The sequence below is a fragment of the Gobio gobio genome (genome assembly GCF_949357685.1).
Source record: "Gobio gobio genome assembly, chromosome: 12".
In the NCBI taxonomy this organism is placed as follows: Eukaryota; Metazoa; Chordata; class Actinopteri; order Cypriniformes; family Gobionidae; genus Gobio; species Gobio gobio.
Window position 1 is genome coordinate 41,564,930 of NC_137105.1, and position 144,179 is coordinate 41,709,108.

At 40.6% G+C, this 144,179-nt stretch overlaps 5 protein-coding genes across 8 annotated transcripts in view; 3 read left to right on the plus strand and 2 right to left on the minus strand.

The window, feature by feature from the left end:
• Positions 1-2,732: 2,732 nt before the first annotated feature.
• Positions 2,733-63,182, plus strand: tnfaip2a (tumor necrosis factor, alpha-induced protein 2a; the record flags this gene model as incomplete). Its single annotated transcript, XM_079830772.1, has 30 exons — positions 2,733-3,051; positions 3,158-3,257; positions 5,508-5,646; positions 7,024-7,078; positions 9,424-9,552; positions 9,696-10,329; positions 10,441-10,555; positions 25,305-25,427; positions 25,570-25,664; positions 25,757-25,849; positions 27,448-27,574; positions 27,748-27,873; positions 28,016-28,171; positions 32,468-32,589; positions 32,717-32,865; positions 37,851-38,000; positions 39,373-39,449; positions 40,295-40,385; positions 49,054-49,224; positions 49,749-49,895; positions 50,039-50,666; positions 51,439-51,553; positions 53,984-54,106; positions 54,261-54,355; positions 54,448-54,540; positions 55,999-56,125; positions 56,304-56,429; positions 56,571-56,726; positions 58,646-58,767; positions 58,896-63,182. 30 exons carry the CDS (start codon positions 2,733-2,735, stop codon positions 59,071-59,073), a joined length of 4,881 nt encoding a protein of 1,626 aa, XP_079686898.1. The 3' UTR covers positions 59,074-63,182.
• A 29,192-nt stretch (positions 63,183-92,374) lies between these two features.
• eif5 (eukaryotic translation initiation factor 5) lies at positions 92,375-101,648 on the plus strand. The gene is made up of 12 exons (XM_079832010.1): positions 92,375-92,470; positions 92,718-92,947; positions 93,466-93,745; positions 93,822-93,903; positions 93,991-94,163; positions 97,494-97,605; positions 97,927-98,048; positions 98,151-98,312; positions 98,419-98,580; positions 99,569-99,733; positions 101,028-101,168; positions 101,278-101,648. Exons 3-12 carry the CDS (start codon positions 93,674-93,676, stop codon positions 101,374-101,376), a joined length of 1,290 nt encoding a protein of 429 aa, XP_079688136.1. The 5' UTR covers positions 92,375-92,470; positions 92,718-92,947; positions 93,466-93,673; the 3' UTR covers positions 101,377-101,648.
• Positions 101,649-102,249: 601 nt separating this feature from the next.
• enpp5 (ectonucleotide pyrophosphatase/phosphodiesterase 5) lies at positions 102,250-113,226 on the minus strand. Of its 3 annotated transcripts, none has more exons than XM_079831254.1 (4): positions 113,132-113,226; positions 109,448-110,298; positions 104,176-104,352; positions 102,250-104,077 (listed from the first exon to the last, which is right to left on the minus strand). In XM_079831254.1, exons 2-4 carry the CDS (start codon positions 110,268-110,270, stop codon positions 103,695-103,697), a joined length of 1,383 nt encoding a protein of 460 aa, XP_079687380.1. In that variant the 5' UTR covers positions 110,271-110,298; positions 113,132-113,226; the 3' UTR covers positions 102,250-103,694. The 3 variants fall into 3 exon arrangements, with proteins under 3 accessions (XP_079687380.1, XP_079687381.1, XP_079687382.1); XM_079831255.1 differs by having other exon boundaries at positions 113,078-113,141; XM_079831256.1 differs by having other exon boundaries at positions 112,922-113,141.
• Positions 113,227-114,095: 869 nt separating this feature from the next.
• fam167ab (family with sequence similarity 167 member Ab) lies at positions 114,096-127,906 on the plus strand. The gene is made up of 4 exons (XM_079831372.1): positions 114,096-114,184; positions 118,489-118,619; positions 118,719-119,072; positions 126,478-127,906. The coding sequence occupies exons 3-4, from the start codon at positions 118,722-118,724 to the stop codon at positions 126,739-126,741; spliced, it is 615 nt and encodes a 204-aa protein (XP_079687498.1). The 5' UTR covers positions 114,096-114,184; positions 118,489-118,619; positions 118,719-118,721; the 3' UTR covers positions 126,742-127,906.
• An 11,158-nt stretch (positions 127,907-139,064) lies between these two features.
• Positions 139,065-144,179, minus strand: part of ccm2 (CCM2 scaffold protein) — a 17,602-nt gene continuing 12,487 nt past the window's right edge. For both annotated transcript variants that reach the window (XM_079831135.1, XM_079831136.1), the window contains exons 8-10: positions 144,087-144,179; positions 143,823-143,961; positions 139,065-140,303 (exon numbers count right to left, since the gene is read on the minus strand). The exon at positions 144,087-144,179 is cut by the window's right edge and continues 49 nt beyond it. In XM_079831135.1, coding sequence (XP_079687261.1) covers positions 140,017-140,303; positions 143,823-143,961; positions 144,087-144,179 — 519 coding nt within the window. In that variant the 3' untranslated portion in view covers positions 139,065-140,016. The remainder of the gene's footprint in view (positions 140,304-143,822; positions 143,962-144,086) is intronic.

The window sequence follows — 144,179 nt, forward strand, 5'->3', positions numbered from 1 at the left end:
ACGATTAATCACATCCAAAATAAAAGTTTGTGTTTAAATAATATATGTGCGTGTATGGTGTATAATTATTATGTATATATAAATGCACACACATGCATGTATATATTTAAGAAATATTTGCATGTATATACTGTATATTCTTAAATATATACATGCATGTTTGTGTATTTATATATACATAATAATTATACACCGTACACACACATATATTATGTAAACACTAACTTTTATTTTGGATTTGATTCGTGATGGATCACGATTAATTGATTGCCTGGCACTAATGGAAATATTTACATTTATAATTTTCGCTCAAAAAATCACGTAACACTTTTCCTGAATATTTGACACATAATGTTGAGTAATTTGCCACAGAGGTTTTTTTGTTTGTTTAAATTAACTACATCTTTAAGAAGTGTCAACTTAATTTTTTTATATTCTGACAGTGCAACTAAGTTGGGACTGGACAGCCCTTGTTTCTGTTTTTTATTTGCTCATTTATTTACCAGTTGTTCTTCTATAGTATTGTAACAAATTAGCTCAAAGGGGAAATATTAATAATTATTCATAACTCGTTATAATTAATTATAAATATATGGATCAGTTAACCGAATTAACTTAAAGTGGCTGTCCGTAACTTTTTTTGTGTTCGAGATTTACAAAACTTATATAATTAGAATGTACAACATGAATCCATTTTCCAAACCGTGTTTTTGTCTTACTCTGAATCATTATGTACACTTATAATAAGTGTTTATATTGGGACTATTTCAGGCTGGTCTGGTGGGAACCGCTGAGGAGGAGCACAGTCCCTGCGTGACTCGCTATAGACATAAACAGAGAGAAGTAGCTCCGGCTGCAATGTTCTTCCGCAAGACCAGTGAACATTCAGTACTGATTGTCTATCAACTCTTCAGAAAGGATATTTTCTGTGGCCACAGAATAACTCTTTCTTAGCTTGTAGCTATGATTGATTCTTTAACCCTTAAATGCATGACTGTTTCGCCAAACATTCTTTCATATTCTTACCGGAGGGAAAATGTCGAGGGCTTTTCGAGATGGCGCATGCCTTGCAACCTGTCACGTACCTTCTAACGTCAGCTGCCATATTCGGCCACCATAAGTGCTCTTTTAGCAGCGAGAGGGTTTCATTGACCCCAGGGTGGCCAGTGGCCAGTGATGTGTGGGAAGTGTGTATTAGAGGAGTGCGCAGTGTCCGGGTAATGTAGAGCAGACCTGGTGGGCAACCTGGCGGAGCGTTGGTCGAGACATTGAAGGAGGGCAGAGTTTCCTCAGACAAGGTGATGGGGCTTATGAAAATGTTCTCAGGCAGAATGTGTTCTGGCTCTTCTGCCTTCTCTTCAGGACTATGGAGACGGAATAAAGCGTCCGCCTTAATATTCTTAGAACCAGGACGGTAAGCAACGGTGAAGTTGAAGCGAGTAAAGAACAATGCCCATCGTGCCTGTCATGGGTTTAGTCGCTTGGCGTCTCTTAGGTACTCTAGATTCTTGTGGTCCATCAAAACCAGGAATGGATGTTGGGAGCCCTCCAACCAATGCCTCCACTCCTCAAGAGCCAGCTTGATGGCTAACAGCTCCCTGTTGCAGATGTCGTAATTGACCTCCACCGGGTTGAGTTTGCTGGAGAAGGCGCATGGATGGAGTCCACTAGGATTCCCCTGCTGCTGGGACAAGACCGCTCCCACTCCTGTGGTCGAAGAGTCAATCTCGATGACAAAGGGCTTCTCAGGATCAGGATGAACAAGGAGGGGAGCGGTGGTGAAGGCTTGCTTGAGGGTCTCGAAGGCTTGGGTGGCAGCAGGTGTCCAGGACAGAGACTTGAGCTTGTTACGAAGGAGGGGAGTAAGTGGACTGGAGATGGTGCTGTAGTTCTGGATGAAACGGCAGTAGAAATTGGCGAATCTGGGAAATCTTTGGAGTTCATTGATGGTTGTGGGTGTGGGCCAGTTACGGATGGATTCCACCTTCCCCTCGTCCATCCGGATGCCACTGCTATCGATATTATAGCCAAGGAACTGCATTGAGGATTGGTGGAACGAACACTTCTTTGCCTTCAGGAATAACTGGAACTCTCTCAAGCGTTTCAGGACCTCCGCAACGTGGTGGCGATGGTACTCCGGGAGTAAATCAGGATGTCATTAATATAGACCAGAACTGACTTGTGGAGGAACTCCCGGAGTACCTCATGGATGAAGTCCTGGAATATGGAGGGGGCGTTGGCCAGTCCATATGGCATGACAAGATACACGTAGTGTCCAGTAGTGGTCACGAAGGCCGTCTTCCACTCATTCCTCTCACATATCCGGATGAGGTTGTAAGCGCAGTGGAGGTCCAACGTGGAGAAGACAGTGGCACCACGGAGATGTTCCAGCGCAGCGGGGACAAGAGGAAGGGGGTATAACGTAACTTGACAGTGATTCTTGAGGGCTTGGTAGTCAATACAAGGCCGCAAGCCTCCGTCCTTCTTAGCCACAAAAAAGAAGCTGGAAGCAGCAGGGGAAGTAGACGGGTGGATGTAACCTTGATCCAGTGTCTCCTTGATGTATTCCTCCATGGCCTTCTCCTCCGGATGTGACAGGGGATAAATCTTCCCACGGGGCACTGACTTACCCAGAAGGGGCACAAACTGGAAGGGTGACACCAGCAGCAGTTAGGTTCACAATAGTAGTGAGTGGCTTCATTTTATTTATCGAAGGAAGTATTGCACTCACCATGGGACGAGTAGGACGAATCGGGCACTTGGAGATGAAGTGCTCGGAGGAGCCACAATATAAACAGACTCTGGGCACCCCAGAGAAGGGCGCCGGTCTGGCCATGGGACAGGCATACACTGGTGGTGAAGGAGAGGCGGCGGTGTGTGCAGAAGTGGATGCTGGAGGAGGTGCTGGTTGGGTGGAAGGAAGTGCTCGGCGTACAGCATTCACGAGCTCTTGGAAAGGATCCCGGGTGCTCATACTGGTGCTCAGCGGTTGTGGTCCGGTCTTCTGTTACAACACAGAAGTGACAGAGACAAGGATGCAGGTAATGGAATGTTTATTTGAACAACCAGATGAGTGATCGGCAGTGCAGGTGAGTGAACATGGTAATGCCAGGATGCTGAGGTGGATAGCTGGATGACAATGTCCTTATACTTGCAGATGGAAATGAGTTGGAGACACACTGGAGCGGAGGAGACTTGGGAGTAATCACAGAAGACAAGGAACAACAAGGGAGACTTGGAGATAACACAGGAGACAGGTAAGTAGCTTGGTAGTTCTAGAGGTAAGCATAGAGGTTAGTCTTGATGCAAACGAGACCGGACAAAGACTGGGTGTGAGAGTGTGTCTTTCGTGCTGGAGGTGATTGCCGTGCTGATGAGGTGCAGGTGTGCATGATTAATACTCAGGAGAGGGAGTGTGCTGTGATTGGGTGAAGGTGGAGCCTGGCGTGTTTGTGACATATGTGTACATATATTAATAATTAATAATAATAATAATAATTAATTTTATTTAAGGCGCCTTTCAGAACACTCAAGGTCACCACACATCAAAGTAGCAATAATAAAAATAAATTACAAAAATACAATAAAAAATGAACAGTAAAGACCAATACCAATAAACCATAAAGAAATCAACATTTACAAACATGACCATCACAAACACAAAGTGCTAAAAGTGAGTGCACACAGTGATCACGAAGGAAAAGCTAGTCTAAATAAATGGGTTTCAAGTCTGGTTTTAAATTGAGGTAATGAATCAGAATTGCGGATGCTGACTGGGAGAGAGTTCCAGAGGCGAGGAGAAGCACGGCTAAAAGCCCGATGACCCATAGTGGTTAAACGAGCCGGGGGTGCATGGAGAAGACCCAATGAGGAAGAGTGAAGAGTTCGAGAAGGGGTGTAGGGCTGTAAGAGAGCTGAAAGGTAGGATGGAGCAAGGTTATGAAGAGATTTGTAAGTGAGGAGAAGAATTTTAAATTCAATCCGGGATTTGATAGGAAGCCAGTGAAGCTGCTGAAGTGATGGAGTAATAAGTTGAACTGATGGAGTCCGGGTTATTATTCGTGCAGCAGAATTTTGAATAAGTTGAAGTTTATGAAGAGATTTGTGTGGTAAACCAGATAAAAGAGAATTACAGTAATCAATGCGAGAGGTGATAAGCGAATGAACAAGAATAGCAGAACTATGCGGAGTGAGAAATGGACGGAGGCGAGAAACATTACGGAGATGAAAATAACAAGACCTGGTTATGTTATTAATGTGTGCTTCAAATGAAAGGGTGCTGTCAAAGATGACTCCCAAGTTCCTAACCTGACGGGAAGGAAAAACGGAGGAACCGTCAATGGATAATGCAAAATTGCCGGACCTGGACAGAATAGAATTAGTGCCTATGAGGAGTACTTCAGTTTTACTGCCATTCAGTTTGAGAAAGTTGGCAGAAAACCAGACTGTTATTTCCTGGAGGCAGTTGGTGAGACAGGCCGGCGGAAGAATGGAATCAGGGTGTGTGGATACGTAAAGCTGTGTATCATCAGCATAACAGTGGAATTTAAGACCAAATTTGGAGAAAATATTACCAAGCGGGATGAGATAAATTAGGAACAATAGGGGACCTAGGACAGAACCTTGGGGGACACCACAACTAACAGAAGAAGGTTGGGATTGAAAATTATTTAGTTGTACAAACTGTGTTCGGTTTGAAAGGTAAGACGTGAACCAGGCATAAGGAATACCATTGATACCAATAGCAGTTAAACGATTCAACAGAATATTGTGTGAAATGGTATCAAAGGCAGCACTTAAGTCCAGCAAAACAAGAATAGATAAAGACCCGCCATCAGCCGCCATTAACAGATTGTTAGTACTCTCAGTAAGGCGGTTTCTGTACTATGCTTAGGACGAAACCCTGACTGAAAGCACTCGTATAAGTTATTATTACAAAGGTGTGCATGGATCTGTGCTGCCACTGTTTTTTCAAGAATTTTAGAAATAAAAGGAAGATTAGAAATGGGACGGAAATTATCTAAATTGTTAGGGTCTGCACCAGGTTTCTTAAGGATTGGAATTATAGCAGCTTTTTTGAAAGATGATGGAACAATACCGGAACTAAGAGAGGAATGAATAATGCGAGTTATAAGAGAAGAAAGAAAAGAATAACAGTCCTTTACCAAATTAGTAGGTATAGGATCAAGTGAACATGTGGAAGATTTAGATTTATGAATAAGATGGGAAATATCTTGTTCAGATGGCAAGATAAAAGAAGAAAGAAAAGTAAGGGAAGAATCAATTGTGACAATGTATGGTGAATGGGTAGCCAAAGAGGCCAACTTTTGATGTATGGCGGTTATTTTGTCATTAAAAAAGGACATAAATCTTTCACAGTGAGCAGTGCAGTACAGATGTGCAGGAAGTGTGTCAGGTGGTTTCAAAATACGATTTACAGTGGAAGGCTTTAGTGTTACCATCTCCAGACTCAATTAAATGTGAATAAAAGTCATTTTTTGCAGCAGAAAGAGCATCTTTATAGAGATGAAGATGTTCACTATACAATTCTCTGTGTACCTTAAGTCCAGTTCGTTTATAAAGACGTTCCAGCCGCCGGCCTCTAGTTTTGAGCTGGCGAAGTTCAGGAGTAAACCAAGGCGCAGAGTGAGTGAATGATACAGTTCGCGTTTTAAGAGGTGCAAGAGTATCAAGAAGCTGCTGTAATTCAGTGTTATAAAAAGAGACCAAATCGTCAGGAGAAGTGAGATGGTCACTGAGTGGAAGATCAGTGATTGCAGCAGACAAGACTGATGGGTTGATATTTTTTATATTCCGAAATGTCATCAAGCGTTGTTGTCTGGATTTGGAGAGTGTAATCTTTACATTAAGAGAAAGCATTTTATGGTCAGATATAGGCATTGGAACTGCAGTACAGTCCATTGGTGTAATGCCTGAACAGCAAACGAGGTCCAGAGTGTGGCCTTTAGAGTGGGTGGGAAAATCCACATATTGCTGAAGACCAAAACTGTCAAGGCAGGAAATGAAATCCCTTGTAAGTGGGTTAGTGGCATTGTCCACATGAATGTTAAAATCACCCAGTAGAATAATGTTAGGTGAAAGTGTACATAGAAAGGTTAAGAATGCACCAAATTAATCTAAAAAAGTATTGCAGTATTTCGGAGGTCGATAGATAACAGCCAATACTGTAGGTGTTGGACCGCTGATAAGTAAAGCAGCTGATTCAAAGGAAGCATGCACTGGAACAGACAGCGGAGATGCTTTACAGATCGATTTGTGTAGTATCGCGAGACCTCCTCCACGTTTGGATATACGAGGCTGTGAGATGTAAACAAACCCAGGAGGGCACGCGTGGTTCAACTCTAAGAAGTCATTTTCTTGCTGCCAGGTCTCAACCAAGCAGAAGAAGTCAAACTTACGTTCAACGATGATGTCATTGATGAGGAGACCCTTGATTGATAGTGAACGGATGTTGAAAAGTCCCACTTTGAGTACATTTCCCAGCGGAGAAGTATTGTTAGTCGATCTGGCTACGCTAGTTAGCGCGCCCTGATCAACAGTCCGCCGTGTTTTCCTTGCTGCACGGGGAGCCGAGGTCCAAAAAGATCGTATAGCCTTCGAGTCATCATAGCTGAAACCTCGTCGAGACCCGCGATGGATGTATTTCGGACGAGGACGATGAACAATGTCCTGATACAGGTAGAGTGAAGGCGGGGGTTCAACTGCCGATGAAGTTCAGTCACTGTATACAGGAACAGCGAGGTCGCTGAGTGGAACACTGATGCCAAGATAGTCCAAACAATGGTGATACGTGTGAAAGGATGGTAAATCCACATTATGCCAGTCCACAGCAGAGTTTAGCAGGAGTAAGTAATTAAAAATGATAAAATAGAACTATAATAAAAAGTAAACAATTAAAAAACTTAAAACACTGAAAAAATATTACTAAAAAATATTACAAAAAAAATATTACAAAAAAAACCTAAAAATATAAATAATATAAAAATATTACATTTCCTTAAGGGAGACCTTGAGCTTAGTGAAGAAATCAGAAGTGATGAAGATCCCAAAGCACAATGTCAGAAAAAAAGCACAAACTTAAAATACCACAAACTATTAAAATGAGAAAACTTTACGACACACCTTAAGAATGAAAAATTTCAAGATGCTCTCAACCCCTAAACACTGTTAGGTAATAATAATAATAATAATAATAATAATAATTTGTTACATTTATATAGCGCTTTTCTAGGCACTCAAAGTGCTTTACATAGAAGGGGGGAATCTCCTCAACCACCACCAATGTGCAGCACCACCTGGATGATGCGATGGCAGCAATATTGCGCCAGAACGCCCACCACACACCAGCTTATGGTGGAGAGGAGACAGAGTGATGAAGCCAATCAGTATATATATATACACTCACCTAAAGGATTATTAGGAACACCATAATAATACTGTGTTTGACCTTCAGAGTTCGCCTTCAGAACTGCCTGTCTACGTGGCATTGATTCAACAAGGTGCTGAAAGCATTCTTTAGAAATGTTGGCCCATATTGATAGGATAGCATCTTGCAGTTGATGGAGATTCGTGGGATGCACATCCAGGGCATGAAGCTCCCGTTCCACCACATCCCAAAGATGCTCTATTGGGTTGAGATCTGGTGACTGTGGGGGCCATTTTAGTACAGTGAACTCATTGTCATGTTCAAGAAACCAATTTGAAATGATTCGAGCTTTGTGACATGGTGCATTATCCTGCTGGAAGTAGCCATCAGAGGATGGGTACATGGTGGTCATAAAGGGATGGACATGGTCAGAAACAATGCTCAGGTAGGCCGTGGCATTTAAACGATGCCCAATTGTCACTAAGGGGCCTAAAGTGTGCCAAGAAAACATCCCCCACACTATTACACCAGCCTGCACAGTGGTAACAAGGCATGATGGATCCATGTTCTCATTCTGTTTACGCCAAATTCTGACTCTACCATCTGAATGTCTCAACAGAAATCGAGACTCATCAGACCAGGCAACATTTTTCCAGTCTTCAACTGTGAGCTTGTGCAAATTGTAGCCTCTTTTTTCTATTTGTAGTGGAGATGAGTGGTACCCGGTGGGGTCTTCTGCTGTTGTAGCCCATCTGCCTCAAGGTTGTGTGTGTTGTGGCTTCACAAATGCTTTGCTGCATACCTCGGTTGTAACGAGTGGTTATTTCAGTCAAAGTTGCTCTTCTATCAGCTTGAATTAGTCTGCCCATTCTCCTCTGACCTCTAGGATCAACAAGGCATTTTCGCCCACAGGACTGCCGCATACTGGATGTTTTTCCCTTTTCACAACATTCTTTGTAAACCCTAGAAATGGTTGTGCGTGAAAATCCCAGTAACTGAGCAGATTGTGAAATACTCAGGCCGGCCCGTCTGGCACCAACAACCATGCCACGCTCAAAATTGCTTAAATCACCTTTCTTTCCCATTCTGACATTCAGTTTGGAGTTCAGGAGATTGTCTTGACCAGGACCACACCCCTAAATGCATTGAAGCAACTGCCATGTGATTGGTTGATTAGATAATTGCATTAATGAGAAATTGAACAGGTGCCATATATATATATATATATGGGGATGACTAGGAGGCCATGATGGACAGGGGCCAATGGGCAAATTTGGCCAGGATGCCGGGGTTACACCCCTACTCTTTATCGAAGGACATCCTGGGATTTTTAATGACCACAGAGAGTCAGGACCTCGTTTTAACGTCTCATCTGAAGGACGGTGCTTGTTACAGTATAGTGTCCCCATCACTATACTGGTTTGTTAGGACCCACACAGACAACAGGGTGAGCACTGCTGGCCTCACTAACACCTCTACCAGCAGCAACCTAGTTTTCCCAGTTGGTCTCCCATCCAGGTACTGACCAGGCTCAGCCCTGCTTAGCTTCAGTGGAAAACTAGTCTTGGGCTACAGGGTGATGGTAGGTAAAATACCACAAGATGGTGTTCATGTTTTTGTTGGTTTGTTTTGTTTTTATGTGTCATCTTGTTGTCTTCATTGCTACATGTTCCATTATGAAATTAATACTTAATTTTCATTTACAGATCAACAACCTTTTATGTTTGTAGATTGCACTATTGTACTGGGTACACAGAAGTCATAGGAGCAAATAGGTTCATATTTTTGAAAAGCTCTGCTACAATATACTTGGATTTGAATAAACATTTAACAGAAATACCCACACCAGCATAGTGCTCATTAGCTTTACTAATGCTAATATTGCACTATTGTGGAACCTCTCTCATGTTGGTCAGCAGCTGTGTAGCGCTAGTAGGAGGGTTCGGTTTCCAGTGATATGCATTGGTGACTTTGTCAAGCTGAATTTAAGTCTATTCAATACTCCATTAATTGTGGACCTTGATGTCATTGCATAGGCATAGCAGATTCCTCTGGTGATCCTGAAGAGGGAAGTCAGAAACAAACAATCAAAATGTTAAGGAAAATTAAAATTCCTGACTTCATGAAACGCCAGAAGAATTCAAAATCCCATGAAACTCCATCAGGTAACATTCTTTTCATGTATGCTATTCAAAATTAAAGGAACTATTTTACAAGGGTTTTCAAACTGTATAATAAAACAATCAACATGCCCATTTTCAGAAAAAATGAAGTTACTATAATAGAATTGTCTTCTCACATTCTGCAGTGGACCTGGATTTCAATGGGAACCTTGAACAGAACCGTCTGGCTAAAGCACAGCAGCAGCTTGTTGAAGCTGAGGAACGTGTCTTTGGTTTAAATGAAGTGGCCAAGGCAGAAGAAGAAGAGGAGGAGAAGTTGCAGACAGACCATGAGACCTTTATTTTGCGACTGAAGATGGCCATCAATGATTCTTTCAATGACGACAATCAGGAGACACTCAAGAGTGCTTTGACTTCAATACTTCAAGAGGAGGCACAGGACAGACGCTGGGCGGAAGTGTCTATGAATCAGCGTCCAATATGGAGGCCTGCAAAGTGCAGACAGATGCATGACATACTACTCCAGACAGTCGTGGAGAAACGAATGAAGAATCCAGATGAAAAGGAGAATAAGGTAGACCAGCTTTCTACCTCCTTGAAGAGAGAGGTGTGTCGAATGGGCAAACTAGTACAAAAAGACCTGCTCCGAGTGGTGCGAAATCTGAGAGAATGTTACCCACCAGACTTTGACATCTGCAGAAAGTATGCTCAACTCTACCATCAAACCTTCTCCACCAGACTCCAAGAGCTCTCCAGATCCTGTAGCGATTTTGAGGATTGCTTCTATATATTGAATTGGATTGTCAATTACTACCCAAAGTAAGGGCCAATTGGCATTTTCAAAATCATGGACTATTACTTCAAAAATTATATTATAAATTATACAACATTTTCAGAAATGTTAATATTCTTTAACATTGTTTTTCTTAGCGATGTACTGAAGCACAAAGAACTAGAGGAGCACATCAACAATTCATCACTTGGACCTTTGTTACCCGAAGAAGAGCTTAAGAGATTAGAGGAACAGTACTTCTCATACAAAGAGGTGATTCATGACTGGCGATATTAGAAAATGGTTAAATCAATAGTAAACTTTATTTCAGAATAACACAATTGCATAATCTAACAGATCATTATACAGTACAACTCTATTTCCAGAAAAGCTGGTACATTTTGTGATAGTAGTGCAGTAAAAAGTACAATATTATTTTTTGGAATGTTGTGAAGTAAAAGTTTTAAAGGTAAAAAGAAACCCTTTTATTTATGAAACGTAGTTCCCCTTCAAGGGAACTCGAGCTGCGTCACCGCTTTGGGAACGCCCCTGCGTGATTGCGTCGTGAAGCACGTATGTCATCAGTCCAATAGAGAGACGGAACGTCATAGGCGGGTGACGTCATAGACCCGGAAGCTAAAAAGCACACCGGCAAACACACGCCGTTAGCTTCTGTTGCCTTCAACAAGCGCTCTGTGTTATTCTGTCCAAGTGTCTTTGTGTTGTGTCTGAGTTCAGACTGTTTTGTTACGTTTGCACTATTCACCACATCGATACAAGAGAAAAGTGAGCGAACAGCGTTACAGACAGTGTGTTCCTCCCTGCTCACGTTACATCACGAGCGGGGATACACACTTGATGTGCGTTGTTTGTTTGGGAGAGCAGCACGCGCAGTCGGCACTCGAGGGTGCCGGCTGCGAGCATTGTGAGGCTCTGCCTCTTCGTGTGCTGCGATCCCGCCGGGCGCTCTTCGAGGAGGGCGTCCCGGTTAGCGCTCCCCACGGCACGGGTCCCGCTGCTGCTGAGGCTCAGCGGCGACTCATGTCGTGGGGTTCGCAAAAGGATCTGACGGAGGGGATGGAGACGGGCCCCGCCCTATCTCTTCCTTCACCCGCCAGATCCAGCGCTGCCTCTCTGGGATCGGGAGCCCGCTCTGCGGCTTCTCCCGCCCGGGGAGCGGCCGCGATACTGCAGCTATCTTCCTCCGAGGAGGTTGATGTCTGTAGCATCGATGCAGGGGGTGGAGACTCGTCACTTCATTCCCCTGCAAGTGAGGAGCTCATGGAGGTGCTGAGCAGAGCGGTGGCCAGACTACACATTGACTGGCCACACGAACATCATGAGCGAGCTGCCGTAAAAAGCAGACTCGACGAGCGCTTTCTCCCCGCGCACTCTGTTCAGCCTCCTCGAAGGAGTCTGCCGTTTTTCCCGGACCTCCACACCGAGGTGTCGAGGTCCTGGAAGCGGCCCGTGTCTGCACGCATTTTCACCCCGCAAACGTCTGTTTATAGTAATATCACGGGGTGTAAGAGACACGGTTACGGTCAGCTGCCTCGGGTTGAACAGACGCTTGCGAGCCATCTGTCACCCGAGTCTGCGTCAACCGTAAAGGCTCCGACTTTGCCCACAAAACCTCTGAAAGTGACATCATCGTTTGTGGGCAAAGCATATTCGGCAGCAGGTCAAGCCGCCGCGTGTCTGCACACTATGTCTATTGTGCAGGCATATCAGGCTGATCTGCTAAGGGACCTGGGGGAAAGCCACGAGATCGGAGTCGATACTATTAATGAACTTCGATCGACTGCCGATCTCGCTCTCCGTGCCACCAAGGAGACGGCCCGATGCGTCGGCCGTTCTATGGCAGCCCTAGTGGCCACGGAGAGACATTTGTGGCTTAATCTTACGGACATTAAGGAAAGGGACAAGAGTTTTTTGCTCGATGCGCCGCTGTCTCCGGAGGGCCTGTTCGGTGACGCTGTCACCACGGTTACCGACAGGTTCCTGGAGGCGAAAAAGCAGGCAGCGGCGCTCAAGCAGTTCCTTCCCCGTAAGCCCCAGGTCTCGTCTGCTGCTGGGCGGGAGCAGCAGATGCCGAGTACGAGCTCCTCACACAGGGCGCAGCAAAGAGTGAGTGTCGCCACTCGTACACCCCCGCAGAAAGGGTCGTCGGGTGCGCGGCGCTCACAGGCGCAGCCTTCTAACCCCAGGGCTGATCTGAGGACAGTCATTGTGGCGAGGAAGGCTGCGTCAAAGAAGTCCTGACGCCTCTGGGCCCAGGACAGTGAGGGTGGTCCCCTCCGCGGACGCACGGTGCTTACCGCTGTACACGGTACCCGTGCGTCCGCGGTACCCTCACGGGGTCAGTCCGCCAACCCCGCCCGAGTGCCGGGGCGCGGAGGGGCCCCGCGGGTCATTCGAGCATGGCCCGCACCCTCTTCGGAGGGAAATTATGCCGTTGAGTCAGTCGTTCCCTGCCGGTTCGCCGCTTCAGGGCGCTGCACTCGCGGTGCAGAGTACATCAGAGACCAGCCTCGAGAGGCTGGTTCCCTTAGTAGATTTTGTGTCAGAGTGGGAAAATCTGCCTCACATATCTCGTTGGGTCCTGCGATGTGTAAAGTTGGGGTACGCGATTCAGTTCAGATGCCGTCCCCCCAGCTTCAACGGGGTCCTCTCCACTGTGGTGGACCCGGTGCAGGCTCTGGTGATGACTCAAGAAGTACAGACTCTGCTGCAAAAGGGGGCTATAGAGAGGGTTCCCCCCCCGGACAGGGAGTCAGGCTTTTACAGCCGGTACTTCATAGTGCCAAAGAAGGATGGTGGGCTGCGCCCCATCTTGGATCTTCGCGTCCTGAACCGAGCCGTGGCAAAGCTCAAGTTCAGGATGCTGACACTCAAACAGATCGTGTCTCAGATCAGGTCCGAGGACTGGTTTGTCACGATAGATCTCAAAGATGCGTATTTCCATGTCTCCATCCTTCCGCAGCACAGGAAGTTCCTGAGGTTCGCTTTCAGGGGAGAAGCGTACCAATATCGGGTGCTTCCTTTCGGTTTAGCCCTTTCACCCCGCACGTTCACGAAGTGTGTGGACGCTGCTCTGGTCCCCTTGCGTTTGCAGGGGATCCGCATCCTCAATTACATCGACGACTGGCTGATACTAGCACAGTCAGCGCGTCTCGCGGTTCAGCATCGAGATGTTGTTCTCGCGCATATGAGGAGGTTGGGGCTGAGGCTCAACTCCAAGAAGAGTGTTCTCTCTCCTGTGCAGAAGATCACTTATCTCGGGGTGAGTTGGGATTCGGTCGCTATGCAGGCTCGTCTGTCGGAGCCTCGCGTGGGGTCAATCCTCTCAGCCGTGAAAGGGGTGAAGCTAGACCAGCCGCTCACTGTAAAGCAGTTTCAGAGACTGTTGGGTCTGATGGCAGCCGCGTCCAATGTTATTCCTTCGGGCCTGCTGTTCATGAGGCCGCTACAGTGGTGGCTCAAGACCAGGGGTTTTTCCCCGAGGGGGAACCCCTTTCGCGTAATCAAGGCAACGCGGCGGTGTCTCCGCACCTTGGTTATGTGGAAGGACCCCAGGTTCCTGACCCAGGGCCCGTCGCTGGGGGCACCGTGTCAGCGTACTTCTCTGACCACGGATGCCTCCCTGACGGGCTGGGGGGCGACCATGAGTGGTCGCTCGGCCCAGGGTCTGTGGCAGGAGCACCAGCGTTCATGGCATATAAATTGCCTGGAAATGTTGGCGGTGTTTCAGGCTCTGAAGCACTTCCTGCCGCATCTCAGGGGCCATCATGTGCTTGTACGCACAGACAGCACATCGGTGGTCTCCTACATCAACCATCAGGGGGGTTTGAGGTCTCGTCGCTTATACAAGCTGGCGCGCCTTATCCTCCTCTGGGCTCAGGGAAAATTGCTGTCAGTCAGGGCTATGTACATTCCTGGGCGGTTGAACGTGGAAGCAGACATCCTGTCGAGGCAGGGGCCAAGGCCCGGGGAGTGGAGACTCCACACCGATGTGGTGGAGCTCCTTTGGGAGAAGTTTGGCAGGGCCCAAGTGGACCTGTTCGCCACTCACGAGAACTCTCATTGTCATCTGTGGTTCTCCCTGTCGCCTCCAGCTCCTCTCGGACTGGATGCGATGGTACAGGAGTGGCCGAGGCTGCCCCTGTACGCTTTCCCCCCGATCGCTCTGCTTCCGGGAGTTCTAGAGAGAGTGCGCCGGGACGGGGCCCGTCTCCTTCTAGTAGCCCCGTTCTGGCCGGGCCGGGTATGGTTCTCGGATCTGGTGTCTCTCCTCGACGGCTCTCCCCTGGAGATTCCGTTCCGGAGGGACCTTCTCTCTCAGGCGGGCGGAGTTTTTGTTCACCCCCGCCCGGAGTTGTGGAAACTGTGGGCTTGGCCTCTGAGGGGACCCAGCTCATAAGTTCCGGTCTCTCAACTGAGGTTGTTGAGACCATTCTACACTCCAGAGCTCCTTCTACGAGGAAACTTTACTACCTGAAGTGGAGACTCTTCACCTTATGGTGTCGAGATCGCCTGCGGGATCCAGTTAACTGCCCTGCGAGCGTGGTGCTGGAGTTCCTGCAGGAGAGATTCTCTGCTGGGTTAGCCCCCTCCACACTAAAGGTGTACGTGGCGGCCATAGCTGCTTACCACACTCCTTTGAGTGGTGTTTCATTAGGGCGACACCCTCTAGTAACTCGTTTCCTCCGTGGAACCTTGAGGCTGAGACCTGTGACACGCACTAGGGTGCCGGCCTGGGACTTATCCATCGTCCTTCGAGGCCTTTCCGAGGCTCCCTTCGAGCCGCTCGAGGAAGTTCCTGAGAAATTTCTCACTTTCAAAACTATTTTTCTTCTTGCTATTTCTTCTCTTAAAAGAATTGGGGACTTGCAAGCCCTCTCTGTCGCACCCTCGTGCTTGGAGTTTGCCCCGGGTATGGCTAAGGCCTTTCTCTCTCCGAGGCCCGGGTATATTCCTAAGGTCCTCACTAATCCTGTGAGACCTATTGTGCTCCAGGCCTTCTGTCCTCCTCCCTTTGTGACGTCAGACCAGGAAAAGTTAAATCTGCTTTGTCCAGTTCGCGCCTTAGACGCCTATATCCACAGAGCTGCCCTGTGGAGAAAAACTGATCAGTTGTTTGTTTGCTACGGACCTCCATCCCGTGGGGGTCCGGTGTCAAAGCAGAGGATGAGCAAGTGGGTAGTCGAGGCTATCTCACTGGCTTATGGGGCGGCCGGACAGCCTTCTCCTTTGGCTGTTCGGTCCCACTCCACTAGGAGTATGGCTGCTTCCCAAGCTCTCTTGGCAGGGGCCTCCCTGCAGGAAGTGTGTGATGCGGCGGGGTGGTCCTCGCCGCATACTTTTGTCAGGTTCTATGAGCTAGACGTTAATACTACTCCGGGGTCTCGGGTACTCGCCTCGTAGCTTGCACAGGCGGGCATCCAGACTCGCATGGGGACGTGGGTATTCTCGTTCCCAAAGCGGTGACGCAGCTCGAGTTCCCTTGAAGGGGAACGTCTCGGTTACGACTGTAACCTTAGTTCCCTGAATAGGGAACGAGACGCTGCGTCACCCGGCCATACTCCTCGCATGCCCGCAAGCGCCTTGTTTCAGGCCTTCTTCAGAAGCTAACGGCGTGTGTTTGCCGGTGTGCTTTATAGCTTCCGGGTCTATGACGTCACCCGCCTATGACGTTCCGTCTCTCTATTGGACTGATGACATACGTGCTTCACGACGCAATCACGCAGGGGCGTTCCCAAAGCGGTGACGCAGCGTCTCGTTCCCTATTCAGGGAACTAAGGTTACAGTCGTAACCGAGACGTTCAGTAAAAAGTGCAACATTGCGCTTTGGAATGAGTGAAGTAAAAGTTTTCCAAAGAAAAACAGTGATGAAGTACATATACTTGAAAAATGTACTTGAGTCGCTGATGAAAGTCTGGGTGGTCCCTTTTATTTTTGGGACTAAGAACTCAATGCCCGTTTTTCCCAAAAACAAGCTGAAATGTGTACCCGTCTGAACGCAGAACACATTTCCACTGTCTTTTAGACCATCTAAGATGAGCTTGGGCCTGAGAACTAGGCAGCATCTCTGCATTGAGCAGATGTATAGCTTTCTCCTTGCGTAACAGATTCAAATTGTTCTGATGCAGCAGCAGACCGTTAAGTGACAACGGGTTTCCAAAGATCTCCTGAGTCCATGTGGCTGTATTTAACACAGTAGCATGATGGTTTTTCATGCAATGCCGTCTGAGGGCTGAGGTCTGAGATACCTGCTGTGATGTATGTTCGTGTAGATGCGGGAAGGAAGAAGACGGGGTCGGCGTAACTGGGACTGCACTTTATTTGATCTCACAATCTTTAAAACTGTCAAGTGCTCAGCGCGTTCAGAACTCATAAATTTTCCACTCAAAACATGTAACGTTGCAATTCAAACTCAATATCTTTCACACGTGTCTCCAAGTCAGTGTCTGCAGTCCCAGTTGTCAACTCTCTCTCCTCTCTCTCTCCAAACAGCAGCTTTTACGGTCTCTCCACGCCAATTACTGGAATGAGACACAGGTGTTAGTGATCTGCACCTTTTCTATGGTGCTGTACATCGTCTCTCTCTTAGAGAGCTTGTGACTGATGTACAGCACCCGCCGCTCCTCACCCTCCACCTCCTGGGACAGGACTGCGCCCAGCCCCCTGTCCGAGGCGTCTGTCTGTAGGGAAAAAGGGAGAGAGAAATTAGGAGCCTGTAGGAGCGGCCCACCACACAGAGCAGCCTTTATCTGGGTAAAAGCCTGCTGGCACCGCTCCGTCCACTGAACTGTATCTGGTACCTCCTTTTTAGTTAGATCAGTCAGCGGGCTAGCGAGCTCCCAGGAACCCCAGGAACTGTCTAGCATTCTTTTTGTTCTTTGGCCTTGGGCAGGTTGCAATGAATGCAGTCTTGTCAATTTGGGGACGCACTTGTCCATGACCCAAGTGGAAGCCCAGATATCTTACTTCCACCCGCCCAACTGCACACTTCTTTGGGTTGGCCGTGAGCCCCGCCCTTCTCAGCGACTTCCGGACAGAGCGCAGGTGCTGCATATGCCGCTGCCAGTCCGCACTGTAGATGATAATATCATCCAAGTACGCAGCAGCATATGCAGCATGCGGCCGGAGAATCCTGTCCATCAGACGCTGGAAGGTCGCGGGAGCCCCGAACAAGCCGAAAGGAAGGGTGACAAATTGGTGTAATCCAAATGACGTGGTGAAAGCGGTCTTTTCTTTTGACATTGGTGACAAGGGGATCTGCCAATATCCCTTGGTCAAGTCCAGCGTCAAATAAAAGCGAGCGGTCCCAAGCCGATCAAGCAATTCGTCCACCCTTGGCATTGGGTACGCATCAAATTTCGACACCGCGTTCACTGTTCTATAGTCCACGCAGAACCGAACCGAGCCGTCAGGTTTTGGGACCAAAACTATCGGCTTGCCCAATCGCTGCTGGACTCTTCTATTACCCCCATATCCAGCATAGCCTCTAATTCCGTCTGAACGACTTTCTTCTTGTGTTCAGGTAAACGGTACGGCCGGCTGCGAACCACCACACCCGGCTCTGTCTCAACATGGTGTTGAATGAGGTCAGTGCGACCAGGGAGGGGCGAGAACACGTCAGCAACTCTGCTTGTAATGTTTTAACGTCAGTGAGCTGCGACGCCGAAGAGATGATCCCCCTCCGGGGCCAGAGCGAGTGATTGAGGCTTTTGAACCACCTCCGGCCCGAGATCATCTTCTCCGCTCACCACCGTCGCAAGCAACACTGACTCCGCCTCCGACCATTTTTTTAAAAGGTTGAGGTGGTATATTTGACGTGCTCCCTCCCTATCTGAGCGCACTACCTCATAGTTGAGATCCCCGACTCGTCGTGTGACCACAAAGGGTCCTTGCCACTTTGCGAGTAATTTAGAACTGGAAGTAGGGAGTAAAACAAGCAACTTATCTCCCGGTGCAAATTGACGAAGCCTAGCCCCTCTGTTGTACAGCTGTCGTTGTCTGTCCTGAGCCTGTAACAAATTCTCCATTGATAGCCGCCCCAAAGTGTGGAGTTTTGTTCTCAGGTCCAGGACATACTGAATTTCATTTTTACTCGCGGAAGGTCCGTCCTCCCAAACCTCTCTAAGGACATCCAGCACCCTTCGAGGCTGGCGACCATAGAGAAGCTCGAAGGGGGAAAACCCCGTGGAGGCTTGCGGGACCTCGCGAACAGCAAACAACAGAGGTTCCAGCCACTTATCCCAATTTTTGGCGTCCTCGTGAACGAACTTACGAATCATGGATTTCAACGTGCGATTAAATCGTTCCACCAAACCATCTGTTTGTGGGTGATAGACGCTGGTGCGAATCGATTTAATGCCCAACAACTTGTAAAGTTCACGAATCGTTCGTGACATGAACGCCGTGCCTTGATCGGTGAGAATCTCTTTCGGGATTCCCACCCGGGAGATTAAGGAAAACAGAGCGCTCGCAACACTTTTCGCCGAAATAGTGTGGAGCGGGACTGCTTCCGGGTATCGCGTTGCATAGTCCACCAAAACCAATGCAAAGCGATGCCCGCGTGCTGACCGTTCTAATGGCCCAATGAGGTCCATACCAATTCTCTCGAAGGGGACCTGCACTAGCGGGAGTGGGCACAATGGTGCTTTTGGGGTGGCCGGTAGATTCACCAACTGACATTCACGACAAGACGCACACCACCTGCGTACATTCTCGTGAATGAGGCCGTTTGTCCTAAATGCCCGGCCATCGGATTGGAATGAGTAGGTACTAACCTACTCTTTTAGGTACTAACAACTGGGTTGTATCCTGCTTTGTCTGGGCGTCTTGGGTCACCCGATACAACCTATCTTTTAAAATACAAAAATATACGGATAAGAGAGCGGCTGGTCAGGGTGGAGGAGGTGGCCGTCGATGGAACGGACCTGCGTGAACGCATTTTTAAGCGACTCGTCCTGGGACTGTTCCAGGGGAACCCACTGCGCGGTCTTCTGGGGAAGCCGCGCGATGAACTGCTCCAGCACCACACGGTCGATGATTCCCTCGACGCCGCCTCCGTCGGCCATCAGCCACTTGTGGCACGAGTCCCAGAGCTGGTGCGCGAAGGTGAAGGGTCGAAGACCTGAAGCGTGCCATCTTGCAGCGGGTCGGCCGGAGCCCAGAGCAACAGCGACAGCGGTTCCGGACCCTGACCCACGGCGAATCCGGCCGACCCGCTGCAAGATGGCACGCTTCAGGTCTTCATAGTCCAGGAGATTCTGGACTGGCAGTTGGTGTGCGGATACCTGCGCTTCTCCTGACAACAGCGGCAGGAGCCGCATTGGCCAGTCCGACCGGGGCCACCCCCGGGACTCGGCGGACCTCTCGAAGAGGTCGATGAATGCCTCCGGATCATCCTCGGAGCCCATCTTCGAGAGGTGGATAGTGGCGGCCGAGTCGGTGGTAGATGGGGGGGTGGCCGAATGAGGGCCTCAAAGCATTTGTCTTGTTCGGCCCTCACGGCCAGCAGATCTTCATGGGTCTGTTGGTGAAGACCGGCGAGCGATTGAACCAGGTCCGCAAGCGGCGTCTTTGGCGGGGTCTGCATGGCGGCGGCACTCTTCTCCCTTCCCGGGTTTCGGCACCAGTGTGATGTATGTTCGTGTAGATGCGGGAAGGAAGAAGACGGGGTCGGCGTAACTGGGACTGCACTTTATTTGATCTCACGATCCTCAAAACTGTCAAGCGCTCAGCGCGTTCAGAACTCAACAATTTTCCACTCAAAACATGTAACGTTGCAATTCAAACTCAATATCTTTCACACGTGTCTCCCAGTCAGTGTCTGCAGTCCCAGTCATCAACTTTCTCTCCTCTCTCTCTCCAAACAGTGGCTTTTACAGTCTCTCCACACCAATTACTGGAATGAGACACAGGTGTTAGTGATCTGCACTTGACCTACTTACTCACCGCTCGTCTCCGCAGTTCCTCGCTCCCGCTACAGACTTCGCAGAACCACGCCCCCTCCGCCACACCTGCCTTGCCCTACATTTACTGAGATTTCTCTGGATTCATGAATCTTTCTACAATATAGATGGTGAAAGATCTGAATACTTTGCAATCTTGCATTGGGAAATGTGATTTTTGAAATGTTTGACAATTCTCTCATGATATTTGGCACAAAGTGATAAGGCATGACCCATCTTTGCTTGCAAAGTCTGAGCCTTTGGTGAATGTATACCCAATCACGATACCCTCACCTATTACTAATTCAATTGCTAATTGTCAGACATGGGGACTTGTGACTTGGTGACTTGGACCTGAGTCGACTCGAGTCGCTATTTTTATGACTTGTGACTTGACTTGACCAAAAATTAAATACTTGAGACTTGACTCGGACTTGGAAGTTAAAGATTCTGGACTTGACTTGACTTGAGACACGATGACTTGAATGACTTGAGTGTTAATCACATCATGTTTTCAGTTTGAATATAAAATATATAAATTATTTTTTTAAATAAAGTTGACCCAGCTGGAGCGCAGGCTGAGAATAGCGTTGTCATGACTGGATCACGACACTATCATCAGTCATGCCCTCTCGTACGCACACCACGCCCACTTAGATCAGATATCACATCAACATGTCAGCCGGAGGGGTACCGAGGGTCATCGCTTTCGGCTTCAGCAATTATTCGCAAGATGGCAAAAGACGAACAGCGTTGCAAGACATGCAACATAAAAATCACAGACAGCCAGACGACAACCTCCAATTTCGTCCGTCATTTGAAGAGCCATTCTGCCCAGTAAGTGCTTGTCAATTTGTTAATGTTATCTGGTTAGTTGGTAGTTAGCTGATGTAATAATAGCTAAAGTAGCCACTAGACCAGGGGTCACCAACATGGTGCCCGCCCGCTGGCACCAGGTTGCCCGCAAGGACCACATGAGTTGACCGCGGGTCTGTTCTAAAAATAGCTCACCGTAGCAGCTGCGTTCAGTCGCTTCCGAGTTTATTTAAACGCAGGGCTCCAGACTGAAGCGAATATATACTAGTGTCTGTAAATATTAAACTGCAAAATGCTCCTGCATGTTCTGCGTCTGTGTGGATGACAGGCGCCGCGCGCGCGCACTCGCTCTTGTAGTCTCTGCCGACACGAAAGCATAAACCGTCACTTCATGAGAATGTACCGTTTCATTTGAGAAAACTGGGTGCGTCTCATTCAGCTCCTGGTTCAGTAGTCAGGGCACTGATCAGGACACAAGTCAATGGGACTGAACTAGGGAGCTGATTGAGGCGCGCACCCACTGTCATATCATGAACACAGACACTCAAAGGTATTCAATTCACGGCAACCCGTCAAAATAAAAGTTCGATTTAACGTGAAGAAATTGACTACAGATTGTAGCCTACAGTAAATTTAGCTATGTCTCTATGTAATAATAATACATCTCTACTAATAATAATAATTATGAAATAAATAATACTAATTATATAATTATTAATGGTTGCTTATTTTTCACTTGATCTTTCATTTATAAACAATGTTTACTTTTAAACAGCATACAGCCTTTACATGTTTATGTATTATTTACTTATGATTATCATCATAAATAATAAACATTGATTTTTAAAAAATAGTTAAATAAAATAATTTGCTGTGGTACCAAAATTGGTACAGAGTACCGTCAAATTTTTATGGTATTGGTACCGACTACTGGAACTACTACTACACTCTTTCAGGTGTAAAACAGTTTGGATAGTTGTTAATATGAGAATTATAATGCATTATTTAAGAGTTTTAAGTATTATATAACATGAGTAGCTCTCTGTGACTTTCATTTTTAAAAAGTAGTTCTCAAATGAAAAAAGGTTGGAGACCCTTGCTGTTATTTGTTTTATGGACTTAATGTTGAAAATTTAAAACATTTTACATTTAAATTTAAAACACTGTTGGCAGAAGTGAAAAATAAATATTTTTACGAAGTTACAAATCAGTTTGATTCCATGATGTATTTTACTGAACATGAGTATTTACAATGCAAATCCAAATTATTGTAATTTACTGACAGTTACTTATATCTTGTCTTTTCACTTTATTAACATCAGATTCTGCAGGTAAAATTACAATAATAAGCTGACTTGACTTGGACTTGACTTGACCTACTACAGGACTTGACTTGACTTGACTTGAGATAGCCTGTGACTTGACTTGACTTGACTTGAGATAGCCTGTGACTTGACTTGACTTGACTTGCCCAAGAAAAAAATACTTGGGACTTACTTGAGACTTGAAGGTTCAGACTTGAGACTTACTTGAGACTTGCACATGTGTGACTTGGTCCCATCTCTCCTAATTGTGGACTGTATTCTGTAATCTTTTCAGTTTTATTTAGCATCTGTCCTTTTGGAGTGTGTTGCAGCCACCAAAATCAAAATTTGTTTATATTTACAAAATACAATTAATTTGGCCAGTGAAAATATTAGCCCTTTTTTTCCTTTGTACTTTTTCCAACAAATAAACCTTCAAGAAAATGAACAAATCACAGATTCTTGATTTTATTGCATTTTATTTTCTTGAATTGGGGTTGTACCGTCTACACTGATTTAGGCTACCAAATCTATTCGTCCCGTTGTCAGTAGCAGCACAAATGCATGTAGTGCATCAGAAAAAGAGACATCCATTTACTGTAGGCGATTTGCTGCTATATGCGACCTGGAGCTTCCGATTTAGACAACATAATTGATTATAAGCTTTTGTTGCATCTGGAGTCTCTGGACTGGATCAAGATGAGTTGATTCTGTTCTAAGCGTCACAAAGCTTTTAGCCGCATATAAATTAATGTCCTGGTGCCACTTAGTCTACAGTGAGTGGCCATCGTTGGCACACTTGTGGCTTGGCCGAGGCAAAGCAGACAACCCCTCGAAGAGCCCTGGTGACTTCAAAGGTGGACACAATCACTCTCCCTATCAACACATGCCTCATCCCACGCAGACAGAGGAGTCTCCTCATTTTCCTCAAAATGAAACTATTCCAGAATGTAGAGTATAAATTCCCGTGTGCATGTTTGGTCCCTTTGTTATAATCTACAAAGTCATGATGTGTGTAATGTTAGGGTCACTTTCAAGCCAAAGCTTGTTTGGTATCTAAATGTTCCTCTCTCTTTTTCTTAATCAATGGTGCACAGTATGTGATTATGAGCTGCATCATTAGTGTGTTTAGCCCCTTTGGAGTAAAACTGTACCAATTCTGATACATCATAAAACATGCAAAGTGGGTCGTAAACCAAGACAAGAGATTTTCTCCCGCCTAAAATTCACACAAATGATAGGCCATTTCAGGAAAGATGGGGGGCGTATGTTAATGAGCCTTAAAGGGTTAATTCACCCAAAAATGAAAATTCTGTCATTAATTACTCACCCTCATGTCGTTCGACACCCGTAAGACCTCCGTTCATCTTCGGAACACAAATGAAGATATTTTAGTTGAAATCCGATGGCTCAGAATGAAAGGCCTCCATTGGCACATGTACTTTAAACTCTCAAGACCCATAAAAGGTTTTAGACATATAAGACGAGGAAAAAGATGAGGAAAATAAAACTATTGGCTACAGGCTACCATTAGATAATTATGTGGTAAACGAGAACACACTCATGAAACCAATGAATGCATGAACTCGTGATTCTACAAAATGTCTTTTAAACTTCATACCCGGTCATAAAGCAAAACTCTGGAGAATAATTTCAGGGCTAAATACTCACCAACGTCTTTGTGAGATGAATATCTCTCTATTCTCTTGGGAATGTCTGTTTCAGTGATCAGCACCTGCTGGTTCGGCTCCGCTTGCGCATTTGAAATCGCTCCGCATTTGAAATCTCCACACGAACGGTTTTCTTCAAGTGCATTTTGCGCATGCGTATACCGTTTTTCGGACGTAGGACTTGTTCAGCCAACATGGATTTTTCACTTCGACTTCATAGATTGACTGAGCACAATTAAAATGTTCGGTGAATATACATGAGTGAATATAATTCACTATCCAACCTTATTCAACTAAACTAATTCAACCCCGGCACTACGTCATATTCTCGCGCATGCGTCGTGGAGGCACACACAGAAGACAAGAGGTTGAATATAGTCGTTATTTAGATTTTTTTTTGCGCACAAAAACTATTGTCGTCGCATCGTAAAATTATTGTAGAGTCACTGTGGTGAGATGGACTTTTTAACGACGTTTTATGTGCCTTTTATGGGTCTTGGGAGTGTAAATGTACTGAATGCCAATGGAGGCCTATCTGAAGCCTTTCTCAGCCATCAGCTTTCAACAAAAATATCTTCATTTGTGTTCCGAAGATGAACGGAGGTCTTACGGGTGTCGAACGACATGAGGGTGAGGAATTAATGACAGAATTTTCATTTTTGGGTGAACTAACCCTTTAAGTCTTGGCGTCCACTACAGTGGTCATTTATGAAATCAATGCCCTGTTATGTAACAGAAAGTCATATTTTGATTAGAAACCCCATAACATTTTCCTGAGATGTTGATTTTTAACAAACAATTTGAAAATTAATCAGATTTAAATTATAATTAAAAAATATTATCATATTTCCATAAGAGGGCTAAACAGTAATGTCAGCCATTTTTAAAGACCAAGAAGAAGTTGTTGCCCTGGTGAAACCTCCAAACATTTGGTATCTCTGCAAAGCCCCGAATGTGCTCTTTACAGGACTTGCAGACTGTGACATGTGACATGTTATGATGTCAGAGAAATTCACTCAAATATAATGTCCACTACAGTGGACAAAAGTCTATTTGTGGGTCCCAGGGGGATATAATAATTCTTCTATGGATATTTCATACATGGTATAAACCTATATCTTCATATATTGTGAGGATGTATATGTGATAATGTATTGCCACTGTAATGACAATGTATTGACATCACTACTTGGATAAAGGGACATGTATGTACATATATTACATTTCCGTATGGGTAGCCTAATTCCTGTGGCTTGTTTTCTCTCATTAGAACGAGATCAGACAGTGGTTATCCAACGCTCTTGAGAAAGAAGTAAAAAAATGGAGTGATGGCAGTGAACCAGAGATCATGGATGGATACTACTACAGTAACCTTGCTGTAGATCTTTTACCAGTAGGTTATGAGCTCTACTCGCATCATCTTAATTTAGTTATGTTGGGATCATTAAACAGAGTCAGACCTATTTCCAGAACAAAATTTGGGTTTCGTTTTATGTGGTCAGTCATATTGAAGTGTAACCACTTTTGTTTCATAGCTTGTTGATGGGACTGTGAGAGAGGTCAACACACTTTTGGGCAGCGAAAGTAAAGCCTGGAGTCTTCTATGCCAGCTGGACAGTTTTTGTCTAAGGTAGATAATTATTTTATCACAATTTTACTGTCACATTTTCATTGCATTAAAATAAGACTGACATGTTCTCTCTCCTTTTCTTTCGATGGCAGCTATAAGACAAGTCTAGAGGAACTTCTCAAAAGAAAACAAGAAAACATTCCTAAAACTCTTAGTGCTATTCTCATTAATATTCACCTGTTTAGGTGAGTTTGATTAAATATTTTTCTACCTTACGGCAGCAGTTGTAAAATATGTATATTTTTAAAGGTGCAGTAAGCGATTTCTGAGGAAACGCACACCTAAATACACAATTCTGTGAATTTTTGCTAGATGTCTGTTCTGTGTGTGTGCCAGAAAAAAATTATTTTGTACACAATCCTGGCTGTGTAAATCGAAGAAAAAATAAAAGTGGATTGAACTGATCCACAGAGCACTAAAACCACTCTTGTAGCCAATCAGCAGTAGGGGGTGAATACACATGTACACTCATGGCTGAGATATTACCGAAGAGGAAAAGTCAGAAGGATAGAATTGGAAGAAGAATGGTTATGATCAGACATGAGCTAGGACCTGCGTTAATATTGGAAAAGCTTTAAAGAGATGTTAAAAAGTGGGAAGGCCTGAAACCGGGGTTGCTTTGTTTACACTCAATATGTGAGTAGAATATTTTTTTTGCTGTGTCACTTAACCAAGATATGCTGTTGTTGTTTAATCACAGCTGATTCGTCCATACAAGCCGAGCTGTCGGATGATGCGGCAGCTGTTAGTGGTTGCCTGTGCATTTCATGTTTATGTTGGGGGTGTTTCTCATATGGGTGTTTGGGTGTCGATTTCAAATGTGCTAGTGGAAGGCACATGAACGCCACCACAAAGATATAAATACCAGCGGGAAGCTCAGGATTTTCTTTGAGGCCCGATCTGTACGCGTTGGGGGCGTGTCAGTGAGAAACATGGCGGAATACCACAATATTTATAGAAATTTAGCTGTGACATTGTCAGGCTTTTTTATTTACAGCAAAATAAGCCAATTGCCTGCACAAAATATGATAGCATTGTAATATAACAAACGATAAAGTTTACATTGGCTTCCTAAAACACACTGGCTAAGCAAAACACACCTGATGCACATTCTTTGTACTTTATTTTATAGAAGAAGAGTTAAAAAATCTTTCTGTATTTTTGTGTAGTTAATTAAAGGGTTAGTTCACCCAAAAATGAAAATTAGACCTTGATTTACTCACCCTCAAGTCATCCTAGGTGTATATGGCATTCTTCTTTCAGGCGAATAAAATCAGATGCACTTTTATGGACTTCAAAAATGACAAGACACTGCCATTATAAAACTTGGAAGAGCCAGGACATTTTTAATATAACTCAGATACACCTAGGATGACTTGAAGTTGAGGGTGAGTAAATCATGGTCTAATTTAAATTTTTGGGTGAACTAACCCTTTAAGAGAGAAGGTACACCGCCATCTTGCTCCAACAAAAGTGAAAACCTGACATCTTAAACAAGACTTCCCAGACTTCCCTGAAAGCAGCAAAATATCAAGTGTTTCTCAGAAATTGCTTACTGCACCTTTAATTGTTTAAATATGCTTTTACAATATAATGTAATTATTTACTTAAAAATAATTATAAATGACAATAGTATAATGTATTATATTATACATTTTTGAATTTTTATATAATTCAAATCAAATTTTGATATTATATTTTATGTAAAATGTAGCTCTCTGTTAAACATAAACATGCAGTCTACTACAAATAATTCATTCAATCATTATTTCTCTATCCTCAGGGATTATCTTCAAAAACCAGAACATCTTTTCCCAGAAGACACTAGAACCGCTCATCTGTCCACATTAGCAGACCTCAAAGACATCTGTCACAAATACTTCCTCAGTCGAATTCACACAGAACTGAAGGTTAGTGAAGAACAAAAGAAAAATCAAGTACTTGTTTACCTGGAGATACTGCCCTGATCAATACCTTCATGTCCTTACTGGGAAAATAACATAATACACTAACATGTTTCCATATTAATATCTTGACTTATATCTTACATTTTGGAAATAACCAGACTTTTTTATCTGTACAGCCGCTGTACCGTAAGCTGTGGACTCAAGCCTGGTTTGCTGGACATTGTGAGGTGGTGGAGGAGCTGATGAAGGCACTTGAGGATATCATAGATCAATTCAAAGAGCTAAAGCCTGTCTGCCGAGAGGTCAGAACCACTTATACTGCAAAATATTGTTTCTGATAGTCCTATAACATGATGGTAATAGACATATAATCTCACATTGGTCACTAATTTAAGATAAAGGTATAGATATATTTGAAGATTGTGTGTCTGTATGCGTGTATAGGAACTGCTGGCCGAGCTGCATGTAGAAGTAATGGTTGAGTATGTGAGACGAGTGATGAAGAGAAAACTGAAACTGAAGGACAAAGAACAGCAAGAAGCAGCTGCTGAGTTCATCTGCCACGACAACAGTCAAATCTGCTCCGTGTTTGCCGAAGTGGTGAGATCAGATCCAGACCCACACATACACGCATTCACATTCATTATCCACATTCTAAAATGGCAAGCTCAAATTACAAATCAAAAGAGAAAAAAAAATCTCTTGGCTCTTGCTTGTAAACACAATCCTTCGCCTTCTTCATTGTGGAACCATTTGGGAAAACCACTGGAATTCCTGGCTCATAGTGACAAATGTGGTTTTCATAATTTTTTTAGATCCACCAATTTCTCTCATTTACATTTGTTCCCTGAATTGTAGGTCGACATTGGAGTGGATGTTAAATGTTACAAATGTTTTATATTTATTGAAGGTGCCATTGATTCCATTGAAGGTGTTCTGTGGTATCTGGCACCAGGGATGAAACGATTACCGGTTTCACGATAAACCACAATAAAATTTAGTGACGGTTAGTAATATCGTTTAATATCGTGAAAAATGTAATTATCATTAAAACTGCGTGTGATTATCACGATTTTGAAAACTCGCAGTAAATCTTGACCAGTCTGGCGCAGGTTTTTTGAATGAGAAGAAATGGCAGAAGGCAGTGACCGCGCCGGGAGATTTTTCAGCCTTCTAAAAGGACCAAATCTGAGGTGTGGTCATATTTTGGCTTTTACAAAAGTCCTAAGGGAAACTTAATCGAAGATGCCACCCTGTCTGCAGAACATGCCAGAAGAAAGTCGCGGTAATAGGGGGAACACTTCAAAACTACGAACGCAAGGCAAGTGGACTTTGACCTCAATACCAAAACTATGTCTGGGAAATAATAATCGCATTGCGCATTATAACCAATCACACGTGTTTCTATTGAGTTTATGAATGCAATGTCTTCAGCTTGCTCTCACTCGCTGAAATCTGCACTGGAAGCAGAGATAAACGTGCAATGTAACTTACGCAGGAGATTCATTCATCATACAGTGGTTGACTGTTTTTGTTCTATTTCAGCAGCGAAAATAATTTCAAACAAACACAGCAGAACCAGAGCGCATCTGATATGACTGGCATAAAGTTGTCGAATTTAGGGACCGTCTCTAAAGTTACATACAACATTGGTAACTTTATACACATTTCAAACTTCAATAGCATTTGTAGAGAATGACAGTCATAAAACTGACTGTAAATTGTTCATCTAGGTGTCAGGTATGATGCACACCTTTTGATATTTAATAAAATAAACAGTCAAATCATATGAAAATATGAATATGCATTATTTCACTAGGATACTGTTTGGGCTCTTACACAAAATATGCTAGATTAAAATGCATAATTGCTGAACACTGATGAGAATATTGCTTGAGAATATATTTACAGAAATAATATTAGAGATTATATTTACACCAAACAATTATTATTTATGAGTTATGTGTTGCTATTGATGACGGCCATTATAAAGAAGGAAATCCCACAGAATAGAATCTAGCTTAAATAAAGTGCATAGAGCTGCTTTACTTATTTGTTATTCAAATATAAAACTTGTTGAAATGTTTTAAGTGTGTGCATCTGTTCTTTTTGAACACTTTCATCTCATTTGAAAAAAAAACGTGATAATATTGATAACCGTGATAATTTGGGTCACTATAATAGTGATGTGAAATTTCCATACCGTTTCATCTCTATCTGGCACCAAGATGTTAGCAGTGGATCCTTTAAGTCCTGTAATTTGCGAGGTGGACCATCCATGGATCGGACTTGTTTGTTCAGCACATCCCACAGATTGGATTGAGACTTGGGGAATTTGGAGGCCAAGTCAACACCTCAAACTCGTTGTTGTGCTCCTCAAACCATTCCTGAACCATTTTTTCTTTGTGGCATGGCGCATTATCCTGCTGAAAGAGGCCATAACCACCAGGGAATACCGTTTCCATGAAAGAGGTCTGCAACAAAGTGTCAAAGTAACATCCACATGGATGGCAGGACCCAATGTTTCCCAGCAGAACATTGCCCAAAGCATCACACTGCCTCCGCTGGCTTGCCTTCTTCCAGTACATCCTGGTACCACATGTTCCCAAGGTAAGCGACGCACACGGCCATCCACGTGATATAAAAGAAAACGTGATTCATCAGACCAGGCCACCTTCTTCCATTGCTCACGTGCCCACTGTTGGGCCCACTATGTAGCCCCATACGCAACAAACTGCGATGCACTGAGTATTCTGACACCTTTCTATCAGAACCAGCATTATCTTCTTGAGCAATTTGAGCTACAGTAGCAGTACAGTACTCCAATCAAACAGACAAGCTCCCCACGTGCATCAATGAGCCTTGGCCGCCCATGACCCTGTCACCGGTTCACCACTTTTCCTTCCTTGGACCACTTTTGATAGAGACTGACCACTGCAGACTGGGAACACCCCACAAGAGCTACAGTTTTGGAGATGTTCTGACCTAGTCGTCTAGCCATCACAATTTGGCCCTCGTCAAACTCGCACAAATCCTTACGCTTGCCCATTTTTCCTGCTTCTAACACATCAACTTTGAGGACAACATTTTCTCTTGCTGCCTAATATATTCCACCCACTAACAGGTGCCGTGAGGAAGAGATAAGTGTTATTCATGTCATCTGTCATAATCATCATAATCATAATCATAATCATAATCATAATGTTTTGCCTGATCTGTGTATTTAAATTTACATTTCAATGTTTGGTGGTGAATATAGCAGTGAAATGTGCAAATAATGTAGTTAAAGGGGTCATGAACTGGCTTTTTAATTTTTTTTATACTGTTGTCTGAGGTCAACTTATGACGTTCGGGTGAATATATGATGAATAAGTAATAGGCTATTACCCCAGGCTCATAATGAATAAGTAATAGGCTATTTACTGCCCTGGTTTAGAGGCTCTCTCAAGAAACGCTTGGTTTTGATAGGCGTGCTGCACTGAAGACTTGTAAGTAAACGGCTGCGGCTAGGATGGGATAAGCTTTGAATATTTAATGAGCTTCGGCTCCCCTGTCAGTACAACATGAGGGATTGTTTAGAAAGTGTGTGGGGAAACGGCTACCAGAATGATTCGTCCCACAGGGCTCGAAAAATGTCTTTATCAAACAAACACAATGATTCATCTCTCATCCATCTTGTATGACCTAGTTAATGCAGCCTAACAATCATTTAATTGAAATTTCTTTTGATGTGTATGCCATAGTAAAGAGATGTGTTTTTAGTCTAGATTTAAACTGACAGACTGTTTCTGCTTCCCGAACAATGCTAGGAAGACTAAATAGGAAAAGGATTGACCGCCTGCAGTTGATTTTGATATTCTAGGTATTATCAACTGGACAGAACTTTGAGACCGCAATAGACGTGATTGAGTAAAATGTATTAAGAGCTCGTTCAAGTACTGGGGAGCTAAACCATTTAGTGCTTTGTAAGTAATAAGCAAGATTTTAGAATGTATGCAATGTTTAACAGGGAGCCAGTGCAGTGTTGACAGAACCGTGCTAATATGGGCATACTTCCTAGTTCTAGTAAGAACTCAAGCTGCTGCGTTTTGGACCAGCTGCAGTTTATTTATTAAGCGAGCAGGGCAATCACCCAGTAGAGAATTACAATAATCTAGCCTTGAGGTTATGAACGCATGAACTAACTGTTCAGCATTTTGCACTGAAAGCATATGCCGTAATTAAAATATAAAATGTAAAATATATTTTTAAGATGGTAGAATCACTGAAAAAAAAATATGGACGTGACGTCACCCATAGGATTCTGAAGAGCAGTTTTGAAGCGTAAAGTAGGGTTGAGCTGGCCGTTGCCATCTAGGCAGCGCGTCATCACGCGTCACTCCCGGATAACAGAAAATGGGCAAAGAGGCGGGACGTAGGCGGAGCTGAAGTGACGCGATGACTAACAGACAGCAGATAAATGGCTGTCCACCTGTCACTCAAAGTGGCCACTCCCTTAATTATGCAGAACTTTAAGGCTTTATATAATGAAAATGAATGAGTTATAAAAAAAAAAAAAAAAAAACTCACAGTTGTCATGAAGGGCAAAATTAGCTGTAGGCTATAGACCAAAACCACAATTTGTACCAGGCTGTAAACATGTTTTTTTCTGCTGTAAAGTTGGGCGTTAACATGGAGCTCAACGAGATTCTACTCCTTTCTGGAGCCTGCCCTCTAGTCCCTAGATATTATGATAAATGGAGTCAGATAAAAGATGAATTGGAAATAATCCCTTCTTCCCAGCTGAAAAGACAGAATGCGCACCTTCGAACCGCTACTGTTACCTTCATTGGAACGAATTCAGCAGTCTTACAAATAGAATTAGTTTCCTAAATCAAATATAATTTTCTTCTCTAGGGATCCAAAGAGGAGTGGGTCTGTCAAATACTGCCCAAATTATCAGAGATTCTAAGACTGCAGGATCCTGGGAGTTTGCAACTTGAGATTGCAACTCTGGCAAGAGACCATCCTGATATTAGGTGAGGCAGAAACCATAGATATCTTACAACATACATTTTTAGTTATGATGTCATTAGCAAAATGGATCAATCTTCAAATCAATCTTCCAGTGTCTCATCAATGAGCTTTGTTGTCACTCTCCAATAGTGAGAAGCATGTTCTTGCTGTCCTGAACCTGAAGACCAACCTTTCAAGCTCAGATGTGCGTAGGATCAAAGGGTGTTTGAATGAAACCAGAGGCACACAGGACACTGAGTCCTCCCATTCCTTCTTCTCTAAAGTACTCGTCAAACGGAAAATCATCTGAATGCCGGAAAGTTTTCCATCTATAGCTAATGTTAATCAACTGTGATACGCAATCAGTATTATGATATTTAATATTTATTAAGAAAACTCAGTGATGTTTTTCTCAACTGATTTACACTGTTCTCCAACACTAAGGTCAAGAATAAAACATTTTTAAAACATCACAAGCCGTGCATCCCAATTCACATACTATCCATAATTAGTATTTCACAAATCGTTGTATGTTGAAATTAGTATTTCAAAGATACCCAGATGGTCTACTATTTCCAGATGGTCTACTATTTAGAATTCGAAGTGTAGATCCGTGCATACTCTGATGGCTAATATTGCCCACAACCCATTGCGTGTTGGATGAGGATTCGATTAGAACTATAAATGCGGATAGGAGTTTCTAAAAATCTTCACCCTGGCCGGAGTTTTCAAAAAATTGCATGTGGACAAAGAACCAAACCACGTAGAAAAAGCTGCGCTTTTGAAAATACCAGTGTTCGTGTGGACAGGGCCTAAGCCACAGAGCTGTCTGTTAAAGATGATGAAGTAGTATGTCCCAAAGCTTGCCTACAATTCTGCTACACAAGTATCTACTTTTTCTTCACAAAAATAGTACACTTAGTACTTATATAAGTTGGAGAATTGGGACGCAGCAAAGGTGTTCAGATGGATGTGTTGATGAACACTGACTTTATGTATAATCAGTTGAGAAAACCTGTTAAATTCTAAAAACACTGGTAAAATAAAATGTGAAAAGGTGTATATATTTTATCTCTCAGTGTACAGTGTTTTAGCTTTATTTGAATGTAGGCTTGGAGGGACTGAATTGAATTCAAGGGTGAAGCAGCTGTAAGCAGGGGCGCCGCTAAGGGGGGGAAAGTTAGGGCGATTCTAAGGGCCCACACACTTTTGGGGCCCCCAGAGATTGGTTTATTAGTAGTAACAGTACTAGTAGTAATGTATTATAAATGTATAATCTACCAAAGAGTTACAAATATAAAAAAAGATGGCTTATTTCTGCATTTCCGGCAAAATCCAGCAAAACGCTCCACTGATGAACTGCTCACGCTCAAATCCCACTCCGACATGAAGTTTCTCTGTACTTTAATTGTTGCAGCCATTAAGGTATTTATTTTTATATTTATGTTGAAATATTATAATGTTATTTTTTATGTCCATGTTGTCAATCTGTTTCGATTATGAAAAGTGAACAGCCTGAGATAGGACACATAAGATGCGCAATGCCAGGAGACATTGAGTGGGTCAGACATGATTGTGACCACTTCATTAAGTTTTGTTTTGTAGAAATTGTATCTTAATTTTAATCAATGTTTCATCAGCCAATTGGGGCATTCTGGGTTGAGCAAGCAGAGCTTAAATGGTCAGTATTATTAAATTGCAGACAGATTTTGGATAGCCAGGTTGGTGTGGTAGAGGGCCCAACATCATATTCTTTCATAGGGCCCAAAATTGCTAGCAGCGCCCCTGGCTGTAAGAAGATGTGTCTTGTAGGAAATAGGAATAAATGATGGGTGAAACTATCGGGTCTGACAAAGTCAATACACTTCTTTCTTTTTGAAAGCTCTGAAAATAAAGGCAATTATTTAAATGTTCTGATATGCATGTATGTTTAATAATGCAGGCTTTATTAACAAAATCAAGCATTCTGTGTTAGTTCAGGCAGGCCACGTAGTCAAGCTCTGCTATTAGTTGATTGGCAAAATTCCAACCCCGCCCATTTCAGCTGATCCGATTCCTATGCACTCAATTGGCAACTCTCAAACAGGGCGCCTTACTTAAGCGCAGCTTATGTTCCGTCTGCCTGCTTGGCTGCTTCCACTGCACGCTGCTTTGTAACCCACCTCCACCCCAGCTCCTCCTTAAATTGTGTTTAACTTAATCAATGTCATTCTGTTGTCATTGATGCATGCTCTGTTCTCAATGGGGGATTTACGCTGCCCTCTCAGTTTAAAAAATCTGAGGTTGTCCCCAGAAGCTGCTGTTGTTCCTTGTCTTGGCTTTTCATGGAGCTCATGAAAAGGATGGGGAATTTAGAAGCCATATTGCCAAATGAAAATCTAGCACATCATATTTAATAAGCCAATCAAAAAGTTGACTAAAAGTTTGTCTATGGTGTTTTTGACTTAAATGGACCTGACTGAACTGTCTATCACTTCTTAAGCCGTCAATACGAATTGGTAAATATAAAGAACTCCCACTGTCAGAGTAGGTTAAATGTAATTTGTCTTTGCTGTCAATGTTGGTGTCTTTCTCCTATAATAGCTAAATAAAATTGTCATGGAACAAAAGTTGCGATGCTATTTTCTTCCCTTTTGTGATACATCAGAGTGAAACGGCTTCTCGAACAAGAAAATAAAAAAATGTAGGGCGGGACTTGATTTTGATTGATTGAACTGATTGGGTGGTTGTGGTTTGCTTGCTGTGATCTCATGTGAGTGATGGGTTGTAGACTTTACATTATGGGATGGTTACTTTTGAATGTTCTCTAAACATTCTGAAACAAGTAGTAACGAACATCCAACAACCTGTTTCCTAGAGGAAGTTACTTTGATTAAAGAGTATGAGGGCATTGTGATGTGCATGGATAAATAATGTATAATAAAACACTGCAATATTCTATTAAATTAGGAATATATATATATATATATATATATATATATATATATATATATATATATATATATATATATATATATATATATATATATATATATATATATATATATATATATATATATATATATATATATATATATATATCTTTATTATATTATCTTTTGTCAAATGATCTTCATGTGGTTCAGCTAACATAATATTTTGAGTTTCTATTCATTAAACAATCTCCTTCATTGTATTAACTCACATTTTTAATTTCAATGAACTCAACCAGGAAACTTAGTGTCAGTAACCACTGTAAACAAAAGTACTGTAATAACAATTGCTTTTAACCACACAGAACACTCAACTGCATACCTTTAAAACTTAGAAAATGTTTCGGTGAACTATAATTACCTCTGCATTTAACACTTTAAATCCACTAGATGTCACTGTCCAACTGATGCAATATCTAGTAGATTGCATTTATTAACAATTGACCATTGTTTCTGATCTCATTTATTTACATTTCTAAATGCAGTCCAAAGCTGCCCTGAAACAATACCTGACTTATCCAGGATGATTGACAGTGTTGATGGATAATTCATTAAATATGAAATGTAGCTATAGTCTGGATGTTTTTATGTATATTTATCAAAATAGCAGTCATCAGCTGTCATTAGATTATTCTATAATGGAAGTAAACATTAATTTCATAATCATAATCCCCCATTACACTACAGAATGTAAGTATTTCTCACATTTAATGTACATCCACTTGGGGAACCTCTGGAGGCAGCAGTGAGAGCATCTCTGGAGAAACCACGAGCTTTCCGGGAAACTGTAATGGCTGTGACCAATAATGATGAGACAGAGAAAGAGGGGGTCTAGTCAAATCATTTGGGGGAGTTTTAAAACCCCAAAACAATCTTAGAGTTGCATTTTACAGACAACAAGTGGCACCTATCTTCGGTACCTTTTTCATTTCCTACTGTCCTTCAGAATCTACAGGTTTCAAATATTGCAGAACATACTGGAAAACCAAAATACTGTGCAGGACCTGGAAGCTTTTTCTGAAGAACAGTGGACAGTTTAACTGCTCAAGACAGATAGGGGACTCTTGAACAACAGTCAATCACAAAACATAAAAACAGCTGTGGCTTATTCAGGTAGCAACACACATTATTAAGACTAAATGCAACTGGAAAAAAGAGGGGTTTTTTTATATTAAGCTACTATTTTGTCTTTTGGACTATACAGTATGTCAATGTCAGTAAGCTACTGACCTATTTGGAAGCAGCTTTAAGAAGATATTTAGAGAGCAAGAGAGAAACCACGTGGCTTGTAGGAATACAGTGGCTGTTGCTGCTTTCATAACAGATTCAACACAACTTTTTTCCAAAGCTCTAAAAATAAAGACATTCATTTAAATGTTCTGACAAAAAGCTTTCATTATGCAGCAGGCCTCCCTGCAAGCTGTGTTATTGTCTTATTATATATAACTTATTGTAAGCCATGAATACAAATGGATAAATATTTATAAATACATCCCACTGTCAAATTAGGTTTTTAAACCAAAGAAAATAAGGGCTACTCAGAGTGCCTTTGCTGAAAATGTCCTTCCCCTGCATCATTTCATTTTCCGTCGGTCTTAGTAGACGATGTAACTATACACATCACAACATGTAAATGGGAAAATGTTGGTGTTATGTTGTCATTGAGTAGGTTAGCTGGAGCCGTTTACCTCCAGTCTTTGTGCTAAGCTAGGCTAGCGGTGGGTGCGTCAGACAGAGTTATGGCACGCACAGAGATGAGAATGGTATGTATGGACTTATCTTACCCTGGGGGATACGATGAACAAGCTAAAGTCTCAAAAAGTCGGCTTGTTCCTTTAAACTTAGTATCCGGTCGGCAAAACTCTGAACACATCTTCCTTTCTTAAGAATGACTTCAGTGCCGTTCTTTGTTCTTTTCTCAAAGAAAAGTTTAACTCCAATTCCTCCAGAGTCGCAGCCAAAGCCGATTTGAAAGACCGCTGTTTGCCAGCTTCTTTGTTTTCAAGTAGCAAATGGAATCGGCGCAACTCTGCCGTCATTATATTAAGCCCGCCCACCGACTCTATACGATGTGATTGGCCTGACTAGAGTTTGGTTTTTCCAGTTCGCAAGCCAACGGAGAGTTGCTAGACGCCCTGGCTGCAAATTACATTTGCTGCCACTATGGGTGCGTCTAGATTTCTAGGCTAGCGGTAGCTACACTGCTTCACTTAGGCTATACCGGAAATAGACCATTTACGCAAAAAACGGAAACACGTCAGGGAAGCGTAAACCCAGTTCCGGTGTAAGCTTTGTTGATGCCGAAATTGCAGCTAGAGTGTTTCCGACTAGCCCAACTTTTCTTCCGAAGTTCACCAGCGCCGGTGTGGTGAAGAGTGTGGAGATACATTCGTCCACTAAAGGGAACAAACTGGACAAGGGATATAAATTCTTCCACGAAGAGTTTATCCACAATTACCAAGGTAAGTAACGAAGAAATTGCTATAGCTAGCTTTAGCCATATCACTGTATAACTCTGTTAACGTTATCTGTAAAGGGTGAATTCAGGTTGATTGGGACACTTCTTACAAGTCACCTCAATGGCAAAAAGCAAAGATCACAATCACCCCGAATTCACCCAAAGTAATGGTAAATCTTAGGTGTTGTGAATTTGTAATATAAGGAATAACACATCGCAGTGAATATGTCGCGTATGTTTAAGTGAGATGGCATGAGATAACATAACCAGTAATTTGGTGAAGCTGTAACATTGAATGTGAAATGTTACTGACATTGTGTTGTGACTTAACGTCACGAAGTAAAGTTGTGTATTTCTATGAGATAAGACGAATTTCAAATAGTTTCTTTTCAGGAAAAGAATGAAAAGAAAGGTGGCTGTTTTTGGGTGGAACACGAACAGCCTGGAACACAACAGAAACTGCAAAAATGTGCAACTGGAAGTGTGATAAATTCTCCTTATCCTATTTAAAGGGATAGTTCACCCAAAAACTAAAATTTGTTCCAAACCTGTATGAGTTTCTTTTGGTAAACACAAATGAAAATATTTTAAAGAATGTTGGTAACCAGACAGTTGCGGTACGGTAGCCGTTGACTTCCAAAGTATTTTTTTAACCGTCAACAATGACAAACAAAACTGCTTGATCACCAACATTCTTCATAATATCTTGAATGAAGAATGAAACTCATATAGGTTTAGCACAACATGAGGGTGAGTAAATGATGAGAACATTTTCATTTTTAGGTGAACTATCCCTTTAAGTTTTCTATTGTGTGTTTGTTTGATTGTTACAGTATTTAACAATTGCTAAAACACTAAACCCCATTCTCTGAACCCAATGCTCAGTGGCCCTGACCCATTTATCAAATCAGTCACTTTGTAGGCAAAACCTTAAACAAGTTTACGTAGTTAAGACACTGTTTGCAAATCTCATCCACTCTTTTTGCAAAACTCTAAACACATTCTTACTCACTAAAACACATTTTGCACTGTGTTGCAAAATGGTACACACGTGGCAAAAGTTAAACACAACTACAACACAGCTGTCATCGTTTACACACAACAACTCAAAATTGTTCACACTTGTTTCTAAAGATGTGATCAAATCAGTTGTCTAGAATATAAGCCAGTTCAGAGTACACAGGTGGCCCAGGTGCGGTGAGTGTTGATACCACAATGGATGGAAACAATGTAAGAGGAAGAGGAGGAAGAGTTTGTGTAAGAGGTGGCGGACGAAGAGGAAGAGTACAAGGACAACGAAGAGCACGAATAGTAATTTCAGATCAAATTCAGGCAACTGTGATAGACCATGTTCTTGTTCATGGAATGACAATGAGGGAAGCAGGACAAAGAGTCCAGATTCGTCCAGATTCTCTGTGGCCACCATAATCAGGACATTCAGAGAAGAGAACAGGTAAATGTATTGTTTTTCTAATTTGTGCGACTAAAAGTTTACTGTATACATTTGATATAGTACATCAGTTTGTCAATAGAAAGGGGAGTGGGGGAAAAAAGAAAAAAGATTTACAATACACTTTACATATGAATGTGATGTCCATTACTATTGTTTCTGTATGTATACATTTGTAAGAGCATTTTCCCTTTTGTAGAATTGCAAGACTACCAAATGAGGGTGGAAGGACTCCTTTGTTCTCCCAACAGCAAGAGGCTCTCATTGACTTTGATTTTGCAATTGCACAATATTTTGTGTAATACGCTTTTCATTTAGAGTTGTCTTTGGCCTTACTTCATTTTTATGCTGAAAATACAGAAATTCAATACTGACTGTATTACTTGCAGTACTTACAGTATGCAATATATTTGCTGTACTGAGTTGTGAATTAATAAAAAATGAAGTCTACATTAGATTGCAGCACAAACTCTCAATAGCCTAAAGGGACGCTTGTTATCTATACTTGTTTTAAGTTTTTAAGTTAAGAGAGAGAGAGAGAGAGAGAGAGAGAGAGAGAGAGAGAGAGAGAGAGAGAGAGAGAGAGAGAGAGAGAGAGAGAGAGAACCTGACATTGTTAGACTCATGTCAGAAGAATAATTAGGCTATTATTATCTGCATCCATTATATAATTGAAGTCCATGAAGCTGACTATAGCAATCAAGATTAAAATAAAATATATGTTTAGCAAACTAGAACATAAAGAATCAGAACATCAGGTCTTCCTCTAGGAGTCGAGATTTTCCACTAGGTCACATGATGTTTTGGAGCAGCCTATAAAAAAGTTGTGGGGGCTCTCTCACACACAGCCACAGCTGAAAGCTGAAAGAGTTGAACACACTTGGGCTGCTTTCAACCGCATTAAATACAGGATAATGCTTCTTAGAAGAGCGAGGAAAGGTAAGACAGATCAACACGCATGACATACACCATCTTTTTATTTTACATGAATGAGCGTGAATTGTATACATTCTGTAGCCTATTGGCAACACCCCGTAAGAATCCCCGCCATGCAATCTCATCGTCAACAAAATGCCAAAAAATTTCTACAAGCTGTCCATATGGACAACAGACAGTAAACTGGGCGAGTGGGCGTATGGACAACAGACAGTTAAACTTGCCCGTCTAAGACTTGCATTTGACGTTGCGTATGTCACGTCGCGAAATGACATTCAGATCGATTATGTTATCCCAATTTCGAATCACAAATGTGGTTTTGACAGGGTAGACGACAGAGAAACAAACTTATTTTAGCGTTAGTTATTTCTCATACTAAATTAGCTGCTCACAACTCTCCATCACCATTACCATAGTAACGTTAGGTAGAAAGAGCACGACGCTCCATTTTCAGATCCGAAATGGGGGCCGGATTCGCGCAACATTATAACTTTTCTTATTATTTTCTAATTTTAGCCTATAATTACGATATAACGTTCAGCAACATTCAGCGTGAGAGTGCATGCCAGACTACGCAGGATAGCGAGCACAAACTCACACATAAGAGTTTCAATTCATATTTTGCGTCAAAAACGGCGTCTTTTTCCATCCATATAAGTTTTGTTGTAGGCTATGTCGGAAAAAAATAACCGCCCCTGACCTTATTCAGAGCAGCGACATGATAGGAATCACGGGTGGACTGCTAAAAGTGACCCTGGACTTTATGGCACAGAGCGGCCCACCACCAGGGCGGGTCTAGACAATTTTTCGTGGGGGTGCCAGGCTGGGGCACAGACTCAGAGAGGGGTGGCACATTAAAATACATGTAAAAAGTGAACCAGTATAAAAAGCCCTACACTGGAGGTAATAATACTGTATATTATTGATAACAAAACTATTATTCTGCGTGAAAAGGAATTCAAAATGAGTAACTTAAAATGTGATATGAAATAACAAATAACTCAACAGTAGTAGAAGCACATGGCCTGTGGTAAATGCAATGCAAGCAAGATGTTTTTCCATCATAGTTTTATATAGTTGTAAACAAGAGAGCAACTTAAATGCTCTATCTTGAGAAGCTGTAGAAGTGTTTATTCATATTTATAATACATTACAAATATATTATATTATTCAGTGTTTCGCACAGGATTTTGTGAGACTGCTGGGTAGACATAGATCCCTCTAAGGGGGTCGCGGGGCGTGGTCCCTGGAAGAGAATTTTGTTGCATAAATCTGGTGCATTTTGAGAGCAAAATTAAGTGACTAGATCCATGATTAAATTGTGGGGGTTTTTTGTAAACAATTTTGTATTCTATAGAATACTATAGTAGTAATTTATGTATTGGTTGCATAGATATGAATGGTGATGATATAGGTCACATAAATGATAGTTCATAAATGGTAAAACATGTAGAGTATGCATTTGAACCATCAAAAATATGTAGCAAAAGAGGTTACCTTTGTTGAATTAACTTATTTCTTGAATAATTACTTAATTTATTTATTATACATATTTACTAGGGGTGTAACTGTTCAAATTACTCATGGTTCAGATTGTCCTATACATGGCTTTCTCGGCGACGTCAACCTGCTTGCGCTCGCACCCGAGAGGCAGAAAGAAGAGACCTCTCGTGTTGTAGGTTAGTAGCGGCGTGTCTGTAAGTCAAAATGCCAAGGAGTTGCTGCGTGGTTAATTGTACCAACAGAGCCAGTGCTGGGTGCCTGATGTTTAACATACCTAGGGGGAAGCATGCGTTTGCCAAAAACCGGCGGAGGTTATAGCTTCAAGCCATAAGAAGGGCAGATTGGGGTTCGGATGGTCCGAAAGGAGGCGAGACTGTCAGAGGTTCAGGGAGCTCATATTCATTTTCAGTGGCTGTATCTGTGTCAGAGAGTCCATGTCTGTGTTGATGGCTGTAAACAAAGCTGCATTTGGGCTAGGGCTGCTCGATTATGGAAAAAATCATAATCACGATTATTTTGGTCAATATTGAAATCACGATTATGTAACACGATTATTTCACATGACTTTGGGAATGTGTTGTATTTATTAAAAATACACCTTTCAACAATTCAATTGAAATTGTAACATTTGTTGTACTTTTTGAACTATTAAAATAAATAATATAACATATATTCAAATCAAAGTATAAAAGTATTCACGTAAAAATGATAACCACAAATAAATAAGATCAACCATATGGTTCGGCTATATGCTTTTCAGGTACGTCTAACATTATAGTTTTCAGGTACAGAAATGTATCAAATGTAAAATAACATTGCAAATTTGAGTGCATAAATTAAAGATTAATCCTATTAAACTTACAAAAGCTATTCAATCAAGAGCGGTGAGTGATGTCCTTGTCTTTTGTTGTTTGACATTAAACAGACGGCAGTAAAGGCTACTGCCTCTTTAAGACCTAATGATCGGATATGCGTCGTCTTTATCGACTGTATAAAGTTTATTTAAAGCATATACAGACTATGTCTGCTAGGATACTCATCAAGATGGACATGTTGACATACGTTTTGTGTGAGTTTGTCCGCAAGACTTGAAAGAGAACTCAATATTTGCGCGCTGTGAGACGTGTGCGCGCTCTCGGATGAGCGCAAATAGATACATTTTCTCACAGCGCGCGCTACTTCTCATTCGCGTCTTCTGGCACTAAACCCCGGTGATGACGGTGAAAACGACTGGTCATATTCGAAAATATGGCAGCACTCGCATGCATTGAACAAAGTTTACAAAGAGAGAATTATTTGAAAAATATGAGGGGAAAAAAGGACGTTTACACGGCACCCCTGCTCTCGTCAGTTTTTGTTTCTTTATTAGATTGTCATAGGTCACTCTGTTTAATTTTCAAGTGGTTAAACAAATTCGTGGTGTTCCCTTGCGTTGCAGCCACTACCATGTTTCAAATCTTGCACGTAGCATGTTTCTGCTCGTCGCCTGATTCCTCGAAGCCAAACTGTTCCCAGACAACGGAGTTGGTTTTGCCTTTTTTGCTCACCAAACGCTGCTGTAACTGCCCTCCTTCTGCCATCTTTACTCGCGCCGAGTTTTTAAATTCCAGCGGATGATATGCACACGAGACTCCCGACCTGAGAGAGATTTGTGGCTTCGGGAGGGGCGGATGAGCGCGTGCGCGTTTCATTCAGAACGCAAGACAAAATAAGAGTGTTCTTGCAAAACTGAACATGGCAAAATAATCGTTTTTTCTCGATTGTACTATTTTGGTGATCGTTGGGAGGCAAAATCGAAATTGAAATTCGATTAATTGCACAGCCCTAATTTGGGCATATTGTTTTCAGAGCCTGAAGATCATCGGATGTAATTGCTGTGTATAGGAACAGATTTGTATATTTTCAATAGAAAGGCAGTATATTTAATCTAGGTAAATGGAAGAGTGGGACAGGAGGAGGAAATTGTATGTATATTCTTTCTATTTATAATATTTGCGCCTCTAGGATGCAGATGCCTCAGTGTGTAGCCTACCTGGAACATTTTGGAGTGTTGGGACACAACGAGATTGGGGTAACTGGGTTAGATGCCTTTTTGGACGGCTAAAGTTAATCATTTTTAGTTTCTGTGGCTCAACTTTTGACCGGGACATATCCTTCCACTGATTGGGCTTGGACGTGCAGGCAACCTCCTCCTCCTCAGTAGCATTTTTCCGTCCTGACAGTTCAACTTGACACATGATAGCAGCAGCATGACTACAACAAGAGGCGAGGCTAGAGTGATGGGTACAGGGTAATGTGAGTAAAAGCAGAATTAGCATAAATTATTTTTGTTATTGCAGGTACATTTTGATAGGTAGACGTACCCTGCCATGCATTTGCAGTTAGCCGTGAGGATGTACCCAAGGGCCTTGTGGACATACACCCAGGCATCATAAGGCTTGGCTTTAATCCCTTGCCTTTGACTAGGGAGCACACCTGACCTCAACACGCAAAAATCCGGTGCAGCATCAAAGTATTTAACAAGCTGCACATGACCACATAGCACGTAGTTGTATGCATCGAGGGATTTGTACGCTCTAATACTTTCTCTAGTATATATATCAGGCCATTCAATTATATAATCGGCACGGTCGGAGGTACTAAGGCTTCCCACGTAATCCATTGTCAAATATTTTATTTACAGTTTAGTATTTTGTGTATATATGTGCAGTCATGAAATGTGGCAGGTCGTAAAGTAACGTAAACAAGCTTAACGTAAATAAAAACAAATTTGCGCTGTCCAGTAGATGCGGCTAGTACGTTACTAGCCTAACATGATCATTCATACATGTATCACAGCAACACTGCAAAATTAAAGACAGACAAACAGATCCAACTAAAATCACGTTTTATTGAGTCAGCAGTTATATACAAACAATAAGGAAAGCTTCAATACTTAAGGTTGTTGCAGTAGCGGACCAGCTCAGCGATCTGGCTTTCTGCCTCTAGGATGCGCACGCACCCTGTAATGTTTGTAAACAGGAAACCCGTGTATATTCAGGGAAAACATAACTACTGTCAAATAAAAATACTTGGCACTTGGGCCCTCCCCCGCCCCTGCCCACCACACCACACCACACAGGGGTCTCCAAACTTTTTGTGAGCAAGAGCTTTAAGGGATAAAATAATCTAGATGCCTACATGTTTGTTTTACTAAAATGTCTAACAATATTTAATTTATTATAAATATAACATGATGGTGCTTTTTTACTTAACCTTTCACCATCATATACAAAATAATGCAATATCTTGATATCCTGGTTCAGTTTTACAAGCAGTTTTATATACACACACATGTATATGACATACAAAATTCAGCTTTGATAAATAAATTACATTTTTAAATATTTTAAAAGTTTATTATAAAATGTAGTAGTAGTAGTAGTAATAATAATAATAATTATTATTATACTGTGTTTTTGATCAAGAACAAAAAAGAATTCACCGTAGCTGTGTCCGAAATCGCAAACTATGTGAGTAGGTACTACATTTAAATTTGAACTTACTTTGTGGCCGTTAAAGGGATAGTTCACCCAAAAATGAAAATTAGCCCATGATTTACTCACCCTCAAGTCATCCTAGGTCATATGACATTTTTCTTTCAGATGAATAAAATCGGAGTTATATTAAAGTCCTGGCTCTTCCAAGCTTTATAATAGCAGTAATTGTTGCTCTATTTTTGAAGTCCATAAAAAAATGCATCTGTTCGGCAAATAACGTGCAGCACGTGGCTCTGGGGTGTTAATAAAGGCCTTCTGAAACGAATCAATGCGTTTGTGTAAGAAAAATATCCATATTTAAATCTTTATAAAGTAAAGTTCAGCAAATAGCCTTTGTACATAGAGTGTGTGTGTAGTATGAATGTAATCTGGAAATACTACATCCGCCATGTTGTCATCATGTGATTCTACCAATGTCAGTTGCGTCCCTTCACCTCCATTCATACATTGGGGAGAAAAAGTATTTGATACCCTGCCGATTTTGCAGGTTTTCCTACTTGCAAAGCATGTAGAGGTCTGTAATTTTTATCATAGGTACACATAGGTAAACTGTGAGAGACGGAATCTAGAAATCTCGGAATCTCACATTGTATGATTTTTAAATAATTAATTAGCATTTTATTGCATGACATAATTGATCACCTACCAACCAGTAAGAATTCCGGCTCTCACAGACCTGTTAGTTTTTCTTTAAGAAGCCCTCCTGTTCTCCACTCATTACCTGTATTAACTGCACCAGTTTGAACTTGTTACTTGTATAAAAGACACCTGTCCACACACTCAATCAAACAAACAGACTCCAACCTCTCCACAATGGCCAAGACCAGAGAGCTGTGTAAGGACATCAGGGATAAAATTGTAGGGGTGCTCCGATTGATCGGCAACCGATCTCGATCGGTCGATAATCGCTTTGGGATGATTGATCGGCGGTCTCTAAAAAGGCCGATCTCATGAACCGATCGCATGCTGACGACACATAAAACCCGTGCCTGCCGTGAGAGCTAGGGCATGATATGCAGCGACACCGTCTCATTCTCTTTCCAGCGCAGGTAAAATAATTATAATGCTGAAGGTGAGCTACAATTCATATTTCTATATTAAATAACTTGCGTCTCACAGAAAGTTTTCAAATGACTGCGTAAGTTCACAAACAGCGCGAGTGAATCACCGCGTGCGCGCTCTCTCTCCCTTTTAAAATGCTCAAATGGCTTCATATCATCGCATCTGCACTAAAATCAAGCTGCACAGTTGACAGGATTTGCCACTTGCACAATCGAGGCAGTGTCGCATCGTCACTAAAGTTTATCATTTGTATTTATTTTTAAGTCTTGCCAGTGTTCAAACCGCTCAGCACTCGCGTGCTCTCCAGACCGTGAGCGCGCCCCCCCCCACACACACACACACACACACACACACACACACACACACACACACACACACACACACACAGGCCATGTCACAAAAAGCTTGCGAGAACAAATTGCGCTGAAATGGTCAGATACACACAAATGTATGTACTAAATGACCGTCTTGACGAGTGTGCATGTAAACCCCGTTGTGACTCGCGAGTGAACGTTTGTGCAACTGCATGTAACTGTAACCGTGTTCGCTCTTAAAGTGACAGCTGTCGAATAAACTGCTGCTGTCTCTGAGTTTCTCTGTCTTGTGTTGTTTGATGAACCTTTATGACACTCACTGCTCTTGAATGACTAACTTTTGCAACCTTAAGTGTAAGGATTAATCTAATTTAATTTATTCAGGGAAGACCAATATAAATTTACATTTGATTTCTTATTAAATGTCTTTAGTATTTCTTATCTCAATATAATGTTAGACCTACCTGAAAATTTGTCTTTAAAAACAAAAATGCACTGCATGATCAAATATTTAGATGAGATAATTATATACATTTATTATATACATTTATTTGGGAAAGATGGCCTACAGTAGCCTTAAGTTATCTCATTTTCTAAAATAAACACTTGGTGGTTCTTCAAGATCTTGACTCTAGCCTATTTCTACAGTTTTTTTCTCTCAATACAGTTAATTTAGAGTTAGTTTCATTTCTACAAATGGTGCAAACTCTGCAAGATTATAGATAAAAGATTCCCATTCCCCTGCCATTCTGTGATCGGCAATCGGCAGATCATGATCTTGGTGATCGGTGATCGGCCCCAAAAATGCTGATCGGAGCATCTCTATAAAATTGTAGACCTGCACAAGGCTGGGATGGGCTACAGGACAATAGGCAAGCAGCTTGGTGAGAAGGCAATAACTGTTGGCGCAATTATTAGAAAATGGAAGAAGTTCAAGATGACTGTCAATCTCCCTCGGTCTGGGCACCATGCAAGATCTCACCTCGTAGGGCATCAATGATCATGAGGAAGGTGAGGGATCAGCCCAGAACTACACGTCAGGACCTGGTCAATGACCTGAAGAGAGCTGAGACCACAGTCTCAAAGAAAACCATTAGTAACACACTATGCCGTCATTGATTAAAATCCTGCAGCGCACATCCAGGCCCATCTGAAGTTTGCCAATGACCATCTGGATGATCCAGAGCAGGAATGGGAGACAGCCATGTGGTCTGATGAGACCAAAATAGAGCTTTTTGGTCTAAACTCCACTCGCCGTGTTTGGAGGAAGAAGAAGGATGAGTACAACCCCAAGAACACCATCCCAACCGTGCAGCATTGAGGTGGAAACATCAATCTTTGGGGATGCTTTTCTGCAAAGGGGACAGGATGACTGCACCGTATTGAGGGGAGGATGGATGGGTCCATGTATCACAAGATCTTGGCCAACAACCTCCTTCCCTCAGTAAGAGCATTGAAGATGGGTTGTGGCTGGGTCTTCCAGCATGACAACGACTCGAAACACACAGCCAGGGCAACTAAGGAGTGGCTCCGTAAGAAGCATCTCAAGGTCCTGAGGTCGCCTAGCAGTCTCCAGGCCTGAATCCAATAGAAAATCTTTGGAGGGACCTGAAAGTCCGTATTGCCCAGCGACAGCCCCGAAACCTGAAGGATCTGGAGGAGGTCTGTATGGAGGAGTGGGCCAAAATCCCTGCTGCAGTGTGTGCAAACCTGTTCAAGAACTACAGGAAACGTATGATCTCTGTAATTGCAAACAAAGGGTTTTGTACCAAATATTAAGTTCTACTTTTCTGATGTATCAAATACGTCATGCAATAAAATGCAAATTAATAATCAAAGACTTCTACATGCTTTGTAAGTGGGCAAACCTGCAAAATCGGCAGTGTATCAAAAACCTGTTCTCCCCACTGTATCTCCCGTGGCCTCATGGGATAGTAAAGTGTCTATTGAATGCGCACTTCAGAATCTCGTCGGAAGTAGTAGGTCACCCAGGGACTATTCGCCTGCTGTTTCTCGAATACTATGTATTCGAATATATACTCGCATACTATATAGTAGAGAAATATATGATTTCGGAAATAGCGCGTGAGTATATCGGGGCCTGTATTATTGCATGTTAGCACATCCTGAAAGATAACCACCATTCTGACACTTATGCCTCAATATTCTGACAGTTTTTTTTTTTTCTTTGAATAATTTATAAGATTAATGTTTTCATTTGTACATTCACTGTTGTTTACTCTTTGCTTTCAGAAGAAGACCTTGAGATTAGTGAAGAAATCAGGAGTGATGAAGGCATCGCTGTTGAAGATCCCAAAGCACAAAGTCAGAAAAAAAAGAACAACTTCAAAATACCAAAAACTATTAAAATTAAAAACTTCACGACAAAATTTCAAGATGCTCTCAACCCCGAAACACTGTTAGGTAAAATAGCACAATGTGTTGTTTGTTTTTGTTGGTTTGTTTTTTGTCATCTTGTCTAGAATGTCTACATTGCTGAAATTATAACTTGGTGAAGCTCAGTTCGATTTTCATTTACAGATCAATATCCTTTTCTGTTTGTTGATTGCACTATTGTAATGGGTACACAAAAGTCATAGGAGCAAATGGGTTCCTATTTTTGAAAATCTCTGCTACAATATACTTGGATTTGAATAAAATGTTTACAGAAATACCCACACCAGCATAGTGCTCATTAGCTTTACATGAGCATCATAAAAGTATGCTAATACTAATCTTGCACTGTTGTGGAACCTCTCTCATGTTGGTCAGCAGCTGTGTAGCGCTAGTAGGAGGGTCCGGGTTCCAGTGATATGCATTGACGACTTTGTCAAGCTGAAATGAAGTCTATTAAATACTCCATTAACTATAGTTTTATATAGAACTTGTAAATTAGAGAAAATGAAGCAAGTTTATTATCATTATTTAATTTCTGATTTACACTTTAGTTGTGGACATTGATACTATTGATGGCATAGCAGTTTCCCCTGGTGATCCTGAAGAGGGAAGTCAGAAACAAACGATCAAAATGAAAATGAAAATTCCTGACTTTATGAAACGCCAGAAGAATTCCAAATCCAATGAAACTCAATCAGGTAACAATCTTTTCATGTAGGCTATTGAAATTTAAAGGAACTATTTTACAAGGGTTTTCAAACTGGGTTCTAGAAACCCAACAATATATTTAAAAAACAATCTAAAAGTGACTATAATAGAATTGTCTTCTCACATTCTGCAGTGGACCTGGATTTCAATGGGAACCTTGAACAGAACCATTTGGCTAAAGCACAGCAGCAGCTTGTGGAAGCTGAGGAACGTGTCTTTGGTTTAAATGAAGTGGCCAGGGCAGAAAAAGAGGAGGACTTGCAGACAGACCATGAGACCTTTATTTTGCGACTGAAGATGGCCATCAATGATTCTTTCAATGACGACAATCAGGAGACACTCAAGAGTGCTTTGACTTCAATACTTCAAGAGGAGGCACAGGACAGACGCTGGGCGGAAGTGTCTGTGAATCAGCGTCCAATATGGAGGCCCGCTAAGTGCAGACAGATGCATGACATACTACTCCAGACAGTCGTGGAGAAACGAATGAAGAATGCAGATGAAAAGGAGAATAAGGTAGACCAGCTTTCTACCTCCTTGAAGATAGAGGTGTGTCGAATGGGCAAACAAGTACAAAAAGACCTGCTCCGAGTGGTGCGAAATCTGAGAGAATGTTACCCACCAGACTTTGACATCTGCAGAACGTATGCTAAACTCTACCATCAAACCTTCTCCACCAGACTCCAAGAGCTCTCCAGATCCTGTAGCGATTTTGAGGATTGCCTCTATATATTGAATTGGATTGTCAGATACTACCCAAAGTAAGTTGTCAAAATAATGGCTTAAAGGTGCACTATATACATTTTTTTCAGTAAAATATCCTAAAACCACTAGGCCAGTGTTATATATTTTGTTGAGTACTTAAAATATCCCAAATGTTTCCAACTATTTGTAAATCGTGGGAAAATTGCGATTTTAACCAAGGAACTGGGACGTGTGAGGGAGTCGCCTGTCAATGGCATCATATCTGCGTTACCCTCAGTTTCCGGTTTTATTCTGCAGAAACGCTTTACTCTCACTGCAGTGTGAACAAGTGTCATAGCAGCCACCGAGCGAACACACAGAGTAACGTCATAACATCATTTAACACACTCAGATGTATCTAATATAATAAACAGAGCTGCGTTACCTCATACTCATGACCGGAAAAGCGGAAGTGGTGCCGGTGACTGTGGCATAATAAAAGTCCAGCTGCTCGTGAGCCGTGTGTTGCCTTCATCTTATTAACAATTGCTCCAGAGGCCTTTCTCAGCTCCACAACACTCGGCCCTGCTCTACTTCATACTACATAACGTTAATAATCGCATCCATGAACATGATTTCTGCCCGAGTCCCATCCCGATTCTTTTCCACCGCCTGTGAGGTGAAGACCACATGTCCCAAGATTCAAACTACGCCTTTGTTTTGAATATGCAACCTCTAGTGGACGGAAAAGTTACATAGTACACGTTTAATTAATTATATTATACATTATACAACATTGTCAGACACAGTTTCAGAAATGTTAATATTCTTTAACATTGTTTTTCTTAGAGATGTACTGAAGCACAAAGAACTAGAGGAGCACATCAACAATTCATCACCTGGACCTCTGTTACCCGAAGAAGATCTTAAGAGATTAGAGGAACTGTACTTCTCATACAAAGAGGTGATTCAGTACATGACTGGCGATATTAGAAAATGGATAAATCAATAGTAAACTTTATTTCAGAATAACACAATTGCATAATCTAACAGATTCTTATACAGTATACAGTAGAAAGTTGGGACAGAGCAGAGGCAAACTGTGAAGTATTTTTACTTAATACTCAAGGACATTTTTTCAAGTATATGTACTTTTTCTTTGGAAAACTTTTACTTCACAACATTCAAAAAAATAATATTGTACTTTTTACTACACTACGTTTCATATTTAATATCATTTAATACTTAATTACATAACAAATTTTGTACTTTCTTACTTGAACTTTTAATTACTTTTACTTGAGTAAAAGTAAGAAAGTACAAAAATGTTTATTTAATTTAAGTATTAAAGGTAAAAAAAACTTTTAATTTATGAAACGTAGGGTGAATTCAGGATGAATGGGACACTTTTCCCCCAGTCATCTCAATGGCAAAAAGTGTCCCAATCAACCTGAATTCACCCTAGTTCAGTAAAAAGTGCATTGCGCTTTGGGATACTTTTACTTCACTACATTCCAAAGAAAAACCGTGATGAAGTCCTTATACTTGAAAAATGTACATAAAGTAAAAATACTTCACTATTGTCTGCCTCTGGGACAGAGGCACTTTTTACTTTTATTACACTTTTTAATCATTTGGGAATTGAGTATATTAATTGTTGCAGTTTTGCAAGTGGAATTTTTGCCAAATCTCCCCTGATACAAGACCGCTGCTCAGCAGTCTGTGGTCGTTATTGTTGTCTGATTCTCCTTTTCATGACATTTTCAATAAGAGAAAGATCTGGACTGTAGGCAGGCCAGTCAAACACATCCATGGTGTAGAGTGTCTAGAAACCACTATTGTAGAATGTGCAGCATAAGGCCTGGATGTCTTGCTTCCCAGAAAAGTCAATTAACACCTTCACATCAATGGTACCTTCACACATATGCAAGTCACCCATGCCATTTGCATGGATGCACCCCCATTACCATGATGATGTTTACTTTTGCATCGGTCGCTGATGAAAGTCTGGGTGGTCCCTTTTATTTTTGGGACTAAGAACTCAATGCCCGTTTTTCCCAAAACAAGCTGAAATGTGTACTCATCTGAACGCAGAACACATTTCCACTGTCTTTTAGACCATCTAAGATGAGCTTGGGCCTGAGAACTCGGCAGCATCTCTGCATTATAGCTTTCTCCTTGCATAACAGATTTAAATTGGATTTCTTGATGCAGCAGCAGACCGTTAAGTGACAACGGTTTTCTAAAGATCTCCTGAGTCCATGTGGCTATATTTAACACAGTAGCATGATGGTTTCTCATGCAATGCCGTCTGAGGGCTGAGGTCTGAGTTACTTGCCTTGCCCTGTAAATTTACTGAGATTTCTCTGGATTCCATGAATCTTTCCACAGTATTATGTATGGTAGATAGCGACTCGGTGTGACTTGCACAACACCAAAACAAATTCCTTGTATGTGTAAAAAATGTACTTGGCAATAAAGCTTTCTGATTCTGAGATGGTGAAAGATCGAAATACTTTGCAATCTTGCATTGCGAAATGTGATTTTTGTTTGACAATTCTGGCACAGAGGGATGAGGCATAACCAAGCGGCAACCTCCCCCAGTTTCTCTTGAAGCCAATATCGAAGTGACTTAAACTGCAATTCAACGGCTGGCTGCTAGAGACAGGATCTTATTGAGCCCCATGTTAAAAAAATTTACAGCAGAAAAAAAACATGTTTACAGCCTGGTACAAATTGTGGTTTTGGTCTATACGGCTAATTTTGCCCTTCATGACAACTGTTAGGGGGGTGAATTTTTTTATAACTCATTCATTTACATTATATAAAGCCTTAAAGTTCTGCATAATTAAGGCCGTGGCCACTTTGAATGACAGGTGGATTGCCTGAGTCTGAGCCTTACTCTGAGCCTCACGATACCCTCACCTATTACCAATTCAACTGCTAATTGTGGACTGTATTCTATAATCTTGTTGCAGCCACCAAAATCTAAATTTGTTTATATTTACAAAATACAATTAATTTGGCCAGTGAAAATATTGGACCTTTTTTTCTTTGTACTTTTGTCAAACAAATAAAGCTTCAAGAGAATGAACAAATCACAGATTTTACAAAATTTTCTTGAATTGGGGTTGTACCGTCTACACTGATTTAGGCTGCCTACCAAATCCATTCGTCCCGTTGTCTGGAGTAGCACAAATGCATGTAGTACATCAGAAAAAATTAGACATTCGATTCGCCAGTATGTGACGTGGAGCTTCCAATTTAGACAACATAATTGATTATGAGCCGCTCACGTCTGGTGTCGATATGGTATTAGTTAATGTTCCTATTGCCCCATATGTTACTGCTTTAGTTTATAGCCTAATTCCTGTGGCTTGTTTTCTCTCATTAGAACGAGATCAGACAGTGGTTATCCAACGCTCTCGAAAAAGAAGTGAAAAAATGGAGTGATGGCAGTGAACCAGAGATCATGGATGGATACTACTGCAGTAACCTTGCTGTAGATCTTTTACCAGTAGGTTATGGGCTCTACTCGCTCTGTAACCATCATATTAATTTAGTTTTGCATGTTGGGATCATTAATCAGACCTATTTCCTCAACAAAAAAAACGTTATTTTTGGCTTTATGTGGTTAGTCATATTGAAGTGTAACCACTTTTGTTTCATAGCTTGTTGATGGGACTGTGAGAGAGGTCAACACACTTTTGGGCTGCGAAAGTAAAGCCTGGAGTCTTCTATGCCAGCTGGAAAGTTTTTTTCTAAGGTAGATAATTATTTTATCACAATTTTACTGTCACATTTTCATTGCATTAAAATAAGACTGACATGTTCTCTCTCCTTTTCTTTCGATGGCAGCTATAAGACAAGTCTAGAGGAACTTCTCAAAAGAAAACAAGAAAACATTCCTAAAACTCTTAGTGCTATTCTCATTAATATTCACCTGTTTAGGTTAGTTTGATTAAATATTTTTCTACCTTACGGCAGCAGTTGTAAAATATGTATATTTTTAAAGGTGCAGTAAGCGATTTCTGAGGAAACGCACACCTAAATACACAATTCTGTGAATATTTGCTAGATGTCTGTTCTGTGTGTGTGCCAGAAAAAAATTATTTTGTACACAATCCTAGCTGTGTAAATCGAAGAAAAAATAAAAGTGGATTGAACTGATCCACAGAGCACCAAAACCACTCTTGTAGCCAATCAGCAGTAGGGGGTGTATACACAAAAGGTCAGAAGAATTTAATTGGAAGAAGAATGGTTATGATCAGACAAGAGCTAGGACTTGCGTTAATATTGGAAAAGCTTTAAAGAGATTTTAAAGTGCGAAGGCCTGAAAAGGGACACTGGGGTTGCTTTGTTTTTGCACTATGTGAGAAAAATATTTTTTTTGCTGTGTCACTGACTGAACCAAGATATGCTGTTGTTGTTTAACAAGCTGTTAGTGGTTGCCTGTGCATTTCGTGTTTTTTATTTTGGGGATGGAGCAATGTAGGGAGGGGTGTGTTTCTCATGGGTAGGGTAGGGGTGTGTTTGTTTAGGTGTCGATTTCAAATGTGCATATTTACTAGTGGAAGGCACATGAACGCCACCACAAAGATAAAAATACCAGTGGGAAGCTCAGGATTTTCTTTGAGGCCCGATCTGTACGCGTTTGGGGCATGTCAGTGAGAAACATGGCGGAATACCACAATATTTATAGAAATTTAGCTGTGACATTGTCAGGCTTTTTTATTTACACGATAAAGTTTACAGTGGATTCCTAAGTTAATTAAAAACATTCAGCAAAACACACCTGATACACATTCTTTGAACTTTATTTTCTAGAAGAAGAGTTAAAAAAAACCTTTCTGTATTTTTGTGTAGTTAATTTTTATTTATTTATTTATTTCATATGGACATAACAATAACATTGGACAAACCAGATGCATTGTTTAAAGTGTTATAGCACATGTGCTAATTTTCAACACCTGTCCATGGGGGCTTTTACAACAGAAAACACAATTGTTAAATAAAACACTACACAATTTACACATGTGAACAACTTTGGCCCGATTTAAGCCACTGTTTGAGCTCTCTGGTGAAGATGTTAATATTGTTCTGCAATTTGAATCCAGTGGGAAGAGAGTTCCATAGTGTTGCCCCTCTGAAGGAGAAACTAGATTGTCCAAAAGATGTTCTAAACTTCGGGAGAATTAAGAGAAGGTACACCGCCATCTTGCTCCAACAAAAGTAACTTGAACGTACCTGACATCTTAAGCACGACTTCCCAGAAAGCAGCAAAATATCAACAGTGTTTCTCAGAAATTGCTTACTGCACCTTTAATTGTTTAAATATGCTTTTACAATATAATGTAATTATTTACTTAATTTCAAAATTCGATTCAATCATTATTTCTCTATCCTCAGGGATTATCTACAAAAACCAGAACATCTTTTCACAGAAGACACTAGAACTGCTCATCTGTCCACATTAGCAGACCTCAAAGACATCTGTCACAAATACTTCCTCAGTCGAATTCACACAGAACTGAAGGTTAGTGAAGAACAAAAGAAAAATCAAGTACTTGTTTACCTGGAGATACTGCCCTGATCAATACCTTCATGTCCTTACTGGGAAAATAACATAATGCACTTTACTAACATGTTTCCATATTAATATCTTGACTTATATCTTACATTTTGGAAATAACCAGACTTGTTTATCTGTACAGCCGCTGTACCGTAAGCTGTGGACCCAAGCCTGGTTTGCTGGACATTGTGAGGTGGTGGAGGAGCTGATGAAGGCACTTGAGGATATCATAGATCAATTCAAAGAGCTAAAGCCTGTCTGCCGAGAGGTCAGAACCACTTATACTGCAAAAATTATTTCTGATAGTCCTATAACATGATTTAAATAGACACATAATCTCACATTTGTCACTAATTTAAGATACAGTTGTAGATACATTTGAAGATTGTGTGTCTGTATGCGTGTATAGGAACTGCTGGCCGAGCTGCATGTAGAAGTAATGGTTGAGTATGTGAGACGAGTGATGAAGGGAAAACTGAAACTGAAGGACAAAGAACAGCAAGAAGCAGCTGCTGAGTTCATCTGCCACGACAACAGTCAAATCTATTCCGTGTTTGCCGAAGTGGTGAGATCAGATCCAGACCCACACATACACGCATTCACATTCATTATCCACATTCTAAAATGGCAAGCTCAAATTACAAATCAACAGTTAGGAAGAAAAAAAAAAATCTCTTGGCTCTTGCTTGTAAACACAATCCTACGCCTTCTTCATTGTGGAACCATTTGGGAAAACCGCTGGAATTCCTGGCTCATAGTGACAAATGTGGTTTTCATATTTTTTTAGATCCACCAATTTCTCTCCTTTACATTTGTTCCCTGAATTGTAGGTCGACATTGGAGTGGATGTTAAATGCTATAAATGTTTTATATTTATACTGTACACATACACCGATCAGGCGTAACATTATGACCACCGTCCTAATATTGTGTTGGTCTCCCTTCTGCTGCCAAAACAGCCCTGACCTGTGGAGGCATGGACTCCACTAGACCCCTGAAGGTGTTCTGTGGTATCTGGCACCAAGATGTTAGCAGCGGATCCTTTAAGTCCTGTAAGTTGCAAGGTGGGCCCTCCATGGACCGGAATTGTTTGTTCAGCACATCCCACAGATGCTCAATTGGATTGAGATCTGGGGAATTTGGAAATCAAGTCAACACCTCAAACTTGTTGTGCTCCTCAAACCATTCCTGAACCATTTTTGCTTTGTGGCAGGGTACATTATCCTGCTGAAAGAGCCCACAGCCACCAGGGAATACCGTTTCCATGAAAGGGTGTACATGGTCTGCAACAATGGGTACAAAGGTGGTGATGTCAAAGTAACATCCATATGGATGGCAGGACCCAAGGTCTCCCAGCAGAACATTGCCCAAAGCATCACACTGCCTCTGTCGGCTTGCCTTCTTCCCATAGTGCATCCTGGTGCCATGTGTTCCCCAGGGAAACGACACACACGGCCATCCACATGATGTAAAAGAAAACGTGATTCATCAGACCAGGCCACCTTCTTCCACTGCTCACGTGCTCACTGTTGGGCCCACTATGTAGCCCCTAAACGCAACAATTGCGATGCACTGTGTATTCTGACACCTTTCTATCAGAACCAGCATTAACTTCTTGAGCAATTTGAGCTACAGTAGCTCGTCTGTTTGATCGGACCACACAGGCCAGCCTTCACTCCCCAAGTGCATCGATGAGCCATGGCCGCCCATGACTCTGTCGCCGGTTCACCACTGTTCCTTCCTTTGACCACTTTTGATAGATTCTGACCACTGCAGGCCGGGAACACCCCACAAGAGCTGCAGTTTTAGAGATGCTCTGACCCAGTCGTCTAGCCATCACAATTTGACCCTTGTCAAACTCGCTCAAATCCTTACTTTTGCCTATTTTTCATGTTTCTAACACATCAACTTTGAGGACAAAATGTTCACTTGCTGCCTAATATATCCCACCCACTAACAGGTGTCGTGATGAAGAGATAATCAGTGTTATTCATGTCATAATCATAAACGGTCATAATGTTATGCCTAATCGGTGTATTTAAATTTATATTTCAAAAAGGGCAAACAAATGTTACAAATGTTAGATTTGGTGGCGGATATAGCAGTGAAATGTGAAAATAATTTAGATAATTGATTTGTTTTGTTGTAAATTTAATGTATGTGTTTTTATCACAATTGTTCACATTGGAAAACATAAAGTGATAATTAAAGCCCCAGAGGCTTAGAGTGCTCTACGGTTAATTTGTTTAAATGATTTGGAATATTTAAAATATTTGTGTGCATGAAATGCTTACTGTAACATACAGTAGACTGGAAAAATTGTTTTAGACACAATATAACATGGAGGCAAAAATATGGACCTTTTCAGTGTATTCTCTTTACATTATTCTCTTTGTTTGAAAGAGCATGAATTGTGGGAAAACAGTGGGAATTTTTGTATCAATAGAATTGGTTTCCTAAATCAAGTACCATTCTCTTCTCTAGGGATCCAAAGTGGAGTGGGTCTGTCAAATACTGCCCAAATTATCAGAGATTCTGAGACTGCAGGATCCTGGGAGTTTGCAACTTGAGATTGCCACTCTGGCAAGAGACCATCCTGATATTAGGTGAGGCAGAAACCATAGCAAGATAACTTACAACATACATTTTTAGTAATGATGTCATTAGCAAAATGAAAGACGAAAATCAATCTTCCAGTGTCTCATCAATGATCTTTGTGTTCACTCTCCAATAGTGAGAAACATGTTCTTGCTGTCCTGTACCTGAAGACCAACCTTTCAAGCTCAGATGTGCGTAGGATCAAAGGGTGTTTGAATGAAACCAGAGGCACACAGGACACTGAGTCCTCCCATTCCTTCTTCTCTAAAGTACTCGTCAAACGGAAAATCAGAATGTCTTCCATCTATAGCTAATGTTAATCAACTGTGATACGCAATCTGTGTACCTTGTGTACCTTGAATGCAATGTAAGTCGCTTTGGATAAAAGCGTCTGCCAAATGCATAAAAGTAAAAGTAAAGTAAAGCAATCAGTATTATGATATTTTAATATTTATTAAGAAAACTCAGTGATGGTATTGTTAGTTTTTCTCAACTGATTTACGCTGTTCTCCAACACTAAGGTCAAGAATCAAATCATTTTAAAACATCACAAGTGGTGCATCCCAATTCACATCCTAAATACATGTAGCGACTATGAGTCAGATAAAATAATAACTCAACGGGGAACTGAATTAAAATGAAAGACTCGAATGACACTATGTATTATAAATAATTCAGAATTAATGTTTACACCTTAACTTATTCGTCCGCCGATATGTAAGGACTTAAAGGGGGCTCTGTTAAAGGGAAACATGTATATTTAGCTCAAATGAATGAATTTAATGAATTCATAGGGAATTTTGAGAGTCTATTTTACAGCCGAGCAAATGACTCTTCTAGCGTTCATTTGAACGGGCCGTAAATATCAACTCTGCAGCGGATATTACTATCCGAACAATAGTGAAACACTATTTAACAGCCAGGTAACTTAGATCGGCAGTTCAAGACATTAAATTGATAAGCACATAACACAAGAACAGTTATCTTTGAATACAAACGGAACTTTATTGATTAATCTAACACATCAAACTAATATCTAACATAAACACACACGCTCGCACATTCACACGTTGCAGAAAGGAAGAAGGTGAGGAAAGAATAAGTTCTAAGAGAGAGAAATTATGAAATCCTAAGCAATCTATGCATTTATGAAACATGACCTGAAGAAACCATTGATCAGTAATTTAACCTCCTATCGTTTCTTAGGCAGGGTTATTACATTTGATCTAATGCACCAGTTCAGCTTGGAATCAAAAAGGCGTTACTTGCGTTTGGGTTTCGCGTGTCATCTTACAAAGGGGGATTCCCTTCTCCTGGCTGGACAGGGATTTTCCCGGATCTTTGATTCGCTGAAGGTCTGGTTGACGTCTGGGGAAGCCGAACACGTGGCGTGTTGGCGGCTGGATGAAAGTCTTGTGGGCGTTGTTTGAAGTTGGAGCGCGCTGTTAGAAACTCGTTGTTGAGAGACTTTTACGGCGAAACTTAACAGAACCCGAGACTTAACGGCAATAAAATAAACTTTAAGTAAAAGAAAGGAAAGTGAGAGAAAAGCAGATGGCCTGAATGAAATCGTTGTTAACCCATTTTCTCTGATGTTGGTCTGTCACGATCGTCAGATCGTCTCCTGGGAGCTCCGTTCAGAACTCACTCTGGTCAAACTGCTAGGACTTAGATCATCTCTGAACTGCGAACAGGCCGCGAACTAGCTCGAACCGAACTGGAACCGAACTTGAGCTGAACTCTGCACTGCTTCTGGTCTGAACTGTACAGAACTGTAGACAGAACTGCAGACAGAACCGTACACAGAACTGTAGACAGAACTGAACTTTTCGTTCGTGTCCTGAGACTAAACTCAAACATTTGCCCATCCCCTGGATGGGTTCTGGCCAATTAGGCTTCAGGGGTGACTGTGTCTCCACCCCTCCCACAAAATTGGGTTATCTATAGAATTTAGTTTCCTGCTCTTAAGCAGAGAGTAAATTTAGACCTAATTTCTTACTATAAGGACATGATCAATTCTATAAAGATTTCATTCAGCTCATCTGTTGGATTATACCCATACGAACACACCGGTATCAAACAATGCTTTTTCATCCACTCATTCAATAGTTACATAATTGCATGAATTGTGAGTAATATACATGCCTAATAGTCTAACTAACATGTATTAGTTGTAAACACACTAACAAGTTATGTCGAAGGCTATTTGAATGAAAGTCCAATAATCAGTTATTTGATGTACTCCATAAGCTAACAGTTTCTGTGAGCTTACTCTGAGTTTTAGCTGTGTCGTGGAGTTCATTTACCGGTCATTGCAAAGACAGAGGTCTGGTTGTTTCTTTGTCTTGTGACAACCACGAGCCCTTTGTCCTCTTTTAACTGAGTTTGGTGGCGAGTCCATAGGAAGTCAGAACTAGTAGCTCCGGGGCAGAATCAAGCCCCCATCTCCCTCGTGATGATGATGATTTCCTGGAGCTGAATTGTGCTTTGTGAACGGGGATGTTCATTTGATCGAATCATTGGAAGATTAACTCATCTATATGTCTGCGTCCATAATTGCTACATACAATTAGTATTTCCCAAATCGTAGTATGTTGAAATGAGTATTCCAAAGATACCCAGGTGGTCTACTATTTCAGTGTAGATCCGTGCACACTCTGACGGCTAATATTACCCACAACCCACTTCGCGTTGCACAATAATTTGATTCGAACTACAAATGCGGATAAAAAGAGAGATGTGCGAGTCCGGCGGTTAAGTAGACCGGTTTAGAATAATTATCAGTATTTAACTTGACGAAAAGATATTTATTCAGTGTTATCCACATTATATTTACTCTGCAACAGCAGTGAGAACTTTTGTAATGATACGCTTGGCCATTAACTTTTAAACACATCATCATATTCAAATTGCAAACACATGAGGGGAGTCTCCGCATGAAATACCCACGACTGGCAGATCAACGTGCTACTACAATTCTCTCTGATATGGTAGGAAATTAAATTGAATGTGGAGGGTTTTAACTGTGACGATGATTGACAGGGCAGTGTTCCTCAGGGCTCAGTTCTTGGTCTACTTCTGTTTATCATTTATATATATATCCATTTGGTAACATCATAAACAGGCATGGACTTCAATTTCATTGCTATGGTGATGACATTCAAATTTACCTCACCACCAGCTCTGATAGGCCATCCTTGCCTGACTCACTTACTGCATGTATCAGGGATATCAAGCATTGGATGTCCTTGAATTTCCTTAAACTAATTAATAACACAACTGATTATTGGCTCTGCAACCTCAGTAAAAAGGATAGACCTGCCCTTTGAAATTGATAGGGTTTATGTTAAGTCTTCTTAATCTGTCTGTAATCTTGGTGTCTTATTTGACTCCTCTCTATCTTTTACCTCTCATATTTCTTCTGTTGTTAAAAACTCTTTTTTCCATCTTCGTAATATAGCACGTCTTCGACCTTCTCTCACTCGGGCTGATGCTGAAATCTTAATTATTGCAATGCTCTATTTCTTCGTCTTCCTAAAAAACGAATTGCAAGGTTACAGTATTTTCAAAACTCAGCAGCCAGAGTTCTGCTCACGTAACTCCTCTACTGCATGATCTTCACTGGCTTCCTGTGGCATCACGTATTCACTTTAAGGTCTTAATTCTAACATTTAAGGCATTAAATGGTCTTGCACCTCCATATCTGTCTGACTTACTCCACCACTACTCTCCTGCCCGGTCCCTCAGATCATCTGAGCTTGGTCTTTTGTCAACTCACCGTTTTCGGTTGTCCACTGTAGGTGGTAGATCATTTAGTGTCAACGCTCCTAAATTATGGAATTCACTTCCCCTACCATTACGTAATGTCTCATCTCGGTCTACCTTCAAAACCCAGCTAAAGACGTATCTATTTAATTAGTATTTTGCATAATGTGGACCTGTGCTTGTATTGTGTATTTGGGTGGGCAAATGTACTGTCTAACATTATGTAAAGCGGCCTTGAGCTATGGAAAGGCGCTATATAAATAACTTCTACTTCTTCTTCTTCACAAAAATAGTACACATTTTTAGGACGTAGTATAAGTAGGAGAATTGGGACGCAGCAAAGGTGTTCAGATGGATGTGTTGATGAGCGATGACTTTATGTATGATCAGTTGAGAACCTGAACACTATGGTAAAATAAAATGTGAAAAGGTGTATATATTTTATCTCTGTGTATAGTGTTTTAGCTTTATTTGAATTTAGGTTTGAAGTGACTGAATTGAAAGTGACTTTTTGAAAGCTCTGAAAATAAAGGCAATTATTTAAATGTTCTGATACAATGCATGTAGGCTATGTTTAATCATTCAGGCCTTGCTTTTTTTTAGAATATTTGCAGGCAATGTTGGTGTCTTTCTCCTATAATAGCTAAATAAAATTGTCATGGAACAAAAGTGATGGTCTTTTCTTCCCTTTTGTGACACATCAGAGTGAAACGGCTTCTTGAACAAGGAAAAAAAATGTAGGATGGGACTTGATTTTGTCTGATTGAACTGATTGGATCCTTGGATGGTTGTGGTTTGCTTTGGCTGTGATCTCATGTGAGTGATGGGTTGTAGACTTAACAGTAAAGGGATGGTGCACCCAAAAATGAAAATGTATTCATTCTTACTATGGAAGTCAATGGTGCCCCAAAGCAGCATGGGTACAAACTTTCTTCAAAATATCTTCTTTTGTGTTCAGCAGAACAAAGAAACTCATAGAGGTTTGGAAAAACTTGAATGGATGACAGAATTTTCGTTTTTGGGTGAACCATCCCTTTAAAGGATGGTTACTTTTGAATGTTCTCTAAACATTCTGAAACAAGTAGTAGCGTTGTTAACGGACATCCAAATAAAACATTTGTGGTTTCAGAAAACAAATGCATAAATAATGTTTTTGTGCTGACATTTTGAGAACATTATTAAAGGCCAGACAACTTTGAACAAACACTATTAAAATACTGGAAGAAGGTTTGTTCATACCAGCTGTTCATGATAGAACCTTGCCAGAATGTTAGCCAAAGTCATGAGAAAGTTCCCTGTTTCCTAGAGGAAGTTACTTTGATTAAAGAGCATGAGGGCGTTATGATGTGTATGGATAAATAATAGGGGTGTGCATTGGCACTGCCCTCACAATTCGATTCGATTACGATTCACCAGGTAACGATTCGATTCAATTCGATTCTACGATGCATTGCGATGCATCAAAATTCTACTGCACACTACAAGGCACATTTTTAATCAGTCATGAGGCAATACAAGCAGTCAGATATTGAACAACAGATTGTATTGGCTGCTATGTGTGTATTATCACTCTCCTGTATCTTTGACATAAATGTCATTAAATAAAATCAAATTGAATGGTACAGGGTATTGGATATGGCATTCAATCATCAAACCTGAAAAAGAAAACATAAATCACTGCTATCAGTGCTTTGAATGAGAAATGTTTCTCTTCTCTCTGCTTTAGAACCATTTGAAATTATATAGAGCAATAATAACCAACTAAGCCAACTTTTTCCAGCAGTGAACATAAGTGTTTTTTTTTACACACAGTAAAAAGCTCTAAGACAGGGCACTTCATGAACTCCTGTGCAAATATTAATCCGTAATTACAGTCACACTATTGTAACAACAACCACCACCCAGGCACCCAGCAATAAAAATATTCAGTGCAACACACACAGTAACGTTGACACTAGGGACTCGTCAATTCTCGTGCTTGATTTTAGTGTGGCAGGCGCGTTAGCAGGGCGTATTTTTTCCGGCGCCCATAACAGATTAGAGCATTCACATCGCACGCAGAGGCGGCACTGCAGCTCATCGCATCGCAGGAGCAGGAGCAGCAGTGCCGCGATCGTTTCGGCGCGAGTCTATTTTTGCCACGCTGCTCACGCTGATTTAAGGCCACAGTGGATTGTTCTTGATCAAAACTGACCAGATTAACATGGAAAATAACCAATTTCACCATGAAATCATGTAGTGAAGTGCCCCGTGTGTTTCACAATCACAGCAGCTGCCCATCATAAATCAAAGAAGCACGAGACAGACGGGGCTCGGAGGAGAAGACCGGAAAATGTGACATAATGTACAATATTTGTCTGTATTTGCAATATCTGTGAATCCACAATGGGGGCGCGGGCTCCCGCTCTCCACACCCACCGCTCCTGCCCTGCTAACGCGTGCGGTGTGAAGCCGGTGTCAGAATGGATCTCCATGGATCTGACTTTTTTTGTTCAGCACATCCCAAAGATGCTCGATTGGATTAAGATCCAGTGAATTTGGAGGCCAAGTCAACACCTCAAACTCATTGTGCTCCTCAAACCATTCCTGAACCATTTTTGCTTTGTGACGGGCGCATTATCCTTCTGAAAGAGACCACAGCCACCAGGGAATACCGTTTCCATGAAAGGGTGTACATGGTCTGCAACAATGGGTACAAAGGTGGTACGTGTCAAAGTAACATCCACATGGATGGGAGGACCCAAGGTTTCCCAGCAGAACATTGCCCAAAGCATCACTGCCTCCGCCGGCTTGCCTTCTTCCAGTGCATCCTGGTGCTATGTGTTCCCCAGGTAAACAACGCACACGCACCCGGCCATCCACGTGATGTAAAAGAAAACGTGATTCATCAGACCAACCCACCTTCTTCCATTGCTCCATGGTCCAGTTCTGATGCTCACGGAGGTGGACAGGTCAGCATGGGCACCCTGACTGGTCTGCGGCTTTGCAGCCCCATTCGTAACAAACTGCGATGCACTGTGTATTCTGACACCTTTCTATCAGAACCATAGACTGTAAAAAAAAAAATGGACGTAGTGTAGGCCCACGTGACATCACCCATAGGTTTTTGTAGAGAGTTTTTGTCCCTGTCCCAAATGGCACCCTAAATGGCACCTCGCGGTCTTCCTATGAGTCCACACTTTCATGACGTAATGCCGCTTTGACTGTCGGGAAGAAGTCCGCTGCGGAAGTCCAATGCGGGCTTTGCAGAATTAAGCGAGCACCCTTCTGAGACCTAAAATGACAAATGCGACACTCTACGATCTCGTGGACTTAACGGACACAAGCAAGCGTGGACACTGCATATGAAGTGTGCCATTTGGGACAGAGCCTACGAAGACTCAAACCCGGCCGTTGCCATCTTGGCAGCGCGTCATCGCGCGTCACTCCTGAATAACAGAAAATGGGCAAAGAGGCGGGACGTGATTGGAGCTGAGGTGATGGGATGACTCAAAAGGGTCACTCAAAGTGCCACGCCCTTAATTATGCAGAACTTTAAAGCTGCACTATGTAACTTCTCCGTCCACTACAGGTCGCCTATTCAAAACAAAGGCATAGTTTGATGACACCACGTTTGAGTGCAGAATCTTGCGACATGTGGTCTTCACCTCACAGCCGGTGGAAAATAATCGGGATAGGACTCGGGCAGAAATCATATTCATGGATGCGGTTATTAACGTTATGTAGTATGAAGCAAAGCAGGACCGAGTGTTGTGGAGCTGAGCAAGGCCGCTGGAGCAATTGTTAATAAGATTATATAATGCAACACATGCGAGCAGCGGGACTTTTATTATGACACAGTCACCGGCGCCACTTCCGTTTTTCCGGTCATGATTATGAGGTAACGCAGCTCTGTTTATTATATTAGATACATCTGAGTGTTTTGAAAATTATGTTATGACGTTACTCTGTGCGTTCGCTTGGCGGCTGCTACGACACTTGTTGCACACTGCAGTGAGAGTAAAGCGTTTCTACAAAATATAACCGGAAACCGAGGGTAACGCAGATATGATGCCATCGACAGGCGACTCCTTCAAACGTCCCTGTTCCTTAGTTAAAATAGCAATTTTCACACGATTTACAAATAGTTGGAAACATTTGGGATATTGTAAGTACTCAACTGAACAAAATATATAACACTGGCCTAGTGGTTTTTGGATATTTTACTGAAAAAATGTTGCATAGTGCACCTTTAAGGCTTTAATGTAAACGAATGAGTTATATAAAAATTCACCCCCCTCACAGTTGTCATGAAGCGCAAAATTAGCCGTATAGACCAAAAGCACAATTTGTAAACATGTTTTTTTCTGCTGTAACGTTGGGCATTATAACACGGCGCTCAATGAGATTGTGCTCCCTTCTGGAACCTGTCCCTAGCGACCAGTCGATGAATTGCAGTTTAATTCACTTTAAGAGAAACTGCGGGAGGTTGCTGCTTGATCAGAACCAGCATTAATTTCTTGAGCATTTGAGCTACAGTAGCTCGTCTGTTTGATCGGACCCCACAGGCCAGCCTTCGCTCCCGACGAGCATCAATGAGCCTTTGTCGCCCATGACAGCCCACTGCATACGGGAACACCCCACAAGAGCTGCAGTTTTGGAGATGCTCTGACCCAGTCGTCTAGCCATCACAATTTGGCCCTTGTCAAACTCGCTCAAATCCTTACGCTAGCCCATTTTTCCTGCTTCTAAAACATAAACTTTCCGGACAAAATTTCCATTTGCTGCCTAATATATCCCAACAGGTGATGTGATTAAGAGATAATCAGTTATTCACTTCACCTGTCTGTGGTCATGTTAAGCCTGATCGGTGTATAATTGCAATAAAGCGAATGACCTGGAGAAGTCTATAGTCTACCCTTCCGAAGAAGTATACTTCAAGGTAATTTTGCAAAAATGAAAATTATGTCATTAATTACTCATGTCGTTCAACACCCGTAAGACCTCCGTTCATCTTCGGAACACAAATGAAGATATTTTTGTTGAAAGCTGATGGCTGAGAAAGGCTTCAGATAGGCCTCCATTGGCATTCAGTACATTTACACTCCCAAGACCCATAAAAGGCACTTAAAACGTCGCTACAAAGTCCATCTCACCACAGTGGCTCTACAATAATTTTACGATGCGATGACAATTGTGTGCAAAAAAAAAATCAAAATAACGACTTTATTCAACCTCTTCTTGTCTTCCGTGTGTGCCTCCACGACGCATGTGCGAGAATATGACGTGGCGCCGGGGTTCGGGAATCCATGAAATGCACACTTTAACCCTATTTTGAGAACTACGCCGAGACCTAAAGCACGATCAATGTAGAATTCAACAGCTTAGATACGCGCGTCTTCCTCTGCTTGTAAACAAATCGCTTCTGGGTCATGTGTCCGAACGCCGGATCTGCGTCATATTCTCGCGCATGCGTCGTGGAGGCACACACGGAAGACAAAAACAAGTTGGATAAAGGTGTTATTTTGATTTTTTTTTTCGCACAAAAAGTATTGTCGTCGCATTGTAAAAATTATTGTAGAGTCACTGTGGTGAGATAGACTTTGTAACGACGTTTTAAGTGCCTTTTATGGGTCTTGGGAGTGTAAATGTACTGAATGCCAATGGAGGCCTATCTGAAGCCTTTCTCAGCCATCAGCTTTCAACAAAAATATCTTAATTTGTGTTCCGAAGATGAACGGAGGTCTTACGGGTGTCGAATGACATGAGGGTGAGTAATTAATGACAGAATTTTCATTTTTGGGTGAACTAACCCTTTAAGTAATGTTCAAGTATATTTTTATGTAGGCCTATACTTTATGTAATGAGTATACTAATATCAAGTAACTTAAGTGTACTATTTCAATACTACTTGGGACTAAATTGTCCCACTTTAGATCATAAAAAGTAGGCTATATAAGTGTACTGTAAGTGTAACAGTAGTAAAATTCAAGTGCACAACTTACACAACTACGTAAAGTATATTTATGAGAAGTACATAAAACGTAGACTGAAAGTATACTAAAAGTTACTTATTTTTAAATAAAAAATAAGAGTAGAGTTTGATAAATACTTTGTTTCTGTTGTTTAGTGCTGCTAGGAAAGATTTGTTTGTGCTGCTGTCGTTGTGGGGCTCCGCACAGCAGAAGTCCCTTTACACCCCCACCCTCCCTTCAGAAAGTATTCTTTAATTTGTGCTTTGTCAGTGGATCACCCGCAGAACTACCACCTTTTATGGTATTGCGGTCTCACGCTAATGTGTCCTGTTTAATAAATCTGGCTTTTAGAGTGTTGTGCTTGAAATGCTGCCAAAAACATACTGTAGTCCTACAGCTGATATAAAGTCTACACACCCCTCCCTTAAAAAAATTGTATTAGTAGAAGTATTAGTATACTACTTTTGAACTTAAAGAAAGTATACTTGCAGTCTACTTTTTATGTACTTCTCAGAAATATACTTCATACTTTTCTGAAATATACTTACAATTAATATTACACTTAAAGGGTACATAAAACACAGTTTCTTCCAATCTCATGTTAATCTTGAGAGTAGTATTGCATCCTTCATATCTCAGAAGAGTCTTTAGTTTTATCATATTTATAAAAAACAGATACGCTGAAAGTTACAACCTGTAACAAATCTTTTTCCGAAAACAGCCGAGCTCGTGGAGGCAAGCAGTTGGTACACACACACACACACACACACACACACACACACACACACACACACACACACACACACACACACACACACACACACACACACACACACACACACACACACACACACACACACACACACACACACAATACATCATCACATTGTCCCTGGATAACTTTCAATTCACTATACGTTCATGTTGTTTACATTATATGCACTTACACCATCAGAAGAGTTGCAGTTCTTTCTGGCAATTTCTCCTTACATGTGACAATTATCTCCCATATTCTCATACAGTGCCCTCGACTAATATTGCCACCCTTGGTAAATATGAGCAAAGGCGGCTGTGAAAATAAATCTGCATCCTTTTAATCTTTCATTCAAAAAATTCACATAATTCTAACCTTTCATTGAAGTAAAAACCAATTGAAAATGGGAGAAACTCACATTATGAAATACATTTTTTCTCCAATGTATGTTGGCCACAATTATTGGCACCTCTAGAAATTCAGTAAAATATCTCTGAAGTATATTGCAATTCATATTTAAGTTTTTTTAAGCACACCAGGGTGACTAAGAGCATGAGATTTTCCAGCCAAGACTTCCTGAGGAAACACAAAGGACAAATTCCCTTAATCAGCCATCAGAATGAGTAAAACCAAAGAATATAGTTCTGATGAGCAGCAAAAGATTTTTGAGCTTCACAAAATAGAAAGTGACTGTAAGAAAATTGCTAACGCATTGAAAATACCCAATAATCAGGGCAATAATTAATAAGTTCCAATCAAGTGTGTCTATATCGTCCTAATGCACGCTGATGAGGACAAAGACTCTCTTAAGGATCACAGCTGGAGAATTGCAGAGATTAGTTGAGTCTTGGGATCAGAAAGGCTAAAAATAAAAAAAAATCAAACAGCACCTACAATCACCAAAAGTTGTTTGGGAGGGTTTCAAGAAAAATCCTCCTCACTCATTCAAAAACATCCAAAAAGCTGGAACTGCTTTAGTGAACGGCGAGGGAATCATAATTGCTCCAAGTACCAGTCGATTTGGGCATAGAACTTTCTGGCGTCTGCAAGAAAGCTAGAAAATGAAGAGAACTTTCACCTTTCAGCATGACAATTATCCAAAGCACACATACAAATCAACAAAAGAATGGATTCAGCAAAGAAATATGAATGTTTTGGAATGGCCCGGACAAAGACCAGAATTGATTCTATAGAAGGACCTGAAGAGGCACATGAGCAAGAGAAGAAATGCAGAATTTCACAGATCTGGAACGTTTTTGCAAAGAAGAAGTCAATTTGTGCCAAGCTGACAGACTCTTATCCAAACCGAGTGCTGTTATAAAATCAAAGTGTGCTTTAACTATGTAATTCAGAGGCTTATGCAGTTAGTTATTCCAAGTTTTTTTATTTATAAATTTTTTCTCTGTCATCTGTCATTTACATCAAACGTGTAAAAGTTCTGATATGATTTATTTTTGTTTCATTCATAACAAATCACAACCGCTTTTTAGGGATGTATAGACTTTTTGCACCCACTGTATTGTTTTAGACACAATATGACATTGAGTCCCAGACAAAATATAGACCCATTTCATGTATTCTTATTACATTATTCTCTTTGTTTGAAAGAGCATAATGAATTGTGGGAATGCAGGGAAAGAGTTTGTATAAAGATCATATCACTGCAAATAGTCTAAACATTCAAATTCGTTTTCTAAATCAAGTACCATTCTCTTCTCTAGGGATCCAAAAGAGGAATGGGTCTGTCAAATACTGCCCAAATTAACAGAGATTCGAGACTGCAGGATCTTGGGAGTTTGCAACTTGAGATTGCAACTCTGGCAAGAGACCATCCTGATATTAGGTGAGTCTGTTAGATGAGAGCAGGCGCTGCCTTATTTTATTGAGAAGCCACAGTCAAAACCTGTTGCATGATGTTTTAATCTGTGCCCAGGATTATAATTTGTATTAGAATAATCTATTTCAAATATACAAATAACTTCTTTGAATAATACAATTATAAAAACATCAACATTTTGAAGACCAACCTTTCAAGCTCAGATTTGTGCAGGATCGAAGCGTGTTTAAATGACACCAGAGGCACACAGAAGTCCTCCCCTTCCTTCTTCTCTAAAGTACTTGTCAAACAGGACACTCTCTGTTACAACACTTGCAACTGAAAACTCATTGATATTATTCTTGTAACATTTTTCTCTAATGAGACGGGAATATTTTCCCACTCTTCTTTGCAAAAACATTCCAGATCTATGAAATTGCTAGGTATAAATCAGAAAAAGTTGGGACAGTATGGAAAACGCAAAAAAAAAAAAAAAGAAGTGATTTCTAAATTTACTTTGACTTGTATTTCATTGCAGACAATAAGAACACAAAATATTTCATGTTTTGTCTGGTCAACTTCATGTCATTTGTAAATATGCATCCTTTCCTGTCATTCAGACCTGCAACACATTTAAAAAAAAGTTGGGACAGGAGCAATTTAGGGCTAGTAATGAGGTAAAATGGTTAAATAATGATGTGATTTGAAACAGGTGATGTCAACAGGTGATTGTAATTATGATTTGGTACAAATGCAGCATCCAAGAAAGGTCTAATCCTTTAGGAGCAAAGATGGGCAGAGGATCGCCAGTTTGCCAACAAATACGTGAGAAAATCATTGAAATGTTTAAAAACAATGTTCCTCAAAGAAAGATAGGAAGAGATTTGGATATTTCACATTCAACAGTGCATAACATAATTAAAAGATTCAAGGAATCTGGAGGAATTTCAGTGCGTAAAGGACAAGGGCGCAAGCCTAAGCTGAACAACCATGATCTCCGATCCCTCAGGCGGCACTGCATCAAGAATCGTCATTCATCTATAAGCGATATCACCACATGGGCTCAGGACTACTTTGGCAAACCTTTGTCAAGTACCACAATACGTAGTTACACCCACAAATGCCAGTTAAAACTGTACTGTGCCAAAAGGAAGCCCTATGTTAACAGTGTCCAGAAGCGCCGTTGACTTCTCTGGGCTCGGAGGCATCTGGGATGGACCATCACACAGTGGAAACGTGTTCTGTGGTCAGATGAATCAGTATTTGAGGTATTTTTTGGGAGGAATGGACGCTGTGTGCTCCGGACCAAAGAAGAAAAGGATCATCCAGACTGTTACCAGCAACAAGTCCAAAAGCCAGGGTCTGTCATGGTATGGGGTTGTGTCAATGCCCTTGGCAAAAGTAACTTGCACTTCTGTGAAGGCACCATTAATGCTGAAAAGTACATAGAGATTTTGGAGCATAATATGCTGCCTTCAAGAAGACATCTTTTCCAGGGACGTCCATGCATATTTCAACAAGACAATGCAAAACCACATTCTGCACACATTACAAAGTCCTGGCTGCGGAGGAAGAGGGTACGGGTACTTGACTGGCCTGCCTGCAGTCCCGACCTGTCTCCAATAGAGAATGTGTGGCGCATTTTGAAGCGCAAAATGCGACAACGAAGACCCCGTACTGTTGCCCACCTTAAGACTTGTTTGCAGGAAGAATGGGACAAAATTACACCTGAAACACTTCATCACTTGGTGTCTTCAGTCCCTAAACGTCTTTTAAGTGTTGTGAAAAGGAATGGCAACATTACAAAGTGGTAAATGCTTTACTGTCCCAACTTTTTTTTAAATGTGTTGCAGGTCTGAATGACAGGAAAGGATGCATATTTACAAATGACATGAAGTTGAACAGACAAAACATGAAATATGTTGTGTTCATATTGTCTGCAGTGAAATACAAGTCAAAGTAAATTTAGAAATCACTTCTTTTTTTTTGTTGCGTTTTCCATACTGTCCCAACTTTTTCTGATTTGGGGTTGTACCTTTGAACTACTTTGCAAATATGTGTGCCACCTGTATGGCCAGTCATCTGCTGAAAATGTGAACAATGCAAGATACAAAGCATTCTGCATGGCATCGTCAGCTTTGCCAGAACTATCCATGCCCCCAACAAGTGACGCCCTGTACCAACATTGCCAAAGGGCAAACTACCAAGCAGCCATAATGAGACATTCTCTGAAAGGTTTAATGTGTGCCCCTTCACCCGTTGGCAATGGATGGCACCTTGAGGATGGGGAGTTAACAGTGACCTGGATGACTAGAAATCTTGCCCCTGAAAGTGTGTTGCAGGTAGTCCACTGCAGTTGCAAGCAAGGCAAATGTGAGACCGGAAGATGTTCCTGTATATCTGCAAGACTGTCTTGTACTGATTTATGTCGGTGCCAAAATTGTTCAAATGTTTCACAGGAAACAGAGGAAAGAGCTGCATGGGATGATGGCTCTGATGATGATGATAGTGATAGGGATGATACTGATGAGTAAAGACATGCTGTCATATTTTTGGCTGATTTTGAGCTGTAATGAATCTATTGTGAAATTTTGCAAAATTAAGGGCGCAGGGAAGCATTTTGAGTAATTTCAGCCAACTTGGGCCAAAGTATGCTGCTTTTTTTTAACTTTCTGTGATTACATATAGTACCTACTGAAATTTTTGATGTATAAAACATCACTGTTTTGCTACATTTAAAATGTGTATGTTTAATTTTGCTTGGTGCCAATCTGTTAAGTTGAAGAGTATTTTCTACAAATTTGCCATATTTCATGGTCTACATTCACACTTGAGTATAGTAATGCACCAATGTCCGTCTCAAATGTTAAGGTACATGTATAAATGTCAGTTTGAGATATATTTTGTGTTGCTAAAATGAATAAAAATACAGATACAAGCAAAACCAGCAGTATAAGATTTTCGTGGGGGTTTTTTTCCAATTCACAATTATATACATATATGGATTGTGACAAAAAACTGCAGGATATTTTGTGGAGAACTTTTAACATAAAGTCCAAAAGGGTGTTGTCTATGCAAAAATTCATTTAAAAAGTAGTGCCCAGGTGTGGGAACAAAAATCACTTTTTAGACCCTTTTTCCGAGTCACCTTATGGCCTATCTGTGCACTGTGCGCCACAGCATGTGCTGACCCAGCGTAGCCTAAAGTTAAAGCCTAAAAAAACCTATATAGCCTAAAGTTGCTGTTGCTTCCACTTTGTTTTTTATAATACCACTAACAGTTGACCGTGGAATATTTAGTAGTGAGGAAATTTCACGAATGGATTTATTGCACAGGTGGCAACCTATCACGGTACCATGCTTGAATATACTGAGCTCCTGAGAGTGATCCATTCTTTCACAAATGTTTGTAGAAGCAGTCTGCATGCCTAGGTGCTTGATTTTATACACTCTAAAAAAATGGTGCTATATAGCACTAAAAGTGGTTCTTTGGCTCGTAATCACTTGAAGTGCTGTAAAGAACCAAATCTTGGTGCTTCAGTGGTTCTTCAGCGGTTCTTCAGCGGTTCTTTGGGATGACTAGGTGCTACCATATACAGAACATGTTAAGATATGGTGCTATATAGCACCAAAGGTGGTTCCCCTATGACTACGAGCCAAGAACCACTTTTAGAGCCATTTAGCACCATTTTCTTTAGAGTGTACACCTCTGGCCATGGAAGTGATTGGAACACCTGAATTCAATGATTTGGAGGGGTGTCTCAATACTTTTGGTAGTGTATACAGGGGTTGGACAATGAAACTGAAATGGTGTAGGACCTCCTTTTGTGGCCAAAACACCATAAATTTGTCTTTGGAATGACATATGCGAGTCTTTTACAGTGGCAAGAGGGATTTTGACCCATTCTCTTCCAGAACAGTGACCAGGTTGCTATGTGATGCTGGTGGAGGAATATGTTTTGCTCCTATAAAATACACCAAAGTGGGTCAAAAATATTGTGCAGACCATAGAAGATGTTCGACTTCACTTTCATGTTCATCAAACCACTTTGTCACTCTGGCTGTGTGTATTGGTGCATTATCACGCAGATGATGGCACCCTCCTCAGGGTTCAATGTTAGAACCATTAGGCGCACATGGTCCTCCAGAACAGTTTGGCAGTCCTTGGCAGTGACATCAAGCAAAGTAGGGAATGCCATGATATTGCAGCCCAAACCAGCACCTGATCCAGCCTTGTGCTTCACTCTGGACATGCAACAGTCCGGGTGTTAAGACTCTTAGGGGCTTCTCCACAAGATGTGGGAAAGAATGTGGACTCATCAGAGAACAATACATGTTTCATATTTTCCACAGCCCATGATTTACACTGTTGGCACCAATGAAACCGACATTTGCCATTGGCAAAGTGGAAACAGGAGTCGAGGTGCACATTTAATTCTGCAGTGAGTTGTGCAGCTGTAGCTTTATGGGGTTTTTTTTATACAATGTGGGTTGCCTGGATATCTGGATGTGCTTCATTCTATGTGGTGGTATGATGACATTACCCTGGATACCCATAGTTCTCGCTTGTTGTGCTGGTCACAGATGTGCCAACAATTTGCCCTCTTTTGAACTCTGATGTCTCCCATTGTGTGGATTGCAATATTTTAAGTACAGTTGTGCTAATGCTCTGCTAATTCAACCTTCACAAAACAGATTTTTAATGATTGGTCACCAACCTTCAACAATATATTGGCCAGTGTTTCAGTTTCATTGTCTAACCCTTTTATGTTTCATTGGTAACACTTTACAATAAGGTTTCATAGTTAACATTCACTCAAAAAAATTATACGTTTGATTTACTTTTTTATGTCAACAGGTTCCACGTTATGTTGAATTTAATTAACATTGTTTATTTCAGTAAACTTAAGCTTTTTACGTAAGGTTAATTCAATGCCATTTAGCTAAATCAGGTTAACATTCTTAATTTTGTCCAAAACTATTCAATTTAATTATTCTAAAATGAATATAAAAAACAAACCAAAACAAGTAATCCAGTTTAACTGATTATTTTTACTTTGCAGAATACTATTTTTACAACATTTACAAAACCTTTTACAAGGTCTCATTGGCAAGCCAGAACATGGTTTTGTTACATCCATGACATTCCCAAAGTAATTGTTTTTTATTATTAAAACACCTTTAATTGTTATTAGGTCTTCACCCCAAGCACATGCTCTACACTTCACCACAATGGTAACTTCCACAACACTAACATAACAAAAACTTTTAAATATCAACATAACAAAACATTAAGAATTGAAAAGTGTCTCCATTTTTTCATCTTGTTAAATATGGATCAAATAGCACTTTATTTAAACATTTACTCTCCGAATTCAGCCCCTTTGCAAAGCATGATGGGAAGTGAAAGTCTTGTTTGATTGGGTTACTTGATTGAAACATGTTATTTCAAAATGAAAACATCAAGTTATGTCAAAGAGTAACAGTTTTAAGTCAGTTTAACATGAATCAATTACATTTGAACCATAAACCTGATATAATTGTGTTAAATCAAAATTAATAGCTTAAATAAAGTGAACAGCGTCATAAAATAATTTTTTGAGTGTTAGATAATGTATTAACTAACATGAACTAACCATGAGCAATACATTTGTTACTGTATTTGTTAATCTTTGTTAACGTTAGTTAATAAAAAATCCAGCTGTTCATGGTTTGTTCATGTTAGGTCACGGTGCATTAACTAATGTTAACAAGATTTTAATAAAGTATTAGTAAATGTTGAAATTAACATTAACAAATATAAATTATTGCTTTATAAGTGTGGTTCATTATTAGTTCATGTTTACTAATGTTAACTAATGAACCTTATTGTAAAGTGTTACCGTTTCATTTCAAACTATACATTACATTATTAAAATCTTTTCAGCATTAATAAAATCCAGTCAGTATTTAGCTACTCTTGTTTGTAACTAGTACTTGTATACAGATCAGGCATAACGTTATGACCTAATATTGTGTTGGTCCCCATTTTGCTGCAAAACAGCCCTGACCCGTCGAGGCATATGGACTCCACTAGACCCCTGAAGGTGTGCTATGGTATCTGGCACCAAGATGATAGCAGCAGATCCTTTAAGTCTAGTAAGTTGTGACATGGGGCCTCCATGGATTGGACTTGTTTGTTCAGCTCATCCCACAGATGCTCGATTTGATTGAGATCTGGGGAATTTGGATGCTAAGTCAACACCTCAAACCTGTTGTGCTCCTCAAACCATTCCTGAACCATTTGTGCTTTGTGGCAAGGCGCATTATCCTGCTGAAAGAAGCCACCAGAGAATACTTTTCAAGGGTGTACATGGTCTGCAACAATGCTTAGGTAGGTGGTACGTGTCAAAGTAACATCCACATGGATGGCAGGACCCATAGGTTTCCCAGCAGAACATTGCCCAAAGCATCACACTGCCTCCGCCGGCTTGACTTCTTCCCATAGTGCATCCTGGTGCCATTAGAAATCGCGGCCCTTGGGGTGGGAGTGGGGGCATTGGGAGATATTATATTTTCAAAATAGATCTACATAAGACCTAAACAAAACCTCTTTTCGCCTGTGTATCAAACATGTATGAGTCAGTGTAATGTAATGTAATGTCAAAAATGTAATGAGTCAGTGTTGTCTCATCCTCTGTCCTAGTCAGCCCTTCATAAGCAGTGTCAACAGACTCGATGACGTTTTTTCCACTGCATCTGTTCTAAACAATATTATTTTGCCTGTTTACATTGGTGCCTCCCTCAGCAGGAACTGTATCACTGAAAGGAATCTTTGTTTAATCATAATGGGAAGTGTGAACATGAGTCTGTGCTGTTGACTGGCTTCATTGCCACCAGTTGCCTTGAGACAAATACAAAAAAAATTGACTCAAGCTGTTTTACTTTGTTTAAAAAAGAGGTCTAATACACACTACATTCTTAAACATAAAGTTTCTTTATTTGCATCAATGGTTCCATAAAGAACCTTTAACATTCATGGAACCTTTCCATTCCAATAAAGACTCTTTTGTGGATCTAGAAATTATATAAAATGATTTAGAAGATTATATAAATTGAAAAAAATGGTTCCTTCAAGAAGTTCACTGAAAGGTCCTTTGAGGAACCAGAAGTAGTGGTAACACTTTACAATACGGGTGCACTAATATTCATTAATTCATGCTTAACTAATGCACAGATAATCATGAGTTAATTTATGACTCATGAAGAACTAAACCATTTATTAATGATTACTGCATCAGCAACTAATGAACATTCTACATGATTAATAATATGAATTGCTATTAATTAAATGTCATCATGTATTAATTCCCTAATAACATTATATTAACTAATAATGTAAATTAATGTGTCAAAAAGCTATGCATTTCAACTTCCAGTTGTCTGCTTTAATTAATCATTAGCTAATGATTTGCAAAGGTATCATTATGTTGACTTTACTTGTTGAGGCACATGACTATTAACTAATTGTTAAGTAATATGTCATTGAGGTTATGGGTTTTGAATTCATTTAGAATTAGTTAACAGTCATGTGCCTCAACAAGTAAAGGTCATTTAAAAAACGCAAGAAAACAAAACATTTGTTTACTTAGCATAGTGACGCTGCATTTCTTCCCTTTGGGTGGTTTGACAAATCTATATATAAATGATTCCCTGGAAAGGCTTGTGGAAAACCCCAAAACAAAAGTGAAAGGTTAGTTTCAATTTCCCTTTTGTTCTTAGTTTCAATGCCAGCTGGATAAAAAAGAGCCTTCATTCAGAGTGGGCTATGACCTTATCTGGTCTTTTGGGGGAGTTTTCATGACAGCGAGGGCTGTTGTGGCCAGGTCAATTTACCAGATGCTATACTGCCACCTGCAGTATATTTGACAAGCTGCACATTTAGCATTCAGCAAAGATCGTCTTTGAGATTTATAGAAATTACACTTATACTAGTGAGTTGTAGAGAGCAGTCTACACACAATTTTTTTCTTCGTCATCAGTTCTTTCCACCTCGTGTATGCCGTACCAATGTTTACGCTCGTTTTTGTTTTTGTCAACCTTTTCTGTTTCTTTAGTTGTACAGGTGCTGGTTCTCATGATGTCTCTGTCGGTAAAGCAGAGATGGTCCTCACTGCAAAACAGGAGATCCAGGGGGCCAGGTTGGATCCAGATCCAAATTCCTCCCACTTTACATAGAAAAAAAAGGTGTCAAAATTTTACCTTTTTGGGCTACCACAGCTTTGTCACTGGGGCAGTACCCTTAAAATGACATCTTGGTATATTATTTACCACAAAAAAGTTTCATAGTAGTACCTTGGTACGTATTTGTACTCTAAAGTACTAACATGAACCTTTAAGGAGTAAACAAGGTACAAAAATGTGCTTTTAAGGGCACTGCCCCAGTGACAATCTGTTGTATCTCAAAAGGTACATTTTTGACCCCTGTTTTCTCTGTGTGATGAGAAGCGTCTCGCTTCAGCCGGTGGACATCCAACCCCGCCAACCCATATCCAAGTGTGAGATCAGAAGCCAGATTTTATTGGTCATGTCAATCACAGTACTGATTGCCTACACCAGGGGTGTCCAAAGTCGGTCCTGGAGGGCCACTGTCCTGCAGAGTTTAGCTCCAACTTGCCTCAACACACCTGTCTGGGGGTGCGTTCCATTCGACAGGGTCCCTACGCACTGTTCACTGCTCCCTACTCCCAGAGCACAGTATATCAGTTGAAGTGGACTTCGCTGACAATAATCGCTCATTTGGAACGCCCTGCAACGTCATCAAAGAAAGGCAAAGACGGGACAGCGCAGATTATGATATAACAAATTAATATTGTAATTTACTTTCAAATTTAAAACCATATAATAAGCATATACATTTACAAAACACACAGTATGTATCTAAAAAATATAATCAAAACATTGTCCATTAGTTTTATTAGTTTACATATACCTGTTGACTATGAACATATTTGAAGCTGCACCTGTCATTCAATATGAAAATGCATTTTGATTTTTGGTTAACTAAATGTATTCTTAATCAATGGTCGTTGTAGCGGTCTCATCTCGTGTACTTTCTTTCCCAAGCGCAGCTGCATAGTAAACATTCCTGAGGTAAATATAGTAAAATCTAAAAAAAATGACAGCCCTCAGCTGCTTCTCAACACCTTTTGTAGGGTACTGCCCTAGTGACCTCTGCAGGATTGGTCCTTCCAAGTCACTTCCTTCAGAGGCTAGGTGAGGCTCCTCTGTAGCATTCGGAAAACACAAATGGAACAAGGCTAGCAAGTGCACGTCATTGCCCCATTACGTCAGTGAAAAGGTCCGTTAGCCATCAATAACGTAATTTGTATAATATCAGTACGGTAGTAGTTTGTACTGGCATTTAAACGTTAAACTTTACTTATATGTACTACGGTTATAACAAATGTTTGGTAATGTAAATACTTACACTTGAAAGCATATTGCCCCGTTAACGCTCCGACTCCGCCAACGTCCGATATTTTGTATTTTTTGAACAAGATAGCAAAGCTGCGCGCATAGGATTGTGGGTGACTTGAGAGCGCGAAGGCTACTCGTATGCATCCTTTCCTGTATATGGCATATTTTTCGAACGAAGGACTCAGACCTTGGTTGAAATTCCGAGGATCCTCGACATTGGAACAGTCCTTCGACGGATGTCGATGACGTAGCATCCTCGGAATTCTGGCTTCCGAGGATCCTTCCTTGACATTGAGAAACGCCTAGTGTATTCATAAAATATAATATGCGAATGTAACAGTTATTCCCATACCCATTCATAAATACTCTTTTTTGTATAATAACAATGAATATTCAAATGCATTCGTAAACTCCTCCATCGCAGAGCTGTTTAAAAACTGTAAACTGTGAACGCTGCTCCGTTTAGACTGGTGATGCGACGCGCATTGGCAGTTGGGTGATTTTCACTCTCCACTTCCTGTGAAGTGATGTATCGATGTTCCCTTCTTCCCAGCGCCGTTCGCAGTATTTGAACTGAACATGTTTGCTCCCTTTGGATTGGAATCTCACTTAAGATGGCGGAATACCCTCTGAAGTCCACTTCGCAGTCCACTTACGGTCGAATGGAACGCACCCTAAAAGTTTCTAGTATGCCTAACAAGATTTTATTAGTCATGTCAATCACAGTACTGATTGTCTACACCAGGGGTGTCCAAAGTCGGTCCTGGAGGGCCACTGTCCTGCAGAGTTTAGCTCCAACTTGCCTCAACACACCTGTCTGAAAGTTTCTAGTATGACTAATAAGACCTTGATTAGCTGGTTCAGGTGTATTTAATTGGGGTTGGAGCTAAACTCTGCAGGACAGTGCAGGGTGGGACACCCCTGGCCTACACCAAACACTGATCCCTAAACCTACCCAGCTCTACCCCCTGGATCTGGATCCAACCTCGTGCCCTGGATCTTGTGTACTGCATTGAGGAGCTACTGGTAAAGCACAATAATATAAGGGTGCGTCTCAATCGCTAGTAGTCAGGGCACTGATCAGGCCATCTCAAAATTCTCCCAGTGCACTGGAACGTTCGCTTCCTAAAAATGCACTACAAAAACCAGAGAGCATCGATGCTCATTATGCCAAAGATTGTCTTATTATTCCAGTGTCTTTTACTATGCTCCCTTACCGGACATACTGATTCACGAGCTAGGGAGCTGATTGAGACAACACCCTGGCTGCATCGAAAAACTTAGGCAGCTGACTTTTTTGCCTCGCTGCCTTATAGGCAATGACATTACAGGCAGCTTTTGCCCATGAAGGTACCTCACAAAACTGATTTCGGACAGACTTCTGAGGCAAGCAGCGTTTAGATGATCTACAGCAGTAGAGTGAGCTTTGGTGGAAACAAAACAATTATTTAATTACTACAGTAGCAATTTCTTTCTAGAAATAACATCAGAAGTGGAAAATGTTGGCCAAGAATGTACATTTACACAAACTGCAACTTTCAGCCGCCATCTTTCTTTTTCTAGCTTAACTGTCACCGAATGGAACGCATAGGATTGTGGGATATCAAAGGCAGCGAAGGTTGCCTTCAAAAATCGATCAGATGAAGGCATCTCAGGAGACAGGAAGTGAAGCTAAAATTGGATTTGGATGCGTTGATGTCGTCCTACCTTGGAATGCATCCCGAAGGCAGCATTTTTACGTTTTCGGATGTAACCCCTGTGTCCCGTTGTCTAATTTTTGCAGTCACTAAATTACGCTACTAGCGTAATTACGGAGGCGGCAGCCAATGAGCGTGTGGTTTCTCTTTGATGTTAAGTGAAGCATTGCAGAAAACATGCAAAATATGATGAATGAATGAGGCATTTATATAGCACTTTCATATGTACTACTGTACACGCAAAGTGTAAAGCCCACTTGGATGATGCGACAGCAGCACCACACCAGCGGAGAGGAGAGAGGGTGATAGAGCCAATTCAATGGATGGGGATTATCAGGAGGCCATGATTGGTAAGGGCCAATGGAGGGAATTTGGCCAGGACACCGGGGTTACACCCCTGCTCTTTTACGAGAAGTGCCATGGGATTTTTAATGACCACAGAGAGTCAGGACCTCGGTCTCATCCAAAGGACGGACGAAAATACATTGAAGGGGTGACCCGCACCATGTAAAATTATACATTTTAATGTAAACTATATGAGTACAGTCAGCATTTCTTGTGGTTGTATGTGACCTCCTGATGTCTCACAACTAAAAACAGCAGCTCGGATTAGTTCTGTTGTCAATACTGCATGGATAAACATATGGTACATCCCAGGCACCGCTAATATCAGGCTGACCTACACTGAGGAATAAGAACAAGGGCAATGTGAAACAAATACGGGTTAAGAAAAAACCTCTGGTAACAACATTGCATGGAGCTGAGGTTGCTTTTTAGCAGGAGAATGTAGAGGGCAACATAAGAGCAAAATGTATGCAAATCCCCCATTTCAGCCAACCAGAGATCTGTATTTATGTACATGTGTTTCATTAGCAGGGATATGACCTAAAGCACACAAGTCCTGACTCCAATCCAATTGGAATAAGACCTGAAGAATACCCACATATGTTCTCCAACCGGTTATGCCAGAGGTAAAGCATGTTGGAGAATGTGCAAAAACAAAGATCTTTATTTTTAATATTAATTATACCAACTCACATTAATGTGCTTTTATTGGTAAATTGGGGCACAATAAATGCATGCAGGTTGGGAATGACATGAGGGTAAGTAAATGATTATTTTTGGGAAGACTTTCCCTTTAAGAGCTCCAGTATTTCAACTAAAGTGTGGTGCTAATAATGCCAATGGTTTAATTCCAAGGGAATGCATGTACTGTCAGGGAAGAATACGGATTCAGATGCAGGAAACAGAAAAGTTTATTTATGAGCTCAGGAATGGACAGGGAAAAATATCAAGAACAAAAAACTGAAAAATCCAAATCAAATGTCCACAGGTCCGGTGAGCTCCCTTAAACAGGGACAATTCCCAACGTCATCAACGACGCAATACAGGAGTGCTACAGAGTCCTCCGATGAGCGCGGTGGGCGCAGTGAGCGTGCAGAGTGTAATTCCCCGGATAGAGTGGTGAGCGCGCTGAGGAAATGGAGAGAAGAATCCGTGTCTCCACAGAGAGAGGATCACCTGGGCTGGTAGCAAAGGAACAAAGGTCTGGCGGATGAGAGGGAATGGAACAAAAATATATAAATAAAAAACGAGAAAACAAACAGCACTTAGGAGACTGGGAAAGCAGGACACGGCAAGACTTGACAAATAACAAGAGACGGTCACGAGCAAAGGCGTTGCGCAACATACAACAACGGTCGGACAAACAAGTGAGAAAGAGAGGATCTTATATAGGGGAGAATAATGAGGGGAAATTAGCAACAGGTGTAAACGGTGAACACAAATGAGAATAGGGATAACGAGTGGGAGGGGAAACACCACAAAGTCAGCGAAACACCTGACAAACTTGTCAACCCAGACCATGTGCACAAGAAAACAAAGCACGCAAGACACGGAGACACAAAAGACAAAACAAGATCAGACCAAAGTCATTACAGTACCCCCCCCCCCAGAAACGCCACCTGGCGCATCTGAGAGGGGCTCACCTCGTCGCCGACGGAAGTCCCTAATCAGAGTCTGGTCCAGAATATCCCGAGCCGGGATCCAACACCTCTCCTCCGGACCGTAACCCTCCCAGTCCACCAAATACTGGAAACCCCGACCACGGCGTCTAACGTCCAAAAGCTTTCTCACAGTGTACACTGGAGAACCATCCACTAGACGAGGAGGGGGGGGTGGTGGGGAAGAAACAGGATTAAGAGGGGACCAAAACACAGGTTTAACCCTGGACACATGAAAAACAGGGTGAACCCGACCAAGAGTGTGAGGAAGCTTGAGCCGCACTGCCACCGGACTCAGGACCTTGATGATGCGATATGGCCCAATGAACTTGGGGGCCAGCTTACGAGAAGACCCCCGGAGAGACAAGTCCTTGGTGGATAGCCATACCTTCTGACCACAAACATACTGGGGAGCCGGAGTCCGGTGACGGTCGGCTGCCGCTTTGGTCCGTCTGGAAGCCCGGGCCAAGGCCTCCTTAGCCCTTCTCCAGGTGCGACGACACCGACGAACAAAGGCTAAGGCAGACGGAACCGCGGCTTCGGGTTCCTGTGCAGGGAAAAGAGGTGGTTGATAACCCACTGAACATAGAAAGGGAGACATACCCGTAGACGCTACCGGCAGGGAGTTGTGGGAATATTCAACCCACGGTAGCTGCTGACTCCAGGAGCTCGGATTACTTGAGGTCAGGCAGCGGAGAGCTCGCTCGAGATCCTGGTTGGCTCGCTCGGCCTGCCCGTTGGTCTGGGGGTGAAAACCTGAAGACAGACTCGTTGAGGCCCCGATCTGTCTACAGAACTCTTTCCAAAACCGAGAGACAAATTGGGGTCCTCTGTCGGAGACCACATCCACCGGAAGACCATGGATCCGGAAGACGTGGTCCACCACCACCTGCGCTGTCTCTTTGGCAGAAGGGAGCTTGGGTAAGGGGATAAAATGGGCCGCCTTGGAGAAGCGATCCACCACCGTCAGGATCACGGTGTTACCTCTCGATGGGGGGAGACCGGTGACAAAATCAAGGGCCAGGTGTGACCAAGGACGAGAAGGAATGGGCAAAGGCTGTAACAGACCAACAGGAGGATGGTTAGACGTCTTATTACGAGCGCATACCGAGCAAGCCAACACAAACTGCCTGACATCTTGGACCATGGACGGCCACCAAAATCGCTGACGGATGGTAGCCAGCGACCTCCGAACCCCCGGATGACAGGCGACTCTGGACTCATGCCCCCACCGGAGGACCTCAGGACGCAGCGCAACCGGCACAAACAACCGACCCCCTGGACACCCCCCTGGGACCTCATCCCCCCGCACGGCCTCCCTCACCCGTCGCTCGACATCCCAGGAAAGGGACCCCACCACCACCTCCTTGGAGAGAATGGTTTCGGGTGTCAACTCTCCCCCAGGACCCTCGAAGAGACGAGAGAGGGCATCAGGCTTAACGTTCTTGGAGCCTGGCCGATACGAGAGGGAAAAGTTAAATCGCCCAAAGAAGAGTGCCCAGCGAGCCTGGCGAGCATTCAACCTCTTGGCCGAACGGACATACTCTAAATTCTTGTGATCCGTCCAGACCAAGAAGGGCTCCGCTGCTCCCTCCAACCAGTGGCGCCACTCCCCCAGAGCCAGCCTGACCGCCAGCAGCTCCCTGTTACCTATGTCATAATTTCGCTCAGCAGGACTCAAACGGTGAGAGTAGAAGGCACAAGGGTGCACCTTCCCATCTCTGGAAAACCGCTGAGACAGGACCGCGCCTACCCCGACATCAGAGGCATCCACCTCAACAATGAATTGCCGTTCAGGATCTGGAAGACAGAGAACAGGAGCAGAGATGAAACGGGACTTAAGAACATCAAAGGCCCCCTGGGCCTGGGAATTCCATCTGAACGGTACCTTAGGTGAGGTGAGTGCAGTTAAGGGTGCAGCGACCAGGCTAAAGTTCCGGATGAATCGCCTATAAAAGTTGGCAAACCCCAGGAACCGCTGCAGAGCCTTCCGAGAGTCAGGGGTTGGCCACTCGGCCACGGCCCTTACCTTAGCGGGATCGGCCTTAATTCCCTCCGTTGAAATTATATGCCCCAAGAACGAAACAGACTTAACATGGAACACGCACTTCTCCGCCTTGACATAGAGCTGGTTCTCTAGTAGCCGTTGTAACACCTGACGAACGTGTTGAGTGTGTACCTGCAAGGAGGGAGAGAAGATAAGAATATCATCAAGGTACACAAAGACAAATCGATTTACCATGTCCCTCAACACGTCGTTCACCAGGGCCTGGAAGACAGCTGGGGCGTTGGTGAGCCCAAAAGGTAGAACCCGGTATTCAAAGTGTCCCGTTGGAGTGTTGAAGGCTGTCTTCCACTCATCCCCCTCGCGGATACGGATCAAATGGTAGGCATTACGGAGGTCTAGTTTGGTAAAGACCTTAGCTCCCTGCAACAACTCAAAAGCTGATGACATCAAAGGCAGAGGATACCTGTTTCTTATGGTGATGTCATTGAGACCCCTGTAGTCGATACAGGGTCGCAGGGAGCCATCCCTCTTCTTAACGAAGAAGAACCCAGCCCCAGCGGGTGAGGAAGAGGGACGGATGAGGCCGGCATTTAAGGACTCCTGAATATACTTGTCCATGGCCTCTCTCTCAGGACCAGACAGCGAGTACAGACGGCCCTTGGGCGGAGAAGTGCCTGGGAGAAGATCAATGGCACAGTCATACGGCCGATGAGGAGGTAAGGATGTGGCTCGGGACTTACTGAAGACCCGACAAAGATCACGGTACTCCGCCGGGACCCCGGAGAGATCTGCCTCCTCGACCTGAAAAACAGAAGACACAGAACCAGGAGACAAGGCAGCACCCAAACATGACGCAAGACAAGACTGACTCCAAGATAACACAGAATTCCCTGACCAATCCACGTGAGGGTTGTGCTGCACCAGCCACGGGTGCCCTAAGACAATGGGGGCACTCGGGGAATTTAGGAGGTACAGTTCAATTACCTCACGGTGATTGCCTGAGACAATAACATTTATGGAAGGTGTGGAATGGGTGATGGAGGTAATGAGAAGACCATTAAGGGAACGGACAGAGATAGGAGAGGAAAGGGGAATGGCAGGAATACCCCACAACGCTGCAACAGAGACATCCAGGAAGTTGCCTTCGGCACCTGAGTCAATCAAGGCTGAACAGGAGTGGACAGTGTCCTTATATTGAACAGAGACATTCAGCAGAGTACGTGAGATGGGGGAGTTGAAACCAGGAGTAGCGCCCACCAGGATTCCCCGGATTACTGATGGGCTCTGGCTTTTAAAGGACACAGAATAGCCCGATGGCCCGGCTTCCCGCAGTACAGGCAAAGACCCCGAGCCAAACGATCCTGCTTCTCCTTCGGAGTGAGACGAAGACGCCCCACTTGCATGGGCTCAGGATCTACTGAAGGAGGAGGAAATGAAGAAACAGCACCAGACGCACCCTCATCCAGTGTCCGAAACGGTTGAGCTGTCCACCGCTGGCGTCGACGTTGGAGACGCCCCTCCACTCGAAGTGCCAGCTCTACAAGGGCGTCAAAATCGTGAGGCAGCTCGTGAGTGACGATCTCGTCCAGGATGTCACCGTCCAGTCCCTCTCGAAACCTGGCCCGTAATGCTGCCTCATTCCAATCACAGGCAGCTGCCAGAGTTCTGAAGTGGATTGAATACTCTGTAACAGAACGTCTGCCCTGACTCAACCGCACCAACTGGGAAGCCGCCTCATCGCCCTGAGCAGAGCGGTCAAACAGCTTTAACATCTCGGCTCTGAAGTCCTCAAATGTGGAACAGAAAGGGGCATGAGCATCCCACACGGCTGTAGCCCAGTCACGGGCCCTTCCCTTCAGGAGGGTGATAACGAACGCTACCTGGGACTCCTCAGTCGCATAGCGGCGGGGCTGGAGAGCGAACACCAGAGAACACTGTGACAAGAAAGCCCGACACGAATTGGGGTCACCATCATAAGGCGGCGGACTATTGGCATGAGGTTCCGGCTCAGCATGAGGCAGAGAATGGCCGTAAGCAGCAGCTGACCTGCCGGTCATGGCCTCCCGCTGGAGCTCTTGTAACTGGAAACTGAGATCAGCTACCTGAGCTGACAGACACTCAACATCCCGTGAAGTGGTTGTTAACTGGCTGGAATGCTGTCCCAGAAGAATGCCCTGTTGACTGACTGCAGTTCTGACCTGATCCGCACCTGCTGAATCCATCTTTGGTCCGACCGTTCTGTCAGGGAAGAATACGGATTCAGATGCAGGAAACAGAAAAGTTTATTTATGAGCTCAGGAATGGACAGGGAAAAATATCAAGAACAAAAAACTGAAAAATCCAAATCAAATGTCCACAGGTCCGGTGAGCTCCCTTAAACAGGGACAATTCCCAACGTCATCAACGACGCAATACAGGAGTGCTACAGAGTCCTCCGATGAGCGCGGTGGGCGCAGTGAGCGTGCAGAGTGTAATTCCCCGGATAGAGTGGTGAGCGCGCTGAGGAAATGGAGAGAAGAATCCGTGTCTCCACAGAGAGAGGATCACCTGGGCTGGTAGCAAAGGAACAAAGGTCTGGCGGATGAGAGGGAATGGAACAAAAATATATAAATAAAAAACGAGAAAACAAACAGCACTTAGGAGACTGGGAAAGCAGGACACGGCAAGACTTGACAAATAACAAGAGACGGTCACGAGCAAAGGCGTTGCGCAACATACAACAACGGTCGGACAAACAAGTGAGAAAGAGAGGATCTTATATAGGGGAGAATAATGAGGGGAAATTAGCAACAGGTGTAAACGGTGAACACAAATGAGAATAGGGATAACGAGTGGGAGGGGAAACACCACAAAGTCAGCGAAACACCTGACAAACTTGTCAACCCAGACCATGTGCACAAGAAAACAAAGCACGCAAGACACGGAGACACAAAAGACAAAACAAGATCAGACCAAAGTCATTACATGTACTAATAAGTGTATAGTTTAAATGTAGGCCTATACTGGATAAAAAAAATGCAAATTCAGAAATATCAATTACTGTCAACAAGTGGCCCATTCACTTGAATTCACAGAGAAATCACATTTTTGTTTCGACTTCAAAACAAGGGGACTGATTTGCAATGTACTCTTAGTGGGCTATATTTGCCTTTTCGTTGCTGTTAAAACACATTAACATTATATAACATTATAACCTTTTAGCTCATAATTAGGGCTAAAACCAGACACAAGACCATCACTTAATCTAATTCACATTTACATTTACATTTAGTCATTTAGCAGACGCTTTTATCCAAAGCGACTTACAAATGAGAGCAAAAGAAGCAACTAGAACAGTCAAGGGTCAAGTTTGTGTATGCAAGTGCTGTAGCAAGTCTCAGTTAATGTAGCTCAGAACACACAGGACAGTTTTTTTTCAGGCTGAGAAATGTTTTTGTATCCTCTGATGTTAGAAATGTGGGATATTTTCCTTTGTGCAAGAAAGACAAAAGCTTTTGTCACTGTCCCTTACAACAGTAAACCATTTGAACCCTAAAAATGCCACAGGTAATCCTGTGGACCCACACTGGCTGTTTTTCCTCTGCATTCCTCTCCACTGGCCAACATCATGATTCAGCCAGGAATCTTTTGTTCCAGTAGTTTGTAAACACATCCAGAGAATTCATTCAGTGTGTCATCCACTGTCCCAGGCTATCATTTTTTGCTTCCGAAAGCAAAATATGTAGGAGAGGCAAATCATTTAAAAAAAAACATAATTCTTGGAAATGAATAATATTAGTTGTGATTTATCGCATCCAAAAGAAAAGTTTGTGTTTACATATATGTGTATAATAATTATGTACATAAATATGTATATATTTCAGGGGGGGGAAATTATATTTATAAATTATATAAATATATAGAGAGAGTTACATGCAAATATTTCTTAAATATATACATGAATGGGTGTGTATTTATACATAATTATTATACACAGTACACACACACGCACATATATTATGTAAGCACAAACTTTTATTTTGGGCGAGATTAAACGATTTGAAAGCACTAAATAGTATAAAAAATAATTTTTAAAATATAAAACTTAAGAAACATCAGGAATGTTTTTTTTTCAGAGTTTTTCATGTTAGAAATTGCATGGCATCATTCGTTGGTATTGTGATAAAAGAAATCAAACTAATATAGTTTCTATCTTTATAGTGAATTTATCCAGACATATTTGATGGGGATATAATGTAATGGCTAACAGGAATTACCCAATTAGCAGGGCTCGACATTAACTCTTGTTTTTTGTATGGTTTTTTTTTTACCTTTTACTTTTTTAATGATTTTTTGAAGGGGCAAGAGAAAAAGAATTCAAGGTTGCTGTTGAGGCTCGCGCAGCCTCCCGAGGACAAATCGAAAACAAATGAGCACTTCTCACACAAAGAAACTTGGTTAACATACACGATTAAAATGACAAATTGTTGAGTTTTTATATTTATAACATATGTGATACAGTTAAGCAACATCACACAACAAAAGGTGCTGTTTTCCTGAATACCACCACCATCACGACTGGAAATTACACTGATTTAATATGACAGTTCCATAAACAATTAATTCATTTTAAATGCAATATTGACAGTTTTTTGTTCTATTTCAGCAGCGAAAATAATTCCAAACAAAGATCACAGCAGAACAACTGCGCATCTCACAGCAACAGTGTGTTACTGAATGATTCAGCGTTTTGAATGAATCGGTTGAATCAAAGATTCAATGACCTATTCATAAACGACTGCGGCCCTGCCCTAATGTCACCCTAGACCCTCACGGTCTTCCTCTGAGTCCACACTTTCACAACGTAATGCCGCTTTTACTGCCGGTTAGAAGTCCTCGGCGTAGCTCGTGAACTTGCGGGCTCGGCTGAAGTGAGCATAGCAGCCTCAAGGGGCGCTCACAAGCACCCTTCTTTAAAGAATGGGACACCCTACGGTCTTGTGGACTTAAAGGGGCTATATGCAACTTTTTCCCCATAATAAACGTAACAATAGCCTTTTTATTTTACCATTTATGACTCAAACATCTCCTGATGAGCATACTGACACCTTGTCCGCTCACAGTGGGTGCACCTATTAAGCCTGTATCCTATTTTTCCTATTTTCTGGCGGGTCGTCTTTTCCCGCGCTGTCTGCGGATGTGACGTCACCACCGCTGCGAGAGCGAGCAGAAAATGAGAGCAGTTCTGTTTTTTGGCCACAGGTGTCAGTTGCGAGTTTAAATTTCAGAAAAACGCATATAGCCCCTTTAACGGACACGCACACGCAGCGGCTATTGAAAGTCCACTAGACTGAAAGTGCATATGAAGTGTGCCATTTGGGACAGGGCCTGCATCATTCTCGAATGAATGAACCGTTTGAATGAATCATTTGAATGAATGACTCAATGACTCACTTATTAAGACGGTCACCTGCTACCACCTACTGGCAGTTTAGTTTCATGTTTAAACATTCTTTCCAACATTTCTTATTTGTATATTCAAAAATATTTTAAACAATCTCATAACATTCTTTAATGCAGTTGTCATTTTTCAGTGTAAATTATTTAATTTGATTGGTACCGGTAAAAGCCCTATAGTGTCTTATTTTTATTTCATGTATAGATCAAATTTAAAAAATATAAGATGAAAGCTGAAGCATAGCCTATATTTAATAAGATTATGGGGGGGAAATAAGGTAAAAATATCACAAATATGCAGATTTAAATATGTCAAAGCTGACTGAACACTGGTGAGAATATTGTTTCAGAATAAATTATATTTACAACAACAACAACAACAACAACAACAACAACAACAAAAATGTAAATTTTTTACTCAGACAAGTGAATGACAGATTTATTTGTCCGAAGGACAAGCACCTGAATAGGCTTAATGTCGAGCCCTGCAAGGTTTTTTGCACCTTTATTACAAAAGAACAAAACGAGGAGTTTACGCATTAAATATATCTGTAAAAACCACGAAGCTGCATTTTATGTATAAAACATTATCTAAAGTAATTCGTTCGTACAGAAGAGATCTTTCCCAATCAGCAAGTAACTACCCAATATGATTGATAGCAAAATTTGACAAATCAAATAGAAGCCAGTGAGGCGCAAGCCAATCAAAACAGCCGTTTAAGCGATGGGGCGGGGCTAGTTTTTAGCCGAGTTAAGTCACGAGTCACGAGGTTTTATGTGCTCATTGTGGTTTAGCATACGGGCGAAAGCGTGCGAGAGGTGAGTAAAACTTCACGAAAACATATCGGTCTATTCAGTATGGAATTCTTTGGAAGAAGATAGTATTCTAATTTTGCCACATTGTATAGATATATTCGGACTACTGCGTGTTAGGTTTCTGGTTATGCTGCCATATGTTAGCTGACTAACGTTAGCTCTTATACGTCAGTTACGTTAGTAACGTACACAACTGCCTTATTATGTTGCTAGTTGTATAGTTTTGCTCATGAGTGCGGTTTTATTCTAGGTCCCCTGTATTGAGGGCGTCGTGAGATTTCTCTCCAGGGTTTATCGCTCTGCTCCGCAAGGTGTAACCCAGTCAGGCACCGCCGTGACGACCACTAACTAGCGTTTCCAACTAAACTGACCAACTCAAACCAGTAGTTCACCTCTTCTCAGGGCGACCAGCGGTGTGTTTATGTCTTTGTTTTGCGAAAACGGTGAGTACCTGGACGACAGGAGCTACGGATGGGAAAGGTACGTTGATTTTTGTTATTTCTAGTGTGGTTTTTTTCCTCTCATGTGTGCGCGTGCACTCTCGCGATAGTTGGTTTGCTTAATCTGCTCTATGTGCGCGCATCAATCTTAATGTTGCATATTGCACCGAATAAAATGGCGTCCTCCTATGCTGTGACGCACTCTGCAGCATGGTGTTGCTCAACAGAGGCCTGTTTGGGGTTTCATCCCATCAGCATTTGCTACTAAATGCTGCACCGAATGTCAGGCTCTGCTCTTGACCTGACAGTGCCACTGTTTACTGTCATAAATAGCAGCTTTGAGTTGTTTCTAAATAGTTGCACAGGATATGCATACCCCAATATCTCTATGACAGGTGGTCCTAATAGATAACTAATCAGTCTGATTGAGAATGGGCACACCTCGATTCATATATCTGCTGTGTTTGAATACAAGTGGTGGTAATGGTGCCAAACTGTGTGATGCTTTAATGTTTTTTGCTCTTAATCCTCATTGTCGGATTGTTTTCCCTTTCGCAGTGCTATAGTGCAGCTGACGGAACCTGTTTGGGGGGAACTTAGTCAACGAGCTCGAAGCCTGGAGCCTCAGTGGCCGTACCCTTTTCATGTCAGAGACAAAGTACTCTTGCAGTTGTTTATGTCATCCCCTCCTCTCCAAACAGAAGATACTAATAATTGCCAATTCAAGATCTTCTCGTCTTGCTGATAAACCATACGGGAAGCCAAAATGTCCATCAATGTCAACCGCAGCGTGTCAGACCAGTTCTACCGCTATAAAATGCCCCGTCTCATCGCAAAGGTGGGTGTTAAATTGTTTTTATTTTATTTTTTTTATATGAAATATGCAACATAAACCTTGTTTCTATTTCTCTCAGGTGGAAGGCAAGGGGAATGGAATTAAAACCGTCATAGTCAACATGGTTGATGTTGCCAAAGCTCTGAATAGGCCTCCGACATGTGAGCATTGAAATTCAAAAGCTGTTTAACTTTATTTTTTATAAAAGTAGCTTTTTCATCCTGCATTATACTGTAACCTCTGTTTAGATCCCACCAAATTCTTTGGGTGTGAGTTGGGAGCCCAAACCCAGTTCGATTCCAAGAATGACCGCTACATCGTCAATGGATCTCATGAGGCAAACAAACTGCAAGACATGCTAGATGGATTCATTCGCAAGTTTGTGCTGTGTCCCGAGTGCGACAATCCTGAAACTGATTTGGTAAATACATTCTCCATTTCCGTTTTTTCCATACAAGACTTTTATAGGTAATAAAGGGTCATGGTCAGTGGGACTATTGATGAACAGGTGCATTCTAGACAAAAATGTGCCCTTGATGCCCAGTTGAACTGGATGCCCTTTATTTTTGTTTGCATGTTGCTGAGTATGTAGGTGTTCGTGGGGTCACGCACGTAGAGATTGTTTTGCAGGTGGACAGAGGAATGTATCTGTGTCATTAGCCCTATACAGGTCACCTTCAGTCTCTCATTGTTGCATTATTCAGTCTCTAGTTTTCAGTTGCCAAAACCAACCAGCCAATGACTGGAGTGTTTTTTTCTTAAAGGGTTAGTTCACCCAAAAATGAAATTTGCTTGTCCTCATGTTGTTCAACCCCTTCGTTCAAAGTGCGCACGGGATCTATCAGTGCACGTATCTGCCAAGAAAATCTGACAGGGCAAGTTGCATTAAACTCTGTGTTTGAAGTAGGGTGCACAATATTGGGGGATTCGTTTTTCTGCGACATATTGTGATTTATAAAAACAAATTCACCAGATGATTTGAAATTTAAAATTTGAAAATAATTAATCATTATAGAATTAATCTACATAGAATATAATAGACAAATTACAAGCATAGATGCATACAATAGAAGAAAGATGCAATGCATTGCTTTTTAGGTAAATCTAACTGTTTTCGGGAAGAGAAATTGAATAATCAAATGTAAAATAACCGTCTTCACTGTATAAATGAAATGTAACACTCATATATTTAAATTAATACAATTTATATTTGTTAAAGCTACAAGTAATTTTATTTTGTTGTTTGATCACCATTGGTGACACCGCTGCGGGTACATTAGGCTGCTGTCACTTTTAATGCTGCGTTCACACCAAACGCGAATGGAGCGTCTGGCGAGACTGATTTCAATGGAAAGGCGCGTTGATGCGCGTCTGGAGGTCCCGCAGCGCGTTTCGCGCGGCACGAAGGACGTGGATCCGCCTCATTCGCGCGTCCAGTTAGCGCTAGTTGAGCGTCTTGAGCGATACACATGTTACACGCGAGTGGTGCTATTGTGCATTCACGCGTTTGAAGCGAATTTGCGCCTGACGCCCTAGTTGAAAAATTTGAACTTTGGCGTCAATTCGCGCCGCGTTTACCAATCAGGAGCCTGCTTGCTGCGGTCACGTGGTAAAGTGACATGATGAGAAACCCTGCATAATTTAAAAATACTACTATTGTCACAGAATGTAGTTTTAAGACTTTTTCAGGTGAGAATGTAGTTGTTTAAAGATCAAATCTGTGGTTTATTTATAAAGAGCGCCTATTTAAAAAAAAAAAACATTAACTCCGGCGAGAGCAGCCTGGACCACATTTTTGTGGCTATTAATGCTTAATATATATTTTTAATGAAAATTAAAAGAGGCAGAGTGGTGTTTTATGACATATTTCTCCTGAAGCACCTTGAACGTGCATCTGTTTAGCTTCAAACGCTCGATTTATACGCGCGTCCAATTCGCTGCGGACGCGCGAATGGATTCAAAATGTTCGAGTCAAACTAGACGCGGTAGACGTGATTTTGACGCTCTATTTGCGTTTGGTGTGAACGCAGCATAAGACAAATGCACGGACCGAATATAAATGACACATTCACACTCATCCCCTGTCTTTCTCAATAGTTAATAACACACAACCGACTGTTAACGAGGATACTCACCGAGATGGGCATTTTGACTTTTGCGTGTCCATTTAAGCTCAAAAGAACAATAACTAAATTCGGCATTCATGTGCTATCAGCAAAGAACATGGCGCTAGACCTCTTGCGCTTGATGCCTGACTTGACTTAAACTGTATGCAAATTATAAACTTTCGCTCTATGATGTTTAAACTTATTTAATCCGCGAATCACACATGTTCTGAACCAGGGACTGCAACTGGCCCATACAGATCAACTACGATCTACTTGACATTGCACGTCCTGCGGATGTGCACATAGCAATATAAATGCTAAAACTATACAGTTGTGCAGCCCTAGTTTGAAGTGCTTAATGTTTCATGTGTAGTGCATGTCTCCTGTTTGGGACATCTGGATTGTGCCATTTCCCCACAGTGGCTCACTGTGTCCTCATTATTTTGCACTATTTTCACAACATCAAACTAATGTATTTCAGTATATAAACTGTATCTTTTAAATCATTTTTGAATATGTCCATATACCACTCAGCCCTACATGGTGCACATCAAATATGGGAAATAGAAGATTAACCTAGCTTGACGCACCAGAACCAGAGGTTTGTTTTTGCATATCAAGTATGGTTGAGCTTCTGTTAACCAAAGTCAGTGTGGTTTATGTATGTGCATTGATCAATGCATATTTATGAATAAAATCCGAAATTAAATCTGTCGTTATGACTTCCAATGGAGGGACAGAATTAGAATTCAGAACAATATTTAAAGTGAGCAATGTGCTTTTTCCTCTGCAGTGCAGTACTGTTGGACTTCCTGAATTTTTTTTTTTTTGCATAGTCTCAGCTGGCCTGGTTTCTGTTTCATGCGGCAGTCTGCCTTTTATAAACTGTAAGGTCATAAGACATAAAACACAGGCTTATACCTGTATACAGGGAGAAGCATACATTTTTATGGCAATAAAACAATCTTTGCAGACTTAAAGTACAGGAAGCTTGATGTAGGGCTGGGCGATATGGCCAAAAAAAATCCTATCTCTATTTTTTGATTGAATGGTGATACACTGTATTTATTCTGGTATTTTCTACGTTTTTCTATTTGGATTAAAAAAAAAAATCTGTATTTTAATAATTTTCACATCCTGCCCAATGATGTCCTAAAAACAATATTAATATTGAAGGCTATGAACAAGTACAGTGAATGTAATGTAGGCTATGCAATAATGATGTGCAAAAAGGGGGTTTACAATCTAAAAACAAAATGAATAATTTTGATTTTAAATTCCCTAAACTAAAAATGAAAACAAAAAACAAATGCATATTAGCCTATATTTGATTACCCCATTATAATGGTCAGTTTCATATAAATATGCGTAGGTTTAAAATTCCATACATGGCACATTTATTGTCCAACAACAAATATTTTAGAAATGTGTATACTTTAGTCAGAATTATTGCGCTCCTATTCTATTGCGCTCCGTCTGTTTGGCACTAATGATATATTGTACAAACTCGATATACCGCCCAGCCCTAGCTTGATGTTTTGAAGTGATTAATTTTGCCCTGGAGATTTCTAGCTGGATTCATTGTTGCACAGATTGTTTATCAGGGTCCTTAAAGTTGCTTCAAATCTTCTTGTCATTTGTAGCACATTAACCCCAAGAAGCAGACCATTGGAAACTCCTGCAAGGCTTGTGGGTACCGAGGCATGTTGGACACTAGACACAAACTCTGCACCTTCATTCTCAAGAATCCACCTGGTAAATACAGACTATAAAGAGACAGTGAATTGAGATTTTGGATCCCCAGTAATAAATGATGCATTGATTTAGCTTCACCTTTAAATTGTCCTTACTGTCATTTTTCTTTCTTCCATAATCCTTTCATTTTCACATGAAACCAAAGGAGGAAGGCCTTAATATCTTGTTCTCAGTATATGCTTGTAAGCAGTATCTGTTGTAATGGTGGTCAGAAAATTCTGACCTATTGCGTATTGATTTGATGTTCATAAACTGAACCTTTTTTTATTTTTTTTATTTACTTTCTCTCTCTCTATCTCTCTCTCTCTGGTCTTGTGGCAGAGAATGAAAGTGGATCTGTGAAAAAAGAGAAGGAAAAGAAGAACCGTAAGAAAGACAAAGAGAATGGCTCAAGTGGTGGAGAGGCTGGGAACCATAATGACATAGATGCCCCTGATGCTGTGGTAAGTGCTGCTTTGAGATCATCTCTTGATGAACCTCTTTCAGCCTGACCAGCGGAGGAAATGAGAAATGCTGGTGTTGAAAGTGATTTTTGATCCCGGTAGGATGGGGATGATGATGATGAAGATTGGGCTGAGGAGACCACAGAGGAGGCCCAGCGCCGCAGGATGGAGGAGATCAGCGAGCACGCCAAAGGTCTCACGCTCACTGAAGACTTGGAAAAACCCCTGGAGGAGAGGGTCAACATATTTTACAACTTCGTGAAGGTGTTTGTCATGAGATCTTGCTGGACATTTTGAAAGAAAGATACTCTTTATATATATATATATAGACACTTTCTTCAGCTCCAATCTTTTTGTTTCTGTTCTTCAGGAAAAGAAGGACAGTGGAGCGATTGACACTGCCGATAAAGAGGTCTTGGCTGAGGCTGAAAGGCTTGATGTGAAGGCCATGGGTCCTCTGATCCTGAGCGAGCTGCTCTTTGATGAAAACATCCGTGATCAGATCAAGAAGTACAAGCGTCACTTCCTCAGGGTATGTCCTGACATCTATTAGCATTTTTTAACATTTAGAATAATGGTTAACCTTTTGATTCCAAGGCCCCTCATTGCAACCCCAACACTGTAAAAAGTTTCAGGGGTCATGCTTTTAAACAATTAATTTACATGTTTTTCCAGGTTTTTTTAACTCACAATTTAATAAAAATTAGTGGTCGAATGATATCGGCCTAATATTTACATCGCCGACACGTTTTTCTGTTTAACCGGTGTGTCAGAAGTTCCTACTTTGTCTCTTGTGTCAAGTTTTTTTGACAGTTAAACATATTTTGTTGGACTGTTGTGTGTTTGAAGCGGGACTTTTATTTTGACAGTGCTTAGAATGGCACACACTGCTCCCATTCTTCGTTAGTTATACAGTCTCTGTGGAACAGTTCTGTCTAATACGTTACTAGATAGACATGTTTGGCAAATAAAATAAACGGTATACGAAAGTATTATAGTGTTTGCTTAAGTCAAAGACTGTAATATTTACTTCAGCATTCAGTAAATATGCATTTATATAATTTAAATAAATCTTTGAATATCTAATATACATTGTGGTTCACAAACCTTGCAGACTTTGTTGAATCCAGCTGAGAGATCTTCTGAAATGTGCATTTGTAGCCTTCATGAACGTGTTATTCAGAGCATATATTATAAATTAAAATTGGCTACCAAATCTATCAATGTTGTCCAAGATGATGGGAAACCCTGGTTGTTGTAATTCAAAAAAGAGGGAGTGAATTATTTGGATTTTTATTGGTTTTAGCTTATTTTGGAATATTTTAAATCATCGAGTCCCCCTGATTTAGAATGACTTGAAATGGTAACTATTGATATCTCAAATGATGTTAGTTGCACTACTACAACAACAACAGTCTTTCTATATTTTTGTTAAAATGCACTATTGCTGCTTTTGCAAATAAGTCATACTGACTTGATGCACTGTAGTAAATGTAAGGCGTTTACATTTCTGCCCACAGTTCTGCCACAACAATAAGAAAGCTCAGAAGTATCTGCTGGGTGGCTTTGAGTGCCTGGTGAAGCTGTATCAGACTCAGCTCTTACCCAGAGTCCCCATTATTCTCAAAGACCTGTATGACGCAGACCTGCTGGAGGAGGATGTCATACTTGCATGGGCTGAAAAGGTAACACTTGACTTTCTAGAATCTGTCATGATCAGATGCCAAACATCTGGGCCCGTATTCATAAAATATCTTAATGCAAAGAGTAGCTCCTAGTGACAAAATTCTAAGAAAATTCTTAGAAATGTGGGCGTTTACTCTTAAAATTAACTAAAAAATCCTAGTAAAGAAAAAAGTATTTCAGAAAGCATCTTAACCCTTAAAAGAGGTCTTAAGGTCAAATTTGTTAGGAGCACGGACGAGGACTTTTAAGAGGCTTAAGAGTTTCTTTAGCAGCGGAGAAAATGGCAGAAAGACGAAGAGGGAGAAGAAATGTGTTGCAGACAATGGATAACAGTGACTTAATAAGACGCTATAGATTAGATCGTGCAGGGATCATGTTTGTTGCATTAAATCCAACTTTCAAACCACCAATTAAATAGACATGCCAACAATCAGTGTAGTTGGAAAGAGTGGAACAATGTTTATAATTCTAAGCCAATTAAATACCTTATAGGAAATTAACAGCATGGTAAATAATAAAAGATTTATATACACTGAAAAAAATTATTTGTTGAATTTACTAAAAAATTATCCTAAGTGGTCGCAATCAATTTATTTGATCTCAATTTAAACAAAAACACATGCAATTCCCATAAAACTAATTCATTTTTTAAAATTAAAATCAAAAAACTAAATTTAAATTATTTAAACGAACACAAATTAATTATGCTTAATAAATTTTTTTATATATATATATATATATATATGTGTGTGTGTGAGTGAGAGAACAGTAAAATAGGACAATTTGCGCTTGTAAATTCAAAGTGAAGGCTTACAATAGACCCTATACTTAAAAGCACTCCTTTTTGGACAACCAACCAATCACAGTCTTCAAAAGACTGTCATGCGTAGCAATGGGGTCAGCCCCGCCTCTTCACTAAGATAAAAGTTTTTGTATTTTCCTTGCTCAGAGTTGCTCTCAGATCGGTCCTGAATAGCTCTTAAGCTAAGACTCCTATGTAAAAGTTTTTAAGCTAAATTAGGAGTTTTCTGAGAGGACTCTTAGAATCTTTATGAATATGGGCCCTGATCTCTGTAGCTTACATGCATGAAACCACAAGTAAATGTAGCCATAGACATTAGGATGATGTGGTCCGTTGCCAGGCAACCCTTGAAGGATCTGTCAGTTTAGACTGAGTGTCTGAGGCGGTTGTAATATGGTAACGTGTGGCCTGCATGCTGAGCAGCAATCATACTTGACTTAACTAGTCCAGTGTTCCTGAGTATAAGCCTGTTTGTGATGTTTTTGCTGTAGGTGTCCAAGAAGTACATCTCTAAAGAGTTGGCTAAAGAGATTCATGCCAAGGCAGAGCCCTTCATTAAATGGCTCAAGGAGGCAGAGGAGGAGAGTGAGGGCAGTGAGGAAGAGGCAGATGACGACGAGGACAATGTTGAGGTAAAAAAAAAATCCTGAAAATCCTGGTTATGAAAGGTTTTTTTGTAAGATTGTTATACAAAATGTAGTACTTGTTAATTTGCTCAAATGTGCCCTTTTTTTCCCCAAGGTGGTGTATTCCTCCTCTGCCCGTGAGCTAAAAATGGAGACTACAAAACCTGAGAAGGCAGAGCATGAGGAGGAGGACATTGATATTGATGCCATTTAAAGATAAAACCAAAAAGCTTCAGTTGCCTCTTCCATATTGCTCAGCTTGTTTTTGTCAGACGCATGCCTTTTCACCTCCTTTGGCCTTTTCTTCAGCTCCAGGCCTGGGTTAGCGCTCTGCTGCAAGCCTCTTATTTTAGTCTTCTCACCAGCTCTATTGATGAATTGTTGCTGTTGTTTGTATGCATGAGTTTCTTAGATTCTAGAGCATAAAATGCACACGAGTTCCCCTTGTATTTTTTGCAACTATTAAAGATTTGCTTGTGAATCCCACCGTGTACTAGTTGTCTTTGACACTACTAATATTCATATGATATAGTTGTATTTTTATCCATATTTATATATACCGTTCAGAAAGTCAAAACTGACAGTAAAGACATCTCAAATATTATGAAAGATGCCCATTTCAATAAATGCTGTTCTTTTGAACTTTATATATATATTTTTTAGAACTGTTACTTGAGCAGCCAATCAGCATATTAGAATGAATTCTGATGGATAATGTGACACTGAAGACTGGAGTAATGCTGAAAATATAGCTTTGCCTTCACAGGAAGACATTTTAAACCAGTTATTTTAAATTGCAATATTGAATTTTTGATCAAATGTATGCAGCCTTCGTAAGCTTAAGGGACTTCGGAGCTCTAGTGTATATATTTTTTATCTGGCTGGGTATGTTCCTGAATTTAAGGTGAGTAGAGTTTAATGCAGCCTTTTTTGGCCAGAAGCTACTAGCTACCAGAAGTTCCTTAATAACATTTAAATACCGCAACAAAGCGATGGCTCAATCACATAATTTCCTGGTAGCCTGCAAAAGGTTATAAAGATAACATCTGTGGGGAAAATGGGTCGAGTGCTAATAAGAACTCAGGAGTTTCCAAATTTGGCATTTACCTTTAATGTAGCACATTTAAAGTAATGTTTTTATTGTTATGGGACTTTTGACAGGTCCAAATCAGACATTAGGCCATAAAAGACAAATCCAGTAAATCATAGAAACACAAAACACAGTCTCTGCACACATCCATATAGAGAGTAATTTCCTTCATAATAAAAAACAATAACATTCTGCAAGCAGCTAACTACAACTAATTTCAGCAACATACATTTCAAAGAGCATAAATATTTCATTTCCTTCAGTCTGCACCAGTAGAAGACAGATCACAGTGTTTCGCCCAACGCAGGGCTTTCTGTTAAATGCTATTTTCAAAAAGTACAAAATACATTAACGCAAGAACTATACTATTACTAGATGTCAATCAAAAAGATTTTGGCACCCACACCCCTACCCCTTTTTATATAAATTTTGGATGGTATTACATTGTGCAAAACGCAGATAAGCTAAAACATCCCACTAATCTACTTCCTCTCTCTATCCTGATTAGCTTACTTTAATCTTAGTGCAACACGAAGGTAATTCGACGACTACCGGCTTCTTTTCATTAACACTTATTAACATTATTCATCCAAATGAAACAACTGCATTGAACAAATCAAACACAACTACAATGGGTATGAGAGTAAACAACAAACTCAAAAAGCAACTGCTACTAATGTGCCTTCATTTTTTTTCTTCTTTTTTTCAGAATCTTAAATATCCATAACATACAGTTAAAGGAATATTCCATGTTCAATACACGTTAAACTAACCTCAAATGACAGCATTTGTGGCATAATGTTGATTAACAGGAAACATTTCAACTCGTTTTCTCATTTAAACGAAGCAAAAATCAGTGTTACGATGAGGCATTTACAATGAAAGTAAATGAGGCTAATTTTGGGAGGATTTAAAAGCAAAAATGTGAAGCTTGTTATATAATTTTTTTTTAAAAACAGGTTGAAATTAATCTCCGTGATAATCAACATTATGCCATAAATGCTATCCCACACTGAACATTTAATGCAAATTCAAGAGAATAGGGCAGATCTCTCATTAAATAAATATCAGATTCAAAATGAAAGGAAAAGCATGGGGATGCTAACCATTTTTCTTCAAATGCTAGATTTTAGATGACAAGAATAAAGGTATCACTGACCGCGTCGCCAGAAGAGGCCACTATTGGCTTAGTCAGCTATATTTTTATGATTGCACAACCTTTTTTTCCACTGTAGCATCGTTCCCCATATTGCTTTTGGTATAATCGGCTTTGGCATGGTAACTGTGGATATTGATCGCTTTTGAATTCAAGCGACCATGTCGACCGCTTGAAAAGTGTTGCTAGAATAATTTTAGACTGCAATGAGATTTGTGGCACTGGATGAAAAATTCAGTGCTGCATACTTTGAGAACCTCACATGAGAAAAGTGACGTGTTTGAGCCTACAGTAAGGGCTGTGTTATCTCGCTATTAGACAGATGTAATGGCGGTAGCTGCCTTTGTGTCACCTGCTGCACAAAGATAAAGAGAAACCCGATCACGAGTGCGGTGCCGAAGATGGATCCCACAGCCCAGGCGTAGGAAGACTCTCGGGGCACGGACAGGACCACGGGTTTTGGGGTTGGCGTCTCCACTAGGAGATCCTGCACGCTTGACAAAGAGCCATTGTTGGGCAAGGGCTTGAGACCAAGAATGCTGCACATGAGAGGGTAGAGGTCGACAGAGCGCATGGTGGTCTTGGTGTAGTCACGGCGGAAAGCGGGTCCTCGGGCGACAAACACGGGTTGCATGCTGCGAAGGCTGTTGTTGTAACCATGGTTTCCCACTGCAAATCAAGCACATGATCTTTAAGCAACTGCAAAGGTGTCTCAGCAAGCACATTGACGACATTAACGCGTTATGAATGTAAATAACAATACGCACTCATAAAAGATCCATTTCTGTTCTGCATGACCGTCCATCCCTCTTTGACCTCTATGATCAGAGGCATGATCCTGACATGGTGTCGGTAGTGGTACTGATCTGGGATCTCCTCCTTTTTATACACAGCCATGTTAGGGTTGGCGTTCTTCAATGAACTGTAGACCTCTTCAAGTTTTCCTGGGTTAAGAGGAGGGTAACACTCAAATACTGAAAGGGCCATTCACACAGAACGAGTTTTCCCTTACTCTGCACTGCTATTGTTGTTCAATGTAAACACGCTGGACAGTGCGCTCGCGTCTTTTGCATGATGCGCCATTCTAAAAATGTAGCACAAACACGTTTTTAACAGCAAAAATGCATCCTGTGTGAATGTGTCACCAATTATAACAAAATTTTTCATTGATGATTGAGTGTTTCTTCAACTACAGGCACTTTTGGCGAAATAATGGGTCAGATTTACTAAACAGGGCAAATTTGCGTGAGCGGACTGAGCGCAATTCCAAGGTCCCGCCCACACTCCCGCCTAATTAAATCACACGCCTCTTAAATTTTTATGAAATAAACAGAAATGTAGAAATTAAAGTTAAAGCTCCAATCTCCTCCCTAAGTTCCCAAAAATGTCTGTTGGTGCCTCAGTGACAACTTCACTCAGAGAAGCTGTCAATCACAGCTGTCAATCATAATAACTTCACACCCCCTGTTTTTATAGCATCAAATAACTAACTAAAACCAAACTTATTTAAAGAACAAACACTTAAACTAACATCAGCGTGATAAAAAAAATGCCTAAAATGACAGAAACCGTCTTTGGAAAAAATGTATTTGAAGTGTAATTTGATATTTTTGTTTGTCTCGCGTCCCATGATATTACGTGGAGAGGATGGGGTTTATGACCTATACTGAATCCAGTCACCAGGGGGCGATCGAGACGCTTTGGCTTCACTTTTCAGGACTGGTGTGGCACACTTGTTTAAGATGTGCTTTTATATGCAATAAGTTCAGCTGCAAAAATAACTCTGTCCGCACCTTTTCAGTGTTAATTTTTTTTACTGTGCGTCTTTAGTAAATCCTGACAGGTGTTTTTTTAACAGTTTTTTAACAAAAGAGGGTTAGCCATGGTGCAAGCTGTAAGTAAATCTAAATCTGGACCAAAATCTCTTTAAATACTTTTCACACATTGATTTGTCCACTAATAATATCTTTTAGTGTATAAATCATGAGATATCGTCTTCTTTTTGAAAGTCATTTCCACCACATCTCAAATGATATATTGATACGGTGAATAAGCTAAAGTCCCATAAAGTTAGATAAGTCCATACATGCCATTCTCATCTCCGTGCGTGCCATAACTCAGACGCACCCACCACTAGCCTAGCTTAGCACAAAGACTGGAGGTAAACGGCTCCAGCTAGCCTACTGCTTAATAAGTGACAACATAACGCCAACATTTTCCTATTTACATGTTGTGATGATATTACGCAGCGCCTGAAAATAGTCCCCAGCTCGCTCTCTGTGCAAGCAGGTTGTCACGTTGGTTATGTTGACGGATGTTAGCCTATTTTCAGGCGCTGCGTAATATCATTGCGCCGCTGCACCCATGGTACGGCAGCAAAGTTCATTGATTATTACGCAGGAATGAGAGTATAGTTCCTAGCCACATCGGTCTAGAAATGTCCATCAGTCTTAGTACACGATGTAACTATACACATCACAACATGTAAATGTTGGCGTTATTTTGTCACTTATTGAGCAGTAGACTAGCTGGAGCCGTTTACCTCCAGTCTTTGTGCTGGGTGTGTCAGACAGAGTTATGGCACGCACAGAGATGAGAATGGTGTGTATGGACTTCTCTAACTCTGGTGATACGGTGAATAAGCTAAAGTCACAAAAAGTCGTTGTGTTCCTTTAACAGTATTCTGTGATGATAGTGTATGACTGTGATGGAAATTAAAATTTTTGGAATAAAATATCTGTCTCTTTTATCTTGTCATGAGCCGCGTTTCCACCACAGGAACTTTCCCCAGGAACTAGGGACTTTGGGGTGGTATTCGGTGTGTTTCGACTGCGGGAACCAGGGTCTAAATGAAGTTCTGGGTAAATATTTCCCCCTCCAAACGGCCCTGCTCGCAAGGTAGTACTTTTTCAAAGTTCAGGAACTTTCGGGGGTGGGAATGGGGCGCTGAACATGCTGATTTTATTTCAACCGGCATTTTTAAAAGTCTTTTGCGAGGTTCGTTCTGTGTTCTGTAAATATCAGTCTTGCTCTTTCTGTCCGATGGCGTGCAGTCGTCTCAGCAATCGCAATGTCCGTAATAGCTGATAATAACATACGTTGTCTTATTTTAAATCTAGCTTTACGAGCTTTCAGAATTCGCTTTAGTATCAGTGCTCGTCTCTTTTCCGCTGTTTTGTTACCTCTTTAGTAAACCAATACATAACCAGCAAAAGCAGCGCTGCGTGCATCTCCTCCATACTTGTTATTGTTGCAGACAGTATCGCACAAAAAAATATTACTGTCCGTCGCTAACTGGGAGGAACAGTTGCACGCAGTCCCACGTCTCTGGAATAATTTGCCTAATCTTCACGGTACTTTAGACCGCAGAGAAAACGCAGACAGTAGCAGGTGTGGGGGAAAAAGTTCCGGGTAATTTCGGTGGAAACGGGGCTAGGTTTTGTTGCATCCTCCTAAATACATAATAATATTAGACACTTTTTGCCTAGTCTGAAGTTCAATTATTATTAGAAATGACTAGTGCTGGGCATCGATTAAAAAATTTTTACTAATTAATCGCACCTTTCTCTGTAATTAATCGTGATTAATCGCAAGTTTTTAATATTTTACGTTTTTAATATTTTGATATTGTAATAATTTCAGTTACTCTCCAAATTAATGTATAAACAATTTAAAGACAGCATATTTTAAATATGTGTTGTATTGTCATATTTTTATGAATGGAGGCCAGTATCACTGATACTAAAGTGTCTATGAAACATTAATGACGTTACATTACAGTATAACTGAAAGCTCCCAATTTCAACATTTATTAGGCTTTAAAAAAACTACTTTTAATTTAAGTGAACTTAAAACAATCTTTACATAAACCCAAAATAATAAATGTTATATTTACCCATGGCCTTCCCTGTTATAGATATACAGAAATGTAATAGTTATCTTTCTTAACTGCATAAATAATAAATTAAATATAGATGAATCATCATTAAAGCTAAAATTTTCTCTGTTCCTGTTGTTCTTTGTTGAACATTAATGACAGGCATCATCAGTGCTCCTGTCACTTTAAGAACAGCCGCGGATCTCATTTCCTCACAACTCTTTAAGTTCATTTTAGACGTTATTTAACTAATTTAAGACTCCTAATATAAGAATACTCAAAATCCTCTGTGTTATTGTTTGTTCAAGAGCAAAAGAGAATTCGATGTGAGCAGAAAACTGACGCGAGTCTATCTATGCGTCGAGTGTGTGTGTGTGTGTGTGTGTGTGTGTGTCCCTTGATTAGCTGACATGAGACGCATCCACACAGACAGGACACTGACACACACACACACACACACACACACACACACACACACACACACACACACACACACACACACACACACAGGACATTGGCATACAGCGCGTTCGCTTGTGTCTTGTCACGCTTGGAAGCATTTACATGAATAAGAGCGTGATGATCATGTAACGCTAAGCAAAAATGGATATAAAAACGGACGCTGCGTTATTTGCGTTAAATATTTTAATTGCGTTAAGCTGAAAAAATTAATCGCCCGCGTTAACGCGTTAATTTGCCCAGCCCAAGAAATGACACATTCAAAAAAAAATTTGCTCACATATTTGCCCTGCTTTTGACCAGGATGTGGTCAAAATTGAACAGTGGAAAGTTGATTTTCAAAGAATAAATAGTGAAATTATTTGAAGCACATTTGCATGTTCGTGGTTCTCTGATGTTGGTTAAAGGGTTAGTTCACCCAAAAATGAAAATTCTGTCATTAATTACTCACCCTCATGTCGTTGGACACCCGTAAGACCTCCGTTCATATTCGGAACACAAATGAAGATATTTTTGTTGAAAGCTGATGGCTGAGAAAGGCTTCAGACAGGCCTCCATTGGCATTCAGTACATTGACACTTCCAAGATCCATGAAAGGCACTTAAAACGTCGTTACAAAGTCTCTCTCACCACAGTGGCTCTACAATAATTTTACGATGCGACGACAATAGTTTTTGTGCGCAAAAAAAAAAAAATCAAAATAACACCTTTATCCAACTTGTTCTCGACTTCCGTGTGTGCCTCCACGACGCATGCGCGAGAATATGACGTAGCGCCGGCGTTCGGGAATCCATGAAATACACACTTAAGCCCCATTTTGAGCACTACGCCGAGACCTAAAGCACGATCAATGTAGAATCCAACAGCTTAGACACGCGCGTCTTCCTCTGCTCGTAAACAAATCGCTTCTGGGTCATATGTCCGAACGCCGGATCTGCGTCATATTCTCGCGCATGCGTCGTGGAGGCACACACGGAAGTCGAGAACAAGTTGGATAAAGGTGTTATTTAGATTTTTTTTTGCGCACAAAATTTTTTTTTGTAGAGCCACTGTGGTGAGATGGACTTTGTAACGACGTTTTAAGTGCCTTTCATGGATATTGGAAGTGTCAATGTACTGAATGCCAATGGAGGCCTGTCTGAAGCCTTTCTCAGCCATCAGCTTTCAACTAAAATATCTTCATTTGTGTTCCGAATATGAACGGAGGTCTTACAGGTGTCCAACGACATGAGGGTGAGTAATTAATGACAGAATTTTCATTTTTGGGTGAACTAACCCTTTAATGCTTTCAAAATGCTCAAATTTTATTTTAAATGATCTTTTTATTTTTAAATGTACATGTTTATTATTGAATTAATTATAAGCTTTTATCGATTCACAACCAGCTGCAGTTCCCTTTCGAAACCCTGGTTTATTTTATCATAGTTTTAATAATTCATATTTTTATAGTGGATTTTCATAGTCAGAGTCAGTTTGGGAAGAGATTAAAACAATAAAATCTATACATAAAAGGCTTTTTGAAAAGTAGCAAAATTATATGATGAAAGCATGGTGAAGAGTTTCCAAAGCTGTATGAATGTGATCTTCATATAACAAAAAGATGAAATCTATTAGTTTAAATAACAATCATCTAAAGTGTAAGAAACACCTGATTGCATTAATAGTGTAATAAACGATAACAAATGCTTTTGATTCATTCTTACCTTCTTTCGGCAAAATACCAACTACAGGACTCTTGTCTACCCATGTGTAAAGATCGCGGCTGACGTAGGTGTCCAGCTCAATAATCTTATCATGTGATAACTGAGTCATTCCATGGTCACTTGTAACAATGAGATTGACTTTCTCATAAAGGCCGGCGGCTATGAGCTGTTCCCTGAGGAATCCCAAATTCTCATCGATGTCTGCTATGACTTTATCCATTAGTGGGCTCTCCGGCCCCAATTTATGTCCACTCTCGTCTGGCTCCTCCCAATATAAGACACCGAAATTAATGGCCTCGGGTCCCGAGAACCATTCAATGAGTTTCTTCACTCTGGTCTCAAAGGGCATCGACGCATTATAATTCAAGTAATGTGTTGGGTATGTTCCGCCAATTGCTACATCTGATCCAGGCCACATGGCAGCTCCGCTCTTCCAGCCAGCCTTTTGATTGGTCACCCACAATGGCACAGCCTCCTCCCACCACCATGCATCATACACTGAAGGTCCCTCCATGGAAAAGGACTTGTTGTGAATGGGGTCATACATTTCGTTAGCAATGATGCCGTGGGTTTCGGCGTGTAATCCTGTAACTAAGGTGTAGTGGTTCGGGTAGGTCTTGGTGATGTAGGTGTTCTCCACTTTCTCCACCTGCACACCCTCATCCATCAGGGCACGGAAATTGGGTGTGGGTACTCGATTCACATAGTCCCAGCGGAAGCCATCAAAAGACACCAATAGCAGCTGGCTTTGCTCTTCCTGCTGTGAGGTTGATGTCTGTAGCAGTAGTAATAAGCAACTCAGGAAGCATCTCTGGTATGGCATAATGCAAATTGTTCTATGAAAGGGTGACCTATAAAAACAAATGCATTGTTTAGACATGAATGGGGAAGGAAAGAAAGTTGACCATTAATATAAATTTGTATCACATTTATTATTCTGATTAAGGTCAATATTCAATGTTCTTCCTTGTATGCACAATAACATAATGCATATATACATCAGCCACTTGCTAACATTAATTTCTGGAAATACTGGAGATGCTCTTGCCATTTATTATGCTAAAACAATAACATAATCAACTTAAATAATCAAATTTATGTCCTTAGCAATAACATACAATAACTAGATAAATTACAACATGTTGGCAATGATATTTCTTTTAATGTTTCTAAAAATATTAGTATAAAAACATTCAAAAATGTGTTTTTTTTTCAGAACTGTCAGTATCTAACATCACCCATAACTATTTTTGTTCGGACATGCGCATATATGAATTAATGTTGGGTTATGGTGGACAAATATTTGAATTTCTAGAAACCAGAATATTGACTTAATATGAATAGGATTATGGCAACCAAAATAATGTGTCACATATATATAAATTAGTGCAGTCAAAACTATTAATCGTGATTAATCACATCCAAAAGTTTGTGTTTACATAATATATGTGTGTGTACTGTGTATAATTATTATGTATATATAAATACACACATCGACATGCATGAATATATTTACGCTTTTTTTATAGAAATAATATATTTGATATATACATACACTCACACAGTATATTCATTCAAATATTTCTTAAATATATACATGAATGAGTGTATTTATAAACATTAAACTCGACATTAAACTAATTTCGTTGCATTGTACTTGTACATGTGTAATGACAATAAACTTGAATCTAATCTAATCTAAATGCATAATAATTATACTCAGTACACACGTATATTATGTAAACAATAACTTTAATTTTGTGTTTGTATAATATATATATACATATCAGTTGAGGTGAATATATCACTGATTCTTGAGATAAGGGATAAAACATGTCCCAAACACAAAAGCCCTATGCATGATAAAAAGTAAGAATGTCATGGGCAGCTTTAACTCTGAGGAGCACTAATTATTTCCTGCTCATTGTGGATCTCACAGTAGGACACATAGTGCCGGAAGTTATAGACTTTTTAATATTTAAACAAACAATATTGAAGTCTCTGCGGTCACAGCCTTAACATGTCAACTCCGTCATCGCAGTGTAGTTTCTGTAAATAGTTGTGGGATCAATCTTGCCATTTTGATATGTTTATTAAGGCAGCTACAACTGAGGAAAAAAACTAAATTGCTCCACTGTACAACACGTGATTAAGGTGGAAAAACATTAGGCAAGGCAAGGCAAGGCATATGGGAATTCTTCTAATGACGTTTCATGATTCTATTTACATATACTGTATATTTGGCCTCAGCTCAACCTTTGTCAACTTATTTTGAAAGACTTATTTCTTTTTTCAATTTATTGTGTAAAAATGTTAAAACATCAATGGAACCACATGATGATATGTATAATTACCTAAGAACATTGGTGATATATGTTTAATATTAAAAGGAGGGAGGCGAATTAAGGAATTTAGAAACTGGGTTGTTCATAATAGTGTGAAAACAAACAAAAAAATAAACAGAGAATGTATTGTATGATTTAGATCCTTTACTGAACACCAGTATTACATAACTGAAGATTTGACATTGTTTTTGGATATATTCAATTAAATTAGCATGCTTTTTAGTGTGTCTGACGGAGTTGACACAAATTAAGTTATAAAGTGAATAAATATAATTTTTTTAGAAAAAAATATTTAGAAAAAAAAAACCTGTTCCCTTACTTGGTTCATTATCTGAGACCTTTGTCTACAAAAACACAAATATTTAATAATGTGGTGTTATTTTTCTTCTTTTTTTTTTTTTTTTAGCATTTTAAGACATGTTTTGTCCCTTATCTCAAGAATCAGTGCTATATATATATATATATATATATATATATATATATATATATATATATATATATATATATATATATATATATATATATATATATATATATATATATATATATATATATATATATATATATATATAGCTGTAAAAGGGGAGTGAAGCTTTGTGAAAGGTCATAATGGAAATTTTAAATGATGGCCACTCAGAGAAAACATACATTTTATACATATCCACTCAACTGACACATTAATGTAAAAAAAAAAAAATCCCTTTAGATGATTCTGTGCTCAAAACAATGCAATTGGTGACGCATTGTTCAGTCATATATGAATGGCACTACATGTATGTACGACCATGCATGTCATATTCGGTCATGGATGTGCAGCATACTTTCAGCGCGCCTGCCCTCAGTTAACAGGTGCATCTCTCTTATACATAATGTAACAACTAACTGGATACATTTCGGTATATAAACGCTCTACCAGGTCGAAGCTGGTGTCAAATATAGCCTACGGAAATAATTCAATTGTATAGTGCGTCACTAAAAACGGAACATGATGACATCATGCACAATGCAGCGCGTTTCTGTCGCCTGCAATTCTGCTCGCTCGCTTCACTCTTGTCCTTCTTTTAAAATAAATATACAACAATCCTTGTTGGGTCTAAAATAATATCCCTTCACATACACCTCAACTGACCAGTGTGCGTCTCCATTCAACGACAGCTGCTGTTAACGAACGGGAAGACGTAGCTCAAGCGCAGTGCATGCTCTATGACAACTCTTTATGTCATTGCGTTACATTACGAACATGTCTCCGATATCATGCATCGTCGCAGTTAAAACCAGGACTTACAATTAAACGCATCTAACCCGTGCTCATACAAGTAACGTTAACCGTTCAGCTTACCTCTGTGTATATGGAGGATTGGCTCCGTGCAATAAAATAAACACAGGGGGTCGATCATTCACAGGAAGTCCCGCCTATTTCTCTCTCACCGTCTCATTAGCATAAGAAATGTCACGGAAAAATCATTAGCGATAAACACTAAGCTCTATTCATTTTATTTTCATTTAAGTCTGTTTGTGTGTAATTAATGTTTAGGCAACACATGGTAACTAAAACTCAAATAAATGACAGTATAATAAAGTATGCTTTCTCAAAAGCGCTAGAGTAGACGTTAGGCTAATATGGTTACGTTACCTCAGTTCGCGAGGATCAATTTACCATCAGGTGAAAAATCACATTCTGGCAATTTTTTCTACATTACTGAAACATATAGGGCCAGGCTATGTAAAAACGAATGAGTATTGTACGTTTCATTACCAACATTCTCCACCAGAGGTCACACAAACATAATAAATTGTCATTAATATGGCATTTTAATTAGCCCAATAGCCTAATAGCTAATGCATAGATAATACGTATTTGGAAATAGACCTGATATCACGACAAAATGTGGTCTTATAGCCTACTATATTGTTTTTTTCTCTACCTTTTCAAAGAGTTGAAACACACACAATGTGTATTACATTCCCATGTATGTCTCTATATATTCTATAAAAATGTGTATGATTAAAATTAGCCGACGCTGAATTAGATGTAACGTTTGGATTTTAAAATGTTTGATAGTAGCCTATTATGATGTTTCCACAATTTCATAGGATTCCTAAGATTGTATAACTCTGATGCAAGTGGACAACGGACATATATAAGTGTTTTAAAGAAGTTAGTCTAGCTGGCCTCTGCTTGCTGTGAGATCCGGGGATGATGCTGTACTGGCGGCTTTGAGCAGATTCTTTACTGTCTCCACGACAACCACAACCTGACGCAATTTACGCCCCTCCTCCATTCAAGCCTCTCATCTCATTCAGAAACAAGTGTAGAGTAAAAGCAGTGTTATTGTGCTCTCCAGTAGAGCAGGACGCGAAGACTTTAAGTGCCTGATAAACTACTATGAAGGTAAGACTCGTCTTTTCTTTAATAGGCTACTATCCGTACGAAGGGAGTGTATTAATATTGTTGTTAGAAAATAAAAGTATTTAGGCCTAAAACTACTGAGCTGGTTATAGCCTACGTCCCAGATGACTTTCAATCTGATTTTTATGCAGGATCTACTTCACTTATAGGTTACTGTGGATAATTTTAATTTAATTCTAATTATCCACATTATGCCCATGATAGGTGAGCTGGTGCATTTTAAAATAATATTAATAATGTGTTGAAAAAGAAAAGTAAACTAATTTCATGTTTTTGATTTGTCTAGGACTCTAGGTTATTCAACACCCAGGTTTTTATTTAGTTTGTATAAGTTAGGCTGGGTTAATCATTTCTATATGACATGTGTAATAAATAAACGATTTGGTAATAATCAAAGAAATGCTGTTATGACATGAGATCTAAAAGATAACTGAACAGCTCCAAGAGGAAATTATTAGTCATTTATGAAAATATTGGTCATGAAGCGAGACTCTGCTGGAACAGTTCATTTTCACTCCAAATAGGACAACCATTTTATGCTGAGAAAACAAGATTTGCACTCCAGCTTTATGAGAGTTAAGTTCACCGCATCTAATTAGACATGGATAAACTCAGTCATGAGTCATGACTAGTTCCAGTCATGTTCCAATCTGTCTGTTTGGCCAGAGAACATTTAATACGTCTGGGAAAAAAGAGATTTTTCCACTTGAGATCTGCATTCTAAGCATAATACTTTAGTTTAGAGAGTGCGGAAAGATACAAGCACTCAAAACCATTATTATGAATCATGCAAAGAGAATTACATTTTATTTTTAGAAAAATTATATTATATTAGGCTATACTTATATTATATTTAGTGCTGTCAATTAATCGCGATTAATCACATCTAACATAAAAGTTTGTAAATATAATGTGTATATGTGTGTATATATATATATATATATATATATATAGGTATTCAAATATACAAAATAGTTATGCACAGTACAAATTATGTAAACACAAACTTTTATTTTGAATGCGATTAATCGCGATTAATTGTTTGACAGCACTAATTATATATTATATTGTATATTAACTTTCAAATGATATAACTTTCAGAGCTCATTTAGTCTGTTGATAAATATAACATACAGGCTTTTACATATTCATGCTTATGTAAACAGAATGTGAATATTCATCAGAACCTAGACATGCTGTCACTTATTTCTCACATTTCATACAGTATTTTCATATTCTTTTTAGAGGCTCTGGCCTTATTTCACCATGAATTATCATTGGTTGGTCTCATATTTTAAAGTGTAGGTATGTAGTCACTAAGGCTTTCAACAAGCACATTTTTTCAGACTAAAGTGCGAGTGGTCTGGGATGAATGGGTCCCCCTGTAAGATGAGTGACGCTACTGCTGCCACACACAGAGCAAAGCGTTAAATGAGCCGAGTTTGATTAGTCCTGGAGCCGTGTGGAGGTTAAAGTGGGGCTAATTAAGAACCAACATACTCTAACATCCACTCCTCTTATTGAAAGGACACATTCCTTGAGCAGCTCGGATGATGAAATACACCGAGGCAATATGCCAAACACTATATCACACGTACATTAGACAGACAGCTTTGTGGGAAAGCATTAAATTGTGGGTGGTCCCGAAACCAATTAAATTATAAGCACAATTACTTCATGTGATTATGTCTGATCAGCAGTAGTTTTGCTTATCTGTATAAGAGCAATGAGACTGTAATTGAGCAGCATTATATTCTTAGCTCATTGTCACAGGTTTGGCTGGTAGTGAGTAGTGACATTTAGTTCTTCAGAGCAGACAGTCTTCAGCGCTGCTGACTCATAGGCTGGGCTTAGTTGCTATGGAAACCGCCAGCTTTGTAAGATTTAGAGTGTGATATAAGACATGGATGGAAAATGTCCATGTGATCAGTAAACTATCCGTTTAACCCATGATTTACTCCAGAAGATCTGGATTAGGAGGTAGAATAACTTCTGATTTTACAGAATTAAAACCAAATCATCGAATATGATGATTCAAGTACAAATTACTTTCACTCCAAAAAGGCATTGTTTAATATTATGTATTTGCATATATTTGATTTATTTAAATAATCAAATATTCAAAGTGTATTTACCCTATTGATAAAAACAGGATATGCTGGTAAGGTATGTTTTGAAGCATGGCAGCTGGTTTGAGCTGGTTTACGCTGGTAAAGTGCTGATCCTAAGATGGTCCAAAGAAACTAGCTCCAGCTCAAGACCAGCTTGCAGTTTAGGACCATCTTAAACCAGCTCATGACCAACTAAGGACCAGCATAAACCAGCTCAATCCAGCTGCCATGCTTACCTACCCAGCATATGCTGTTTTTGCAACAGGATATTCCATTTCCTTAGAATCATTTCAAATCAATTAAATTGAATGATTTACATGGTTGAAATAGGGCTAACTGTGGAACAAGCAAGATTCAGTTTTAGTTTGATCAATTAGTTAACCACCTTAGCTCTGGGACCAATATTGGGTATTTCCGCCTGGATTTGGCCTACCCAAATTGAAAAGCTTCCTGTACTGTGACCACATAGAGTGGTCTAAATACACAATTTTGGTGTCATTTTACAGGAAACCCTTTGAAGTTACACAAAACACTGCTAAAAGTGATAAACATTTAAGTATATTTTGTCTGAGCTGTAATAAACCCCCCCCAAAAAGAGGCCCTTTTTGAAAGTGTATAACTCAGGTCCGTTTTGCTCTAGCACCCTGCAGACAGTTTTGGCCTTTTTATATTACCTTTTTTTATGTAATTTCCACATATCAAAATCTCTCCAATATACAAGTCTCCCCCATATACAGTGGTATAAATGCAATATTCCGGTGTCACATAATTCTTTTTTCCAGTGTTTGCTGACATATGCTAGCCTGGCTCCGCCCTCCTATGTACTTCCGCTCAATTTTAATTTTCCTTCAGTACTCTGTCTGGGATTGCGGTATATTCTCTGGTTTTCTCCGGTCAAATTTTAACCGGTCCAATCAGCGAACAGAGGGAGTGGCTGAGAAGGATGGCGTTGATATTGTGCGCTAGTTTGAGATGACATACGTCACGACCAAACGTTAGCGATTGGTTATGGCAGATCCAGAGTGGCTCTGGGCAGATCCAATAGTTTTAAACTTCAACAGAGTACCCGCCTTCAAGGAAGTTAATGCTTGACAACGGAGAGTGGCCGGACTCTCTGTACAAATGAAATGTACGAGAGTCTGGTAGGATCAGGCTAGACATATGCTGGAAACAGCCAAAACTGTCTGCAGGGTGCTAGAGCACACAGGGCCTGAGATATACACTTTCAAAAATGTATGTATAACAAAACAAACAAAAAAAGCACCTCTTTTTTGGGGGGTTTATTACAGCTCAGACAACATAGTATTAAATGTTAATCCCTTTTAGCAGTGTTTTATGTAACTTCAAAGGGTTTCCTGTAAAATGACACCATGACAAATTTTTAAGTATATACTTGACACCTTATCAGGGTCCTTGGAATTTAAGAGGTTAAACGACTGGATTGGATGAAACAAATAATTAACCCTGGTTATTGTGTATTCACTGTAATACACATTCAGTTTATTGGTACTATTACATAAATCTTATTCTGTAAAACAAAATTGCTGCCTTACATTTTTTTCAGCGCAATCAACTTGAATATTCAAGTAATTTCAACTTAAATTTAACTAACTTAAAAAAATTAGCTGAATGTTGTACAACTTATAAATAAAGTTGAAAATTGTTTATTTTGAGCAATGAGCAATGTAAAACATGGTTGTCATAACTTATTGATCATATCATTTTTACAGTGTAGTTTCATTGGTAACACTTTATTTTGATAGTCCACTCCACTTTAACATTCTTATATTATAACTATAAGTACTTTGCAACTACTTCTAGTAGACTGTCGGCTTAATATCTGCCAACACTTTTTTTTGATGCTCCACCAGCAGACATTCTACTGACTATAAGTAACTTTGCAACTACATGTCAATTCTACTAACCTGAACCCTAACAGTCTACTAATGCTCTAATGAGAGTTAGTTGACATGTAGTTGCAAAGTTGCATATAGTGAGTAGAATGTCTAAAGTCGACTTCCTAAATACATTGTAACTGTTTCATTTATGTATGACATACAAATATGCATCGCTTTAAATGTAAAAATGTCATGCAATTAAAATACATAAATATTTTTTATAATAGGCCTAAACATCTATATGATAAAAAGTTAACCAAGTTTGTTTTGATTGAAGGAAAGGATCATGAAGCAATATATGTTTGGATGACTACACTGCTGGAGAAATGGAAGGTCAATATTTGCATTGCTGATTTATTTTATAGTCCCATGCACTGTCCATCCTGGTAACTGCAAGCAAACACAAAGGTCTGTATTTTTATTGATCAAACAAGGCGATGAGATCATCTGACCACTTTAATTGATTTTCACTGTTTATTTTTGGCGACACTAACCACTTCCTCAAAGGCCATGGATGCGAGCTCAATACCTCAGATTAATATAGAGGACTGTGATGGCCCGGAGGTTGCCCCAGATGATCACTTGAGAAACTTGAAAGCACTGACTGAGAAGCTAAGGCTTGAAACCAGAAGGCCGTCCTATCTTGAGTGGAAGGAGCGAGTGGAAGCTCAGAGCTCCAAAAGCTTAGCCGTGCCAGAGAGCTCATCGGAGCTGGAGAAAGGTGCTGGACTGATGCCCAGTGCAACGCCTCAGAGGAGCAGAGAGAATTCCCAAGTGACTGCAGAAAACGGCCTGATTTCAAAAAGCCTTGGAGGGTTCGATAATATTGACGAAGCTCTGGTTTGGCTTAGAAAAGAACTGGTAAGTCAAAATGCTTCAAAACCCGTTTGTATCCCAATTAGGACTTGAAGGTGCAATATGTAACTTTTGGCGCTCTGGTGGTTAATAATCAAAACTGCATGTGTCTTGTGGAAGAACATTGTAGTTAGAGCAATGTACAGACCCTGCAGAGGTTGGCGTCCCGCTCGGTCTAAAATAGTCTGAATTAGGGATGTTACGATTCAGTCGGAGTCGGTTGAAAATCGATACAAATGTGTGACGATTCAAGTTGGTTGAGATGATAAATGAATCGCGATACATGTTTTAAACAGCCTTACTTTACAGGCACGATAGCAACGAGCAAGTTGTAGCTAGCCTTACATACTGTGCGTGCACACTGGCGCGAAGAAGAGTGAAATCAGGGAATGTTTTCAGTTTATGTGCACGCGCCGTCAAAAAGAAGCATGGCAACGACAAGCGTGTAGTTTACATTGACTCGTTCAAATCGGAGGTGTGGCGGCATTTTGACTTTCTGAAGACTAATATACACCACAGTGAGAGACTCCAGTCACCTCCGTCTACATGTAAAAGATAACAGGCCAAACCACACTGACCGGCGGATTTGCAGCCCCACTCGCGGCGTAGAGGGCGATTGCCATGGAGATCACACGGTGCATCAGTGTTTTCACAGCGAAAGATAGGCTGTTTTTTACCTAGTGTTTTTATTTCTGTTATTCCTCAGTGCAGGGTGAGGGTTAAGAAGCTGAAACAACCTCCTCCCAGGAAAACACCATTGGAAGATCTCCTTGAAGGGACTTTTTGAGGATTTGTTTTAAAAATTCTAATGAGTTGTTATTTAACATAATATATATATATATTTAAATTTTATGAAGAAAAATGCAGAATTTTGTCTGAGAAATAAAAGGACACTTTTATATATAATTTGTCTTAAATCTCATTTTGTAAAAAAAAAATATTTTTTTTAGAAATAGAAATTAGGATTGTGAATCGTATCGCCTCTTGAGTTGAGTAAATCGTTACATCCCTAGTCTGAATATAAAGACCTATTATAGGCCGTAGTGATTAAGGATAAGACAAGAACACGATTTGTAAGATATATTCGATGCACTACCTCATTATACATTTTGTCAATTTTGAAAAAAACAACAACCATACTGTACCTTTAAGTTAACAGGTGGTGTACCTTTAAGTTGCAATATATCTGAAATAAAATTACATTTATCAACAGCATAAAGTCAAATACATTAAAGTGATAAAAATAATTTAAATGGATTACATTCTTGAAAGAATAGCTTAAAGCTGCTGTCCGTAACTTTTTTTGTGTTCAAGATTTACAAAACTTATATAATGAGACTGTGCAACATGAATCCATTTTCCAAACCGTGTTTTTGTCTTATTCTGAATCATTATGGTACACTTATAATAAGTGTTTATATTGGGACTATTTCAGGCCGGTCTGGTAGGAACCGCTGCAGAGGAGCACAGGCCCTGCGTGACTCGCCATAGACATAAACAGAGAGAAGTAGCTCCTGCTGCAATGTTCTTCCGCAAGATGCATGCAGCTCTGTTTATTAACCGCTAGAGCACAAAAAGTTACGGACTGGAGCTTTAAGTAGATTGCCAGAATCTTTTATTATTTATATACTTAAGTCAAGTCAAGTCACTTTTATTTATATGGTGCTTTATATACAATACAGATTGTTTTAAAGGGGTCATGAACTGGCTTTTTGGTTTTTTTTATACTGTTGTCTCTTGTCTGAGGTCAACTTATTACGTTTGCGTGGTTTTTACATTCAAAAACATCATAATGAATAAGTAATAGGCTGTTTTCTACCCTGGTTTTGAGCCTCTCTCTTGGAATTTTTATGGGGGTGCCACACTGGAGACTTGGAAGTAAACACCCGCTGCTATGATTGGATAGCAGTGATTTGCATATTATAATGAGCTTCAGCATGTTTTTAAGCTCACCAGGTATACAGAATTCAAAACATTTATTGACAAATATTAGGAATGCACCGATTGTTTGGCAACCGAAGACCGAATAAAATTTACCGAACAATGAGGTTTTTGATGACGCGATCAAATAAAGCAACCAACGCGTGTGAGAGAGGCGCTTATTATAACTCTGCGATGACGTCATTTTTGCCGTAATTTTTGTTAAGTCCACGAGACCGCAGGGTGTCCAATTTGTCATTTTAGGTCTCAGAAGAGTTCTCTCGAGCACCCCCTTTGAGCTCGATATGCGCCCTCAATGCGCACTTCTGCCGATTCCGCACTGGTGCTAGCTATGCAGAGGACTTCTTCCCGGCAGTCAAAGCGGCATTACGTTGAGAAAGTGCGGACTCAGAGGAAGACCGTGAGGGTTTAGGGTGCCATTTGGGACAGGGCTATACAGTAAACAAGGCTTTAAAGTGTCAGAGAAAGACGCAGAAATGGCCGTTTGAAGACACTGTTCTGCTGAATTGTCTAAGCACCCTCAAATGCAAGCAAGAGCAGCCTCAGCTGATACTGTAATAATATGTTGGCAAATGCTCCAGCCTCCAGTGCATATTTGTGTCTGTAGAATGTCAAATGTATCCATTTACAACGTGACATAGTTGTTGATCTCTTGTACGCAATGGCCAATATGTTTAAAGTTAGTCAGACTCCACTCACTGCTCAAACCGCCAGAGTTTTTATTCAGTGCTGAGTTATACAGGCTTGCAAAACCTTAATGAACAAACAAACTGAATTTGATTATGATTTGATTATGATACCTGTATGCAAAATAGGCCAAAGATAAGATGGCCAAATAAAAATATTTTTATTTTACTTTTTTTTTTTTTAAGTTATATTGTGCTTTGTTTGTACAATGTTATGCTGGAATGCTAAAAATGTTCAGTGTTAAATAAATATTTTTAAATTGTACTTTTGTAAAAAAAAAAAAAAAATGTAGATCGGTATTGTGTAACAATCGGGAGATGGGGACCGCCCGAATATTGACGGGTATTTTGCACACTGCGTGCATCACTAACACACACAGTCACACACACACACACGCACGCACAAGCCTCAATGCAGAGTCAGTCTCTTGTTTACAACCGAATCCGTGGTGAAATGAAGGAACAAACGCGCAATGTCTTCCCCACGTGAGCTGGATATTCATTAAAAATAAAGTTCATCCATGCATTCATAATATTGGAATCCGAATGAAGCTTATACGGCATGTTTATTGCTTGGAAGTTCGATCCGGTTTAGCTCCACGTAGGCCTATATGTTATTTATCTATAACATGTCAGATAAGTCGGTGGGCGGGGCTACAGAATCATTTATTTTGTCTGCCAATGGTGTAACTAATAAGCAAAAACAACAGGAAACTATGTGACCCCTGCAGATCCTCATGACTGTATGTCAAGGTTAGGTGTCCTAAAATATCAGAAAAAAAAACTTTTATGATTAAGGTTAATTCAGTTTCAGGTAAAATGTCAAGTGCTGCGACTGCCCAAAAATTATATTCATTAATTAATATTTGAAAAACTAAAATTACCTTGAAAAATATATTTTAAAAATGTGAAATTGCATGAAATTATGACAACGCATTCATATATATATATATATATGGTAAATATATATATGATTCATGGTAAAAATAAAATAAAAGTTTTAAACTAGTTTTTTAAAAGATTTATCTTTACACTCTTATTTGTTATTATCATGTTCTCGCAAATAAAATGTGATTTTTCAAAATACTTGCTGCTTCTTTGCAATCACCTTTTTGTAAGGGAGGAAATCCAAAAGCATCCCCATCAGTTAGCTCATTTGAATGAAACAAAGGAGTGAACGCACAGGCCTCCATTACAACATCACTGCACAATATTGCCATTCATGTTAAAGTGAGTGGAAAGGATGGTGAGCAGACGAGCATGAGGGGCGATCAGTCCGCTTCCTCGCTCTCTGTTCCTGTAAGTGTAATCACTTCTCTTCCACTCAGCCATGTGGTTCATGGCATACTTGTATGCACAGTCTGTTATAACCACTGCAAGTAATGAGGCTCCTTTCACCACATCAGAGGCCTTTCCTCTCTACATCCTTTGCACCGTGTGTGTCCATAAACATTTGCACGCAGGAAATTGGCCACAATAACAAATAAACAGAGCCGGTTGACGGACAAAAGGGACTTGTGAAGATCCATACCACCTCTTAAAATGGACAAAAGCATGTTTGCTAACAAAGATGGATCTACATGCCCATGTTTATTTAAATGGTTAGAAGCGATTAAGTAATTAAATAGCAGTAGGTCCACGCCAGGCATTTTGCCATCCGTCTGAAAGGTAGAGAGACGCTACCACACAGATCAAAATGAAAAACTAGCTGTTGGCTTATCAGTGGGATATTCCACTTTTAACCCTTGTATGGTCTTCGTTTGGAAATTACACACTTGGGGTCTACCCCAGGCAACAAAATGTAATTTTGTAACAAAACTATAGTTTTTTTTTAGAACAAATGTAATTTTACTCTGTTTATTAATGTTTTTACTCAACATCTGTGCAGTTTTTGGAGTATTTATAATCATTTTGTAATTTATATAAATAAATTAAAACATATATTTTAATGGATTTTCACACAAAATTAGTTTATGCAAAATTCCCTTTATAAAAGACCCAAATTTCGAACTTTCGTTCGAGGGGATAACATGGTTTGACATGGTTTAGTGTAAGATTTTGCCCATCTTTTGGAAAATACAGTTAAAAAAAAAATAATAAAGACTTTTACCAGTAAATGGCTGCAGAGCTCCACTATTTGCTATGTGCTATTTGACTGACTGAAAGACATCTTTTCACAAGTATTTGTCAGTTGGATTCATATCCAAATGTTATGAAATCACAATTATAACAAGTAAAATTAATACATTTTGTCAAAGTTTAGCCTTTTTTTTTAACTGAAAAAATCTTTTTTTCAATGATGTTACATTATGATTAGAATCAAACCTGAACAAGAGAAAAGTTGGAGTCTTTAGAGTTTATCATTTATTTCAAACATCTGATTTTCTTATAATTCTAGTAATTTAATCTACACTTCAGTTACTAACTGTAACAGAACAAAAATTAACAGAAATGAACAGTTATATTATATTGAGTAAAAATACACAACATGAGCATCAAAATGCAATGAACTGAACAGCAATAACAAATTTATTCCTGTGTGTGTGTGTGTGTGTGTGTGTGTGTGTGTGTGTGTGTGTGTGTGTGTGTGTGTGTGTGTGTGTGTGTGTGTGTGTGTGTGTGTGTGTGTGTGTGTGTGTGTGTGTGTGTGTATGTGTGTTTGTGTGAGCATGATCATTTTGCTTTGGGGATGTTTTATGCACTGTTGGAAGTGTGCCACTTCATTTCTGTATGCGTGTTCTGTGTTGTTTCTGTTTTTGAGGATGAATTTTGTCAATTTTCTAAGCGAACATAAAAACAGATTTCAATCCAAAGATCAATCCAATACATTTTTTGTATATCTAGAGAGTGTTGACAACCGTACAAAGTCTCATGCCATTTGGACAAAGGGAATTTTTTTATTTATTTGAGCAAACGTCCTTTGGGGTCAGAAAAGAACCCAAGGACCCTAGTCATATTTGCTGGCTATAAAAACAGCGTTTTCAACTAAAAGGGAAAACTTTTAATGTGTTTTGGCCGACACAACAACAGTGTTTTGGAGGCCTGAAAATGCACATTCATGCAAGTTTTTGAAAACGATACCATTATCATCTCCGTGCAAACCACAAAAGCACGCATTTGTAAAAACGGTGATGTTGTGCGCATGCGTATTACATGTTCAGTCTAGGCACGCAGTGTTTCTTTACAAAGTAACATCGGCAACTACTGGCCGGGCAGCAGAATACAGCAGCAGAATACAGCGTTTTTAAAATGTTTTTGTGGCTCCACGTGAACAGGCATACACTGTTGACAACTTTTGTATCTTGTGCGCGAAAAACACAAAGGAAAAGCATTTCTGTAGTCTGACACATTTTGATTTGGTACATCAACTCCACTATGACTGTGACACTCAACAACCACATACAAAAATGCAGTAAATATGACACAAATTACGGAGCGCCTAAAGGGACATGGTGAAGAAAAAAATATTTGGGAGGAAAAATTATTTGGAAACGCTTTTGCGTTCTCTCGCAAAATGTTTTGCGTTCCCCCGAAAAACATTGCCTTCACTTGCAAAACTTTCGTGTTCTTTGTGAGTGAACGCAAAGCTTTTTTTATTTTTCCTCCCCTCTGATATTTCCACCACCCTGTCCCCTAAGGGGCTCCGTAGTCCGTACACAAAATAACTTTAAAGGTCAACAAACACAACATTGCCAATGCAATAGCAAAACAGTGAACAGTAAAGAATTAAAGTCAGCACGAAACAGAAGTTCACTCTACAAAATGCTGGGTTGTGGCAACCTCCCCCAGTTTCTCTTGAAGTCAATACGGAAGTGACTTAAACTGCAATTCATCGACTGGCCACTAGAGACAGGCTCCAGAAGAGCAGAATCTCATTGAGCCCCATGTTAAAATGCCCAAAAACATGTTTACAGCCTGGTACAAATTGTGGTTTTGGTCTATACGGCTAATTTTGCCCTTCATGACAACTGTGAGGGGGGTGATTTTTTTTTATAACTCGTTCATTTACATTAAATAAAGCCTTAAAGTTCTGCATAATTAAGGGCGTGGCTACTTTGAGTGACAGGTGGATTGCCATTTATCTGCTGTCTGTTAGTCATCGCGTCACCTCAGCTCCACCCACGTCCCGCCTCTTTGCCCATTTTCTGTTATCCGGGAGTGAAGCGTGTTGCCAAGATGGCAACGGCTGGGTTTGAGGCTTCAAAACTGCTCTTCAGATCCCTATGGGTGACGTCACGAACACTACGTCCATATTTTTTTACAGTCTATGGTTTCATCCTGTGTTGCGGTTTGTCCATATTTGACCCAAACATGGGTTGAAACAACCCAGCATTTTGTAGATTGCTGCAATAGTATTCTCTTCCCTATTATTAAGAATATCCAAGTGAAACGGATTCACTAACAAAAGAAAAATGTAGGGCTGGACTTGACTTTGTCCGTCAGGAATTGATTGGATTGTTGTGGTTTGCTATTGTTGTGATGTCATGCGATTGACAATTTCTCCTGCCCTCGCACCAGTAAACAATAATTTATTTAAAAAAATACTGAAATATTCCATAAAAATAAGAATTGTCACTTTTGATTTCATGACTTTAATTGTTCAGTGTTAGTTATTGTGCGGTGTGTTGTGCATCTTAACCTTAGTCTGTGTAAAATAAGCAAATATTATGAATAAAGGTGCACTGTATGCTTCAATATTCACTATGAAATTTAAGAAGGCATGGAGTCAGATTCTTCTCACAATAAGCCTTAATGAGTTTCTCCAAAATGTTATTTATTCGTAGATGGAGATGCGCATCCAGGACCAGCAATTGGCACGCCAGCTCATGCGTCTGCGCGGTGACATCAATAAACTCAAAGTGGAGCAGACATGTCACCTGCATCGTCGAATGCTCAATGACGCCACCTTTGGCCTGGAGGAGCGTGACGAGCTGTCGGATCTTTTGTGTGATGGACCCGTCACTCCAGGGTTTGGCCTCTCTTCACCACTGCGCCTCATTGGTGTCACAAAGATGAACATCAACTCCAGACGCTTCTCTCTTTGCTAGCTATTTACTGAGAAAAAAGAGAATAATTCACTTTTTTTCACTTAAAAAGTGAAATCAATAATCTTCGACAACAGATTTGAAACCCATGAGAACCGTTGTCACAGAACATCCTGTGCCTCTTGGTCTATGTACTTGTGCCAGTGAAACCATTTGAATTAATCGAGTGAACAATGGACAATGACTTCTAAAAAACGTCTGACCCTTTATCCATAGCTCTAAGCCTTGGATTTAATCCTTGTCGTGGTCATGAGATATCAACAACTGTTTCTTACCACACACATGCTCTGTTCCAAAACCTTGTAAACTATAGTATGTGAGCCATTTGACATGAAAGGCTGTTCCAATGCAGGAGGCACTATAAATCAATACAAATTCAATTGTTTTAGCTAAATTCTAAAGCAGTATTCATGGTGAAAGGGACCCCATAATGCTCTGCGATAAGCTTAGTAAAGCAGTACATACAAGATTGTGGATAAGGCGTTGATCATGAATAAACATACAAATCATTCAATAGTAAAAAAAAAATTTGATTAATGTAACTTATTCTGTGTATTTTTATGCTTATGAGTGCACCACATTAGCTTAGCAACATGTTAACGTCAAGTTCTCTAGAGTGTAACAGTGCCCATTTTCTGTGGCCTTGGTTCTGGAAGTATTTTTCCCATTCATTTTCCCATAGGGATTTTTTTAAAAGTCTTTGTTTAAGAGTTATAAGCCATGAACCAAATCAACCATCTACAATGTTACAAACTTTGATTTCAAGGGAAAAAAAGGAAAATTTGAAATTCAGACAAAAAGGCAAAGGTACTTAAAGGGATAGTTCACCCAAAAATGTTTTTAGATAATGATAATGTTTCAGATAATGTTTATCTGTTTACCCCCAGGGCCTCGTTTCCACTGAAATTACCCGGAACAATTTGTCCCAGGAACGTTTTTCCCAGGAACTCTTTTCCCCCCCAGACCGGCTGCTGTCTGCGTTTCCATAGCGGTCTAAAGTATACCGTGAAGATTAGTCTGGTGACGTAGGACTGCACGTGACTTTCCAGAGCCCACTGGATTTCATCCACCGCAAATAAACTTAATAAAGCCTGAACCTCGTCGTCGGTCCATCTGTCGTATTTTTTAAACTCCATTGTTGATTTGAATAGTAAATAACTCTTACTGCACCTAACGCAACAGACTTTTAAATTGAAATAAAATGCTGCATGAGCTCAACCAATCAGCATGTTCAGCGCCCAAGTCCCACCCCAGAAAGTTCTTGAACTTTGAAAAAGTACTAGCTCTCAAGCAGGGCCGTTTTGAGGGGGAAATCTTTACCCAGATCCCGGTTCCTGCGGTCGAAACACAGAGTACCACCCCAAAGTCCCTAGTTCCTGGGGAAAGTTCCCATGGTGGAAACGTGGCTTTTGTTTCTTCAGCATTTTTTTAACTCCAACCGTTGCAGTCTGTCAGTCGTGTAATGCATGTGAATGGTAACAAAATCTATGAGAGTAAAAAAAACATAAACATACAAATCCATATTAAACCTTACGGCTTGTGACGACACACACATTGATGTCTTAAGACACGAAACGATCGGTTTGTGCGAGAAACGGAACAATATTTATATAATTTTTTACCTCTAATGCGATCTATGTCCAACAGCCTTCAGTGCGCGATCACTTCCGGTAAGTGAGGTCTGTACACGATCTGTTGTAGTTTACAGTGTACAGACCCAGGGACGTTGGACTGGGGGTAAAACCAGTACTGATTAACAGGAGGGCCCTTGAAAATCCGCCCTCTGGAATATATTTTAACATACATGAGGACTGCCTATTCATAGGGCCCGGGATCTTGTGCTACGCCCCTGTACAGACCTCATACACCGCAAGTGATCACGCATTCAGTTTCTCGCACAAACCGATCGTTTTGTGTCTTAAGACATCAATGTGTCGTCACGAGCCGCAGGGTTTAATTTGGATTTATCTGTGCATGTTTTTTTTTTTACTCTCATAGATTTTGTTACCATTCACATCCATTATACGACTGACAGACTGCAACGGTTGGAGTTAAAAATCTTCATGTGTGTTCTACTGAAGAAACAAAGTCACCTTTATCTTGGATGCCCTGGGGGTCAGCAGATAAACATCAAATTTTCATTTTTGGGTGAACTATCCCTTTAGCTAGCCTGGTCTTACCAGACTCTCGTACGTTTCATTTGTACAGAGAGTCTGGCCACTCTCCATTGACAAGCGTTAACTTCCTTGAAGGCGGGTACTCTGTTGAAGTTTAAAACTATTGGAACTGCCCAGAGCCACTCTGGATCTGCCATAACCAATCGCTAACGTTTGGTCGTGATGTATGTCATCTCAAACTAGCGCACGACATCAACGTCATCCTTCTCAGCCACTCCCTCTGTTCGCTGATTTGACCGGTTAAAATTTGACCGGAGAAAACCAGAGAATATATCGCAATCCCAGACGGAGTACTGAAGGAAAATGAAAATTGAACGGAAGTACGTAGGAGGGCGGAGCCAGGCTACCCTTTAACAGCTTTAGTGCATGAAAGAACTACAATTCCATGAAGCATTGCGAATGCCATAAAAACTATATGGATAAATATAAAACTATTTATTGAAAGATATTGATTGTGTATATAGAAACAATACTTTGTTTATTTCAAAATATACATATACATCTAAATATTCAAGTAGGAAACTGACTCTCTAATTGGTGGAGATTTCTTTGCAGTATCATGGATAATGTAGTTTTTCACCAAGATTGATGGCTGATGGCTTCAATAAAAACACGTTTATTAAAAACCTCGTAGCTCACAGTAGTTTTGTCTTTAATGGGTTACGAGTTATTTTTAAAAAACAATTCCCCTTTGGGAAATACGAGTGGTATTTTTATTTCCGGAACCCGAATGTTGCACTAAAAATTAATCGAGTCTCCCATGTGGAATGCTCACAGACTTGCTGCCTATGTAGAGCACTCCAAATCGTTCACTTATGAGGTTTCATGATGATTACAATCTAGGCCGTAGTGAGGCAGATCACGTTTTGGAACAGAGCTACAGTTTTAATTCAGTTCTTTAATTCAGTTTCGAAAAAAAGTCTCAAGCATTTAGTTACACAAATCTGCATGTTTGCACTATATCCTAAGATTTTTTTCTACACACATTTCTATTTTATATGGGGGAAAATGCACCTATATCTTATACACATGGCTTGGTTGTGACAGTAAAGCTTACCTGGTATAAGATAACCTTACTATTATGCTTGGAATGTACAAAGATATCATTTGCTATATGCAGTGTAATAATATCCCAGTCTATAGAGTATCTGTGGGGAAGCATGCAAGCTTTTTTTCACAGAAAGTTTCTGATTTCATCCATATACCACAATAAATGTTTTACAGTTCAATGTAGCTGAGTTAGTATGTCAATATGAAAGGAAGCAAGAGGAGTCATCACTGTACCGCTTTGAGTACATTTAGCTGATGCCAATCTCTAAGTATGTAGCCAATTACTCTTAAGTGGTTCCATTTTGCCCAATTTGGGAAGAGCGTCTCAGTAGATCTCCAGCATTCACATGGCATGTTTTCGTAAACAAAAACTCCAGCATATGTTCAAAGGCCACGATAATAAGTGCCATTACAAGACTCATTTATCTTCTTTATGGATGTTTAGGTGTCTCCTGTTTGTTTGCACATTGCGATAGTTTGGTTCACTTGGTTTTCTTGTTAATCTTGAACATTTATAGTTTTTTAATGAATGTGAATAATGTGCTGGACTCAGCGAGAACAATAGGCCTACCTCAGAGAAAATGTCTTGGCTTTCTCTTTCACGTTTCTTCAAAAGAGAGTGAAACCTGCTCTGAACAAAAGCTGAAAGGGTGTGTTTCAAGCCAACGTCCTCTTTCAGGAAGGTAGTGTTTCACATCCCTTCTCAATGACTGGCTTTTGTGTACGGTCAAACAAGCCTTGATTAATGATAAACTCTCAAAGCTTACTGGACAGTTGAAATTCAGCCCCCCTTACAGTGCAGTACACTCAACATATTGTTTCACAATTAGAAGTTTTAAAGGTGCAATAGATGATTCTCTACAGAAACCTTTTTGAAAGTCTCCTCATATGATAGCAATCACTATTTTAAGCGGTCTAAATGTATTTTTTATAAATAAATATTGTCAGTGGAAGGCGTAGGGCGATAAAAAGTTCGTTCAATCATTGCATTCGAGCCAAATGAAATTAGAGCATATGTTCCCAGAAGCGTCGCGGGGCCAGAATTTTGAGGGGGCCCCCGAGGGCTGATAATTTAAATAATCAGAAATGTTAAAATACACATGCAGCGACATCTCTGCATCCCCCTTAGTGGGCCCCCCTCTCTCTTTACGCTGGTAATGCTTTCGCCACCTCGCCTCGGCCGCCTTCTTCTAACTGTAGAAAGTGCATGATTTGATTTGTTAAGCATGAAGAGAACTTATCCGCCTGGCTTGGTCGCTCGCTCTAATGTTAACCTAAATAAATATGCTCCATTACAGTGTTAATTTTGACAGCAAATTTTGATTTAGTTTTAGTCATAGTCTTTTGACTAAAATGCCATTTAGTTTTAGTCATATTTTAGTCACCTGAATTGTTTTTAGTTTTAGTCTAGTTTTAGTCTACTAAATATCATATAATTTTAGTCGACTAAATCTAATGGGTTTAGTTCATTTGTAATACATTAAGCATTTAAGCATTACATAATACACTTGAACTGACATTTTGACATCATTTTGTTTTTGACATTAAAAATACACGAAAGAGAGCTCAATTCACTTTTTTGTTTATTTTTTAAAAACATCTATATAGTTTTAATAACTCTGTATTTCTGTTTTAGTTAGTTGGCCTAGTAAGGTTAGTAAGCTAAAGCTTCAAATAAGTTTGTTTATTTATTGTTTTATTTTCAGTTAACATTTATTTAATTTCAAGTAATGAAGATTTTTTTTAATGGTTTTTAGTTAACTATTATAACCCTGATACTTTGATACTTTATTGAATATGTGTCAAATACTGGTCTTTCCTCCTGACTATGGATTAAATGGGAATGAAATTAAATACAGTTTGTGTTAGCAAAAACGAATATAATGCGTGACTTTTAATTATAAACAAGCTCGAAATACACATTGACTCTTATTTTGAAATGTCTGCGCCTCTATTGCAGTTACAGGAGCGCATTCAAGTTCAGGAGATAAAATATGCGTTGTTACAACCGTCTAAAACATATTACTATATAAACATCGTAAAGTAAACATTGTCATTATTCATCAGCATTAGTTCATAAACAATTGCCTGGCATAAATGTGTTCTATTCAATGATTGTGAGCCGCTCTGGAGCTCTGGATTGGGGATGCGTGAGCCTGTAGAACGTGCAACAGCGCCGTGTTTTCCAGCGGTTAGATCAGCACGTTCAAATCAAATGTGCATATCTGTTACACATCAGTTCTGACTGGATCTCTTCCCTAATCGTCCCTCCCTAACATTTTCGTCTCGTTTTTATTCGTTGACGAAAATGACAGTACGTTTTCGTTATAGTTTTTGTCATCCAATACTAGTTTTTATTTAGTTATCGTCTCGTTTTCGTCAGTGAAAAAAGGTTGTTGACGAAAATTATTTGTCAACAAAATTAACACTGCTCCATTATTAGGCGCATATCCAAGTGTTTGTGTGGAGTGTGGAAGCTGTAATAGGCATAGCGCGCATCTATATCCATCATAACTGCTCCACACGGCTCCAGGGGGTTAATAAAGGCCTTCTGAAGCGAAGCGATGCGTTTGTGCAAGAAAAATATCCATATTTAAAACTTTATAAAGTAAATTATCTAGCTTCCGGTCGGTCACCTTCCATATTCAACTTATGGAAAACGTGTAACGCCCATAGACCGTAAAAAAATATGGACGGCGCGACTTCATTGACTTCCGCTGACCAGAGTTGAAGCTTTCATAGGCCCGCACACGGCGCTGACATCTTGGGACCGAGTCTGCGCAGTTGCGATCTCGGGTCCGGAGTTGCGCAGTAGAGAGCAGGAATTAGAGGCGCGATTATCAAAAGATTGCCCACGCCCTCACGGATGCAGATCAATTCATTATGTTGGTGTAAAACAAACAGTTATAGAAATGTAGAAATTAAAGCTAAAGCTCCAATCTCCTCCCAAAAATCCCGTAAAAAATCTGTTCGTGCCTCAGTGACAACTTCACTCAGATAAGCTGTCAATCTCAGCTGTCAATCATGACGTCACACACCCCCTGTTTTTATAGTATCAAATAACGAACTAAAACTACATTTTGTGAAAAAAACTGCCTAAAATGACAGAAACCATCTTTAGGAAACAATTATTTGAAGTGTAATTTGATTGTTTAGTGTGTCTCACGTCCATTCTAATACATGGAGAGGTGGGGTTTAGGAGCTATACTGGGACCAACCACCGGGGTTTCTGAAAGGAGTGCTGCAGGCTTGGTAACGCCTCTCACAGTTCAAAATGCTTACGCTACGTCTGACGAGCGTAACTGGTGTGCAATGTCGTCAGACTCTACGTAAGCATTTTTTGAGAGGCGCGGGCGCTACACTTTTTCCGTAAGTTGAATACAAGGGTGTAATCCTGCACCCGGAAAGCGTACCTTCCATAGGGGCAGCCATTGCTAACCAAGCCATCACCTGCTGTTAGCATCCCATTGACTCCATTCATTTTGCCGTTACTTTGACAGCTTTGACAACCATAACTTTACATCTGAGGCATTTAAAGACTCCATTTGACCATTGTTTATTTCTAAAGAAACATGACAATGTATAAAAGGGTCCATTACCTTGTATCTTACACTATCGCCCCGTAGAAGCCGTTTTTGTAAAAAATTGTCTAACGATTGCGTCATAACCACGCGACTCTGTCGAATAGTAAAGAAATTACCGTATGGACAGGAGGAGAAGCTCGCAGGCAATCTTTTGCTGTCTATGAGGCAATCGGGGGGACGTGGAGGCATAAAGTCCGATAAAGTCAAGGGAGAAGCCCATAGAGAGCCAAAAGCAACAGGACAAAATATTTCAACAACGTGATTCAGATTTCACTTTGCACAACTACTAGAAGACTTACAACTGTCAGACTGGTTGTTTAAATCACATCTACGTCGTCAAGCTCAGTCTGCGGCTGCGCAGGACGCTCAGCCATCAGGAAGTGAGTGCTTGTAATTGACTTCACTTTTCCTCGTCGAAGCCGATGGGGTCGCTGTGTCCATTTCTTTTACTGTCTATGGTTGAATACAGAAGACGGTCTGCCGGAAGTTAGACATTTTACTTCACCTTGTTATTTTTTCGGACACATTTATGATCATTAGCCTACTTTTGCCGGTGCTTGGCGGAAGCTTTATGCGTGCGCGCCGTTTCCATGCATGCACCCAGTACATATTTAAGCAGCCTAATTAAATTAGTCTAATATAAATGCGATTACTCTACTAATTACTTAAATGAATGACTAATCCACTATAAAAATCTTTACTCGGGGGCAGCCCTAATCAATACATTTACTTAGTTGACATTATTTAATTAGAAGGCTAATTAGTAAATCCAGCTCGTCTACATTAAATTAGTTGAATTAACATAATTAGTTGATAAACTAATAAAATAAAGATTAAATTAAAATAACCATATATTTCTATATAATAATAATACCTATTATTAAAAATAATTATTTAAATATTATGAATGACAATCTAATCCAATAACCTTGTCTCTGGTCGTCTCGTTTCTGGTCTATGCGCGTTCCTGTGTTTTGGAGGAGGCGTGGCTTTGCACAGCGTTTTTAAGGATCGTATAGTTTCAGTGCTAGCAGTCTAAAATTAGCATTAGCGTTTCCCACATGACATATTGCCCCTTTAATATTATAGCTATCTACTATTATAACAAAAGTTAGTTCCAAGAATCCTAAAATGTGATTAATCGAGTGGCTGACATTCAAATAGCGGGGAGACTTTTCACTGTTTGTATTAGAAAATTGCTTATTTCGTGTAAAGCCACAGAGTGCAACATTCAGGTTGCGGAAGTTAACATTCCAGTCATTTTCTCCACAGGGGAATTGATTTTGAATGATAACCTATAAACCTTTAAAACAGACTCACTGTGAGCTACGGGGTTGTTAATAGATGATTAAAGCCTTTTGTTAAAGCCATCAATCCACAACATTTCAACAAATTTTTTAAATAATCATGTTCAACAACGAAATTCCTGGTGAAAATCTACATTACCCATAATTCTGCAGAGAAATTTCCACTAATTTGAGAATCACAAACTCTTTAGCGCCCATCCACTCCCATAAAACACACATACTGTGTGTATGTGTGTATGTATGTGTGTATATATATATATATATATATATATATATATATATATATATATATACTCGCCTAAATAATTATTAGGAACACCATACTAATACTGTGTTTGACCCCCTTTCGCCTTCAGAACTGCCTTAATTCTACGTGGCATTGATTCAACAAGGTGCTGAAAGCCTTCTTTAGAAATGTTGGCCCATATTGATAGGATAGCATCTTGCAGTTGATGGAGATTTGTGGGATGCACATCCAGGGCATGAAGCTCCCGTTCCACCACATCCCAAAGATGCTCTATTGGGTTGAGATCTGGGGCCTCATTTATAAACGTTGCGTACGCACAAAAGAAGGCGTACGCCACTCTCTACGCAATAATTGGTATTTATAAAAAGCAAACTTGACGGGAAAATGTGCGGTCCTTCACGCAAGCTCTGACCCAGGCGTACGCACAAAAACGGGTGAAATGAGAAATGGCGACACCGTCGGCAGATGGAAGAAACACGTGAAAGTGTGTGAAACTGTAGACCGTTGTGTAAAAGAAATGGCAATACTGCCTCTCATAAATAACTTGAAGACTTCACAAAGCAAGTAGGCTATTGCAATTAACAGCCTACACGAACACCCGTTTGATCGATTTGCAGTGTAAAACAAACAAAATCAAACGAAAATTACAACAGAAATGCAAAAAAAAAAAAAAGTGAAATATTGGCATGTTTTGCAATTCATCCTCATAAATAATATGGTAAACAGAACAAAATAATTTACAAAACTGATATTCTCGTCAATGTGTCCGTCTGGCGGAGCAGATATAGATGCAATTAGATAGACAGATAGATAATCAGGGAGATATATAGATAAATAGATAGGCTAGATGTATTAATTGTCCACTGGGGAAAGTTGTTTTCATAGTAAAAATTTCTTCATCAGCTACGGAATCATGGTATTCATGCAAATGCCTTTAGTTTGTTTTATTTTCGATAAAATAACATAGGCCTATGACGTATGTCTCAACCATTCAGAAAGCAGCAAGAAATTACATTTGCACTGAACTATTTCCCATTTCCACGTAGATAATAGGGATAGGGATTAATAGGGATTCCCCAATAATTGCCGCCAGTCTCTCATCAAGAGGGGTCAGCTCCGGTGTCCCCTTTCCCCCACCCGTGGCAGACACACTGTGGCGATGGAGCGCTAGACGCTTTTTTGCCTCGACTTTGATGTCCGAGCATTTCTTTTTTTTTCGGCCACGGTCCGAGGTTGTGAGGCTACAGTATTTACGGCGTCTGCAACCTTTTGCCACTCAAGTGCCTTTTTGGCATTAGTAGGCCTAATGCCCTCACTGTGCCCTCCAAAAAATATTTTTCTCCTCTTTTCCACCTCGCCAACGATAATTTCTACTTCACATTGAGTGAAGTTACGTTTTTTTTATTTCCTCTCTGTGTATTTGCCATGATTTCGCAATCGATGAATATTAACTTGTGGGCGTTTCACGGACTATTTATGGGCAACTATGGGCGTGACATGAAGCCGCAAAAGCTGCGCTACATTTAGAATTGATTGTGATTTATTAAGGGAAAACTGCGTAGGATGTGCGTGCGCACGGTTTTTTAAATCCGAATATTTCTGTGCGTACGCACGTCCTATGTTTCATCCGTACGCCACTTCTGATGCAAATCCTACGCAAAGTTTTATAAATGAGGCCCCAGGTGACTGTGGGGGCCATTTTAGTACAGTGAACTCATTGTCATGTTCAAGAAACCACCACCAGCCTGCACAGTGGTAACAAGGCATGATGGATCCATGTTCTCATTCTGCTTACGCCAAATTCTGACTCTACCATCTGAATGTCTCAACAGAAATCGAGACTCATCAAACCAGGCAACATTTTTCCAGTCTTCAACTGTCCAATTTTGGTGAGCTCGTGCAAATTGTAGCCTCTTTTTCCTATTTGTAGTGGAGATGAGTGGTACCCGGTGGGGTCTTCTGCTGCTGTAGCCCATCCGCCTCAAGGTTGTGCGTGTTGTGGCTTCACAAATGCTTTGCTGCATACCTCGGTTGTAACGAGTGGTTATTTCAGTCAAAGTTGCTCTTCTATCAGCTTGAATCAGTCGGCCCATTCTCCTCTGACCTCTAGCATCAACAAGGCATTTTCGCCCACAGGACTGCTGCATACTGGATGTTTTTCCCTTTTCACACCATTCTTTGTAAACCCTAGAAATGGTTGTGCGTGAAAATCCCAGTAACTGAGCAGATTGTGAAATACTCAGACCGGCCCGTCTGGCACCAACAACCATGCCACGCTCAAAATTGCTTAAATCACCTTTATTTCTCATTCTGACATTCAGTTTGGAGTTCAGGAGATTGTCTTGACCAGGACCACACCCCTAAATGCATTGAAGCTTAGATTAGATAATTGCATTAATGAGAAATTGAACAGGTGTTCCTAATAATCCTTTAGGTGAGTGTATATATATATATAGTGAAATATAATCTGTTTTATGTCTCCATTGTTTTTATTTCACTCACAATGCTTCATGGGATTGTAGTTCTTCCCTTCATTGAAGCTGTTAAGTACAGTCTTGTACATTGGACTTTTTGGCCAATTTTCAAAGTTGTGATTCACCTCGCAGCTGTTTGTTTTTCTTCATGGTGCATAACTGTTTATCAATGACTTTTTAAAAATCCTTATGTGACTTCCTTAATGAAGGCGGCTGAAAAAAAGTACACGGTTGCACTTTGTTCTGCCTTCAGAAACCAAGACACCTGCCGTTTTGGAGCTATTCTCTGCCACCATTTGCTAAACAATGTTAGCTTAAATGAGAGGTTGAGTCTCTTTGTGCTATTGTCTCCAATGCAGGGGTCTTGTCGTAATGACAAATCTTACATGCCATATGCTCCCGGCTCCTTGTTAGCTCAGGATCAGGATACTGACCTTTGACACCGTTTGTGAGCCCCTACAGCAGCTCATTTTGGCTACAGTGAGGAATGAGGGTCTTACGGATGCCTGCACCCTGGAATTACAAGTATGAGCAAAGTTATGTAAAAGCAGCCATGTTTATCTTCAAGAGGCGTATTATAATGAAGCTAACATTTTCTGCTCAAATAAACTCGGCACAGTCGTTTTAAAGACCACCAATGAGAGACGGGAGGAACAATAATATGATTTTATGTCCGGGTGCCAAAGCTTGTTCTGCAGCCATGTGAGAATGCCAGTCGGTGTCTTTGAGGACACAGTTCTTGCTTTTATGGCAAGGATTAAAAAGGCAATTAAAAAGGCAGATTTATAGCACAGGTTTAGCCTATCCAAATTTAACTCTCCAGGTAACCTCAAAAAAGTAAATCCAGGGCAAAGGCCTCTTGTTTTAGAGGTAATGTCCACTAATGAGAGAGAGGGAGTACACGGCTGCACTCTGGGATACGTTTAATCCTCCTTATCGTTGCGTGATAGCTACACACTCGGGCAAATTGAGCAGGCTTATGCCTATGGTAGGGATTCTTCTTAAATGGCTATTTTTGTCACGGTTTTCATTGGTCATTAGTTTGAAATGTGAGGCAAATGCGTGTTTGTCTTTTAATCTATCCATCCATCCTCTGTACGATCGATAGATAGACAGATATATAGATAGATGACTCACTGAGCAAATTATTAATTTAGCAGAAGGCTAATGATGGACAATCTGGATTTCTACTGTAGATTTTGGCGCCCCCTGCTGGCAACAATGTTACACAGCCACCAGCTGGCGACACTTCACAATAACAAATCAGTGATTTAAGGTTTAAAATCAGTGAATGCTCCCTTTAGAATTAAAAAAGGTAAAAGGTTGCTCAACCAAGAGTTTAAAAAAAAATGATTGAAATAATATGTATGCTGTAGGTTCTAAATTAAGCCCTACAAAAAAAATGTAAAAAGGTAAATCCATTCGTGTGAAATAACCCCTCTAGTAGTTCCACTATGAAGTGCTCAAATAAGACAAAAAGCAATAAATAAGGATGTAAGTGCTGCACTTTTTAATAAATTCATACTTCAGTCACTTTCTGTACAGATTACAGAATATTACTTACACCCCTGTTGTACGATACAATCAGTGATTCTGCAAGGCACAATGTTAGATTACCGAAAACGAATGAATGATGGGACACGAATGTAACGCAGTGTACTGAATATTGCAATCAGCCAGTAAACTGACTTTGTCTAATAACCAAATTTGTCCAGGTTTTCAATCAAAACCAAAAATATATAGTGCTACATTTCCTACCTGAAGAAACCCACATGATAATAACTGGGTTATTATAACCAATCCTGGCTGAAACAAAATATAAAGAAGTGAAAAATACATGGTAGAGGAAAAAACAAGTGTAACACAAAAACCGACCAGATAATATAAAGGTGTAAAAGGGTCAAGTTTTGATTAGCACTTCAGTGCAGGAGGAAATATACTGCACTTCACTTCCATCAGGTTACGCCACACACATAAGGCAATCCAGAACACGGTTTAGGAAGGCCACTAGGCAATGCTCCACACTCCTGGTAGAATGAACCCCTTCACACTGATCAGAAGTCACCTTGCTATTAAATGAGATGCTAGGAAACCGGTCTCAGATAAGTGTGAAAGAGCAACATCTACCAGCAACAAGGTTTCTCATTAGTGGTAGCAGATACTGCCAATAAACATCCCAGGAGGAACGAAACTGCTGTCCACAGCAAAAGACGTCCCTTCTATCACAGGTCTTAAAAATCACAATTGTCAAATCTGAAAAATCAAGTTGTGTTAATATGGCACAACATATAAAAACAAGAACGATAGCCAGGAAGTGGTATCCATACAGTATCCAAACTCCAGCATTGTCAGATTTGATGGACAGCAATACGGACCAATGGCCCATGGGATTATCTCAAGTGGTGATTGGCTAAAGCACACGGACCGAGTGCCGTGACATCAAGACGACACTCCGTCCTGGTCCATACTGCTTCCTAACGCTTCAATGTCATTGCTTATGTCTGAAATCATACGGTCCCATTCGTCGCCCTCCGAGGTCGCCGTTCCCTCGTCTGAACCGCCTGCAGCGCCGTTTCCGTTGGTGGTGGAGTCTGATGCAGAGCTTGTCGTGCGTTTGTAACGGCCAAAGCTGTCCGTTATAATGCCGCGGCCGTCCTTCACGCCGATGGTTTCCAAAAAGTTCTCAAAGTGCTGGCTGTCCTTCTCAGGAATGAAAGGCCGCAGTCCTGGAATGAAGAAAATAGGAATGATTCTACAACACTGGTGCGTAAGAACAAACCGCTTGATGAGAGTTTGAAGTACCATTTAGAATAGGGATGCATCGAATCCAGGATTCGGGTTCGGATTCGGACGAATATTGGGCTTTTTGGCGGGGTTCGGTTTTTTCCACCAAACCAAACCCTAGGCTTGCACTACGCGCGCTCCGCTGGTCGACGTAATGTCGTCGCCGTTCATTATGGGAAGGTGTATGGGAACAACAAGAAAACTTGTTGTTTGGCAGTACTTTAAGTCAAAAGAAGGCGATTCAAGTCGAGCTACAGGTTCAATTTGCAATGCCGATTTGTCTCGTGGTGGCAAGGAGCCTAAACAATAGCTGCTGTTAAAACATTTGCATATGAAACAGCCAAAAGAATTCGAGTTGTGCATTAAGGAATCTACAGACAGCAGCCAAAATGCAGCAACTTCAGGTCGGAAGGACAGTTATCCTGGCATAATGTTGCCTATTCTCAATTAAAATTAAATTAAATTAAAAATACACTGCAGTAGGGATGCTCATCTCGGTTAATTTTCCCAAACGACAACCGCTGCTCATTATCTGATTATTAACAGTTAACTGATAAGATTATAATATTGAATTGGCAGATTGACGAGTGTCTGTGACCCGTTAAAAAGACACTTTTTTCACGGGTTTATTGTATTGTGCAAACAGCAGCATAGATTAGATCAAATATAAATAAAAATAATAAAATAAATAAGCCTACACTAAATATATTTCACTTAAATAATTACCAAATTAAGATGACAAAACGAAAATACAGTGAATCCGTTTGAAGCTTTGAAGAACCGGAATAGTTTTTTGTCGCAGCAGAAAACACCCTCTCAAGCCTGGTTTATACTTTCATCTGGCTCCGCAGCGCGAGCCTCCGCTGACGGACGGTGCGCGCGCCTCCTGCGCTCTCTTCGTTGAGCTATTCTTTGAAACGACAAAGGGCGACTCGGGGTAATTGTTCTATAAACCATCAGGAAACAGCGGCGAGAAGAACATACAAGACATGTTTACTATAGTAAACTTGGCCAAAACCACACTACGAAAAGCCTTAAACAAGGCTTCAGATGGCCCTGGTGCCCCGGGAATACAGAGATAACGCCTTGCTAGAGAGGTCAGCCTCGAGAAGTGCCTTTCATTTGCGTTTCATCAGTCAGGAGCTTGTACTACTGCTGTATTTTAATACCGCATAGCATATTTTGCAATATGAGCATCCCTACACTGCTGTGGACGTTGTTTACTTCATTAATGTGTTTACTGTGATAATGAACTGAGGATGGGAGTAAGATTCGGTATTCGGTTTCGGCAGAATCTTAACCAGTGGATTCGGTATTCGGCCGAACCCCAAAAATCTGGATTCGGTGCAGCCCTAATTTAGACATTCTGTACGTTTCAGAACTGTACAAGTAGCTGATTATTTTGTGGGAAGTAAATCCCTGACAATGACAGTCTGACCTTAATTTGTGAGGCAAATAGAAGCACGAATCATTTGAACCTGTCAAAATGTCATGCAGTTTTAAAGAGGCTGTTATTGAGGGATGGCAAGCCGAAAAGAGCACACGTTACACCTCTCCTCATAAAATTGCACTGCTTGTCAAAGGCACTGATGTTTGCCTATAGAACAACCACTATACCTAAACTCATTACTTCACATGTGCTATCCAGAAGCTTGCGTTCTGCAGGTGAACAGCACCTTGTGGTGCCATTTAAAAGAGGCCAAAATCACTTTTACAGACTTTTACCAAGCTGGTGGAATGACCTGCCCATCTCTACCCGAGCAGTCTTTAGCCATTTTCAAGAAACTGTTAAAGACGATCTTTTTCGGCAACACTTGACCCATGTAATATAAGTCTCAGGTGTCCCCAGAGAGTGTCTGTGAAGATCAAAATTCCTTACAGATCATTTAATATACCATTTTGAAAATGCCCATTTTTGGGTTTGAGAAAAATTAGCCGTTTTGTGCGTCTCCCCTTTAAATGCAAATGAGCTGCTGCTCCCCAGCCCAGAGGGCGGAGCCTTCACAGCTCGTGAACATGCAAATGAAAACATGATACATCTCTATCGCGGACACGCTCACGTGACATTGCAGTTCATCATCATAAAATATCATCTGCATGCGTTTTAAAGCCATATCACTCTCAAATTGAGCACACACACACCCGACGCATGCGCACAGAGAGCTGGATGTCAGTGTGTCCGTGAGTATTAAACTACTAGACTAGTTCTCTTTAATGTGTTATTGCGATTAACCTGTCAAATGCTCACAAGGTTATGCCAGAAACACAGTTCTCGTGAAAACAGTTGGTTATGTCTGTGCACATATGCAGCAAGTACAGAAATCCTGTGTGTATATCAGATCTGTGTATTAAAGTGAGAGCAGTGTAATATACAGTACCTACTGCTATATCTGCTGTTAAAACAGAAAATCACTCACTGCTCTTGACCGAAATAAAGCTACTAAAGTTAATAAGAACACATTTCTTACTTGAATGCTGCTGTTAAACGCTCTGGCGAGGAGATAAACATAGCGGACATTGTACAGCTCTCTGAGGGCGGGGTCTATCAGTGTCAATCAACACTCATGGGCGGAGCCTGTAAAATGTGACGTCACTTTGCCAGGAATCTGCAAACGGCTTGTTCTGAGACACTATTTATGATTTATGGGGATAAAAAAAAAGTAGTGGGTAGAATTTTACCATTATAGGGTGGTTGTGTACACACACTGCCAACACACATTTGTTCAAACACCATGTAGAAGATAACTTTGCATAATAGGTGCCCTTTAAGACAAGTCATTTCACTCGGCGGCCATCTTTGAAATGCCTCTCGGGCATGCAAGTGCAGCTCCTATGTCTTCGAATGGGGAAATATTAAATTCTCCAAAACTGTTCGCTAAACTTACGATTAAATTTCATATTAAAAAAAAAAAAAAAAAATCACCAATGAAATCTGACAACAACGGTCACAAATTTTGTTTCTAAACACTCAAATCATGGACAAAGCTAATGTGCATGCACAGTCCTAAGCAAGTGTCTCAGAACACTGCCTGTTTCTATAGCAACCAGAGCTTCTAATGGCAGCTGCAATGACGCAACGACTTTCCAAATCAACGATTGGCTCTTTCATTTAGAAGGCGGGGCTTATTCGCCCATATTGGGAGTTGCACTCACCCATTCATAAGTAATCGGAGAGCACAGTCTTCCTATATATAAAGTCTTTGCTATAAGTAACTTTGCAACAACATGTCAATTAACTCTTATTAGAGAATTATTAGACTGTCTGCTAACTCTTTATTGTGATGGTCCTCCAACAGACATTCTTACTGACTACAAGTCACTTTGCAACTACATGTGTCAACTTATTTTAACCCTAACAGTCTACGAATACTCTACTAACACTCTAATGAGAGTTAGTAGACATGTAGGTGACACATTTAGACAAATTAAAGTCAAATTGAACACCCCGGCTTGTAACTAACCAAGAAGGAGGAACTTCCTGCTGTCTCCATAAAGCTGACGCAGGTTGATACAGAACTCATGGATGGAGGCTCCGTTTCTGTACTCGTGTAACAGTGTGGCAAACTGCTGGATCTCCTGAGAAGACAGCTTCGTCCTCAACTATTGCAGAGAATGACAGGAAAATGGTAGTGTACAAATAAACTGAACATTTAATATGCCAGAATTACAGACTCAGAAGAAAGCGAAACTAACAACAGACATCCAGGTGTATTTTATACACTCACTGTGGTCATGTAGTCTTGCAGCAGTTCGGTGGCTGTTGTGCTCAGTTCACTCTCACTGACTGTTTTGGTTTGTGGTGAGGCCGGGGTGGAGGA

Coding starts and splice junctions, on each gene's coding strand:
- eif5 (XM_079832010.1), top strand. CDS start 93,674: ATGTCCATCAATGTCAACCGCAGCGTGTCAGACCAGTTCTACCGCTAT. Junction 93,904..93,990: donor TCTGAATAGGCCTCCGACAT/GTGAGCATTGAA, acceptor ACCTCTGTTTAG/ATCCCACCAAATTCTTTGGG. Junction 98,581..99,568: donor ACAAGCGTCACTTCCTCAGG/GTATGTCCTGAC, acceptor TTCTGCCCACAG/TTCTGCCACAACAATAAGAA.
- enpp5 (XM_079831254.1), bottom strand. CDS start 110,270: ATGCCATACCAGAGATGCTTCCTGAGTTGCTTATTACTACTGCTACAG. Junction 104,353..109,447: donor TGGTATTTTGCCGAAAGAAG/GTAAGAATGAAT, acceptor CTCTTAACCCAG/GAAAACTTGAAGAGGTCTAC. Junction 104,078..104,175: donor CAGAAATGGATCTTTTATGA/GTGCGTATTGTT, acceptor CTTGATTTGCAG/TGGGAAACCATGGTTACAAC.
- fam167ab (XM_079831372.1), top strand. CDS start 118,722: ATGGATGCGAGCTCAATACCTCAGATTAATATAGAGGACTGTGATGGC. Junction 119,073..126,477: donor TTTGGCTTAGAAAAGAACTG/GTAAGTCAAAAT, acceptor ATTTATTCGTAG/ATGGAGATGCGCATCCAGGA.